The sequence below is a fragment of the Desmodus rotundus genome, chromosome 2 (assembly GCF_022682495.2).
Source record: "Desmodus rotundus isolate HL8 chromosome 2, HLdesRot8A.1, whole genome shotgun sequence".
NCBI classification, from domain to species: domain Eukaryota; kingdom Metazoa; phylum Chordata; class Mammalia; order Chiroptera; family Phyllostomidae; genus Desmodus; species Desmodus rotundus.
This window is the reverse complement of record NC_071388.1, coordinates 185,444,887-185,566,782: the sequence shown is the minus strand read 5'-3', so window position 1 is coordinate 185,566,782 and position 121,896 is coordinate 185,444,887. Positions and strand designations below refer to the sequence as shown.

The 121,896-nt window shown below is 40.5% G+C and overlaps 1 protein-coding gene and 1 non-coding gene across 9 annotated transcripts; one reads left to right on the top strand and one right to left on the bottom strand.

The window, feature by feature from the left end:
• Positions 1-20,953: 20,953 nt before the first annotated feature.
• Positions 20,954-22,230, bottom strand: LOC128780315 (uncharacterized). Its single transcript, XR_011650902.1, has 2 exons — positions 22,006-22,230; positions 20,954-21,845 (listed from the first exon to the last, which is right to left on the bottom strand). It is a non-coding gene; the product is annotated as an uncharacterized protein (transcript).
• On the top strand, positions 21,775-83,819 carry INO80D (INO80 complex subunit D). Of its 8 annotated transcripts, none has more exons than XM_053918990.1 (12): positions 22,600-22,768; positions 34,747-34,784; positions 38,299-38,391; positions 38,505-38,751; positions 42,392-43,137; positions 51,659-51,767; positions 62,955-63,179; positions 65,303-65,412; positions 67,112-67,245; positions 74,629-74,846; positions 75,256-75,413; positions 76,832-83,819. In XM_053918990.1, the coding sequence occupies exons 4-12, from the start codon at positions 38,534-38,536 to the stop codon at positions 77,995-77,997; spliced, it is 3,084 nt and encodes a 1,027-aa protein (XP_053774965.1). In that variant the 5' UTR covers positions 22,600-22,768; positions 34,747-34,784; positions 38,299-38,391; positions 38,505-38,533; the 3' UTR covers positions 77,998-83,819. The 8 variants fall into 8 exon arrangements, with proteins under 8 accessions (XP_045054441.1, XP_053774963.1, XP_053774966.1 ...); XM_053918989.1 differs by having other exon boundaries at positions 34,747-38,214; XM_045198506.2 differs by lacking the exons at positions 22,600-22,768; positions 34,747-34,784 and adding an exon at positions 21,775-21,908.
• Positions 83,820-121,896: the final 38,077 nt, after the last annotated feature.

Sequence of the window (121,896 nt, the reverse complement as noted above, 5' to 3'; positions counted from 1 at the left end):
GCTAACCGTGTAATACAAGGTATGTAAACATCAATTACAGTAATGTCATAATGCTCTAATACAGCTGTGTATACAACACAGTGTTGGCCAGGCTGGACCTGACATTATTTTTGAATTTACTAATAGTGTTAGCCATTATCTAGGAAAACATACATTCATATACTACATTATCCCACACAAAAAAATTTTTTCTTAGGTGTAGTTACTTTTTAATTTAGTATTTGTGCATTTTTTTAGACCCAGCAATTCTACTTCCCGGGAATTTATCCTCAAGATATACCAGCATGAATTTGCAAAGACAAATGGGTAAGAATGCACATTTGCATCTTTTGTCAGATAAGTAAAAAATTTAAATGTCTATTAATAGGGGACTGCTTAACGTATTTTTAGCATAATCATGAAATTAAATATGCTTATTTCATTTGCAGATGTTTTAAAAAATGTTCCAGGTCTCTACATGGTGAGATGGAAAGAACTCTAAGATGTACTAAGAACATTAAATATACAATAATATTTATCTATCTACATATATGTTTATGTATATATAGAATAGCTCAGCAGATTAAAAAAACCTTAATTGTAGGTACTTCTGGGTACTGCATAAAGAACAAGATTTTATACCTGTATCATTTGAAAGTTTTTACAAGAATATATTGCTTTCCTAATTTTTAAAAAGACATTGTTTAAGTGAAGAACATATCGCAAAAGAAAACATTTAAGTTGATAAAATCTTAAAAATAGCAAGACACGAAACTATGTGAATACTAGGCATGGTAGGCACCTCTAAGCCTGCGGGCTGGGATTCCACCCTTGGGCATCCCCTCTTCTTGATTGGGGGCTGGCCTTCGGAATTCATTTAGGGATGTCCCTGCTGAGAAAAGGTTTTAAAAAGACTGTGGCTTCGGTCCCAGGCTCTCTGATTTGCTCCCCCTCAGACTACCTCCTGTTGGCTCGTGGAGAAAGGCCCCTGTTGTAAGGAAGAGACCTACTACCAGCAACGTGTGAGTGAACTGAATCCTTTGGCCCCAATTGAACTGAGATGACCGAAGCCAATAGCGTAACTGCAACCCCTACGTTTCTGAATTCCTTACACACAGAAACTAAGATGATAAATGTTGATTTTAGCCACTAAGTTTTGGGTCATTTTGTTCTGCAATAGTAGGTAACTAATATGTTGTAATTATGGCCTAACAAAAGCACGTGACAGGGTTACCCACATCCAATGACTAATCCATGCCCAAGTATAAAGGCCATCTAGACCCAATGGGGGACAATTCTGAGGCTGTCACCGGGTCTGCATTGCAGCTGTGCTTTTCCTTCTGCCCACTCCTGCTTTCTTCCCCTCCTTTTAGGTAGTGACCCCTGGGGAACTCCTTAATAAATATTCTGAACTTTAAACTCTACTGAGTCTGTTACCTGGGGACTCTAATTTGTGACAGCCAACTGCAGTGTCTATGGATCCGAGGCAGCTGCTCCAATTATCAGTGTCTCAGCCTCCAAGAAGTTGGTGAGGGAGAGGAAGTATACAACAAGCACTTAATGTTTTATTGACATGACTTGGAAATTGCATTATTTCCAGTCACATCCCATAAGCAAGACTTCCCAGCCACATTCCGCTGTGAGAGAGGAGGGTAGGAAATACAGCCTCTAACAAGCCAGCCATTTACCTAACTAAGCCACACAGATTCTAAGAGAAGGCATTTTACTTGTTTATTGCTGTGTAACAAACCACCCCAAAACTTAGTGGTATAAGACAACCACCATTTTATTATGTTCATGAGATACGGGTTCAAAATACAGAAGGATCACAGCGGAGATATTTGGGGACAACTAATAGGACTGGGGCAGTCAACAAATAGCTCTGGCGGGAGGACTCAGTCCCCTGATAGCATCCTCGCTCACATGTTTGGCTCCTGGGCTGGAATGTTGGGAAGACATTCCGTGAGATGGGATGAGATGGGATTATCTCATGAGCCTCTACTTGTGGCCTATTCAGCATGACAGTCTCAGGATAGTCATACTTACAGGGTGGGTCAGGGCTCCAAGAATAACAGCATTCCTAGAGACCAAGGAGGAAGCTAAAAGGCTTTTTATGACTTAACGTCAGAAGTTATAATAGCATCATTCCCTCTGTACTTTATTGGTCAAGCCAGTCTCAGAGCCCACCCATAATTCAAGGGGAGGAAACATACATTCCAACTTTTGATGGGAGGTGGGTCAAAGAATTAACCCCCCAAAGGTAGATATGGGGGGACAATTAGTTCCTGCTGTAAGCCCTGTGATATGTACCACAGTAATGAAGAAGGAGATAGAGAAAAAGAGACCATAACTAAAATGAAGTTTCTATAATATACCAATTAATCTATAAGTATTTTCTGATTACTTACCACATAACCCAACTCTGTTGCTTTTGTATCCAGTATAGAGTTGGTAAGTCCCCTTTCATATAGGAGATAGAGATCAGGCCTTTAAACTTCTAAATACAGCTCAAGAACCTTGGCACATAAAACTGAAATGGCATCAAGGCTATTTATAGGAGGAAATGAGTCTTTATTAGGTTACTTATAGATTATCCAGCTTGGGTTGCTGTAGATAGATAGGTAAGTGCCAGGTCTAGATGAAGTAGTCTCCCTTGTGTAGCACAGTATACTTAGTATCACAGTTTGAGTACAGTAGTGGAGCCCAGTGTCTTCTCTTCCACTGCCACTTCACAGTGTTTACCACATTCCTCAGCAGGACAAGTAACTCCCTGCCAGACAGATAATGTATTACACATTATTAATATGTTATTTTCTGAATTAAAAAAAGAGTGTTAAGTCACAAGATCAAACCAGGACAGGAACCAAACCTATTGAGATCTTTAAACTCTTCCAAGACTTTGGGATTTTCCTCATGTTCCTCAGGGTAGGGTGACGTAGGCCCATTGTTCTAGGACAGAAGCATCTGTTTTGCTGCTGGGAAATCCTGGGATAACACTGCAAGTCTAAAAGGAGCTGTAAAGCATGACTAAATTTCATTAACTTCAATTTCCCCTGCCAAAAATAAAGGCCAACTTTTTTTGCCTGTTTTTTTTTTTTCTTTTAAGGCTGGAAGCAACGTGGTTTTTATCTGAGTTGTAGCGTGGAATGTATAAAGTTAAATAGTGGAATACATACCTCCCTGTAGTTCCCAAAACCCAAACTACAATTCCCATAGAGCAGAAAGTGGACATTTACTGTTTGCTTAGTAGCAGGAACCAAACGGCCACACCCCTTCATGGAATGGGACTTGTTTTGTGCTTGCAAACCTGGAGGGAATGAGGTGTATCCCTGGGCAGCAGCATTCCCTTGGGAAAATAGGATTACTACGCAGGAACTCCTCTGTGTGTCCACAGTCTGGCCTATGACCTCTCCTTGTTTATTCTGCACTTTACTAGCCACCTGTGTGTGTCCATCTCTCTTCAAACCTTTTGCTCCCTAAGAGATGGGATGTGTTCCTTGCTCCTTCCACGTTGTATCTCTGCTGGTTTGCCTGTAATGTTCTTGCCATTATTTCCCTTTCACATCATTCCCACTTGCACATAAGGCGCATTTTCAACAGGTTCAAATTTGTCCTTGTCATCTCATGCATGCTGCATCTTTTCTTCACTGTGACTCGGTATGTAAAATACATTGCCCTCTGGTAAAACTGGAATGATTCTCATCCAAATATAGAATATGAGGACAAATAACTTGAAAGGGAGTGATTTTAGAAGTGTGGTACCCTGTAAAAATCCATTGATTGCCAGAAAAGAGATACCTAATCATTTCTTTTTTAAAAGATTTTTTTTATTGATTTTTAGACAGAAGGGAATGGAGAGAGAAAGAGAGGGGGAGAAACATCAATGTGTGGCTGCCTCTTGAGAGTCCCCTACTGGGGACCTGGCCCACAACCCACGCATGCGCCCTGACTGGTAATCGAACCAGGGACCCTTTGATTCACAAGCCAGCATTGAATCCACTGAGCCACACCAGCCAGGGTACATAATCATTTCTAATAATATATTTGAATCCTGAGAGTCTACATCTTATTCCACTGTGATCTTTTTTATTGGAATTGGTTCTATTCATGTTTTATGGTTTAATTCATTCCTGTGCAAAAAAAAAAAAAAAAGCAATTTTCCAGAAGGAAAATGAAAAACACCCTATGGGGGGCAGAAAACTTTCTGGTAAGTGAGCCACCAAACAGACTGCTAAGAGCTTTTACGCTTTTAATATAGCAAACTGTTATTATTCTTAATGCTTTATAATTGAAGCTACCAGGCAAGGGCTGTGCCTACTCTGTTTTACTCCCTGGGCAGTACCCAACATGCTCTTAAATTTGAACATTCTTATGTTAACTCAAATTAGGCCTGATCCTTAGGGCCGAGTACAGCAAGTCAACTAACTGCTTGCCCCTGGGAGTAACAGTTAATTTTTCCCAGGCACCAAGATACTGATTAGGGCACTGGGCAAGGAATTTTCCTAAATTGGCCCTGCTGCCCAGGAAGAGGTCATTCCATTTCCCTTGTGAGCATCTCCCTCCCAGAGAGCACCAAGGTTGCCTCACCCTCTGACTCAGGGTGATTGCACACAAGGAAAGGTTGAGAAATTATTGTCTCTGTTCAAGTTTCTAGAGTAGGACCCGTATGCATTTAGTAACCAAAAAAAAAAAAAAAAAAAAAGCCAGGCCTCAATTTCCTATAGGGCCCATATTTTTTTCCCTGGTCCCTTTTCTCCCCTGAACCCACCCACCAAACTAATAAATCAAAAGTGTTGGCTACTCCTCTCTCCTCATAGTCCATGTTCCAAAGCCTATCCCCTTCCTTACCAAAATCCCCCAAATGTTATTTTCCACCAGAACTAAAAAAATTTGTTCTTTGTTGTTCAATATATAGTCATATACACCAAATTTAAATTTAGCCTCTCTCTAGCCGATTTTTTTTCTTGGGCGTTGCAGGGAGACACACTGAGGTGGCAAAGACTGCCTGTCAGATGAACAGAGGACATAGAGCTCTCCATAAAATAGTTGCCTACTATTCCATTGTGTGCCTCCGCCAAAATGTATCCCAATCCCCCTTAAAAATACTAATTAAAATGTACTGAGCATATACTACAGATTAGGCACTGTTCTAAATATTATCACAAGCCAATGAAGGAGAGACCCCGCTTCACAGATGGATAAACTGAAAGCACAGTGAGATAATTTGTCCATAATCACACAGCTGTGGAGACGGGTTTGAATCCAGGCAATTCTTAACCAGTATGTTATACTGCTTCCCATTGATGGGATATTTAGGGCTTTCTCTAGCGTTTGTTTGTTTTTTCTTCACTTTTTATAGATAGTAATAAATAACCTTGCACATAAACATTTGCATACTTGTTAAAGTATATCTATAAAGACAAATTCCTTGAGATGAGATTATGGAATCATAAGTGGCACATATTTGTTGGAATAGAAAAAGTTTCTCCTCCAAATTTATCATTTGTTTTGTGGAGGTAGCATTTTATCAGAGGCAACAAACTGTCCTCTTCATATATTTAGAATTTCACTGGCAAAACTACTAGAAAGTCATCTTGGTCCTTTACTAGATGAAGTATTATAATTATCCAAGTGTGCCTTCCCTTGTGGCATTTCTGTTACTTGATTAGGAGGAGTAGAGACAGGTAAACTGGAAGCAAAAGGCCCTGAACCAGGGGCCTGGGTCATGGTAGTTCAGTGATCGATTTCAATGACTGGGGCTTTGGGGTTTTTTTTTTTGAAATCTTCAAAATGTGGATATTAAGTCCTATCCACTTAACCTATCACCAGTGGCTTTACAGGCACAAATATGAATGTATACACATTGCTCGTATGTATCATTAAGAACACTCATAATGGAGGGGAAACCCATCCAGGGACCAGGGCGAGAACTACAGGCCTAATAGAAAACTGAGATTTGGTATCTTCTGAGTCACGAAGTGTGTATATGCCTTACCGCATCGGAAGCTCTAGCAGAGACAGTTAATTCCTCAACACAGAGACCATCTGTATAAGCCCTAGGGCACTTTAGCAGGTAGGCTCACTAGAATAAATGTTTTATTAATAAATAAACAGTTTTCAAGGCCACTCCTTAATTTTACAAAGCTAAGACTAATGTCCCCTCTAAAAAAAGGAAAATAATTTTTAGCACTTTGTCTTAAACCCTAAATAATAAGTACCTGTATTTCTTTAGAACTATGTTCACCATACTTTTTGAAGGTCTTCAGATTTGATCTCAGGCCAGTTAATAACCAAATCATCCAGAGCAGGGAGTGGAAGGTTATCGAGTTTGTCAGATGTTGAGTAACTGCTGCCATAAATTTGGAAAACACAGAAATGTAGGAAAGTAACCCATTTATTGATGAGAACCCCTTTCCTAATGCTATACAGGGGTTGGCAAAAGTAGATTTACAGTTATTTGTATGGAAAAACATGCAGCTTACGATTATTACAACAGCTTTATTAACTCTGTGTTCTCTGTGTTCCGTGTACTCACAACTGTAAACCTACTGTTGCCCAACCCTGTACAATTTACTGGTTCTTCAGGACACTATCTCCTTTTTCTTTAAAGTTATTGATAAACAACCTTATTTATGAAAACCACTTATAAGCAACTAACGATTCAGTGGGAATCAGTCACATGTAGTCATATGTATGCTGACGAAACTTTCAAATTATAATATGAAGTTATTTTTAATATACTTTAGATTATGTGTATTTTATTGGATGATATAAATCACATCTCATACATTTCATCTTCTATTTTATTTCCCAACTTTCAATTATCTTGAAAAATGTTCCCTCTTGTTAAGTGTATCCATATTTCAGACTTGTACAAATAGCTATATAAATTGAATTCATTTTTTCTCTTTCTAACTTATCTAGATTTACATACTTTTTAAAAAGATTTTATTTATTTATTTTTATAGAGAGGGGAAGGGGAAGGGAAAGAGAAAGAGAGGGAGAGAAACATCAGTGTGTGGTTGCCTCTTGAGTACACCCAACTGGGACCTGGCCTGCAACCCAGGCATGTGCCCTGACTGGCAATTGAACCGGTGACCATTTGGTTCACAGGCTGGCACTCAATCCACGGAGCCACACCAGCCAGGGCTAGATTTACATACTTTTTAAACTGGGTTGGGAAATACCTAAAAAATTCAGCATGAAAATAATTTAGACCGTGGTGTCCTAGAATAGAAAAAGTTACACATTTCTATGAATGAAACATGTAAGTACTCAAATGTAGAAATACAGCAAATGTAAAAAACACTTTTTGTGATTAGTTAGGAATAAAATGTGTTTTTAGGAGTCTGTCACTAGGTAGCCTAAATTTATTTACCTAAGAGTTTCCTTCCAGAATTTTTATAAGAACTGGAAAAATAATACTGTTTTAGTCTGTTTGGGTTGCTTTAACAAAATGCCACAGACTGGTGATTTATAAACAGCAGAAATTTATTTTTCACACTTCTGGAGGCTGGAAGTTCAAGACCGTGGGGCTAGCATAGTGCTGTTCTGGTGAAGGGCCTCTTCTGTAGAATCTCTTTAAAGAAAAAACAGTAATCCACCCTGGCTCCTGTGGCTCAGTGGATTGAGCGCCATCCTGCGAACCTAAGAGTCACCTGGGTTCCCGATTCCCAGTCAGGGCACATACCTGGGTTAGGGGCTGAGTCCCTAGTAGGGGGCGTGCGAGAGGCAACTGATCTATGTTTCTCTCACACATCAATGTTTTTTTCTCTCTCTCTCTCCCTTCCCCTTCTCTAAAAATAAATAAAACATTTCTGAAAATTAAAAAGAACCCCACTAATCCCATTCATGACAGCTCCTTCCTCATGATTTAAGCACTTCCTAAAAGGCTCCACCTCGTAACTCACACCCTCACATTGGGATTAGCATTTCAACATGAATTTTGACAGGACACAAACATTAAAAATATTTGTGTTCAACCCACAGCTCATGGGCTGCATGTGACCCAACACAAGATGGTAAATTTACTTAAAACCTTTTTTTTGCTCATCAGTTTTCGTTAGTGTTTGTCTATTTAATGTGTTGCCCAAGACAGCTCTTCTTCCGGTGTGGCCCAGGGATGCCAGAAGGTTGGACACCCCTGATAAAAATCATAGCACATACCTACATGGATAGCAGTCCTCCTCAATTATGGTAATTGCCAATGGCAAAACAGATGCTGGCAATAGTTCAGCCTTGTTCTGTACAATTGTGCTGGGCCCTGGCCAAGTGGCTTGGTTGGAGCATTGGTCTGTATACCAAAAGGTTACCAGTTTGATCCCTAGTCAGGGCACATACCTAGGTTGCAGGTTTGATTCTGGGTTCGGGCACATCCAGGAGGCAACAATTCGATGTTTTTCTCTCCCCTCCTTCCTCTCTCTTTAAAATCAATAAATATATACTTGGGTGAGGATTAAAAAAAATAAAATAAATAACTGTGCTGGGAGCTACATGCTCCCCGAGTTGTGCCATCAAATTGAGAGGATTTATGATTTTGACAGCAATGGTGAACTTAGCCTGCAATGTCTTGGGCTCTACTTACTGCGTGTGGGTTTAACAAGACTTTGATTTACTAAGTCTGTGCGACATTTAGGCTGTTTCTGACATTTCTGCTCCCTGTGTGTATCAATCCATTGATGTCGTAGTTTTTCAGCTATATCCCAAAGTTGGGAAAAATAATCAAGTTACAAACACAATTTGGAGTAATTGTTATATCCAGCACTATTTACCGAGGGTCAACACTATGTGGTATTGTACATACTGATTTGTGTGTTAAGGGAGAAAGCTCTGGAATCAGTTCCCCAGATTTAAATGCTGGCTCTACCACTTACCAGCTATGTCATGTCTGTTTCTGTTACCTGTTGAAATGGGGATGATGAGGACAATAACACCTGCCTCATAGAGTTGACTAAATAATTTAATATGTGTGAAGCATTGGGTAAGTATAGGAAGTGCTAGTAAGTATAAATTGTTGATATTTACTATGCACCCAATCTATGACCAATCTATAGGTCAGTACTAGAACAGAAAGCATTAAATAGCTTTGTACATATAACACTTTACATCAAAATGTTATTTCTAGTTAAAAGTAATAAGAATGGGGAAATTATGGTTTTAGGAACAACCTCCCAGACAGAAAATAAGTATATAAGTATTACATATTTGACTTACCCCCTGAAGTTAAGCTACTAAAACCAACATCCCCATATTTTGAGTCATGACTTACATCTTACTGGTCATCACCAATATTTATTGCAGTGTCTTGCATGGTCAGGTAGATATTCAATAAACATTTGCTCAATAAATAAATGAATAAAAAGTAAGTGCACAATTATAGCCAAGAAAGAAGGTTTAACTTTTTTCATTTAGCTCTGGCAGGGTACCTCCCAACCAGCAGCGTGCACACAGGCTGTATAAACTGAGCTGTTTGGACAGCAGAGTAACGCATCATGAGAAAGTATAACCATTGCTTTTACCACTGGGCATGATCCTGTGAAATCTGTGCTGTTGGTGACGAAGGAGAAGGACAGAAAGACCTTTCACTGCGGCTGGAGGGCAGATCACAATCAGTGTTCCACCAGTGGAGGGTCAATGACACATTTACCAAGGATTTAGACAATTTTTTTTAAAAAGTGACTTACTGGCTAAGAAGAAAAAGTAAAAAGGGACCCATTATTAAAGGAATATTCTCCTTTGGTCTGATTTATGTGGATTGATTGTCTTATTAGTCCAAACATACTCATGTGGTAGGTAGAATAATGGCCCCCAAATATGTCCATGTCCCAATCCCCGGAACCTGTGAATATGTTACTTTACATGGCAAAAGGATTTTGTAGATACAATTAAGTTAATGATCTTGAGATAGGGAAATTATTCTGGATTATCTGTGTGCACAGTGTAATCAGAAGAATCCTAATAAGAGCATGGGCAGGACAAGAGTCAGGAAAGATTAGGTGACGCTATGCTTCTTTCTTTAAAGACAGTGGGAAGGGACCATGAGTCCAAAAGGCAGGTGGCTTCCAAAAGCTGGAAAAGACCAGGAAACAGATTATCCCCTGCGGTCTCCAGTAGGAAAGCAGCCCTGCTAATAGCTCAATTTTAGCCCAGCAAAACCCTTTTCAGACTTATCTGCAGAACTGTAAGGTAACAAATCTGTGGTACTTTGTTAGGACAGCAAGTGGAAACTCATACATTCATTAATCTGTACCTAACCTATAGACACTAATTTGTAGCCAATACAAACTGAAATTTATTTTTAGTTCTCTTGGATTAAAACTGGAAGTATCCTTGGGAAACAGATTTATTTTGGGGTTGGGGCAGGGAAAAGTGCAAATGAATCTAGAGTGCCTTATGATGTCAGAAAGTAAAGAAGTACTCAGACAGGATGGGGCATGTGGAAAGGGCACAGAAGCTAACCTAAAAGAGCCCCCAGCAGCCAAAACTGGAACAATTTGAACAAAATACTGATACTACTAAATTATAATTCCCCAAATAAATACAAGGGGACCCCAAAATCCTGGGATTATCTTTTGGAAGACAGGCCCCTTGTAGTACAGGCTTCCCCAACTAGGTGAGTGTTCTAGGAACACATCTGTATCGGTGTACCAGCTGGTGGTGGTGTGAGAGGCTGCATTCAGCCTCAGTGACTTTTTTTTTAAGACTTTCAAGGCATTTGTACATTTCATGATGGGTGATTTATGAGCACACCTTCCCTACCCTCCTATTTAGCCAATCTCACCCAGAACAACTTTTTTTTGTTTCCCAAGATGAAAAACGTTCTTAAAGGGGAATGTTTTGCCAATGTGGAAGAGGTGAAACAAAAAAGGACAGAAGCACTAAAAGGCATCAAAATTGATAATAAATAAATGGAGAATGGACAATCCCACTGATGAATGTTAAAAATTAGTATAGGAAAGTTTGAGGAGAGATAGAACATTTGCACCCTGGCTGTTGTGGCTGAGTGGATTGAGCACTGGCCTGTGAATGGAAAGGTCACTGATTTGATTCCCTGTTAGGGCACATGCCTGGGTTGTGGGCCAGGTCCCCATTTGGGGGTATACGAAAGGCAATCCATCATGTATCTCTTGCACACTGATGTTCCTCTCCCCTTGTTCCTCTCTTCCCCTCTCTCTAAAAGTAAATAAAATCTTTTTCAAAAGTGTGTTAAAAAAAAGGAATATTTGCATAGTTCAAAGTATCTCTCCCAATATATTTTAAAATTATATATGGAAAAACATAACTTTATAGTGGGTAAACCCAAAAGACACCAGCATATCACGAAATCAAAGCTAATATTGCAAGTGTGGTAGGCAGAATTCTATGATGACTGCTCCCTCGCCCTTTCCTCCTCACCTTTGGTGTATATGAGTACGCCTTACACAGCAATCCAGTGAGTATGATGGACTTCAACCTTCTCATTACATTAGGGGACACAGCTGACTTTAAGAGAGATCATTGATTTGGGCCTGACTTAATCATATGAGCCTTTTAAAATCTGGTTAAGTTAGAGATTAAAAATGTGAGAGGGATTAAACAGGAGGGAAATTCTCCTGCTGCCCTTGTAGATGGAGGGGCCACGGCAGGTCCTTGAGTGGCCTCCAAGAACTGAGAGCGGTCCCCAGCTGCCAGCCAGCAAGAAAAGTATGCTCCCTATCACCAAGAAACTGAATTCTGCCAACAACCTGAATGAGCTGAGCTGGGGGGAGGAGGACCTATGAGGTACAGCCTGGCCGACACCTTGATTTCAGCTTTGTGACTGAGCAGAGCGCCCAGCTGGTTTGCCTGGACTCCTCACCTTCAGAAACTGTGAGCCAGTAAGCAGGTATTTCTGGTGCCAGGGTTATCGTGGTTTGTCACAGCAGCAGCCCCAAACTACTCAACTCGTCCCAACACACACGACATCTCGTCCTACCTGACAGGGTGCTCTGAAAAGGACATATCACATCTGATATTTTCCTGCCAAAAATACAGTGCCTAATCTAATCATGAAAACACATCGCTAAGTCCAAACTGCGAGGCATTCTATAAAATAACTGGTCAGTACTCTCCAAAAGGGTCAAGGTCATGAAAGACAGAGTCTGAAGCAGAAAAAGGGCATTAGAAGTAAACTGGTGAAATCTGAGTCTACAGTTTAATTAATAATAACAAAAATTACAACAAAACACATCTGAAGTTACTTCTCTAAATATGGGCCAGTCTAGAAGTTGATTAGAGCATCGCCCCCATAGGCCAGGGTTGCAGGTTCTGTCCCTGGTCAGGGCACATACTGGAAGCAACCAATGAATGGGTGCAGCAACAAATCCATGTTCCTCCCTCTCCCTCTCTCCCTTCCTTCCGCTCTCTCTCTAAACATCAACAAATAAACATTTTTAAAAAATAAATAATCTATGTAATCTTTTTTTTATACTTGTTCCTTATTTGACCTTTATTTTTTTAAGTGAGTTATTTTATTTATTTATTTATTTATTTATTTATATTGTTCAGTAATAATCTATGTAATCTTAAGCAATTCACGTGTTAAAACTTGTTTTCCCAATTGTTAGGTAACATGAAAAATGTAATGTGCCTTAAGATTCTTAGCTGAAATAGTAACAGTTATGCTGCTTACTGTTTATCTTTTAATAATTTCAATTTTCTTTTCCTTCAAGATGGCTTAATTTTGGGAGAGTTGGAGTATTTTGGAAGTCTCAGTAGGCTTCAAACTGGTAATGATTTTGATGCAATAGTACAAATTAATGAAAACAAATATTATTGATGGATACAATACACAAATGAAAATTTGGACAACTTAGTACATTGTGGAGGCTTTTTGTGGTTCTTGCTTTGATGTTTGCTTTTTACTTTTATTTCAAATCAAGGAGTTAGCATGTAAAACTGTAAATACACAAAATCTTTCTCAACAGCTTGAAAGAATAAACATTTCACAAGCTTTCTGAAGTCAAGACAGAAGCAAACAAGAACTCAGTAACACACTGTTCGAACAGTTTGATTCACACAAGACAGAAACTCCCTCCCAATAGGGAAAACGAAAAGGACAAGTGGCTGCATGGAGTATGTACATGAGCTATGACTCATTTTTTTCTCAGCTTCATTTCAGAGGGATAGACACACACTGCAGGGGTTGAGTAATAATTTATCACAATATCAGTGATTATTGTATAAAGCACTCGACTTTGCTGCTCACACATTCAGGTAATATAATTCTTCTCTCCTTCCTCCATAGAGAAGCACAGTGCTTGCGCTCTAGTGCAAGGCTGGCTAACGGCCTCCTCTGAGGTTAATGTTAACATCGCTATGGACAGAGCAACAGGAAGCATCTGTGTATCTTACCACAAACTCAGATGATCTGGACTTTCCCCATTCGAAGTATAAATACTGTTGGTATTAAATAACTTGATTGCTCTTGCTTTATTCATTTAAAACATTTAAATACATGAAACATCATGGTAGTAACCTCTGAGAAAACTGAAATAATCGATGGCTATATATAAACACTTAATTAGTCCTTCCCAGTTGGTCAATATTGATCCCCCCCCCCTATAATTTAAAAGCAGCTTGTACTATGAAAGCTATTCTTGCAAATCTTTTGTTCTTATGTTCTAGAACTATCTACAGTAACAGCAAAACTCAAGGAATAATGTTAGTCAATTAACAGCTGCCAAATTACCTTGAAGACCAAGTGGTATAATTGATCATTTTCTACAAAATTGGGGGAATAATTAAATGGTAGAACATCCTTTTTGAATAATTAAATAGCAGAAGATCCGTTTTTGCTTAACCATAAATAATGGCTCTTTATTGCCTGTTATACCTGTTTGAACTTTTTGGCTTGGCTTTCAAAGTACTCTTAATTGGGCCCTACCCTACTTCCTTATTTTCTACCTTTTCTCAGCACACAACTCCTGCTATACAGTAGGGAAGACACGCTCACTCCTCTGCTTTACCTTTTTATACCCTCTGCCCCAGGTCAATAAAAATTCTCCCCATTTAGTTTCAACAAACACTGATATAGTATCTTCTATGTGCCAGGACTGTGCTAGATTTTTTCATGCATTTTCCTGAATCTACGTGAGTACTGTCATTGGTTTTTAGAAGTGAAAGACTCAGTTCTGAGAACAACCCACGGTGAGTCAGTTACCGAGTCCAGACCTGGAACTCCAGCCCAACGCAATCTTCCCTCCTCACTCTGCCCCTGTCACTCTTTACTATGTTCCCTTGCTTGTTATCCAAGGGGTTCTTGGATGGTATTTATCTTTGCAACTAGATGGTACGCTCCCTGTGCACAGCTGTGTATTATTTTCTTTTACTTCCCCACCCCGCAGAGCCTAACTCAGTACTGTGTCCAGGGAGCACTCAAGAAATACTTTAACGGAGAGGTGGCCAAGCACTTTGGGCTGTCTCATTTTTCGACTGTTAACAAAGTTAACTTTTGCAACATGATTTTGTGTTTTGAATTCAGTTCTATGTGGTTAGAACCTGCTGTGTGAAAACGTACTTCCTTTTAGTCTTAAATACCTCACTTGAGATTCAAGTTATCTTTGACTTACAGGTTAATTTAATTAATGTTCAGCTAATCTACTTCCTTCATTGACTTTAATCACAACCCTGTTCATTTTATTTTTCCAAGAAGAGAATTCCTAGCATTTCCTAGGTTTTCGGTCATTCTTCTGACCACACAATGGCTTCTTCAAGTCTTTTAGGAATGGCAAGCTAAATTGGATGGACAAGTGGTGCTGGCCAGTAGCATTAGTTGGTTAGAGTGTTGTCCTGATACGCCAAGCTTGCAGGTTCAATCTCTGGTCGGGGCACAAGAATCGGCCAATGAATGCATAAATAAGTGGAACGGCAAATCGATGTTTCTCTCTCTCTCCCTCTCTATCTCTTAAGTCAATCAATCAATAAAAATTAAAATGCATGGACAAGCTGGCTTTTGATGAGATAATCTGTCCAGTGTCACATGTTCTTATCAGCCAGGAGACCTGCCACAGACATGTTTAGCTTGGCCAGCAGTTGGAAAATGAAGAATATTTTTAAGCCTAGTGGTCTCAAGTTCCTCTCAGCCCTCACCATTTTAATAGTTTTCAACCAGGCCAGTTCAGACCTTTATCTTATGCCTAGACTGGAAAGCCAATGAGGACAGGGACTGTCAGTCTTGTTCACTCCTTGACCACTGTAAGACGCTACCAATTTCAGCCTTATACGGCATAGCTCTCCCAACTTTTTGTCCCAACCCAAAATAAAAAATATACACATACACATATCGAACTAGAGAGAACTCTTCCTGAAATAATACTTCGATCACAATGACTTTGGATATTTTCTGTTTTACATCATTCTATTCTTTTTAGTAGGTCATACGCTGCTAAAATGATTTCTTAAGTTCCCTGTTTCAAACACACTGTGCCACAGAGTTCAGGTGAGATCTTTTGCCACTTTATCACCTAGTACCCTGAATGAGAAGACTCCTGTAAATTATTTTTTGTTAGAGCCAAGTGCTAGGGAAATGCCTAACAGTCTGGCGCATAACCGTGTGACTAAATGCTTGTGGTTTTGTGTTGGCTGAGCCTGTTCTTACTGTGAAAACATATAGTTCCATTGTATTTTTAAAAGTTAAACTTTCATGTACCCAAGAGCACTAATAACTTTAATCAACAAGAGAAATCTCACATAAATCATGCAAGAAAATAGTAGATATATAAGTAGGATTCTAATTAATTTGATATTTATTCTTCAATACTTTAGACATTGATTCTAGAGCAAGGTCCCTTTTCAGTTTTCTAATTAAAGTCCTATTTTGATTCCAGGCACTTTCTGTGAATTCAATGAAGAGGAAAGGAATAGAAATAGACGTTATAGAGTGGCTGTTATATGTCAGATATTATATTACATAGGGTCCTATAAATCATCTTATTCAAGCAATTGTGTTAAGAATGAAGGCACTGAGGTGTGAGAGGCTAGGGAACTTGCCCCAGGTTGTACAGCTAGTTAATAAATGCAAGCCCTGGGCTTCACACATGGTTTCCTGACCTAAACCCAACGCTTTGCCTACTGCCTGACATTGTCTGTGCATTTTAAAACAATACATTAGTACCTGCTCTATGTTTTGTATGACGCCGCAGTGCTACAATATTAGCTAGAAACATTACACGTCAAACATCTACTACTCCCTTTGTGGGATGACTCTTTGGGGACATTTCGTGATCCTTGTAATGCCTCACTGTCAGAGAAGCCTTTCTTCTTCAATGCCTCATAGTGAAACTTAAATGCACTTCTTTCTTTAGAATGGCTAATGAAAGAGGCCTGAACTGGTCACAATATTTTCCTGTTATGTATTCTGTATATAGTCTTCCTGTTCCTCTACTTTATAGTTTTTTAAGCTTGTGATTGAGTCTGAAGGACCCCAAAAGCTCAGTTAAATTTAAAGTTCTTTGCTGCAGATTTTCAACTATCTGGGTATTCAAAAATGTCTGCGGGAAAAATCAGTGGACTGTTTCTGTTTTAATGAAGACATCTGGTATGCTATCATCATAGTCCTCTTTCGCTTTTTTGTGTGTTGAATTCAACTTGTGACTATTGCTAAGTCCACTGTCTTGGTGCTGTTTCAAAACAAAACAAAACAATACTCCCTGACCTTGAGCTGTACTGCCTGGAAGGTGCTTATTGGCAAGCACCCAAATAAAGCAGCTGAGCTTAACACAGCACGTATGTGCTAAAGACCCGGCCTTGTGCTGTACATGCGCTACGCTGTTCAATCTTCGCAACAACACGGTGAGGTGGGTATTATTATTATCCCTGTTTTTTCAAATGAGGAAGCTAAGAAGTTAAGCAGCTTGCCCAGGGGTCACCAAGAAAAATGTACCAAGCAAAGTGGTGGAGCCTAGTTTTTTAAGCCAGATGGCCTTGACTGGAGATTGAGCTCTTAACCGCACGGCACCCCTTGCATAAGAGGAACACTGCTAAGAAACCACCCCGCATTCCCACAAAACCGACAAAATACAAGGTCTTAAAGAATAAGGTCACTGTAGAATCAGGTTGGCACCAGAAGGCTTCTGGGACAAGTCTTTGAGCAGGGCATCAAGCAGGGTGGGATTTAACTGGCAGAGCAGAGAATGGGGGCATCAAGACAAAGGTGTCCCTGGCTTGCTGAGTTGGGGAAAAACAGCATCAGGCTAATGGACAAGGTTGGGTAATTTGTGATATAGTCTTACCTACTTTGGTCCCCTCATTTCTTTCTGGTTTTCCTTAGGAATAACATAAAATGCAAATACCTACTCTAACATAATACAGCACCCAGATATGTATAAAATAGAAACACCAATATATACAATTAAGGCAAGTAAGACAATTATTAGTTACTGAGATCTTTTTTTCCTTCCTGGTGTACTACAACTATAGCCTTGCCATTTTTATATCTGATAATCTTCCTTATTTGAATTTAAATAAAAATGTTTGAGCCCTGGCTGGTGTGGCTCAGTGAATGAGCATTATTAGCCTGTGCACCAAAAGGACACTGGTTCGATTCCTGGTCGGAGCACACACCTGGGATGCAGGCCAGGTTCCAATTTGGGGGTGCTCAAGGGGCAGCTGATCGATGTTTCTCTCACCCATTGATGTTTCTCTCCCTCTAAAACCTTCAAGCATTTGAACTGTGTTAATAGTTACTCATTTTAATTGAATGACAGGATTTTCCCACCTTTTCCCAACCTTACTGTTGGATTCTGCAAGTCAGTAACAAATACACGGCAAAGACGTTACAGTATAGGAAGCCCAAACTTGCAAATGGGCTGGGTGCCAGACATCACTGTAAATCAGTTGGTTGGAACCTGGAATTTATTTTCCCATGGAAATAGTGGTTAAGCTCCCAGAGGGCCCACGAAGGCTTGCTTAACCAGGAATGTGACAGAAATGAACAGTGTCACCTTTGTGTTGAACTCTGCTTATTATTCTGAAGACTCTATGGATTTCTCTTCTTACAATGTTTTAGCTAATCACCCCTTCTGGGACACAGGTTTTTTCATTATGAATTATTGAAAAAGCTATCACTTAGAATTCTACCCAAATCCAATCTTTAATATTGTGTTAGGATATTTCTTTTCATTAATCATTACTTAGAACATGACTTCAGTTGGAAAGTTGTTTTCCTTAGCCTAAGGATACGAGTCAGTAGAATGGCCTGAGAATGCTTATAGCCTAGGCTGAGACATCACATTCTCTGCCTGCCCTGTGATGAGCTCGGCAGTGAAATGGTACCAGGGACATGTGTTGCCCCTGCTGCTACCAGAAGCCATCTGGTTCCCAGAGGGTATCTTTTTGTCCTGTGCGTGATTTTAAAAAAAAACCTTCTTGGTTTTTGATTTGGCATCAGGTAGTAAGTAGTTCCTAGGTCTCAGTGCTCCGGAGCAGGCGTTAGAACTTGGGAGATTACCTGATCATGTGTTTTGACTATAACTGAATGTATATTACACAAATAATCTGAAACTATGAAGTGGGCATTTGCGAAATATAACGCTTGTCTCAGAAACATTTCCTTGCAGGGCACAGTAACCACAATAAACCCAAAATCTTTGTTTTAGGTAGAAACATTACCAACAAATGTTTCCAAAACAGAAATGCTTAAAGTGAAAAAAATTTGTGTCTATGGCCATCAAAATAGTGTGGTCTTAAAAACTTGAGCCTCTGTACACACTTCACTTCTACTTTTTCACCTCCTTGGGAGCTTTTACACTAGCTAGGGACTCTTGGTATGACTTCAGAGTCTGCATTTACAAATGGCAGGAAAAACATTTGCACAACGAGGGAAGGTTTATATTCACAACCCTAGTCCTGTCCTCCCCTCGAAAAACCCCTCACTAAGTTTGTATAACTGTGTCTGCTGTCAGTGTCTATTTAAACACTTGGTGATTCTGTCAGCAAATACTTCCCAATAAAGGCAATGCATTTCAACTGAAAAATATTTTAATTTTTTTGCATTCCTTAAAACACGGGATAGACTTAGGTACTAGACTTCACAAAGGTGAAGTAAGCCACTGGCTGCCATCAATAAATGAAGAAGGCTCCCACTGCTGGGTACTCAGTCTGTTTTTGGCAAAGAACATATGGCAGGAACTCAGCATTTCCAGATATACAGCACAGAGCTATGGTTGGCACCGTGGAAAGTCTAGAGCAGGAGGAGGATTTGGGATCTTACTGGAAAGCTTTGGGGCCAAGTAGGTCTCACTCTTGGAAAGTGAAGACAGTTATCCCAACTGTATTTAAAAGGACCAAGAAAGAGGAGGAGGAGAGAAAGTAAAGAAAAACAATGCTTTTTAGAGCTCTTCAGGGAATTAAATGAGAGCACATGCACAAAAGTATCCAGCAAGGTTTACAAAGATGCATTAGGTGCTCAATAATGTTAGCCAAGTTGGAGTACTTGGAATTTTATTGGGCAAACGTAGGGTTATTTAAGCTTAATTATGTCAGTAGTTATGTTAGCACCTGCAGCTTCTAGGAATTAAAGAGACATAGTAACTGAAATAAGTTCAATTATCAACTGAAATAAAATATTGACCAATCAAATTCACCAATATTGCAAATAAAGTGGGATTTCTTTCTTGGTTGGCCTATAATTTCCCAAGTCAAGCTTTATAAAGAGAAAGACATTGAAACGCTAAATTATCCACCATGTCCCCATCTCCAGATACACATCATGGGAACAATTTTATTGGTCACCAGAGGGACTGCATAAAAGGGTGCAGTTGGCTTAAAGCAAACACATCTTAGTTTCTTAAAAAACTCAAAGCATATCTATAAAGTCACATCATACACAAGGAACAAGTCGTTGAAAAACACGGTTTTCAAGCCCACTAGAGTTCTCCATTAAGAGGAGTGATTTCCTTGTTATATGACCAATGTGTTTGATCTACACCTGTTTTTTAAAAATGTAAATACAACATAACTTCCCAACTCAAGTTTCTGAGATGATGAAAATTGATTAATTACTTTATATGCTTCTACCAGAGAAAGAATAACAATCGCAAAAGAAAACCTTGACGCTTCGAGTACTGTATTCAAATTTCGGTGATAAAGACAGGGGTCAGTGTGAAACATGTAAAACGATACATGCATTATCTGAACTTACTTTAATCTAAATTTGTAAGCTCAAAAAATAAACATTTTGAAGTAGTCAGTTGTTTTTAAATGCTTTGGAATAATTTTTAAATGAAAGATATTCAAGGCAATAATACTACAAATTAATTCCCACTAGATTAGCCACCATGTGTCAGGAAAATAAACTAAGTGTAAGATTCAGCATCCTCTGTAGAACAAACAAAAAGATCCTCTGGTTATTTTCTAATATTCTTCTGTTTCTCACAAAAACAGAAAAATCTCTCTGCAATTCACTCTCCTCCGGTAAGAAGAGTTCCCGGAGAACCGTTTTGGCCGGCAGCACCTTTCTCTCTCACCTCTGTGCTCCCTCAGCATCGGGTTACTTGGATTCTATTTATCTATCAAGGTTTGCTAAATAAAAAGGATCGATGACATCCATTGCAATATAGTAAAAGTAATTTACACAGGCTGGCAGCACCCTGGAAGTTCTGAACAGACAACATTTCAACTCTACCAAACAGACACCTCTCCACTCTGTGACACAACAGGAAGTAGACAGCAACCTGTGTAATGGACCAAAGATTTAAACCTTAAAAAAATCTAAATAAATTTAAAAAGTAAAATGCCTGGATATAATGAATTGCTAATAAGCCATTTTACCTAAAATCTAAAGCTGTCCTTAAAATACACTTCCAGCTTTACAGTAACCTTTCTTCATGGGCAGACCGTAACAGAATTAGGATTATTTCCAGAAACGTGGTCAGTTGTACTTAAGTTGTATTTAACCCCTCAGTGACCTCTGCCTTTATTTGCACTGTGAAAAATAAACAGCTATATCATGCCTTTCTGGGCAGTCAATAGGTTTTATTTACATTGCTTTGAGAAAAGGAGACAAAAGACATCCTTTACAATTGTCTTTCAGCAATCTCAGTTGTGAGGGGAATATATAACACAAAATTTTACATGTAAGGAAAATATACATACAAAAACATATGAATAAGTAAATCGATAAATAGACAAATAAAGACAAAGTGGCTATGAAGTCTCTTGAAGTACAAATTTATAAACTGACCACCAGCCACAGAACTTAGATCTGTAACAGAGAAAAATCGTTATGAGCCTGAAAAAAAATTAAAATACCAACGTCACTAACATGGAAAAAACCAGAAAATAGAAAACAATAATCACCGGAAAACCTGGGTCTTGTAAAGATTTCTTTCCATCAGAAGATGCAGAAACATATTCCCCCCTGGTGCACATGAAAACGTTTCTCAAGCACCCCCAGTTTCTTCCCTGCTTGGCCCCCCAGGCGCGCTGTAGACGGCCGGCGTGGACTTTTTTCCAGAGATGAGAAGTAGAAATTTGTACTTTATCGGGAGCGGGTGCACTTTTCCCCCCGGCCCCCCTTCCCTCTGCCTCCAAGATGGTAGGAAAGTTGTCGTTTCGGAGGGCAGAGGAGCGGCTCTCTGGTGTTATGTCCTCGCAGTGCCTGTAGTGGTGCTGTAGGAGGCTGCTGCCTCTTCTTGTGCAGCCCCGGCAGCCCTGCCTTCTTGGCTGGAGAGTATATTCAGGGATTTCCCCTTAATAATCACCGACCCTGGGAGCACTTTTTACTTTCCAAAATAAAAATATGATCCTCACCCCTCTTGCTTGACAGGGAAAGGCTCTCGCCGGAGCCTAGTGGGGAGCAGTAGCAGCGGCAGCCGAGCTTCCTAGTCCATTGCCAGCGTCTCTCAGATCTGTCAGCCCAGCCGAGGGAAAAGGGGGGAAGGAGGAGGAAAAAAAAAAAAAGCAGCTGAAAGGTAAGCAGAGGCGGCCCCAGGCCCGGCCCACATCCCCGGGCTCCCGTAGGGCGGCGGGCTGGGCCGCGCAGGCAGGGCGGGCGGCGAGCGCGCTTACGTGAGACCGGGGATTCGCCGGCCTGCGCCAGGCCCCGGACACAGGATGGAGGGGTGAGAGGGGTCGGCGCCGGGGTGGCGGGGGCTGGGGACTTGGGGGCCTCTCGGGCGCCCGCAGGCAGCGACGGCGGGCGGGCGGACCGGGGTCCGGCCGGGGCCAGAGCAGGGCGAGCCGCGCGGCCTACGCGGGCCGGGGTGGGGGTGTGGGGCGGGGTGGGGGTGCCGGCTAGGCCTCGGGCGGCGGGCCCCGCGGCGGCCGCACCCTACCCCCTCACCGGGGCCTCCCCGCGCCCCCGCGGGACCCCGAGGCCTCGGGGCGGGACGGCGGCGCCGCGGGGCCGAGTCTTAAACGCTGGCCGGGAGGTTCCCCCGCGGGGCGGCAGGCCCGGGTTTCCGGGACAGGGGGCGCCGGGGCCTAGGAGTGGGGAGCGAGTGCCCACCCCGGAGGGTCCACCCTCCCCTTCCCCCGGTCTCCCTCTGACGCCCCTCCCCCATTCCGGTAATAGTTAAATTTATTTATCCCCCTCCTCCGCGCTCTGGGCGGCCTGGCCGGGGCGGGGCAGGCGGCCAGGCGGGCGTGGGGTGGGGTGGTGGGGCGGTGAGGAGTCAGGTGCAGCCGCGGCCCGGAAAGTTTCCTTTTAGGCCCGAATGGGGGGGCTGCCCTCCTTTCGGGGAGCCCTGGTCCTAGCGCTCGCGACCCCCGAGGGCGTGGGGGAGAGCACTCGGCTATTTTGAAACTCTTTGCCAGTTCCTGTCCGTTGAAGGTACTCCGCCCCTGCACCCCTCGCCCGCGCCCCACCCCACTCCCCGGCGAGCCCTTCCCGGGCTGCGAACTCAGCCCACTCCCCAGGCGCCCCCGGGCTGGGGAGAGGGCCTTCCCTTCCCGTGTGGAAAAGTTTTCAGGGATTTTTCTTAGCGTATTAGTTAGTGACTGGGCTTTTTGCGGTGGGAAGGGAGGAGGTGAATTCAGGTGGTATTTCTTTCGGTCGGTGCTGGCTTTCCTCGTCGCCTGTTTAGCCCTTACCCCGGACCCAGGGGGTGTTCTTTTCAGATCCAGGCACCCCCCCACCCCCGCCCTTTCATCCCTACTCCTTCGGGGCTCAGCCCCGTTTCCTGGACAGCCCCTTGCCGGAGGAACGGGGAGCGGGGAGGACTGTCAGTGAGCGAGGGCCGGGTTTCTGGAGCGGCCCCCACACGCCGGAGTTTCCCGTCCTGTTGGGTCACTGTCCGGCGAAAGCAGCACGTGAACAGAGCCCAAGGGGGAGAGACCCCGGTTGTCAGCACTCGTGGAAGCATTAAAAATTAGGAGGCAGAGAAGGTGGGCAGGGCAGCTTCTGAAACACGGCTTAAAGGTCCGTGGTGGGTTTATTCTGATAATAACTATTTGCATTTATGTCCTATCTTATATTCGACCCCAGCAGTAAAAAGTGAGGATTTTAAGGAAATGCGTTATTTGCTGCAACTCAGAAGGGTGTGTGAAGAGCCCTCAGGGAACTGAACATAGCTGACATCGTGTATGGTTTTCTTTTCTGTGTTTAAATGGGTTCAATTTTAGCAATATTTGGGTGCCATGACCTTTAAAAGTTTTTTTTTTTTTTTATGTCGAAAACCTAAAATTTCCAAATGTAGATGCCCTGGTTTTCAGCGATGGGATGTTTCCTGTGGCTACACTTAACCTCCTGGTTGTTCTTTAGTATGGAAGTTGGAATGTTAATGTACCCTGCCCCCCACCACCAGCCTCCGGTAGGGGCAAGTTTGGAGAGGTTATTTTTCGTTCTTTTCCCTCCCTTCCCGTTATAGGGGACCTAGGACAGGATGTCGTGTGTGTACGTGTGTGTGTCCTGCGTGGGGGCAGGCCGGAGTTGGCTGGCAGAGCACTGTTACCCAGTGCAAAGCGGGCACTTGCAGAGCATGGGTAGCCCATGCCTCGGTCAGTGCCGACTTCTGTCAGGCAGGGGAGTGAGACTCCTTCCGAGATTCTTACTGTGTGTCTTTTCCTGTGGTCTGCCTAAAATAAAACTTTTTTTCCCCCCAGTGATAGATATCCAGCCATTTAGCATTGTTCTTAAGAAAAGCATGATATTTGAGATCATGTGGGTTTCAGACAAAAGTGCAAATTACACTTAATGGTTGTTTAACTTTATTGATTAATTGAAATTGCTTATTGACTTGGACGTTTTTATATACTTGTGTATCCAAAGATGTTACTTCTATTGTGGTTTGTCATTTTTAGAACATATTGGTTGGAAGAAATCATTTGATGAGTCTCTTTTCTTAGGATATTTTAAGGTTAAAAAATATCTTTGCCTCATAATTTGGTATTTTAAAGGTAGAGCTTTAAGTTCACATTCCTAAGCTTTCAAGAACTGTATATGTACAAATCCCAAAAATTTTGTATTATTTTCCTAATCCTAACTGACTCAAGGGCTACTTATTCCTGAAGGGATGGTAGGGTTTGTTATTTATTTATTTGAAACTAATAAAAGACTACAGGGCAAATACGGAATTAATTTTAAATTGCTAAGGTAAGGTATTTTTTGACTCTTAAATATTTAACTTCAAAAATAGATATTTATTTTGATTTATAAGGCTGAAATTATCAGTTTTTCCTCTGAAAGATCACAGAAGGAAATTTGTATACCCCACCCCAACTATTTTTTTCTCAGCAAATCGTGTCACTGCTATTTTTAGAAAAAGGAAATTTTGGTTTAGATGGATTTAAAAATTTCTAAGTGAGAGCACCTGAAATTAAACAAGTCACTTCAAAAAAAAAAAAAAAAAGATGCTGACCCGTTCATTCTTACCTGGGATGTTCCCCCAGGGTTAGCAGCGATCACTATGCAGGTTTGCAGCAGTAGTTTCGGATAATGAGAGGTCATTTATTTCTGAGTGTAGTTAGCAGTGTTCTGTGGATGCATAGCCCAGTGTCTCCTCACACACACTTGGGAACTTGCAAGCCATGGGTGGATAGGTGAGTGAGTTGGAGCCAGCAAGTTTTCTTCAAAGCAGATACTCCACTGCACGTGCTGTGGAGTCACTGCAAAGCCCATTGAATTTATGCTAATGTAACTGTCCCAGGGCCCTGACTTCAGTAATGCTGATTTTAGACAATACTTGTGGCTATTTTGAGACACTTGTAGATACTCTCCACTCAAGCTTAAAGGTAAAACCTGGAGCCTCTGTTTCTCTCTTCCCTCCTTGCACTTAAGATGGCAGGCTGTTTGGTGTACATTCTTTTTAAGACAGCTTTTCAGTTAAATTTTATTTGTTAGCCTGATGACCTATAGTCAAACACATTTGGCCTGGCCTTTGGGTTCTAGTCCCAGCTCTTCTACTGGATGGGTTACTTCATCTTTGGTTTATTTGCCTGTAAAATGGAAACAGCACTTTTTGATGTAAGGATTAGGTGAAATAGCCCCTGTGCTTGGCTCTTAGTTGGTGCTCCTTAAGTATTAATTCCCCTAGCCCACCTTACCTTTCTATTAACACCATCTAAATGCCATTTCTTATAATTGTTTACTTTTTTCCTGACTAAAAGTAAAACATTCTCATATCCATTCCACTCAGACCTATTTATCCCAGGAGATAACCACTGTTAATGTTTTGTTGTTTTCTTTCTCTGTTTTGTGTGATTGCGTGTGCGTATAGCATAAGCTTAATCTTAGGAGTTTCCATTTAACAATGTTGTGTAGTTTTTTTGTTGTTTAAAGCTTGGGCTCTGGAAGCAATGTGGCCTTGAATCCTACCTTTGGGATTTGGGCAGATTACTTCATCTTACTCTCAGTTTCTTCATCTGTGAAAGAGGGTGATAAGCATACCTTCTTCATAGGGTTGCCGTGATGAGTGAATGAGGAATTGCACGGAAACCCTTTTGTATGGTACCTGGTGCATGACCTTTAGATATTATTTTTCTCTGAATATTTTCAATATTCTCTGTGTGAATTTTTCAGTGTGAATGAGTTCTTGGTTCAGTATATACTAATAATACTAGTGAGTAGTGAGTACAGATAGAATGTTATAACGACCTTTGTGGGGCAAATAAAGATTTTTGTACCAGTAAAAAAGTGACAGTGTATTCATAGAAACTTGCAGCAGCTTGATGTCAGTCTGGTCTCTGTTGTTGAATTCTATGAGTTGGCCAGTGTAAAGGAGTGCTGAGTGTATAGTGGTCAAAGAAGGTAGGTTTACTTTACCTCTGGCTCCTTCTTTAAAACTTCAGAATGCTTACCCCAGATAGGTGAAGGTAGGAGTTGCTGAAGCCAGAGCTGTTTCATTCATTTAAGTAACTGTGGGTCCTGTAACACAAAGACACATTCACTGCCCTTGAGGAGTTTTTAGTCTAGTGGAGAAGGGGAGAACTGCTTACATTTACAATCTTGAATGATAAGGGATCGATTTGCCTGGAGCCTCGAAAGCTATTTATTTTGGCTGCCCTGGGGCAAGCCATAAAGTGAGGCCTTTCCAGGGGGGTGTTTCCGCCCTAAGCAAATGGGAAGAGTTTTAAAAAGGCGTTTTCTGAAGGTGGGACCTGAAACACAAGAGTATTCTGTGTTGCAAATTGTAGGAGTTGTTGGAATAGGAATAAATAGTGGGGGAGGGAGAGGTCAGTGGCCAGGTCCTAAGGAGTTTACGTGTTAGACTAAAGAGTTTGCATTCCTTTTACATTTCCAAGCAGACCTTGAAGGCCGTTGGCCAAATAAATTATTTGCATTTTCAAGGACTTGAGTTGTACCAAGAGTGGAATAGAGGAGGGCAAGACTGGAATTAGAAGAGAGAGAGCTGTGGAGAAGAGATCGAAGGTTTGGATTAAGGTGGTGGCAGCGGCAAAGGAGATGGAGAGAAGTGGGGAGGCTGGTTCCGCAGGTGAAGTAGCTGCCTGAGTTGACCGGATGTAGATTTGGGAATCGTCCTTGGATAGAGACAGCTGAAGTTGTAGAAGTAGAAGTAGAAGGCTTAGTCAGTGGTTCTTAGCCTTTTTTTTTTGAGAATCTGATGAATTTTATGGACCCTTTTCCAGGAAAATGCACTCACATTCACAATTTTGTACATTTGTTTTGGATCCTGGGTAATAACCCAGTATTGGGGTGGATGTAGAGTAGAAATTAAAATGAGCCCATGGAAATGTCTTGTTCGACCCACACTTTGTATGTGTTTGTATGTGACTCTATTACTGCCATCTCATAGATGAGGGTACAGATGTATAAAGTAAATTTCTCAAGGTCATACATCTTGTTTTTTTCCCCTCTAGATTTTATTTATTTATTTATTTTTAGAGAGAGAGTAAGAGAGGGAGAGAAAAATTGATGTGTGGTTGCCTCTTGCACGTTCTCAACCAGGGACCCAGCTGGCAACCCAGGCATGTGCCCTGACTGGGAATTGAACTGGCGACCCTTTGGTTCACAGGCAGCACTCAGTCCACTGAGCCACACCAGCCAGGGGTACATCTTGTATTTTAACAGTTTAAATGAACTGCTGACATGGGAAAAAATTAGGATATTTTGTGAGCTGATTTGGATTTTTATCTTCTTTTGAAAAATCGGAAATGTTGAGTCTGCTTTTTTTTTTTTATTTTTTTAATCATACCAGTTTACTGGAACTGGTTTGAGTCAGTCCCTTTTAGAGGAGCAGAGTTTGCCAAAGTCTGCCCCTGGCCCATCTTGGTGGCCCATGTTAAGTATTTCGTCTAGCATCCCTGTAAATTAAGACAAAGACAATCTAGGGAACATAGCACTTGAGTGTGGGGGCAAGAGAAATGAAGCCAGTGATTGAGCAGCTGGAAAGAGACTTTCAAGAAAGAGAAAGTGGTCAAATGCTACAGAGGTCAAGTAAGATAAGGATGAAACCATGTATGTAGAGTTTCAGCAACAGAGTCTATTGGCTTCAGATTCTTAGAACAAGAGAACTTTGAGGACTGTAGCTATCACTTTTTTCTTCTTGTCCTGCAATGTGGGCTTTCCGTAACAATTGAGAGCCACTGTGGCGTGGACAGGATCACAGAAAGCATTTATTGTAAAGGATGATTAACTGGAGCTAATAAATGCTGTCACCAAGTCAGTCTCTGCTCATTCTGCTAGCATTTTCCAACACAAGAACATCGGTATATAGATGCTGTATAGGATGTAGGCAGTATTTTTAGTAGTAGATTTTTAATACGAATTATAGGGAAGAATTCTGAGTGGATTCTGTTAGCATAGCCCCAAGAAGGTGGGAGGGCCTGACTTGATGGAGAATTAAACTATACCATTCAGAAAACCGCTAGCAGCTGGAAGTACATTTTAGCTCTGCAGATTCTAGATTAAAATGATAATAATCCTTATAAACTACTACAGTTTCTAATAGTAGTTAATATTAAGTGATTACTATGTGCTGAGTACCATGCTACGCATGGTTCATGAAAGACCTAATTTAATTCTAAACGACTCAACTTAGAACATACTATTATAATTCTCTCTTTACCTATGAGAAAATTGAAACCTAAATAACTTGCCCAAGGTCATAGACCTATCAACTAGGGGAACCAGATTTGAGCACCTGCTCTGATGCTCACTAGTGCCAGTGCGTTCTCAACTTCTGCATAAACTCTCCTTTACCTGTCTGATAAATCAGGTAAGGAACTCAAGTACCGTAAAGGCTATTTACATTTAAATTCATAACACCTATTTATTTTTCCTATAATACATGGCATATAATAGACATTCAGTAAGCATTTATTTGATTTATTTTTAAATATTTTAGTTTGAACTTTATACTGAAGATTGTAGTTTTGGGTGATAGGCAGTTTTTCTCACTGATCTTTCTATTCAAATCGCATCAATTGATTTTCATTATTTCTAATGTTATTGCTTTTCACATTGATATGTGGGATGTTAATATTTTTAAAAAGTTCATATACTCATCTGTTTAGTATTTCATTTTTTGCTGTATGCAGTTGAATTAAAACAAAAAAACTTTAAATGGGGAGCTTTTTTGTTAAGACTTTAAAGTATGTGACTATGAGATAAGTAAGTATACTCATCATCTGTATTAATTATATTAGAAAACTAACATTCTGAGAATTTAGGTTCATGCTGGATTAAAAATTGTAAGGTATATTGTAGTTCTAGGCTCCTAAAAGGGGGTAGAATATAAAATTACAGATGGCAATTAGGGAAAAATATGGTGGCAGTGAAATGAACATGATTCTGTAACATGAGACTCAAAAGAGCAGTAAGAACGTACAGAGATTCCACTCGGAGGTGATAGACCAGCAGTCCCTAAGAGAATAATGTTCATGTTTTTGTCAAATGGTTTGTGGTTGCTGTTGGAAGACAGAAAGCCGTAGGTCGCTTTTGTTAAACCTTATCATCCTGACTTTTCTCCCTGCTAATGCCTCATTCCTCTGTATTTGCAAGATGAAAGAAACAATATAGAGGAATTATTTTATTTTCCAATTCAATTCAGCATATAATAATTTAAAAGATTTTACACCTAACCATGTTTTCTACTCTTGAATTCTAGTACACGGATATGTTTACTGTGCAGATAGTCTTTCTGTGAGACCATTCTCAGGAACAGTTCTTTTTGCTGTCTGGTAATAACTAAGTAAGGGTGTAGGACCTGCTGCTAAAGTGCTGCCTTACCTGCATTCTCCTCTTTAAGGGAGCGTAGATCCATTTATATTCTAAGCAAGGTATTTCCATAGCTTTGAAGATAGTATCTGCTGTAGTTGTTAATGAATTGGGTCTAGTTAGGAATTTTTTCCTTCCTCTTTTAAGTGGTTTTCATCATATGTTAAAAGATAGAGTTTAGGTATAGCTTTTTCATTATGGATTAGACATGCAATAGTATTTAAATACTAGGTCTGTAAGACATTTGATTAAGAGCATGTGGACTTTACGTTTATATATTCTGTTTCCTCTCTTCTCTATATCTTACAATGAGAAGGAGTGAAGACCATGTGAAGACCATTCACCTTCGGCAGAGTAGGGGTAAAGAACTTGTGTTGTGGGAGGCCAGATATGAAGAGTGAAAAAAATGTAGGGTCTTTTCCCTGAAATCTGCCTTTGTGCTTTTGTCATGATTTCTTCTTTAATTAAAAGAGAAAAACCTATTAAAATAGAGGACTAAAGGACTAGTTGTTAAAAGTTTACAGGCAAAGTGATTTTTTAGAAGATTTTATTTATTTATTTTTAGAGGGGGGGAAGGGAGAAAGAGGAGAGAAACATCAGTGTGTGGTTGCCTCTCATGCGCCCCCTACGGGAGACCTGGCCTGCAACCCGTGCATGTGCCCCACCTGGGAATTGAACAGGTGACTCTTTCATTCGCAGGCCTGTGCTCAATCCACTGAGCTACACCAGCCAGGGTGACAAAGTGATTTTTTAAAAAGAGATTTTATTTATTCTTAGAGAGGGGAAGGGAGAGAGAAATACACTCTGAGCAGGGACTGAGTCCCAACCGAGGCATGTGTCCGGACCAGGAATCGAACCTGGCAACCTTTCACTTTGTGGGATGATGCCCAACCAACTGAGCTACACTGGTCAGGGCTATAGACAAAATGATTTTGATAGAACATGTTACTCACTTAGAAGGAGTTATATTTCAAAGCAGAGGGCCGTTTTCCCCAAACATTCTTGCCTTTTATGGTGTATATAAAGTGAGTCTGAATTCATCAGGGAGTTGAAAATATAAGTATAAAGATTAAGTTGAGCTTTTAAAAGACAGATTTGAAAACGGTGAAATCATTCAATTGGTCAAAAGGAAGAGGCAAAGAATGATATAAAGTTGGCTTCTAGCAGGACTTAAAAACATTAAAAAAAATGGGAAAAATTAATCATAGATGTAAAAAAAATTAAGATGGAAGAAAAGTTGTTTATAAGATGTTGAAATTAAATGTCTGTTTGTAATGGCATAGAAGTCATTAAAAAGAGCTTTCCCACTTGTGGCAAATGCTAAAAGAGGGCAATTGGATACATTAATGAATTCTTAGAGTTAGAAGTTGACTAGGCAGATTTTAATGCATTCTTGCATTTTTTATCATTATTTGTAAAATAGACATTGGATAGCAAACTATATGACATCTATTTAATGAAGTGTTTGATGTTATTTAATGAGATGCTAGAATATTCAAAACTTTTAAAGCTATATTCTGATTTTTCTCTTGGTGTATGACTATGGCTATAAGAAATTATTGTATAGACTATCTAAAGTACCAATTTAGTGATTGTTAGAAGTTATTTAATGATCAGTGGGTGAATCTAGTAACCTTTGTTTTGGGCAGACACCCTGGAATTAAGAGTTGCTGTCACAGAAGCTATTTGTGTAGGCAGTGTGCACTCATTGAGCACCTATTAATTGCTAGGCCCTGGTATATATACAAAGATGAACAGAAAACTGTCACCCCTCTGGGACCTTATCTTCTAAGAGGGAAGACAAAAAAGAATGGGCAGTTAAATAGAATGCAGTGAGTGCCCAAACAGGGAAATGCATGAAGTTCCTCACCAGAACATGTAACTAACAGCCTTTGGGAAACCGCACGGGGTGACAGCTAAACTGTGCTCTGGAGAGTTACTCTAGGGCTGGCCAGAGGAGGGGAGACATCCATCGCTCTGGATAGAGGCGGCAGCCTGATCTTAGTTTTAGTGGCACCAAAGGAACCTGGTGTGCTCAGAGCTGTGGGTGAGGTCCTCCAATTAATCACTTCGTTTCTTTTGAGTGAATCTCCTCTCATAGATTATAATCTTCTAAAAGCAAAAATTATGCCTCTTACTATTATATCCTCCATAGCTTCAGGGAAGATGGATTTTTCGTAAGTGTTTAATAAGTCAATACTTGCCATTAAGACTAGAATCATGCCAATATCAGAGAGAATGAATTGAATCAAGTTTAGTAATTTATTTAATAGCATGTTGACTCTTTCAAATAAAAAATAGAAAATTATTACAAAAGTAATTTATAAAAATTATATAATAAATTTGTTTCATGATTTTATTTTAGTGTATGGATTGGACAAAAGTAGGTTCACAGTTGTGAAAGTTTATTCTTGTATTATTTATTAATTATTTTCCATACAAACAACTGTTGACCTACTTATGCCTACCCCTATAATTTTTCTATACAGAATTTTGAAAGATATTTCTGGTTAATGATAGCAGAATAGTGATATCCCTGTTCTCTCTCCTCTAAACGAACTAAAAATAATAAGAATGAGAAACTGAAAAGAAACTCAATCTTGTTAACTAATAAAGCTTTGTAACCAGAATATATGAATTAGTATTATTAAGTATAGTGAAAATTGTACCAGGGCAAGAGGGGATGCCTGGACAGGATGATTTTTTAAATCTAAAACTCTGGCAAAGTGAGAGGGGCAGCTTTCTCCCAAGTAGTTGGGTGACCCACTGTGGGGACAAAACCAATAACTTCATACTGGGGTGGCTAAGTGGTATCTACATTGGACTCCCACAGTGGCAGGAGAGGTGGGGTTGAATCAAAAACTATACAGTCATACTATTTTTACAGCAAGTTTAGAGGAGAAACAGGCAGTAAACAGCCTTACAGATGCTGATCTTAGTGAACTGAAGAGAAACAAAGCCTGTATTATCGTTACCTAAAATCTATGTCATATGGGCCCCTGTGAGTTGGAGAGACTAGTCCAGCATTGAGTCAAACCTCAAGGGAAGGGTGTGTGAATAAGACAACAGAAAGAGATAAAACCGAACTGATGGGACCTGGGTACAAAATAAAAGAGAAAAATGTGGTCATAATAGAAATGAAGGTCACTTTCAAAGCAGAAGATACACACTATAGCTGGGAATATTGGAGGTAAGCTTGAGAAATTTAAACAATCCAAAATGGAAAAGGTAAAAATTAAGATGAGAGTGAGATATGGAATACAATAAATGTGGCTTACCAATAATGATACACCTGAAGAAGACAACAGAATAAATGAAGCAGAAAAAATTTTTCAAAACGTTGAGTTTCCCACAGTAACAGAAGACTTGAAATTATAAATAGTTTCTAGTTAAATCTAAAGACTTATTGTTAGATCAAAATGGGGGGAAAAAATCAAGCCCCCCTATAAAATATAGAGGCTGGCCTCAGACTTTTTCATTCTAGAAGACATGGAAAAAATATACAGAGTCAGTAGACCAAAAACATACGACCCAAGATTTTAATGTCCAAGCAAGCAATAGTTTAAATATATTATCAATTGACATGTATTTCCAAACAGAAAAACCAAAGCTTGGATTCCATAAGTCAGTCTTGGGTGTGGGGTGGAGAGGAAGGGGGGATACAGATGAATTAAAAGGTAAATTAAAAGGATTAGTGAATAGGCCATGGCTGGTGTGGCTCAGTGGATTGCACACTGGCCTTCGAACCAAAGAGTTGCCGGTTCGATTCCCAGTCGGCACATGCCTGGTTCGGGGCCAGGTCCCCAGTTGAGGGTGTACAAGAGGCAACCACACATTGATGTTTCTCTCCCTCTCTTCCTGCCTTCCCCTCTCTCTAAAAATAAATAAACAAAATCTTTTTTAAAAAATTTAGTGATTAGCATTGAATAAATATAAATGTAGAACCAGCATTAAAATGTTATAAACTATGGCAATGTAGAAATGATATAAGGAAAAAATACTGCATTTGGGATGGGTAGTTTTAAAAAATGGAAATTTTTCTCATTGTTCATAACACGAGGTCAGTTGTAACAATGCAAAGTATACCAATTTTCTTAGTGTGCAGTAAAGAGATGTTACCTAAAGGGCACAGATCGAATCTTCCAAGAAAACAGCCTGTATAATGAAATTTGTGATAAACACATAGAATTGAAAGCAAAAAGCCATGCCAAAAATGGATAATAAAGTTAAGATGAAATATTTGCCTTGTAAATAAATATCAAAGTATAAATTGGTTAAACCCATTTATTAAAAGAAAATGACACTCAGAGCAAAAAAGTCAGCCAGTTAACAGATGGCATCTGAAAGGGGACCAACGGATAATATTTTAGGCTTTGCATTCATACAATCTCTGTCACAGCTATTCAGCTCTAGCATTACAGCATGAAAGCAGCCATAGACAACGTGTAAATGAATTAACCAGAGAAGTGTTCCAGTAAAGGTTTATTTACGGAAACAGTGGGCCAAATTTGTCCTGTAAGCGAGAGTTTTCTGACCCATGGTTTAAAACAGTGCCTCAGAAAACTTGAGAGTAAAAGGATGGGCAAAGACTTAGCTGGCAAATTCAAACAAACAAAATGGGAGTCTAAATATTTGTGTCAAAACAAGGTTGAATTCAAGACAAAAATCATCACTTGAGTTGCATTTCCTAATGATAAAGGATGACAGTCTAGTGGTTATGAATCTCATATATCAAATAATACAGCTTTAAAATTTATAAAACAAAAAATATAAGGAGAAACATAAATCCGATTATAGTAGGGGATTTTGACTCATCTCTTTCAGCTCTTATTTGCCTTATTTTTTCCCCTTTATTTTTATTGTGGACACTAATACAGATGTCTGCATTCCCTGCACCCTGCTTTCCCTTCCCTCAGGCCACCACCACACTGTTGTCTGCCTATGAGTTATGCATATATGTTCTTTGACTAATCCCTTCACCTTTCATCCAGTCCACTCCCTACCCCCTGTCCAACTGTCCCATATGTCCATGCCTCTGTTTCTGTTTTGTTCATCAGTTATTTTACTCATTAGATTCCATGTATAAGTGAGATCATATGATATCTGTCTTTCTCCAACTGGCTTATTTCACTTAGGATAATAATCTCCAGGTCCATCCATGCTGTTGTAAAAGGTAAGCGTTCCTTCTTTTTTAACGGCTGCATAGTATTCCATTGTGTAAATGTACCAACGCTTTTTTATCCACTCATCTGTGGATGGACATTTGGGCTGTTTCTAGATCATGGCTATTATAAACATCTCTCATAGCAATGTCTTTCAGCTCTTGATAGAGCAAGCACACAAAATAAGTATAACACAGTGGATGTTAATTCCCGATATATGGTGTAACAAACAACATACGCTGGAAACAATGACTACACTTTTTTTAAGAATACCTAGTAGGCCCTTGATAATAATCCCTGAGATTTAAAGAAAATCTCAGTCAAATCCAGAAAGCAGAAATATATGCAGATTATGCTCCTTATTCTTACCTGGAACTAAAACAAAGGAAAGCATAAAATGCTACCATCTGAAAAAAATTAAATAACTCTTGGGTCAAAGGAAAAATTAAAATATCAAATCCAAATAAATTAGAAAGTACTGATAATCAAGATTCTGGGTACTCTGCCTATGGAATATGGCTAAAGCATTACTCAGGAAAATTTGTAAATTACTAAGTAAGAAAAAATGAAAATGGAAGAAGTCAGCCCAAGAAGTTACAAAAAAATGATAAAATAAATGGAAAGAAAGCAAAAGAATTATCAAAGATAAAAGCAGAAATTAATTAATTAGAAAACATACATGGAGATACTAATAAATCCAAGAGACTTTGGTTTGTTTGTTTTTTCTGGAAGATGTTGGTAAAAAAAAAAAAAAAAAAGAAACAAAAACCCCCATGCAGAACCTGCCATGAACAGAGGGAGAAAGCACAAGTTATCACGTATGTGTATGAATGAATACACAGAATACGAGAACAAGTCACATATATTTAGGAAATCAAATGTAAGAGGTCACATTGCTAAATTGTATGCAGATAAAGTTGAAAACTGGATTCACTACAAAAAAGCACTGCTGAGCCCTGGCAACTTCTAGGACCATTGTAACTTCAGTGCTTTGTAACTTGTTCAAGGACATAGAGAAAGAGAAAGATTTTCTTAAATTATTTTTTGAACTGTATTGATACCCCATTCTGGCAAAACACACCAACAGGAAATGAGCCCATTCTCAAAATACAAAAATCTTAAAAATTAGCAAGTATAACTCAGCAACACATGAGAAGAGTAACACATAGTGACCGAGTTGCTTTCATCCCAGAACTATCAGAAGAGTTCAGGATCAGGAAATACACCATATTTAAAAAACGAGAAAAATGATCATCTCCTCAAGGTAAAAAATAATTTGATAAAATTAATCATTAATTATGAGTTTTCTAAAGAACAACTCAATAAAATAGGAATGACTTCTTAACAGGAAATACATTATGATAAAAGTCAGCAGTTTTCCTACCATTGACTCAAAGCAGTCTCATTTAAAGCTAGGAATAAGAATGCTTGCTATTAACATTGTTCCAGTAGTTTTGGCCAATTCAAATGAGGGGAAAAATGTGTAAGACTGAAAAGAAAGAGAAAACCAGTTGACAGATACGATTGTATACCCTGGAATATGTCCAAGTAAAAAGTAAACATGCCCTTCACATCCTTCCACGCCTGCCCTCAGATGTCTTGATTTATAAAATATTATATATGTGGATATGTGGGCTGCTTTTTTTCCTAGTGGCAATCAAATTGATTCTGAAAATTACTTTTTTCTCTTATATCCAGTGTGGTTTTTTCCCTGGAGTTACAGATTTACTTAAACTAATCCATGAAGGATTTATGTGTGCCAGGTGGGGGAGGAGGCCAAAGAGTGTAGAAGTGAAACCACGTAGGTTTTGAAATAGATCCAGACCTTCGGGGCAGCCAGATCTGAAATTTTAGTCCCAACTTTTTCCTGCACCCTAATAAAGTGAATGGGGAAAGCTGTTATTTTTGTTTTACGTTGGTATATGATTAGGTATACTCAGTAATAAATGTGATTTTTATTTTTTTAATTCATTTTCTAATCGTTTATGCTATTACAGTTGTCCCAATTTTCCCCCCTTTGCCCCCTGCCCCCAAATGTGATTTTTATTAATCAAGATACTATTTCAGAGGTGCTTTTTCCAATTACAGTAAGTGAAATCCTTCTCAAGGGATACAGATGATCTATTTAGTATCACTGGCAGGTAGAGTATAGTAATAACAAGAATGAACATGAATTATAATTTTCACTTGCTCAGTGTTTAACGAGGCACAGTACTTAGTGTGTTCATGCTCTGTACCATTTGATCCTTGGAGCAGCCTGACCATAACACAGCTACTGTCATTATCCCTCTTTTACAGATGAGAAAACGGGGGTAAATGACTTGTTCAAGGCAACCAGGTCCAGATTTTGGGCTTGAGCAAACATACCTCCTGACTCCAGCACTGATGTATCTTGTTGTTCACTGGTATTAAGGGATTTCATATTGAGTTTAGTAAAGGAGACAATACTCCTTGAGTTTTTCTGTAGCTGGTTTCTAAGCTGTTCCATTGGACATGTGGGTGACTTTTGGAGTGTGGACTGTGTTAAGCCACATCAGCCCACTATAGTCCTGAGTGGACAAATGAGTTGATTCAATGTCATTGTAGAATATGTGGTGTTATAATACATAAATGCTACTGCTGGAACTTTTGTGTTTAAAGAGGTAATGAGTATTGGGTTGTTTTTCCATTTTCTTACTAAACCTGCAGACTCATAAACCATGATTATTACTGTATTTCAAAGCAGGGGTGTCCAACCTGCAGCCCACGGGCTACATGTGGCCCAGGATGGCTAGGAATGCAGCCCAACATGAAATTGTAAATTTACTTAAAACCTTTTTTTGCTCATTAATTTTCTTTAGTGTATGTGTTTTTAATATGTGGCCCAAGACAACTCTTCTTCCAGTGTGGCCCAGAGATGCCCAAAGGTCGGACACCCCTGGGGGGTATAATTGGGAGTGCCCCACGTTGCAGAGCCCTAACTGAATGGTGGAATTATGGTAGGGTGACGAGTCTTTGGGCTCAAGAAGTTTATAGTTTGGATGGGATAAGAGAGGAGGAAGATTAAAGGGAAAATTACTTTTTTTAAAACAGCAATTTGCCCTTTTTTGTGTTTCATAGAAACATTTGTTACAAATTGCCAAATATTTGCCAACTTATCAAAAAATGTAGACTTTCTGAAGGAAGTTTGAGGTCTGTTGACATTCATTGTAAAGAGATTTGGGTTGTGAAAATAGGTATAGCCTGTCAGCACCAGTAATGAAATGAAAAGACCTGCCACCTTATATTTGTTTGGTGGAAGACCCCTAATTTTTTGAAGTATTTTCAAAACTTAACCAGAGGAGAAGTTATTTAGTTCAATTTGGAGGGGTAAGGTAACTTAATAATTGTATGCCTCTTATTATTTGAATTCAGTATTGAGATGTTGGATTACAATGAAGAATCCATGCCATTAGAAGGGTGGTAGGTATCCCAGTATTTTACTTCCAAGGTGAGCAAGCTTTGCTTATTTCATTTTGTTAACTAGGCCTTTTGATATTTTTGTAGACAATCTGCGTCATCTTGATTCTGCAGCATTCCAAAGTGTGGTATCCTTGGGGTTCTCTTAACATTGCTATGGTGCAGAAGATTTAAAATCAGGTATGGCTGTGGGGCTAGAAGTCCCTCAGTGAAATTCTCAACTTAACTCTGCCTTTTTCTCTCTGATTTATCATTTGGGTTTCTTTTTTTTTTTTTTTGTGGTGGTCTTCTAGCTGATGTTCACAAGGAATAGAGTCACGTGATGTATGAAGGGAAACATATACACTTCTCTGAGGTTGACAATAAGCCCTTGTGCTCGTATAGCCCCAAACTGTGCAAGCAGCGGCGACTTAACGGCTACGCTTTCTGTATCAGACACGTTCTGGAGGACAAGACTGCCCCCTTCAAGCAATGTGAATATGTGGCCAAGTATAACAGCCAACGCTGCACCAACCCCATCCCCAAATCAGAGGATCGTAGGTAAGAGCTAATAATGGGATTCTATCTTTGATTCAGTTAGTAGGCTTGGAATTTTTCTTTTGACATGGTAAATTTAAATGATGCTCTCTGGGGGTAATCCAAGAAAACTTTGAAAATGCTTCTAAAGATGAGAGATGGCAGTTTTTTGAAAAATGGAGTAGGAAATTTGGGGAATTATTTGAAAAGTGTGTTTGAGTGTTTTATTTTTTTATTGATTTAATAGACAGTTTAGGATTATTTAAAGAAATTTTTTTCCCTCAAAGTTGTCGCTTGACATCTTGGCACTGATGTATTTAGTTTGCAGCCTTATAAAGTGTTTCTGACTTGTCTACTTAGTTTTGTCATCTGCCTAAGTGAGAAAAATTGTAGGAACTACTTAGGTGTTGTAATTAATGATAATGATTTTGAAATTTTTAAATCTGTATTTGAAAGGTAGCAATGTCCTTATTGAAAAAAAATTATTCAGAAGAATGCTTCTTGAATCACTCAGATTTATTTTCTCTGAGACTTCTAAGCAGTATTCGGCATTGTTTTATGATTTTACCTTTTTTGGTTAAAAAGAGTTCTATGCAGAGTAGGTTTACTATGAGTTAGGAACTGTTATTTTCATTGTAATGGTAGGTTTTATCACTACAATTATGAATTTATGCTTTGCTGAATTTTTTAAAAAGTAAAATGAGGTTTTTTTAAAGAAGTCGTATGCTGGTTGTTCATCTCATATTCGTAGGAAAATTCACACTGCATTTCACATATAATCCCTTTTTCACATCTCTTTCGTTAGTTCTGCAGAAACCACGTCCATCACTGCAGGCTATTACAGAGGGAAGCATGCTTATTGAATACGACAGTTTCACGTACTTGTTAGCTTTAGGTAGAAAATTGAACTTTTTACCTTTCAGAATATATATATACACACATATTGTTTATGATAGGAACAAGGATGAACTTTTTACTTCCATCTTAGACTGTATCATCCTTGTTCCTATACATACGCAAATGTCACCTTCATGAAGTGGTTGAAAAGGAATCATATTTTACATGTCACACTGAGCAATTTTTACACTTTTAGGGCGAAATAAATAATTCGTGTTGATAGAGATCCCACGAAAATTAGTATAATATAATGTGATTTGGGAATACTCTGTTAGAATTTCTAAAGAGCATTTAAGGCTTCAAATTACAATACAAGAAAGTCAGAAACAGCTGCTTAGTGAGCTAAGGAATAAAACTTTAATCTCAGGTGAGAAAGGGACCACTGTATTAGGGTAAACATACCTGTCCTGTTGGTTTTAGCAGACTGAAAATGCTGATTTCTTACTCCTGCCCTTTTTAAATTTAAAGAATGGAAGAACTGGATTAATTTTTTACTTCAAGCTCCATTATAAACACATCTCAATAATTTGGTCTTTAATTTAGTTTATTGCAGTTGGAATTGTCAACCTTGGATTTTTTTTCAGTTCAGCTGAAACAAGTATTAACTTACATCTAACAGCAAGAAGTAAAGTGAGAGTCACTCTGAATTTGTCTAAAATATTAATTCTATGAAGCGTATATTTTCACTTATGTATTCTAAGTAATTTCCTTTTTAGGACAAGATAAGGGAAAGGATTTTTGTGTTGCTATGTCAAGAAAAGCTTTGCTTGATAAGTGCTAGTATACATATTTTTTTCAAAATTAGCCCAAGAACATATGAATGCAAATGGTATTAAAATATACATATATATTTGATATTAATATTTTTGTTTCTAGGATTGTTTGAAATATTAAAGTAGACTTTAGCAGCAAGTAGTAGTCTTACATTACTTCAAGAAATCCAGGTCGAATTTATGTAATATGTCTTAACCTGTGTATAAATATTGGTAATTGTAAGTATACTACCTGACTTACTGTAGAAAAGATTAATATTCTTTTTCTGAAGTTTTTATTTTTATTTTAAAGATTTTATTTATTTTTAGAGAGAGGGGAAAGGAGGGAGAAACAGAGGGAGGGAAACATCAATGTGTGGTAGTTGCCTCTCATGTGGCCCCCAACTGGGAACCTGGCCTGCAACCCAGGCGTGTGCCCTGAGTGGTGATCGAACCAGCGACCCTTTGGTTCACAGCCTGCACTCAATCCCCTGCCAGGGCTAAGATTAATATTATTTCAAAAATTACTTTCATTATTGTTGATGCAGTTACTCCTTGGACACTGAGGGATTTGAGATGGTTTATGTATTGTTTCAGAAAAAAAATTCCAAGGACTTTTAATTGACAAAATTATCGAGTTGTTGGTCAGCTAAATGAAGCTTCGTGATGGCTGGTGCCTAATTTCTGTGGTGTATATTATAAATGCTAACTTATGGGATTCCAGCTTTTCGAAGTGGAATAGTGCTATATTCAGTAGAAGTACTGGTATAATTAAAAAGTAAAGTCCATTTTCTAAGCTAAGGCTCATTACTGTAACCTTGGTTTCTCAGAATAAGTGATTATATTAAGTTGGTTATTTTATATAAAATAACTTTATGGGTATTTTTAGTAGTGCGTATATATTTACAAGGAAATTTCTTGTTATCTCTGTTTATTTTTTAAAATAGTTTAATTAAGATAATTCACATCCCATACAATTCACTCGTTTAAAATATACAATTCAGTATTTTTTATTGACAGGGTTGTGCAACTGTCTCCGCAGTCTCAGTTTACAACATTTTCGTTCCCCCAAAAGAACCCATTTGCAGTTACTCCCCATGTGTAGTAACTCTGTTAGGCTAGAAATTCATATTTGCATGCTTACTCTAAATGCTGTTCATAACTGAGTAAGCGGTTCCAATTCTAGTAGCGGAGAATATTCTAGCAGAGGCAGCTGGGTTTTTCGGAGTTCAGCTCTGCTGTGCCAGTGCAGCCGGAGCGAGTGGAGAGTGAGGCCGCGGCGGCTGGACGTGCCCTCAGCCTCTGCTGTGCTGCCTAGTGAAGCACACAGCAGCCTCATTGACCAGTTCCTGCTGCCTGCGTGTGAATGGGCAGGAAAGTCTCAGTTCTAAATAAAAAAAAAAAAATACCCCACCTCATTTTTCTCCACTAAAAAACTAATCCTTTCGTGAATTTGAAAGTGTGGAAAACAGCCACAAAAACTATTTACTATCTGTTGCTAAGCTTCTTAGTATCATTATTGCTGAAGCCCTTTTTCTCGTGGGCCACAGCCTTATGAATCTGTTCTCTGTGTGTGTAGAACATACAGTGGGCACTTGACATTCTTAAGGGTGATGTCATAAGATCTTTATGAATCCCTAAGTACTTGAATGGCATTAGAACATAAATATTTTTTCTCCATATGAGAATTTTAAGTGTTTTTTGCTGGATAACTTTGGTAGGAATCCAGAGCAGCAAAGCAGTCTGAGAGGCAATCACTGGCCACTCACTATTTGAACGCCTTCTGTCTGACCACCTCTGCACACGTATGGTTCACATACTTGCTTCAGCAAAATTGCACAGACTTTGAGGATTGCTTTGTGGCGTGGAAGTTGCATATATGGAATTCATGAATGTGAAGAATTACTCTAGTCATGCATTTTCTACATATTAGGTTCACATTTTATAAAATGTAGTTTTATATTCTATTTTCCTTAGTATGTATCATGAACATTTTCCCATGTATGTTTTCAAAGGTACTGCAACAGCCACTTGCAGGTACTTGGCTTTATCCCGAAAAAAGAGAGGAAGAAAAAGAATGATCCTATAGATGAGGTAAAGGTCAGGCACCAGATGGATACCATGGCCTTTAGCCTGACGGTGCCCACATTGGCCTTGAAGGTGCCCAATGGACTGGATGGAATGTCCCTCTCTCCACCAGGGGCAAGAGTCCCTCTCCACTACCTGGAAACTGAGTTGGAAGATCCATTTGCTTTCAACGAGGAAGATGATGACCTAAAGAAAGGGGCAACTGTGAGAAAGAAGTTGCAGAGCAAGCTGGCCCAGAATCGGCAGCGCCAGAGAGAGACAGAGATTTTAAAAGTTCGACAAGAGCACTTTAGTCCCCCTCCTGCACCTTCACAGCAGCAGCCTCCACAGCAGCACTCCCACCTGTCACCTTTATCCACTTCTGTAAAACCTCCAGCGCCACCGCAGGGTTTAGTCTGCAAGTCACCTCAACCTCAGAACACCAGCCTACCACTGCAGGGAGTGGCCCCCACCACACACACTATAGCACAAGTGAGGCAGTTGTCTCACAAGAGGCCTCTGCCCCTCCTGCCATCAAGTAGGGCTCCTGTCGCGGACCCACCCAGGACTGACCGGGTCCTTATGAAAGCCACAGCCTTCTCTCCACACTTCTCTTGTATAAGCCGACTGCAGAGACTGGTGAAACTGTGCACCCAAAAACATCAGTTGGACACTGATCTGTTTCCTCACTTAGGTGAGTTATCTGTTTTACCATATCATATATGTGTAGTAAAACAAAATGTGCCCTTTTGCACAGGCTTTCTTTTCTTTTTTAAAAAAATATATTTATTAATTTGAGAGAGAGGAAGGGAGGGAGTAGGGTAGAGAGAGAGACAGAGGGAGAGGGAGAGAGACACATCGCTGTGAGAAACATTGATTGGTTGCTTCCCATACATGCCCCCACCAGGGATCAAACCTGCAACCTTTCGGAAGGGATGTCATCCTGTACAATGGAGGGTTGAGGGTTTGATTCCTGGTCAGGGCACACACCTAGGTTGCAGGTTCACTCCCCAGTTGGGGCACATATGGTAGGTGGCCAGTCAGTGTTTCGCAAATTGGTGTTTCTCTCTCTCCCCCCTGCCCCTAAAACCAATAAACATATTTAAAAAAAAAATAAAGCAAATAAATGAGGGACATCAATATGTCTGGTGATTGAGTGTACAGATAGATGTTTGCCTGTTAGGTATGAGCATAGGTGCAGTGGGAACGGATATGCACTAGCAAGCTGTTAACGTTGGCTATTACAGGAGGACAGAACTGGACAGGGCATGTTTTTAAGGAGATGGGAATGGTACCTCTTATGTAGCTTTATATTTTTTCACCTATCACTAAACCATGTATGACTTGTTAATTAATAAACACCCCAAACCTTATTAATGCTTATTTGTTAATACCTTGGTATATTTTTTCAGATATATAAAATTGGGTTCCTGCTATATATAGTTTTATAACCTGTTTTAAAATATTTGGTAATGTATTATGAATTAGTACAAACATAATTTGTTACAGCTGAATACCTTTTCTAATTTAAGTCATTTCCAGTTTATATCATTATCAAGTGTTTTAGCTGTATAGCCTTCAAGTAACTACTTGAAGTAAAATAACTACTGTCATATCTTTAATTTTTCCTTCAAACAGAGTCCTAGAAGCAGAATTGCTGATTCCAAGCTTTCACATTTTTTTAAAAAGGTTTTTAATATGTGTTGCCAAATTTTCTTTCAGAGTTGTTTCATCAGTTTAACCTTTGGAAGTGTATGAGAATGACAGCTTCTCTACATCTTTACAGCATGGATATTAGATATTATTATTATCATTACTGGTATTATTTTACCTTTGCAAATTTGATAGAAATTTTGCTTTAATTTGCATACTCTAGATCAGCATTTCTTGAATTTTTTGTCCTTAGAATCCTTTTACACTCTTAAAAATTACTGAGTACGCCATAGAGCTTTGTGGATATGAGATACCTCTATTGATATTTACTGAATTGGAAGTTAAAACCAAGAAATGTTTAAAATGATAATTCATTTAAAAATAAAAACAAACTCAGCACATGCTACCATGTTCTTTTTACGAAAAATAATTGTTTTCCAAAACAATGAGATGAAGAGCAGCATTGTTTTTACATTGTTTTGCAAATCTTAATACCTGATTTACTGGAAGATAGATTCTCCTGTTTGCTTTTCTGTTCAGTAGGTTGTATCATGTGGTTCTGGTTACTAGATGAAGATATGGCCTTAGACATTCGTAGTTGGCAAAGGGAGGAACACTAATCGCTTTTTTCCCCCCTAAATAATTGTGGATATTCTTATTTGATTCTACACCAAAACTTGACAGGTGGTAGTTTCTTTTATTTTTTAATTTATTTTTTTTATTGAATCTATTAGGGGGATATTGGTTAACAAAATTATGCAGGTTTCAGGTACATAATTTACAACACATCATCTGTATACTGTATTGTGTGTTCACCACCCCAAGTCAAGTCTCCTTCCTTCACCATTTATCCCCCTTTCCTCTCTTCTACTTCTCCTCCTCCCCCATTGCCTCTGGCAATCATCACACCATTGTCTGTCCACGAATCTCTATTTCTTTCTTTGCTTAATCCCTTCACCCTTCTCACCCAGCCTCCAACCCCCTCCTGTCTGACATATCTCTGTGTCTATGACTCTGTCTCCACTTCGTTATTTTAGTTTGTTCATTAGATTCCACGTAATACAGTCGAATCATGTGGTACTTGTCTTTCTCTGACTGGCTTATTGCACTTATCAAAATACTCTCCGGGTCCATCCATGCTGTCACAAAAGGTGAGATTTTCTTCTTTTTTAATGGCTAAGTAGTATTCCATTGTGTAAATGCACCACAGCTTTTTTTATTCGCTCATTTACTGATGGACAGTTGGGCTGCTTCTAAATCTTGGCTGTTGTAAATAATGCTGCTGTGAACATAGAGGTGCGTATATTCTTTTGAATTAGTGTTTCGGGTTTCTTTGGGTATATTCCCAAAAGGCCAATTGCTGGGTCATAAGACACTTCTGTTTTTAATTTTTTGAGGCAACTCTATACTGCTTTCCATAGTGGCTGCACCAGTCTGCTTTCCCACCAACAGTGCACTAAGTTCCCTTTTTTCCACATCCTTGCTAACATTCGTTTGTTGATTTATTGATGATGGCCATTCTGACAGGTGTGTGGTGACACCTCATTGTGGTTTTAATTTGCATTTCTCTGATGATTAATGACATTGAGCATCTTTTCATATGTCTATTTGCCATCTGTATATCCTCTTTGGAGAAGTGTCTACTCATGTCTTTTGCCCATTTTTTACTTGGATTGTTTGGTTTTTTCATGTTCAGTTTTATGAGTTCCTTATACATTTTGGAAATTAACTCCTTATTACTTGTATCATTGAATATGTTCTTCCATTCAGTGGGTTGTCTTTTCATTTTGTTCATGGTTTCCTTTCCTGTTCAGGTTTTTAGTTTGTAGTCCTATTTGTGTATTTTTTTTTCTTTTGTTTCCCTTGCTCGAGGCAATATATAAAAAAAATATGGTTATGAGACATGTTCGAGATTTTACTGCCTATATTTTCTTCAGTATTTTTATGGTTTCGAGTCTAAAATTTGTCTTTAATCCGTTTTGAGTTTATTCTTGTATATGGTTTAAGAAGGTGATCTAGTTTCAATTTTCTCATATATGTGTCTAATATTCACAACACCATTTATTGAATAGACTATCTTTACCCCATTGTATGTTTTTGACTCCTTTGTCAAATATTAATTGACTATAAAGGCGTGGGTTTATTTCTGGGTACTCTATTCTGTTCCATGATTTATATGTCTTTTTATGCTAGTGCCATGCTGTTTTGATCACTGTGCCTTTGTAGCATAGTTTGATATCAGACAGCCTGATTCCTCCAACTTTGTTCTTCGTTCTCAAGATTGCTGTGTCTATTCGGGGTCTTTTGTGGATCCATATAAATTATTGGAATATTTGTTCCAATTTGTTACTGTTGGTATCTTGATAGGAATTGTTTTGAATCTACAGATTGCTTTGAGTGGTATGGACATTTTAATGATGTTAATTTTTCCTGTCCATGAATGTAGTATATGCTTCTGACAAGTGGTAGTTTCTTTAAAGAATGGTTATAATGTGGAATCTGCGAACATACTAAGGAATTTTTTACATATGTTACATTGAGATCCATTGACTTATCCTGTACTTTGAATAGATCTTTTACCCATTTAAGATTTTGTAACACCATGTTGTTGATCATTTGGAAAATACTGATTTACCTGTTTACATAGATGTTCCAAATGCTGATATATTTCATTATATAAAAGTTTAAAATTACATTTATTGTCACCGATCTCATCAGAAAAGTCTACTAGGAAATTGTCATAATTTCAGTGAAGAATTCAAATGTTCAAAATCGAGCTTTCAGGTAAAAATTTGAATGTTATATTGACAATAAATGCTCTCCATTGTTTTTCTTGAAGTGGTGGTTTCACTGTCTTTGTTTTAGAAAAAATGACTGCCAGATATTTAAGTCTTAACTATAGTTTGTCAGTCTACATAAAAATGGTGTTAAATGATTAAAAAAAAAAAAGCAAGTTTAGATCACAGTTAAAACAGTCATGCAAATACTTTGCCTCAAGACAATCATCATGCTTTCTTGTATACAACAGAGGTGCTTTATATGTACTTCACGTTTAGTCACAGAGTATTGTGGAAACATATACTCAAGAGTCAAGACTTACTCAGTGATCTTTTAATAAACAAGTGCTTTATCAAGGACATTCTTAAAACTCTTTATTTAGCTGCAATTTCTGTGTGAAACTTACCGTGACCACTAGTACAGTAGGTGCCCCTGCCTTGGTCCATGCTACAGCGCCAGCAGCTCACCTGACATTGTTGCGTTTTTCATCTGTGCAAAGGGTCAGCAATGGCAAAGGGACCCCTGGGCATCTGTGGGATGTGCTTTGAGTGAGAACTGCTATTTGGGATTAATAATGTAGTTTTGAAATATTTGTTCAAATTTCCTTTGGACATTTGTAGTTTATATTTATTTCACCTTTTCAGTTTTTCATTTTAAATGATGTGTTTCTCTTTTTTATTGGTTAGGAAGAACTTTTTATACATATTTCATGTTTGTTACAATACTTTTCCCTCTTATTTATTGTTTGCATTTAAATATCTATTACAATAATTTTGGAATTTTAGAAGTTATAATTTTTACTATATTCTCTTTTTTAAGGATTTCTTCTTTTTAAATCAGTTTTTCCCCCCATCTTTGAATTCTCTTCATCCCAATAGTATTTCACCTATATATTCTTTCAGTCCTTTTATTATTTACATTTTAGTCATCTATTTGGAACTCATTAGGTATTAGTCTTGAGGCAGAGATCTACCTTCCCCCCCCCCCAAATATTTGCCTCTTATTATATCACTTACCTATATTATCTACTAAATTTTTATTTTTACTTCTGGTTGCTAATAATTTTTTAGTGTTCATTGTCCATTTTGAACAGAAAAGGCCATGTCTTTTTTTTTTTTTTAACTCAAACATATTAGGGGCCCAAGTTTTCAAAACAAAAGATTATTTTGGAGAAACCACAAATTGTAATGCACTGTTATGTCCAAGGCATTGTCTGCATTCATGTCCACAAAAAAAACTTAAAGAGAAATGGAGTGTCACAATTTGCTTTTGCACTCCTCTCTGGGCTGGTTATCTCAGTTAGTTACATTGAAACTAGTGATAAGAAGCCAAGATCAAAGGTTTGCTTTATTGGACAATTAACTTTACAGTAGGAGAAACACTTCCATTTTAGTTCTTAATGATTTAGATCATGACTTTTTCAGAGAAAGTATAGGTATCATAGTAGAAATTATAACTTCTGTGGATAACTCATGTTCTAGTTTTTTAAAGGTGCTTAAGTGCCATTTGTGTTTGAAAGACCTCACTTTTCAACATCCTGAAGCTGATGCTCTTGTGATCACTTTTTTTACCTGTTTTAAACAAGTTACTAATTATTGTAGTTGAGATACAGTAACTTTTTTTTCTTTATCATTTTTTTATTGTTTGAGTACAATAGTCTCCATTTTCCCACCACTACTTTCCCGTGCCCCACCCACTCCCACTTCCCACCCTCCATCCTTCCTTATTTTGGCTTTGTCCAGGGGTCCTTTATACAGGTTCCTGTATGGCCGTTTTTCTTCTTCCCCCACCCTCGTTATTGTCAGTTTGTTACCGTCAGTTTGTTCTTTATTTCAATGTCTCCGGTAACTTACTTTTTAAGGTGACCTGACATTTTGGATAGTCATCTTGGTACTAGATGTGAGGTTTCTTTATGCCAGTGGCAATCTGTTCTTTAATTTTAAGCATTTTAAATTTGAATTTCAGTGAACTTTTTCTTAATTTCCCTATTTGGCACATATAAAGTCATTTAAGTTATGGAAGAAATCTGTAGAAGTCCTTTTTAATATAACTTTGTCTAATGAATTTTGAGTGTCTCAGGAAGGAAGATTAGAATACTATTTACCAAGCTGTCTGATTCAGGTTTCAGAGTGGTATGAGTGCACTAAAGTAATGCAGTCCCACACGCTGCCGTATTTTAGGCTCTGCGGTGTCAGTGTTTATCAAGACCTCGTCCAGATATGACACTTTTGAACAAGTGAAGCCTTTCTGTTGGAAGCTAACAATTATTCAATCATTAAAAATAATAGCACTCAACAAAATAAGTAAGCATTGTTCATACCGTATTTCACTACTTTTTCCTATGAACTTGCTTTTCAAAATGGAACACAACATGGAACAGCTATTGCTTAAAAGAATTAAAAGAAACCCCAAGACACATTAGAAATAGAATGTTACCATTCCGTCCCTCCCTCTGCCTGTAGTGGGCAAGAGCCGGGGAATGGCCCTGCCTAATGGCTGCAGTCCCTTCCTCCAGAGGGGCTGGGAAAGCGGGTTGGGGTGGCTTTGCCTTTGACAGCTTATTCCAGGGCCCTTCGTTGACGTACAGAGTGACTCCAACACCTTTAGACTTCTTGCCTGCACTTCTTTTCTCACCATCTGGAATATGTTTTATGTTTTTCTGACATTTTAGTGTATGATGGTTTGATACCTAAGAAAGTCTGCCTTTTTTTTTTTTTTTTTTGGCTTGTGAACTTTCTTTGCTTGTGTTGTTTCTCTTCAATTTGTGAGGTGTCTGATAAAAGAAGTTCTTCCTTCCACACACCATTTACAACAGCATGGATGGACCTAGAGGGTATTTTGCTAAATGAAATAAGGCAGAAAGAGAAAGACAAATACCATACGATTTCCCTTATATGTGAAATCTAAAGAATAAAAGAACAAACAAAATTGAAACAGACTCGTAGACACAGAGAATAGACTGGTGGTAGCCAGAGGGGAGAGTGGTTGGGGGACTGGGTGAGGAATTAAGAAATACAAATTGATAGTTACAGAAGAGTCACGGGGATGTAAAGAACAGCATAGGAAATATAGTTGGTAATATTTGTAGTAGCTATGTATGGTGCCAGGTGGGTATTGGAAATATTGAGACAAACACTTTGTAAAGTATACAAGGGGGTACTCCCCCCACAAAAATCAGAATTATCTTCTGGAGGGTGAGACCCTTGTATTGGGTTGGCTAGAAAGTCCTTCTAGTTTCTGTAAAATAAAGACATTTTTCTTTTCTTTTTTTTTTTTTAATTGTTATTCAATTACAGTTGTATGCCTTTTCTCCCCATCCCTTCACCCCACCCCAGCTGAACCCACCTCCCTCCCCCACCTTCACCCTCCCCCTTGGTTTTGTCCATGTGTCCTTTATAATAGTTCCTGTAAATAAAGACATTTTTCATTTTCACCAATAACTTTATTGATTTGGATGTTTTGAATATGCCAGCTATCTTTTACGTTGGTATACTGTTTGAATATTTTCAATTAATGTCTCAATTTCATTGCTATCAACTTCAACTGCTCTACCCAACGTTGGAGCATCGTCCAGTGAGAAATCTCCAGCATGAAACTTTGCAAACCACTTTCGACACGTTTGATCAGTCACAGCACTTTCTCCATATACTGCACAAATCTTTTTTTTTGTTTCAGTTGAGTTTTTACCTTTTTTGAAATAATAAAGCATACTATGGCAAAAATATTGCGTATTTTCTTCCATCTTCAATATTAAAATGGCTACACAAAAATTCACCAATTTTTATTTTTTTAATACACAATGATATGACAGCTGTCACAATACATTCTAACTAAATTGTTTTGAATGAAGTTAAAGACAGCTAAGCACTACTAGAGCCATCTTAGAAAACCAAGTGAACTTTTGGGCCAGCTCTATAGTACAGGCTCCCCCCACTAGCTGAGTGTTCTAGAAACCCATCTGTGTGAGTGTACGAGCTGATGTTGGTGTGAGAGGCTTTATTCGACTTCAGGGAATTCTCCTTATGAAACCCCTTTCAAAGCATTTGCCCATTTCATAATGGGCGATTTATAAGCACACCTGCCCACACCGCCCTGAGTGTTCAGCAGTTTTTGACCCAAAATGGCATGACCCCCACGTCCCACTCTCCCTATTTACCTGATCTCACCCCGAGCGACATTATTTTTGTTTGTTTCCCCGAATGAAAAAAGTCCTCAAAGGGAAATGTTTTGCCGATGTGGAAGAGGTGAAACAAGAATGGCAGAAGCTCTAAAAGGCATCAAAATCAGTGAGTTCAAAAACTGTTTTCAGCAGTGGAAAAAGTGTCTCAATAGGTGTATTGCATGAAATGGAGAGTACTTTGAAGGTGACGGAAGTTTAAACATGTAAGAATAAATACACAATTTTTTATAAATAAATTTTTGGTCTTTTTGGATCCCCCCTCATATGATTATCTGACCTCTATGCTGTACACCTGAGGCTAATACAAAATAATAATGAATGTAAACTGTAATTGAAAAATAAAATTAAACAAAACAAAAACAGAAGTTCATCCTTGGCCTGTAGGCTTTTTGTTATGTCATTATTTGGACCTGAGTGCATGTCATAATCATTATTAATATCTTTGTCAGACAGCGATGGAACTCATCAAGAGGCATTTGTTCATATTGTGATAGTACTTGCTGCAGGTGCTGGGCCACATATCTCAGGTTGCTTTTTATTTAATGTTAAAAGTAATGGTAAGAAAATTTTTTCCTTACTTGCAATACTCTCTCATCTGTACCAGGGCTGGACTGGTCTGAAGAGAGTGGAGAGGAACTGGAGGACTCCGAGGAGGCCTCGCCGTACCAGGTTGCATGGTCCATCCGAGACACCCTCAGACATGACAGACACACGTGAGTCCCCCTTTTTGTTGTTATTCTTAAGTGAACACTGCAGTAGATTGGTCTTCCCTATCTACACAATTTTTGAAAAATATTTATTGGATCCAGTATTATTGTAAAGAAGATCAAATAGACTCCACTTGGAAAGAAATGTACTATATTGTTTGGGGAAAGTTACTTTTAGGTTTTCTTGGCTAATTTGTTTCTGAACCTTTTCCTATTTATCACTGAAGGAGATAATTGGAATAGAGTTTTGAATTGAAAGGGACCTTATTGATTATCAGCCCATTTCCTCATTTTACAGAAGAGGAAATCGGGGCCCAGATAAGTTAAGGAACTTGCTGTGGTCCCCAAGCGACTTGGAAGTCCCACTCTCTGACTTCTCCTTAATTTTTTTGGCCATATCTGCATAGTCGCCATAAGTAGTGTTCTTTTACTTCACCTGTATCTTCTGTAGGATTGATCTATTCTTAAATATTTTAATGTGCTAAATATTTCTAATGTGCTAACATGTTTTTCAAGATAATCTCAAAGGTTCTTGGTGTCTACTTTATTAGAAAGCTGTGAGAAAGCCAGCTTCCCCTCAACCCCCCAGGATTGACTGCCTTAGAGTCACAGGAATTCACTTGGTGCAGTGTGACTCTGCTGAGACACATCCTTATTTATGGGGCCAAAGGATAACTAACCCACAGACTCAGCCAATTATTTTTTTAAAGAGTATTGTGGTTTGTCAGCTAATTATTTTTTTTAAAGGTTTTATTTATTTATTTTTAGAGAGAGGGGAAGGGAGGGAGAGAGGGAGAGAAACATCAATGTGTGGTTGCCTCTCGTGCTCCCCCTACTGGAGACCTGGCCTGCAACCCAGGCATGTGTGCTGTCTGGGAACCGAACTGAACCACACCAGCAAGGGCTTTAAAGAGTATGTGTTTTGAATAGATGATCCGCAAGATAGAGGAGGCCAGTTATTTGCGCCATGTCAACTTGTAGAATTTTGCAGTATCATTCTGTGCACATACCTATAGACTTAACAATGCTTTGTTAGAACACCCCGAGGTGATTAGGTTTAGGGAACTGATTCACTAGACATTACTGTGTAAACCAGAATTCTGACATACAGTGAGACATACAGCTTATAGTGAGATCGTTTACAGTGAGACATATAATCATTAGCACAGGTGTTCACTAACCAAAACTACGTGGGAAGCAAAATGTAATCAGAAGCTTACTTGGGCGTGGAATTAGAGCAAAGAGAGTTAGTTAGATTTATTAATGGCCAGTGTCATTAACTTACAATAGCCTGATGCATTCCTTTCTGCTCCTGGGATTTATCTCCCACTTAGTTGTCCTTGCCCTCCCTAGCTACTAGATAGTATTGCAGAATGCTGTATTTTCTTTGCTCTTGATGTTACATTTTAAGGTTTATTTTTTTATTCTCATTCGAGAGGAGAGAGAGAGAGAGAAATAGAAAGGGAAATACACACACACACACACACCACCCCCACCCTGGGAATCGAACCAGTGACCTTTTGGTTTACAGGACCATGCTCCAACCAATTGAACCACACCCACACCAGCCGAGGCTTGATGTTCCATTTTATATGTCATTCAAGACTGTTTCATTACCATTAGCATAGTCTTTCCTTCAGATAGAAGTACAATTGAGCAAGTATAAACTTTCTTATTTACAGATCTATCAATCATGCTTCCAGAAGTTGGCAATTCATATCCACTTACTTGACTTGGGATATTTGGGGTGAATTTTACAAATTGCTGTAAATGAGGTAACATAAGTAAATGCTCAGCACAGAACCTGGTACATGGGAACGATGGATAAATGATAGTTATGATTCCTGTTTTAATTCTCAAGGTGACCTAAACATCAGTGTTGGAAATTTCTGCTCTTCATTAGGAGCATTCTGTATCCATTTCTGCCTTTTGTTCTTGAAGAGTTTTCAGAGTATTTCTTTTGTCATTTTAGACTGTGACCATCCTTATTCTTCTTCGTCTTTGTGGCATTTTATTTTCTTGGCCACTTTTGCTAGGCTTAGGGAACTGATTCACTCATTGCTTCCTCTTTGACTTACCATGATACTCTGCTTTCCTGGTTCTTCTTTTCCTTCAGAATATTTTTCTCCTGTTTATAGCAGTTATCCTTACTTCTTGCCTAGCTGTCACTTTATTCTTTTCCCCTTCATTCTTCTCTCTTCATTTATTTATTTATTCACTTAACATATTCTTGCTGAACACTTATGCTCCAGGCGTGGAGCACTCTATCTTCTTTTCCTTGGCTAACACTGAGATTGAATTTGTTTATGCATAAAATCCTAGGTGGACAGTTTTTCTTCCAGTACTTAAGATGTTGCTTGCATGTCTTGCATTGTTTCCAATGAGAAGGCAGCAGTTATTTGTATCATTGTCATTCACATCTTTGATCCAACGAACTTTTTGTTTTGTTTGTTTTTTCCTTCTCTGACTTTTAAGATTTTTGGCTTTATCAACTGTTTAAAACAGTTTGATATAGTTAGTTTTTTGTTTTTTGTTTTTTTGATGTTTCTTGTGCTTGGAATTCAGTGAGCTTTCTATAGCTATAGGTTTATGTCTCATCAAATTAGGAAAACTTTAGGCCAAATTTTCTTCAATTTTTCTTCTTTCCCCTTCTATTTGAGAAACTCTAGTTACATATATTTTAGGCTGCTTGAAATTATCCCATAACTTACACGTGTCCTGTTCATTTTTTGTTAGTCTATTTTTTCCTCTCTATTTCACTTGGGAAAGTTTCTATTACTGTCTTCAGGTTCATTAATCTTTTATTTGTAGCACTTAATCAGCCGTTAATCCCATCCAGTGTATTTTTTTGTATTAGACATGTGTTTTTCATCTCTAGAAGATTGTTTGCCTCTCCTTTATGTGATCTTGATTTACTCTACCTTCTTGAATATATGGGATATACTTTTAATAATTTTTAAAAAGATTTTATTTATTTTTAGAGAGAGGGGAACGGAGAGGGAAGGGGAGAGAGAAACATCAATGTGTAGCTGCCTCCCGTGCACCTCCCACTGGGGGCCTGGGCTGCAACCCAGGCATGTGACCTGACTGGGAGTCAAACCAGCGGCCCTTTGGTTTGCAGGTTGGCACTCAATCCACTGAGCCACACCAGCCAGGGCTACTTTTAATAATTTTTTTGATGTCTGGTTTACTAATTCTATTATCTGTATCATTTCTGCATCCTTATGGGTTCTATTTTCCTGTTCTTTGTATCCCTGATAAGTTTTTTTCCTTTTATTGAATTTAAGTGGTGACACTTCATAACAAAATTATACTGGTTTCAGGTACACAATTCTGCCACACATCATCTGTACATTGTATTATGTGTTCACTACATCCATCACCTAAATTTATCCCGCCTGTACCCTCCACTTCTCCTTACACTCCTCCCTCTGGTAATCACAACATTGTTGTTCCTGTCCATGAGTTTTCTCTCTTTTTTTCTTTATTGCTCAATCCTGCCATCCCCTCCACCTGGCTCCACCCCCACTCCCAGCTGTCAGCCTGCTCTCTATGAGTCTGTCTCTATTTTGCTGTTAGTTCATTTTGTTAATTACATTCTACATATGAGTGAAGTCATATGGTACTTGTCTTTCTCTGACTGGCTTATTTCACTTAGCATAATGTTCTCCAGGTCCATCCAGGCTACTGCAAAGGGTAAAATTTCCTTCTTTTTTCTTCTTTTATCCACTCATCTACTGAGTGGCACTTGGGCTGCTTCTAAGTCTTGGCTATTGTAAATAACACTGTAATGAACATAGGGGTGCATTTATTCTTTTGAATTAGTATTTTGGGTTTAAATTCCCAGCAGTGGAATCACTGGGTAATAAGGCAATCCCATTTTTAATTTTTTTTAAAGATTTCATTTATTTATTTTTAAAGAGAGGGAGAGAGATATGACGTGTGAGAGATATATCTACTGGTTGCCTCTCACACGCCCCCAACTAGGGACCTGGCCTGCAACCCAGGCATGTGTCCTGACCAGGAATTGAACCAGCAGCCTTTTGATTCACAGGCCAGCACTCAATCCACTGAGCCACACCAGCCAGGGCTCATTTTTAATTTCTTGAAGTAACTCCATATACTGCTTTCCACAGTGACTGCACCAATCTGTATTCTGACAGGTGTGAGGTGATACCTCATTGTAATTTTAATTTGTATTTTTCTGACGATTGGTGGTGTTGAGCATTTTTCATATGTCTATTGCCCATCCATATGTCCTGTTTGAAAGGTAGCAATTCAGATCCTTTGCCCATTATTAATTGGATTGTTTGTTTGTGTGTGTGTGTTTTGTAAGTTTCTTGTAAATTTGGGATATTAATCCCTTATCAGATGTATCAGTGAATATGTTCTCCCATTCAGTGGGTTGTATTTTCATTTTGTTGATGGTTTCCCTTGCTTTGCAAAAACTTTTTATTTTAATGTAGTTCCATTTTTTTTTTCTTTTATTTTCCTTACTGAGGCAATATATCAGAAAACATACTGCTGTGAGAAATGTTTGAGATTTTATATCCTGTGTTTTCTTCTAGAATTTTTATGGTTTCAAGTCTAGTATTTAAGTCTTTAATCCATCTTGATTATTCTTGTGTATGGCATAAAAAGATGGTCTAGTTTCTTGAAGTTTTTCCATCATTAATTTTTTTTTCACATAGGTTTTCAATTATTTGCTCTTTTCCTTCTCCTTCCGGCACCCTCATGATGCAAATGTTGGTTTACTTGAAGTTGTTCAGGAACCTCCTTAAACTATCCTCATTTTTTTGGGATTATTTTTTCTTTCAGCTGTTCTGATTTGGTGTTTTTTGCTTCTTTATATTCCAAATCGCTGATTTATTGTTGGCTTCATCTACTCTACTGTTGATTTCCTGCAAATTACTCATTTCAGTTAGTGTGTCCTTCTTTCTGGCTGGTTCTTTTTTATGATTTTCATTTTTTAAATGCTGTTGGAGTTCTCAGTGAGTTCATTGAGCATCTTTTTTTTTTTTTTTTTTTTTTTTTTTTTAAGATTTTTAGAGAGGGGGAAGGGGAGGAGAAAGAAAGGGAGAGAAACATCAATATGTGAGAAACATTGATCGGTTGCCTCTTGCTTGCGCCTAGCCAGGCACCTGGCCCGCAACCCAGGCATGTACCCTAACAGGGAATCAAACTGGTGACCTTTTGGTTTACAGGCCAGTGCTCAGTCCACTGAGCCAGCATTCATTGAGCATCCTTATAACAAGTTTTTTTTATTTTTTTAAGGAGAATACACCACTGGAAATGCAGCCACAGCACTTAATTTATTATTTAGTCATTCATTCATTCTCTTTTTTAGAGAGAGGGGAAGGGAAGGAGAGAGAGGGAGAGAAACATTGATGTGAGAGAGAAACATTGATCAGTTGCCTCCCACACATACCCTGAATAGGGCAATTTTGCCACCTAAGCAAGTAACCTGACTGGGAATCAAACCCACGACCTTTGGTGTATGGGACAACACTCCAGACAATTGAGCGACACTGGCCAGGGCATACCCAGGGTTTTGAACTCTGCGTGTATTAGATTGCTTGTCTCCATTTTGTTAAGTTCTTTCTCGGGAGTTTTGTTCTGTTCTTTCATTTGAGACATCTTTCTTTGTCTCCTCATTTTGGCAGCTTCCCTGTGTTTGTTTCTGTGTGTTAGGTAGAGCTGATACATCTCCTGGGTTTGGTAGAATGGCCTGATGTTGTTGGTGTGCTGTAGGGTCCAGTGGCATAGCCTCCCTGTTCACCCGAGCTGAGCACTCCAGTTGCATCTCCCCTTCTCTCATGTGGACTGTGTACACCCTCCTGTTGTAGTCAAGCCTTGGTTGCTATTGTCACATCAATGGTAGAGATTTATTCCTAGGCTGATTGGCTGCATGGACTGGCTTTAGCTACCAGGTGGATCAGCAGGGCTCTGGTGCCCACTGAGTTCACTCCTTGAGTGTGTTGCTTATGGGGGTGGTTGGGTAATGCTTTCATGTGGTCAGAACCTGTCTACCTTGTGTGCTGGCTCTGGGGCCTCCTGGGAAATGCAGGCCAAGGACAGCTGCCACTTGTGTGCTGTCCAGGGCTACTGTAACAGAGATACAAGGTGATCTGCAGATGGCTGCTACTTGTGCTGGGCCTGCAGGTGCCGGGACAGGCTAAGCTGTGAACCATGGCCAGCTACTTCTAGTGCCAGTGCCATGCTGGACCACATAGTAAGAAGTATGAGGCTAGATGCTGCTTGTTTGAAAGATTTTAGTAAAGTCTAAAGTATGAGCCATTAGTATGGAAAAGCCACTGTAACTTAGGTGGGCCCAAAAGTTGGATGGGGTGAGATCTCAGGGAATCACCATAGAAGGCAGAGGGTGGGGGTGCATGAACAGTGATAGCTAGGTTGATGGAGACTCAGATGTGGCATCCACCTGCTGGTCTGGGAGGAGGGTGATCAGAAAAGGAACAACGGCCTCCGCCAGCAGTTTTGTCTGGTAGAATGCTGCCCCACTCTCATCTCTTGCCCTAATGCCAGACAACTTCCGTATTTTGCCGAGTATAATGCGCACCCATGTTTCTGAGTGCTTTATACATGGGATCATTATACCCATGTTGTGTAACCATTATGTTCATGTATAATGCTCATCCTTAGTTTTCTCTCAAAAATTTGGGCCAAAAGGGCACATATATACGGCAATACAGGGTAAATTCCTGCCTATGTGTCCCTTGTGCCTTTCAAGCTGCTGCCCCAGTGCTGGAGCTCAGAGGGAGTGAATCCAAATACATTTGTGCGTGGACCTTTTAAGAGGAACTGTCTGGGACATCAGCAGCCCTCCGTCTCACTCAGCCACAATCACTGCTGGGTTTTACAGCCAGAGGTTATAGGGACTTCTCTTCCTGGCACTGGAACCCTGGCTGGGCTGGGGAACCTTATGTGGGGTTGGGACCCCTCACTCCTGAAAGGGGGACCTCTACAGCCAACATATCCTTCCCGATTCTTATCTGCCACATGTGGGTGGAACCAGTTTGCAGTGTCTTCGTCCCTTTTGCCAGTCTTAATGTGGCTTTTTATACCTTTAGTTGTAGTACTTCCATTCAGCTAGACTTCAGGTGGTTCTGAATGATAATTGTTTGGTAGTTTAGTTGTAATTTTGATATAGTCAGTTTACTCAGATTTTTACTCTCTAGTGAGACCCAAAGCTTGTGTGTCTCTAGAAAAGTGTCCATTTCCTCATTATTTAATTTAATTGGCATATTTTTTGGTAATAGTACCTTATAAAAAATTTTAAGATAGATTGTAATGTTCTTTCTTCATTTCTAATTTTGGTAACTTGAGTCTTCTCTTTCTTTTTGGTTAATTGAGCTTTAAGGCTTGTTAATTTTGTTGATCATTTCAAAGAACCAACTTCTGGTTTCATTGATTTTTCTCTTATACTTTTCCTGTTTTTTTATTTATTTCTCTTCTAGTCTTTTATTTTATTTCTTCTGCTTGTTTTGTGTTTAGTTTTCTCTTTCTCTCATTTCTTAATATGGAATGTTAATTTGTGGATATGGTATCTTCCTTTTTAAAAATACAGGTGATTACAACTATAAATTTCTAAGCTTCATTGTGAGATAATGGAAAATATGTATTGGCCTCTGTCCCCAGCTCCTCAAACCCTTATCATTTTCTAAGTGATAAGAGCACTGGGAGCATCTTTTGTTCCTATGAGGTGACTCCAGGTAGGCTCCTGGGTGGCTTCTAAATGGGTGCCAGTCACTAGAAAGACCAAGCCCTTATTAGGGGCTACGAATTTTTAGCTGAACCTTATCCCCCCAGAGACAGGAGAGGGGCTGGAAATGGAGTTAACACTAGATCACACCTGCCTGAGGAAGCTTCTATAAAATCTCAGTAGTGTGGCACTCACAGAGCTTTTGGGTAGGTGAATTGATGGGGGTTCTGGGAGACTGGCATGCCCAAACAGGGCGTGGCAGCTCCCTAAGTTTGTATCTGTCATTTTTTTCCTTCCTGTCATGGAAAGTGGCGTACCGCCTCCTGTGCATGGTAACTTTGATTTCGTAGGTCCTGGGCTCATTTTAGAATCTTGGGTTGAGGTACTTCATCTCCTCGGGATAAGGTTCTGTCAAGGCAGCCCATTATCCTCTTTAGTTCCCTGCTTCCTACTTCCGCTTCAGTTCTGATTTTTAAGAAAAATATTTATTTGTTTGCCTGATTTTCTTTTTATACTCGTCTGAGGACATGCCTGTCGATTTTAGAGAGAGGGAGAGAAACGGCAATGTGAGAGATTGGTTGCCTCCTGTACGCTCTCTGACCGGAGATGGAACCTCAGCTTAGGCATGTGCCCTGAATAAGAATCGAACCTGCAACCGTTCAGTTTATGGGAAGGCGCTCCAACCAAATAAGTCATGGGCCATGGCTGTTTGTTTGTTTTTTGACCAAGGAGTTTGGGAAGAGATTTCCTCTACTTTTAAGACCAAAAATGCATCCATAAGTATATCTTAACCTGTATGTAGTTGCTTTGGGTTCTTTAGAGTGTCAAAGTAGCCGCATTGCCATTAGCCTTTTATTGTTTTTTGTTTCAACTGTTATCTGTATGTGAATAACTCGAAAATCTTTTTCTCATGTCTGACCTTTCTTTTGAGTTGGAACGGCCTATCAGATATTTATCATCAACTATTTTGCCATACACTAAATTTAGCGTAATTCTTTTCTTCAATATGCGTGCCTCTTTCTGACTCCCATATTTTTATCAGAGGTGTTACCTTTTTGCCCTTGTTGTTTTAAAAAGGTGAAGTAAAGTGAAATTTATTTGGGGAATTTCGTGTCATGCCTTAAGATTGTGGACAAGCCCAAAGTCTCAGGAAATTGGGTTTGGAATTTACGGCTCTATATTTGGAGTTATTACTAGCATTTTAATAATGGTAATACCTGTACTTACATTGTGATTTTACATATGTCATGTTTTTTCATTTTCTTAACCTCAGGAATAGGCAAGCCACTAGCTGTATCTCTCATTTCATAGAAGGAAGGAAACTAACACACCTTAAGAATACAGTAGGTTCCAGGCCTGTCGCTGCTGGTAACTGGCCTTTCTCTTCCCAGCTTGCTACCCCTCCTTAGCAAAACCAGGTCTGTAATGTTAACGTCATGGCATCTTCGAAGTGGGAAGCTTCTAGGAGATTTTCTAGTTTAGGATCGCACCAGGGATGGTCTGTGGGCCTGTGCTGGTCTCCGAACTGCCTGTTACTGGTCCACGACAAGATAACTATAAAAATTATGAATAAGCTTTGAAAACTTTTGTGATGGTATAGTATCCAGGTGCATCTTTTCATAGTTAACTTGAGAACCACTGGTCTAGGCCATTCCTCTATTCAGTAATAGAGTCTTTTCAAATAAAGATTTTGGCAAGTGATTACCCACCCTAACTTTACTTCCCTTAAGACTTACTGTTTCTCCTGTTTCTTTTTTCTATCAGTAGCACTTACATTCTCCTAGTTGTGCAGATTCAAAGTCACTGAGTTTGCCTTACCTTCTACACACACACACCCCGCCTCCTTAGCCAAACTGAGCTACATAGTGCTTGCTGCCCCCACCCCGTCCGTCTCAGTGTCTTAGCTTACGCTGATTCATCGCTGTGAGCTACCCTTTGTGTCTTTTCTTCACATTCTACCCTTTCTTCACAACTTCGGTTCTGTCTTCCATCCAGCAGCCTTTCTAGTGAACTTCAGTAGCACTTGATCTGTGTCTCTCTTATGTTATTTATTGGTGTCTACTTTGTGTTTAAGATATTTATAACACTAATGGCTGTGCTAGAGCTCCCAAATAAAGACCTGCTGTGGGATTTGGGGGAACAATTCAGAATACAGGTTCCTGGGCCCCATCCCATGGGGACTCTTGTTTATATATGAGGTAAGTCTTGGGAATCTGACATTTTAAAGAGCTCCCAGACTTTTTGAATTTGAGTCGGATGTTTGAATCATTGGTCTGACTGCCCCACTGTTTTAGTTACTGGGTCTGTCTTGAATTGTTTAACGTTTGGGATGCATTTGTGTTGCCTAAGGTACATTGCAAACTCCTTGAAATGTTTTGTTTCTCCTCTATAATATTTAGCATAATAGACAGACAGTAACTGTTGAATGTTGCATATATGAAAAGATTGAAGTAAAACCTTCGATTGGTATATCTGCAGAGAATGTATACCGAGGAGAACATGTTTCTTAGGACATACACGAAACAGAGGTTGACAGACAGCCTGTTAGTCAACTATTCTGAAGGAGAAAGGAGGCATGCCACTTAAGAGAAACCAAGCCATGATTTATAGACGATTAGTAAGATAATGTTTATAGTGTCACATGGGTGCTATTTATTTATGTTACAGTAGAAGAGAAAGAAGGTAAAATAACTCCATCGGTTTTCAAGTCTAGTGTGCATTATTCCCAACGGTAAACAGTAAGATAATACAAAAGGGACCTTTCTAACCTCACTGCCAGTGGGCTCCCTAACTGACCCCGCGCTCTTTCTCGCTGAGCCTGCATGTGCCCTCCGCACCGTATTCTGCGCAGCACCCCTGCAGGGGCCACCAGTCAGCTGACAGCATAGTGACAGGAGAAACCGTGCTATATGAAGTGTTGTTTAGGAGGTATCTCCTGTACTTAAAAAAATACTGAATGATTGTGATCCCTACCATCAAACTTTTGTGTTTAGAAAGAAAAAGGTAAAAGCAAGTACATATAAAATGGCAGCTCTTCGATAATGCACTGTTAGAATTCACTGCTCTATTTCTGGTATGGCCTATCTTTTATGAAATTATGCTGAGTGTTTCCTCATAATTGCCATGGCATTTACTCAGACTTCTTAGTAAGGTGTAAAAAATAACATATTCTTCCCAAGAATTCCTAATTATTTAAAATTTAGAAGACACTGATGCATTGTGGAATTATGACATGCTAAGAAGGTTAAGCTTCTTAAAGCATCGGGTTGCCTCTCCCTCCTTGCCTTTTTGTTGAAATACTGTACTTATTTTCACCACTACTGGAATTCTTTTCCTCTAATTTTGTTGAAGATGTGCTCACATGCCGCAAGTTTTAACCCTCTGCATCCAGCCACCTTCCTCCCCGTGCTTCCCCTTTCTAAAATGAGCCTAACGGGTAATCAGTTTCTCTCTTCTCTCTTTGCACCTTCCAGGTCAGATGATGATGATACGGAGAGTAGGAGCTCCAGGGTGACCCAACTTTGCACTTACTTTCAGCAGAAATACAAGCACCTCTGCCGCCTGGAGCGGGCAGAATCTCATCAAAAGAAATGCCGACACACGTTTAGGAAAGCCTTGCTGCAGGCAGCCAGTAGAGAACCAGAGTGTACTGGACAGTTACTACAAGAACTGCAGAGAGCAGCGTGCAGCCGGACCAGGTCAGAGCCGTACGCAGCCCCTGTTTCTAAGGAACCTGTCTTGTCTGTTTTCTGTACTTTTTGAGAGGGTAGCTGAGGCACAGTGGGTGGTAGACATTTAGGTCTGAAATATTTATGCATTCTATTTTGACTTTGTCGCTCAGATAAACTTGATTAAAATGTATTCAGTAAAGAATTTGAGAATGTTACCCATCTTTAAAAAATACATAATGCCTAGAAATTTTGCGTTATTTAAAAGTAATATTTATAGTTTTTTTTTTACTATAAAAGCAGCATTTTTACTTCCTTAAAGCTTTTTTTAAAATGTATTTTCTGTTAATATCTACATTATCCCATATTGTCAGTTCAAAATGTTTTATAACATTGGATCTCTTTGTGGGGGGAATCCCTCTGTTTATAGTACAGATACTTGGCTTATGAAAATTTTGAAAAATATAGAAAAAAGAAGGGAAAAATCTCCATAAATAGTATCACCATTCATAAATCAGAGAGAATATTATGAACATTTTGATTCTATTCTAGTCTTTTTCTTTGTGTGTGTGTGCGTGTGTGTGAAATCTGCAGCGAGCCATGTGCTTACGTTAAAGCAAAATTGAAATCATGCACTATTTTTTTGTTTTCTGCTCTTTTCCATTTAACACTGAATTACAATCTTTTTTCATTATTCTAAAACATGACTTAATAGTTTTATAATATGAATGTCTTTATACTTTTTCATTTTTATACTTGTCATTAAAGAAAATTGATCTGTACTGTTTTAAGAGTTATGTGTCTAGCTTTTTTCCCTTAAAAAATATATTATTGCCATTCCCCTGTGTTCTTAAAGATTGTTTTAAAAACATGATTTATAATGTTTGCATTGTACTTTATTGAATGAAAATCCATATATTGGAAATGTAGAGTTAGTTATCTCATATTTCAATGAAGAAATTATGGTATGGAAATTATGGTTTGGTATGGAAATTGGGTATGTTACCACTTTAGAAGTTTTTCTAGATGGTGAAAACTTAAATCATAATTAATTAGATTATGTACCTTTTGAAAGTACTAGCTCAATTGAATTAAACATTTCTAAAACATCTTATTTAACTAGGGAAATAATTTTCAAAATTTAGAATGCTTAGTTCTGTATTGAGTTTATTATTCCACACTTCTTACTTATTTTCAGATGAACTTGAATATATAGTATATAACATTTTAGGAATTTGTACATCTAAGTATTAGCAGTGGTTATCTCTAGATAGTGGGATTATTAATGTTAAGAAAATTTGTAGTCTATAAATTTTAATTTTTCTGTAGAGATCATGAGTTACTTGAGGGGGAAAAAGGCTTAAAACAGAAAACTGAAAAATAATCTTTGCATTGTAGCTATTGATTATATTTCTTACATACCTATATATTTTTTGTACTTTCATTTTATTTTGTGAATTTTGGTTTTCATTATATTTGCTGTAAAAAAGTAACCTATTTTTCAGTTGCTTATCTCAAAACATACTATGCCTTTAAGAGTTTTCTGCTTGTTGTCGTGTTTAGAGCTGTTTGAAACTATGCATGTGAATCTGATACGCCTGCATAAGGACCGCTTCTGCCGCATTCCCCCTTACTCACAGAGCTCCCAGTCCTCTGTAGGGGAGGCAGTGTCCTGGAGCATCCTGTAGGTCTTTGCTTATTTATTCAGAGACCTACCTTTCTCAGAGAAACTAGGTCCTCCTATTATCTATGCTCTGTATTTAAGTGTTTTAAATGTGTTATCTTTCCTTATCTCTTATCTCTACATACTGGTGAGGAAGTTGAGACTTAAGCAATGCTAAGTAACTTGCCAGGGTCACATATCTAGTCTCCCATTCCTCTTCACTTTTCTCTTTTTCCTTGTGATATAAAAGGAATCAGATTATCCCTTTAATTTTTTAAAAAGTCATAGTTGGCACTGATTGTAATATAATTATTTTTTTGACAGCAGTTTGGGAAAACTGTGGAACTGGTCATTATAACCCGTATTTAAATTTTATTTAATGAATATAGAGAGGTAACATGTTGGTGTTATGTTGCAGTAATTTAGTGTTGAAAAGTCCCCCTGGATTCTTTAAGCATTTTAAAAAAATTAATATTTTTTCTTTTCTTAGCATAAGCCAGACCAAGCTGAGGGAGGCGGAGCCAGCAGCGTGCAGTGGAACGGCGAAGGGTGAACCGTGCGCTAACAGAGCCCTTCCATTCACCAGACATTGTTTCCAACGTATCCTGTGAACCGAACTGAGTGCGAGTTTGAAAGTCCTGACTCATTCAGGGCCGTGTATTTCATTCTTAAGCCAAGTGAATGACTTTAATTTTTATATGACTTCTAATTTCTATAATGCCCCCTGCATAATCTTTTCTGCTTATGTCATTGCATTCTTTATTCAAGAATCACTTCACAGTAAGCAAAATTGATAGCAACTATTAGGTTCTTCCAGGGCTGTTACTTAATTCAATTTTGTAACAGAATTTCAGTCTTTCCAATGGTCCTAGATAGTTTGTAAGAAGCAACTATAACGCTGTATATTCAATGGAAAAATCAAATCATATTATTCAATAACTTTTTCATCTTCTAAGGAAGTTATGTAGCTTTACAGTGTGCCTTTTGCTGTGGGAATAATTTGCTCTTTGTATTATGTACAGTGCTGATTTGAAATGAATAAAAGATAAACATTACTGACTAGGGAAGAAGACACCTTCAGACAGAAAATATAATACTTGAGGAAAACTTATATTAAGGGCTTCGGGCTCATTATGAAATTTACTACTCTCGCTTTTATTAAACATTTAAAATTGAGTAGCACTTAAAACATTTATATAGTAACAATTACTTACTGTGCTATCTGTTTGACTTTTGCCCTCCTTTCCATTCTTGGAGTTATATTTTCACAACTTTTTCAGTAGAGTTTCTATGCCGTAATGGCTTTATGAAGAGTCAGAACGACAAAAACATGAAAGGAAAAATAGGAAGATACTTCCTTAATAGATACAAAGTGAATTTTGGGGAGGTGTAGTTAATGGCTAAAAGTATGGATGCTTAAAGTGTTGAGGATGTAAAGCTGATGTTCTAATTTTAATAGTACAGTTTTGATTTAAAAGATTTTTGTTAAGTTTGAGTTTGGTGTTGGAAATGCACCATGAAAAATCCAAATTTGGGTCGATTAGTTTTTTCGAATTATATCTTTATATTTTTATTCCTTTTTATGCCAAGTAATTAGTTGTAATCTTTATTCTTTTTATTTTTTTCAACTACAGTTTACATTAAATACTACTTTGTATTAGTTTCAGGTTTTCTTCTTTTTTTTTTAGTCCTCGCCCAAGGATACATTTATTGATTTTAGACAGGGGGTAGGGAGTGGGGAGAGAGAGAAAAACGTCAGTGGGAGAGAGAAATATTAGTAGGTTGCCACCCCTGTGCATGTCTCCAGTGGGGACTAAACTTGCAACCCAGGTATGTGCCTTGTCTGGGAATCCAACCCTCAGCCTTGCAGTGCATGCAATGATGCTTCAACCAGCCGAGCCACACCAGCCAGGGCTGTTTTTATTCTTGATGAGTATCATATGCAGAAGTTTCCCTTAAAAGAAAGTTTCTTTTTTAAAAAAATTATATTGGAACTTGTAAGAGTTAGTGTGTTAAGAAGGAAATAACCCTGCTTCTACAAATAACAGAAGTCAGAATGACTTTAAAGGAGACCTGTGTTTAGGTGCACAGTAGCAAAACGGACTCCAGTAAATAATGACGATAAATCTGTCATCATTTTCCCTTATCAGTAGCTGGGTCGGTTCTTTAGCTTTTATAGATAATAACATTTATACTTACTAAACACAAGTAAGCAAAGAAAAAAACTTTACGTATTTAAAAATCAAATAATTAGAGTTTCAGTGTGTTGTATTCTTAACTTAAAAAAAAAAAACCCCAGATATCCTCTTGAACCGCTCTCAGCAGCTCTTCTCAAGTTGCACGGCCAAGTTTGCAGATGGACAGCAGTGCTCTGTGCCTGTTTTTGACATCACGCACCAGACACCTCTGTGTGAAGAACATGCCAAAAAAATGGTAAGTTCAGATTTCCTGTAGCAGAGGTTCAGACTTTGGATAGCTGTCTATCGTCGGGATTATTTTGTGACTTAGTACAAACTATGTATGTATATAAATCACTAAAACAAGTTTTATGAAACAGTACTTTTAGTACCTAATATTTTCTGGTTTGTTCTATTTTACTAAAAATAAAATGTTGGTCATGACCCATTGAATCAATTTCATGCCCTTGTTTCTATGCTGTAATGGCTTTATGAAGAGTCGTAATGACAAAAACATGAAAGGAAAAATAGGAAGATACTTCCTTAATAGATACAAAGTGAATTTTGGGGAGATGTGGTTAATGGCTAAAAGTATGGATGCTTAAAATGTTGATGATGTAAAGCTGAAGTTCTAATTTTAATAGTACAGTTTTATTTAAAAGATTTTTGTTAAGTTTGAGTTTGGTGTTGGAAATGCACCATGAAAAATCCAAATTTGGGTCGATTAGTTTTTTCGAATTATATCGGATTATATTTCGAATTATATTTTGTTGTTTATAAACAACAAAAACTTTTTTGGTAGTTAAATATGGTTATTTTGTTTATTATCTATCCTATTCTATACCTCTCTTCTTGTTACATTTTCTTAGTCATAGCAGATTTCCCAAACTCCTTTTTGCCTTATTTCTCTAGGTATTTGTTGTATTATATACAGTTCTGGGAATGCCTTGGATATTTGATAGAGTTTTGGCCAAAAGCCAAACTTCTCTGTAATTCTGCTGAACTTAATCATTGCTTTTGCTAATGTTAGTATCATAAGCCCTAATTAATTCAGAATAATTTAGTGGGGAGACAGGTCTGAATTAGTAAATTATCTGATTTATGTAATCACTTAAAATAAATGGCATTTTTATTGTTTTCACCCATCAGGCACTCAATGAGTTCCTCTGCTATTTGCAAAGTGTTGTGCAAGGTGTATGTACTAAAAAGCTAAGTAAGGTGCTTCTTGCCCACTGTAAACCTGTTACAGTTTTCAAGGTGCATCAGGGTAACTGAAGGGCCAGGTAGTGATCTTAATATCTAAGGTTCTGATTCCTGGTGTTGCCACTAGCTAAAAGTTTAACAAGGACTCGTAATACATTCTTTCTGGACCTCAGTTTCCATGTGTTTAGTTCACTGGCTCCTTCTCTACCAAGGACCTTTTCTTTTTAGTTTTCTTTATGGGCTGTATATTTTGAAATTTTGTATACTAAATTACATACACAAATGCTCAATAATTATTTTCCCAGTTTAATTTAAAAACATTTAAAATGTAGACATTTTTGTTAGCTCCCTCAGGCTTTATCATGATTAACAAATGATTCCTAGGTTCTTGAACCACTTTCATGGGTCTTCACCGATGCCCCTTGGTAACATGGGCACTACAGCTTTCAAACCTTGGAGATAACCGATCCCGGCTGTGTGTTTTGATTTTTAAGTTAGGCTTTTTGGCATGCTCCTAATAAGACTTAGGAAAATATTGTCAAATAAGGAGCCTTCTTCAGGATGTGCTTTATTGACTTACTAAGGTGAGCATTTGTTGAATTCACATAATAACAAAAATTATTATGTGAATTCTTTTAAAGAAATTGTAAGTGGCTAATTGTTTTTCCCAGCTGATTAAATATTCCTGCTAAGGCAAATTCCAGTAGGCAAACATAAGGCTGAATTAGTATATTAAAATTAGTTGTAAAATAATATACATTTTATATACTATATATAAAATATTAGAGTTTTAAAAGGTATTTACAAAGTTTTGAAAATGGTGTTTTCTCTGAATGCAGTTACAAAATCTGGCACTAGTTTGAGCTGTTTTTTGGTTATAAATTGCATAGGTATACAACACTTGTACCCTGTCTTTCCCCCCCTGTGAGAGACTTACACTAACTAGGTGGCCAAAACTGTAAATCTCTTGACTCTACTTTCAAATTCTATGTCTTGAGTCCAAACACACTTTATCAACTTTACTGCTACCATCGTAACCTTAGCTACCATCATCTTCATCTGGATTGTTATAATAGTTCTCCTGATTGGTCTCCCTTCTTCTTGCTTTGCCCACCCCGTCCCTGCCCCACATCCGGGTATATTGTTCACATAGCAGCAGCCGCAGAGAGTTGTGTGTGCATTCCACTTTCTTTGAATTTATGTACATTAAAATTCATTCTTTCTGATGTACAGTTCTGAGTTTTGACAGTATACAGTCATATAACCACCTCCATAATCGAGATACAGAACAATTCCATCATCCCTCAAAATTCTTGTTCTACCCCTTCGTAGTCACACCTTTTCTCTGTCTCCACTGATCAATTTCTGTTCCTATAATTTTACATTTTCCAGAAGGTCTTATAAATGGAATTACAAATTATGTAGCCTTTAGAGCAGAATATATGCCTGACCACTTTAGTCCCCTGATCAAAACCTTCCAGTGGCTTTCCATCACATGGAGAATCATATCCAAAATTCCTACCATGCGCTGTGAGCCACCGGCTCTTACAACCTGTCTGGCTTCACGTCCTCAGTTCCAGCACATTGGCTTCTTGCTGTTTCTTGAGCACTCTGAGTATGTTCCCACGCCAGGGGCTTTGCATGTGTTTTTTCCTTTCCTAGAATGCTCTGCCAGATTTATACATGTGTCACTTACTCACTTAATTCAGGTTTCTGATCAGATGTCACTTCATCAAAGAAGTTGTTCACCTCCCCTCTATCCTGTCATGTTTTATTCTCTTACTCTACCTTGTTTTTTTCTAACATTTAAAAAATCTACCTAATATTACATTATTTATTAATTAGTCTGTTTATTGTCTGTATCTCTCTATTAGAACGTCATAAAGTCAGGAGCATTTCTTAGTCATGGCTGTATCCCCAGTGCTTAGAACAAAGATGCTCATTTAGTAGATGCTGGATAAATCAATGGTTTGGCACATAGCTGGGAGGGGTCAAGCTTTAGACGGAACGAGACTTGGTCACTAGGTAGGACAGCACTGGCAGAAGAGACTTACGCTGCAGGAAGTCCAGGCTGGCAGACAGAACATGTATGAGACCATACAAGAGATGGTAAGTCAGTGCATTATTGTCCTGGCATATAAGTAGAACAAGGTAGAGAGAAGTTGGGTGTGAATAGTGTTTGTAATAGTGTAGGTAAATGAATAGTCAGCATTAGGAAAGCCTCCAGGAATAGGAGCTCTGGCTCTCTGGAGATGTTGAGTGAGGGACGAGCAAGAGTGAGGCAAGGCCTCAGTTGTGGGCAGTTGTCTGTGGAGTACCGGGCACGTGACCAGAAATGTTGCTGGGCTGTGAAGCATTAGCTTGGAAGAATAAGACCCAAGCCTGGAATCAGAACCAGGTAATACTAGGTAACTTAGAGGTAGGCTTCCTCCTACCTAAGATCCACACTGGTACCGGAGGGAAAGCATAGACGGATGCCTACCACTCTGGTGGGTACTACTAGTTGCTCAGTCACTATTTGTTGAAGTAAATAAGGGACGTGATGAAAGAAGACCTCAAGTGTTGTGCCAAAAAGAACTACAGAGGCTGGGAAACAGCTTCTTTTTTGTTGTTTTATGAATTCATGCATTTTGACTTAAGTCTATAATTGTGTTTGAATTAAATTATTTGGCTGGGATTAAACTTCTCTTAGATTTCCTGAAATTATGCTTTAATTTTATTCTTATTTTGAATTTATTTGATGCTAGTAGTAGTTACTAGTCTTTAGATACTATTGTCTGCTGTCTTTTTATGTACTTAATTATGTTATTGCTGACTTCATCAAATCAAAGGTGTACAATAAAAACAACTCGTTTTATATATCACCCAGAAAGAAAAAATGCTGTACAGTACATTTCTTATCAGTTACAATTTTTGTCTTATACTTACTGAGATAGCTTCTTTAGACTTAGTTAGATATTGATTTTATCTTCTATATCATTCCTGCTTTCAGCTGAATTACTTGACCTGTGAAATGCAGTATTTTCTACGTACATCAACTGTAACACAGCTTTGTCTCCTCTGTGGTATTTTCCTTTCTCATTAGATTTTTGCTTTGGAAAAAAATGGAATTGTGGTCATTTCTTCAATATTGAATGTTTGCTTCACCAATAACAATTTTATACCCTGCTGCTCTTTGTATTTTTCTGCCTGCACAACAGTTTTTCCTCCACGTGTAAAATGAGCAGTGCACGTACGTTCATTGGAACAGTGGCAGCACGAAGAGCTGTGACCAACCTTGAGTGTGTGTGCAGGCTGCGCCAGCTGTAATGACCGTCACCTGGCTGGCAGCAGTTGTGAGACAGGATTATGTAAAATGCTCCCAATGCAGAAATATTAAACTGTGTGTCTTGAAATTGATGAAATATGGTATTCACATGTTATTTTCTGATTCTTCTTTCTTTGCCTACTCACTTAATTGTAGCAGGCTTTATTTAAAGTATGTTTTATTGATTATATTATTACAGTGGTCCAAATTTTTCCCCTTTGCCCACTCTGCCTGGTACCCACCTTCCCACCAGCAATCCCCACCTTAGCTCATGTCCATGGGCCATGCATGTAAGTTCTTTGGCTTCTTCATTCCCTGTACTATTCTTAACATCCCCCTGTTTATTTTGTACGTACCAATTATGCTTTTTAATCCCTGTACCTTTTCTCCCATTCTCCCCTTCCCCCCTCTAGCTAATAATCCCCCAAATGATTTCCATACCTGTGATTCTGTTCCTGTTTTGGTTGTTTGGGTTTTTGTTTTGTTTTTTTGATTCAGTTGTTGATAGTTGTGAATTTGTTCCCTTGTTAATATTCATAGTTTTGATCTTTTTCTTACATAAGTGCCTTTAACATTTCATGTAATAATGGCTTGGTGATGATGAACTTCTGTAGCTTTACCTTGTCTGGGAAGCACTTTACCTGTCCTTCCATTCTAATTGATAGCTTTGCTGGATAGAGTAATCTATAATCTAGGTTTAGGTCCTTGCCTTTCATGACTTTGAATACTTCTTGCCAGTCCCTTCTTGCCTTCAAGGTTTCTTTTGAGAAATCAGCTGATAGTCTTGTGGTAACTCCTTTGTAGGTAACTCTCTGCTTTTTCCTTGCTGCTTTTAAGATTCTCTCTTTATCTTTAACTTTTGGCATTTCAGTTATGTGTCTTGGTGTGGTCCTTTTTGGGTCCAGCTTGTTTGGGACTCTCTGTGCTTCCTGGACTTGTATGTCTATTTCCTTTGCCAAATTAGGGAAGTTTTCTTCCATTATTTTTTCAAATAAGTTTTCAATGTCTTGCTCTTCCTTTTCTTCTTCTGGCACCCATATAATTTGGATGTTGGCATGTTTGGAGATGTCCCAGAGTCTTCTTATACTGTCCTCATTTTTTTGAATTCTATCTCTGTTTTGTTTAGTTCTTTTTCTGGGGTTTTTTTCTCTTCTTTTATTTGGGCTATGTTTCTTTGTCTTCTCAATCTGGCAGCCTCCCTGTGTTTGTTTCTGTGTATTCAGTAAAACTTGTTTAACTCCCTGTACAAGGCACCTATATATTGTGTGGGGCAGAGCCCTAGGTAATCGCCAGGGCAAGGCAACCACTTCACTGCTTGTGCCTCTCTGTTGGGGGAGGGCTTGGAGAGGGGACTGAGCTGCTGCCTGGCACCCACCCTATTTCCAGTCACTTCACTTACTCCCTGTTAGCTACTGGCACCCTTCCAGCTGTTTCCCTGGTGCTAAATCCCAGAGTGTGTGGGTGTGGGTGTGTTTTAAGACCGAATTTAACTCCTTTACGTGTAGTTTTCTGAAAATCAGCAGTTTCTTCCCACCCAACCCCCACTGATTTTTACAGGCAGAAGTTATGTGAATTTATCTTCCCGATGCTGGGACCCTGGATCTAGGACCCTGGGCTGTGCAGTCTGGCCTGGGGATGGGATTGCTCACTCCCAAGGTATCCCTCCTGATCTCTATCCACCACACGGGAGTGTAGGACTGCTTGTGCCAGACCTGCCGCCGCTGCCTCGCTGCACCACACCACGTCTCCTCGCCTCTCTGCCAAGACCCACATCTTCGCCCCTCCTACCCGTCTGGATGAATGTGGCTTCTTTAAATCCTCGGTTGTCCGGCTCCTATACAGTTTTCTGACAGTTCTGGGTGTTAATTTGTTTTGAGAGTTAGTTGTCATTCCTTTTTGTGGTTGCATGGGGAGACAAAGTGTGTCTATCTACCCTCCATCTTGACCGGAAGTTAATTGCAGCAGTTTTATAAGTTGTATCCTCATTGTCTCCTCTCTTTACCTGGTCTCCCTGACCCACGTCAGGTACTCGAAGGACTTACTGTCATGATTTCCTGGTCTACATAACCATTTCTTTATTTCTGGGCACCAGACACAACTTTCTTTTACCTCCTGGACATCCCAAACCTCAAACTGCGTGTGAGCCAAACCGAATTCCTTCTTCTGAATCTGCATCCTTCTGTGTTCTCTATCCCAGCTAACAGTATCATTATCTAACAGTCCCCGTAGAGACATTTCAGAGCTTTATTTTCCCTCCATCCTCACCACAGCCAAGAAGCTGTCAGATCATGAGAACTCTGTCTTGTCAGGCCCTTGCATTTCCATTCCCACTCATTCTGCCTTTAGCTCTTTGTTCTGTATGGACCGTGGAACTAGCCTGCTGATTGGGACTGTTGCCTCCATTCACTGAGCTGTCCCTTCACATTGCTTACCAGGGTATTAATCCTGATAAAACATTTGTCACGTCATGCTACTCCTCTCACCAAATACTGTTCTCCATGGCCTATGAAGTAAGTTTAGAACCTTTAATGGGGTCAAAGTCATACATGGTCTAGTACCAAACTTCTTTAATAGCTTAGGTTTATATTTCATCCTCGAGTATGCCCCATGTACTAGTCAAACCCATTTATTTGCTATTCCTTTCTGTCTGGTTTATGCCATTTTCTTTAGCCTAGAATGGGCTTCCCCCTGACCCCAATGATGTAACATTTTACTTGTCCTTTAATCCAACAAAACAAAAAATAAGTGTGTTTTCTTTTGTGTACCCATAGAAGGTTCTTATATCGCTACTGCACAACTTTCTCTGTACAATACTTAATTATACTTGTATTTATGTTTTTCCCGTGGGAGAGTAAGTTCTTAGAGTGCAAATTAAATTTAAAAAAATGTTTTATACTACAGCATTCATCACAGTGTCTTTAAATGTGGGATAAACTGTATGTATATACTGAATTGATTTGAATTAAATAAAAATGAGTTCCTACTCACTTATTATTTTTATACATAGTTTTAGGTATACAGTGTGTTTTAGGCACTATATAAAATATTAAAAGCCATAAGTATTTTTTTAGGTAACTGTCAGGTTTTTCCCAATCTCAGTTTAAAAATACCCATTTATTCATTTCAAAGGATAATTTCTTGAGAGGAGATAGCTCCCGCAAAGTTCAGCACCAGCAGCAGAGGAAACCCAGGAAAAAAACCAAGCCTCCTGCACTTACCAAAAAACACAAGAAGAAGCGAAGGCGTGGACCTCGTCGACCCCAAAAACCCATTCCCCCTGCAGTACCCCAAGGGAACCTCAGCATGCCCACCAGCGTCTCACTGCCAGTGGAGGCCTCCCAGATCCGGTCAGTGACGGCGCCCAAGTGCACATCCCCGTTACCTGTTCCAATTGTTCTCGGGGCGCCTAGTTTCATTTACTGTCTAGTGTTGAAACTAGGCTACAGATACGCCATTTGGTGTATCAGCCTGCCAAACTAGGAAGACACACTCTATATACCAAACTGTAATTCATTATACTTATTTGAAGTTAGAAATATTATCTTGAAGTGGATGTGTTAATATCTGGATAAAGGTTGTAGAAATGTGATTGTGTATGGTGAGCTCTGTCTTGTTGCTTACAAATTGCCTTCTCCTGAAGTGGGAGTTAGGGTTAGGAGTTAGGGTTTCCGTTTTCGTGCTGGAGGAACCTGTCTCAGTGACGTTGGTGTGAAGGTAAAAAGGGAGAGCTGGGGCCAACCATGTTGTCTTCCCCAGGAGCCCGTCCACGCCAGAGCTGAGTGCTGACGAGTTGCCGGATGACATTGCCAATGAGATCACTGACATTCCACACGACTTGGAGTTGAACCAGGAGGACTTTTCAGATGTCCTGCCGCGGCTACCTGATGACTTACAGGATTTTGATTTCTTTGAAGGTATGGTCAATATTGTCATTCAAGTAAACTGGATTTTAAAATGAGTTCTTAAAAAGGAAAATAGTTTGGTTTTTTTTTTTTTTTTTAAGATTTTATGTATTTTTAGATGGAGGTGATTGGAGGGAGAAAGAGAGGGAGAGAAATGTGGACGTGTGAGAGACACATTGATCAGTTGCCTCTCAGACACCCCCAACTGGGGACCTGGCCGCAACCCCAGTATGTGTCCTGACTGGGAACCAAACCGCAACATTTCACTGTGTGTGACAATGCCCCACCCACTGAGCCCCGCCCATTAGGGCGCAAAATAGTTTTCTGAGATGTGTTTGAAATAAATCTCCTCATGTGTAATGTCTTTTACTATAGATAAAAAATACGATACTGCATAGGCCAATGTACCCTTTCAGAAGGTAAGGATTGTGCAATTTGATAGCTAGGTTTACAACTTCTTTCTTTTAAAATGAATCAGTTTACTTGAGTTTATTTTTGAGCAAAGCAAAGACATTACAACTTGGGCTTATTGAAGCATTTTTAGAACTTGTCCTGATTTTAATTCCTTACCCTGTACCTCAGTTAAAGTGTACTTTTCCAAAAACAGTTTGCTCAATCCCACCAATTCTCTGGTGCTTTCATGGGAAATCTTTTATACCCTCAGAATGTCCTTTCACTGTTAAAACCAGATATTTTGTGGTGATTAATCATGTTTCAGTAGATTTTTTTAAATATTGGAAGTGAAATCAGTGTGGTCCCATGAGCTTCCATTTTAAAAGACTAGTGAGAAGCGTGAGAGAAATGAAGAATGAGAGGGAAGTATTAGAATGCAGCGCAGGAGCATGCGAGAGACAGCCTGGGAAGCGAGCCGAGTGCCCGGCGCTGTGCTGCGGTGCACGTGTGGGCATCTGTGCCCTGGCCTTCCGCAGCTGCCCCCTGGCTGCAGGGTGAGGGCGGGGGCCTCTGTCTACTCCCCTACGCAGCCTTTGTCTCAGATCTGAGCTGATAGGGTGGGTTTTATTTTCATGGCTTTAATAAAACTTTTAGGTAAAAACATGTATATTCCAGTAGCCACGATGAGTTTTAAATTGGCAGTACTTAGAATCCCCAAGAATGAAACACTTTCAGGTGCACACTTCTATAATGCATCATCTGTATACCACTCAAAGTCACGTTTCCTTCCTAACACTTTATAAGAGAGTTTATTTACAAATAAACTGAAGGTGTGGCACAAGCTCCAGGATAACTTGACATTTCAGACCTGTCCTGCAGGGTAATGTTTCACTTTCTCCTTCCGGTCCAATCCTTGCAGACTTCTCAGCAGGGTCTCTCTCTCATAGAATATTGTTGAGGGCAATTCAGATGTATGTGTTTTGTAGTATGGGACATGTAAAAATTCTGCTGATTCTTGGCGGCTCTCATTTGCTCAGGAAAGAACGGAGACCTCCTCCCAACGACCGAAGAGGCTGAGGAACTTGAACGGGCCTTGCAGGCTGTAACTTCTCTCGAGTGCCTGAGTACCATTGGGGTACTTACCCAGTCAGATGGTGTGCCAGTCCAGGAGTTGTCCGATAGAGGAATGGGGGTGTTCTCCACAGGTACTGGAGCTTCAGGAATTCAGTCCCTGAGCCGAGAAGTAAACACGGACCTAGGGGAGCTGTTGAATGGGCGCATAGTCCATGATAACTTTTCTAGTCTAGAGCTGGATGAGAACCTGCTCCGTTCTGCTACCTTGTCTAACCCACCTACACCCCTGGCAGGGCAGATCCAGGGGCAGTTCTCTGCCCCAGCCAACGTCGGCCTTACTTCTGCCACTCTGATCAGCCAGAGTGCACTTGGGGAGAGAGCCTTCCCAGGACAGTTTCATGGACTTCATGATGGCAGCCATGCCTCCCAGAGGCCACATCCTGCCCAGCTGCTGAGCAAGGCAGATGACCTAATCACCTCACGACAGCAATACAGCAGTGATCATTCACACTCCTCGCCCCATGGAAGCCATTATGATAGTGAGCACGTGCCGTCTCCCTACAGTGACCATATCACCTCTCCCCACACGACATCTTACTCTGGTGATAACATGGCAGCTACCTTTTCAGCAGAGATGCCCATCATGGCACAGCACTTGCTCCCACCCCAACTTGAGGTGCCACTTGGAGGAGTCGTCAACCCCAGAACTCACTGGGGCAATCTCCCTGTCAACCTTGGAGATCCCTCTCCATTTAGCAACCTTCTCGACGCAGATGGACATCTTCTTTCCACTTCCCTATCCACGCCACCCACCACTTCGAACTCAGAGACCACACAGCCTGCCTTCGCCACCGTGACCCCCAGCAGCTCCAGCGTGCTTCCGGGGTTGCCGCAGACCAGCTTCAGTGGCATGGGGCCTTCTGCGGAACTAATGGCCTCCACCTCTCCCAAGCAGCAACTCCCTCAGTTCAGCGCAGCCTTTGGCCACCAGCTGAGTTCTCACAGTGGCATTCCCAAGGACCTGCAGCCCAGCCACAGTTCTATAGCCCCTCCTACAGGCTTCACAGTAACAGGTGCCACAGCTACAAGTACCAATAATGCATCCTCTCCCTTTACCTCCCCTAACTGAGCGTGTCCGTGTGTTTGCAGGCAAGTGGGGAACCTGGTGTTTTCTATCTTTGTTTCCTCCTTATCACCCCTTCCCCTTTTCCTAAAGAAGATTTTAAAAATAACAGATGGGGACTCGAGGGAACCCCTCCTCCAGTTAAACAAGTCGCCCTGCAGTGGACCTCGCTTCAGTGTTCACATGTGCTCCGTGCACTGGTGCTCATTCCCTCCTGGCAGGTTCACTCCCCCGTGGTGTCCTCGGTGGCTCAGCACAGTGACTGCACAGATTGACTCTCAGCAGCAAGTCCTAGAAGTGGAAGATACCTCAGATTACCAGTGCCCTTTACTATTTCCTAGTATTCAGATCAATGCTTTCCATTCTCTTACCAGGTCTTTGCATAGGCGGTTCCAGATAGAATGATCCATTCACCGAGTCCCTGTGTGTAAGACGTAGCCAGTGGTGTGTAGAGGCAGATCAAGGCTCTGACTTAGCACCAACTGCTAAATATGTGAGGCCAGGATTCCATTCCTAATTGTGATCATGTTTAATTAAAAAGAAAAAATTGGTCTTTTGACTGCCTATGTGTATGTGTGCACCCACACGTGTGTTTTTGTGCAGGGCAGGAAACAGCTGTCCCATTGTTTTCTTTTTTTCCCAAATGAGTATATAAGGCTCTTCCCTCTTTCCCACATCTCACAACCCTAATAAGGTTGGTCATTCTCACCCACTGAGTTAACTAAGTTTCCTGAATAGAGAGGGTGGTGGTCTGGTCACGGGAGTAGCACAACCCTTTTCTGCTGAGTTAGCCAGGAACACAAAAGAGGTGAATTCACGGCAGTGCCGTGGGGATGTCGTGAAAAGCTTGCCTGGAATGACTGCGGGGTTGCTGAGATACTGAGGTCTGCTGGTTATATTGCCTTTTTAGACATGCATTTGTTCCTAAGTCCCTCTGTCTAGGAATACATTCACAAGATGTAATTAAAGAAAATATTTCTGTGTGAAAAGCAGGATAGGTCAGATAGATTTGGAAAGATGGCATCTGTGAACTTTTTGATCCGTCTTTTGCTTTTGAATTTTTCATGTTTACAGTAGTGCTTCTTTGGTAAGATTTGTAAAATGTTGCAGACACTTGTAGAATCAATGTACCAGTTGTGAAGTGATATGTACTATCTGAAGGATACACATTTTAAAGTTTTTTCAAAACAGATTATGGAAATGAGACATAAATTTTACCCATCCATTGGTACTTTTAAAATAGTTTAAGTGGTTACGTTTTAAGTTTTGGGAAGTTGTCTTCAAGTACCAAGATTTTAGGCTTAAAAATCATATTGGGTAGTTTAGTAAATTGGTGACTACCAAACAAGTATGTGAGTTTTCTTTTCACCTGCCCTCCCCCCACAGAAGGGTGGAACTAGATTTTAAAGGCTTCTGTCTCCTGCTTTCTCTGAGACAGTTCACTGTCCCCTGAGATAACCATTGGGTATAAATACCTGAGTCTAGTCTAATTTACATATATATTTTAAAAGATGAGGTAGAGAGAACATATCTATTAATGATGTGATATAATGTTTCATTTGTCAGGGAATATTTGATCTTAATTCCTTTTCAGTAAGTAAAGATTTGGATGTATTTTCCTACTTCCTGTATGTATTCTCTTTATGCCATGCTACTTTTAACCAATCCCTTCTTTTGAAAGCTTTTCTTTCTCTGCTTTTTTTAAAGGAATGATGGTGATCAGCAGGCATTGTGCAGATATTACGTGACTGAGATTATGGACAGGAAAGGTCACATGACTGTATGAAACCATTATATGCCCTATTTTGTATTTATTGAAGTTTCTTTTTGTGGGCCAAAAATATGTTTGTAATATATTTAGTTTTTTTTTTAAATCATGATAATTGATTGGAAGATTTATTTTTAATAGCTTTGCCTTTTTTGCAGATTGAGAAATTTCTAAATTATAAATTATGTCACAAAGCAAAGTTATATTTGGTATCACCATAAATTTCTATTCCGAATGGTGAGAACAGATCAACTGAACATTTCTCACCTTTGACCTATGTTAGTAAGCTTTTTTATTTTAATGTACTGTAACAAAATGATTGAGTAGTTACTTCTGCTCAAAAGTGTCGGTTCGCTAAACTCTTTTCACACCCCATTATAATAGCTCTCCATTGCCAGCAATATGACTGAGTCCCCGTCGTGTACTCATTAGAGACTGTAGCAGAGCAGCGCACTGACTCTCTCACAGCCTTTCTTTGACAGCAAAGGGAAAGTCACGGTCGTCATTTTCAGCTTCTCTGGCTATTTGTCCCTTGCGGGAGCTGCTTAAAATTCTTCAGTTGTCAAAACTGAGTTTGCAGTAAGTTGCACATTTTATTGTTTGCAATTTTCTGTTTTATGTGCATTTAAAAGCCCTTTTCTGCTTTCTGGTAAGGAGGCAAGAAGTGATCAGGAATGTTGCCAGTTATAGCTTCACACCAAAAACTTTCAGTAAATTCATTTTTGTTTAGATGCCCCTGATAATAGCCGAAGAAAGGGCATCCCATAGACAGTACCAGTATAGGCTTGAGGAATTAGTTAAAAAAAAATTTTTCCCCTCTCATTTCATTTACTTCCAAACAAATATCCGAGCTTGCGATTTGTTTTGCGCTTGCTGTTTCTTGAGTCCCTTTTCAGAAGAGAGAACCCCAGTGAACCCAGAGATACACATGTTTTTCTTGTAGCTAAGGGAGCAATTCTGGTCTATTAGTAATAGGTTTGCTATTAATATGTAGAGAAAGGAATGAAGTGTCTTTTACCCCAGAAATATGAAAATTAGTGTCTTGTAAAAAAGCACTTATGCTATAATAAGGCAATACTGGAATCAAAAACATTTTATATAAGGTCCTAATTAAGTGGAAGCTAGCTTTTATTCTAGTGTTAAACTCATGAGAAGTAGTGGCAAAGAGGGTTCACTCTTTCTGCAGTTCTTTGGGACCATTCATAAAGGCCAGTTAGATTGTTAATGTGATTTAATTTACAGAGTTGCTGCAGTTAATGGATACATTCTGTGTTCTGAAAATCTGAATTCCATTCTAATGTATGATACTCATTGGCTGTGATCTATAGCATCTGAAGAAAAGATGTGTTTTCTCTTCATTATTCTCTTTACCTAATTGTTAATATTATTTTAATGAAAGTACTTAAGACGTTTTTTCCTCTGTTAAAAATGGCTTAGCAATTTGCACATCTGGTTAGGTTATGTAGCTAGTAAACAATTCACAATAGTTAATAGCAATTACACTTTACTCACCAAGTAACAGACTATGCAATGAAAAATTTTCTAATTACCGTCACATAGCTTACACGGGGGAGGACTGTTTTCTCCAGAAAGCTACCACGTGAGGCATGACTGCTCTACCGACCCTTCCTGAGCAGTTCGTGTTGGCAGGCAGCGTGGTGTGTCTGGTGACCCTCCAGGAAGAGGCGAGCTAATGAGAAGCAAATAGTAGGTATGGAGATAAAGTTGGAAATATTTTTTTCTTAAAACTGTAGTTAATGTCTTGTGGCTTCAGGCTAAAGGAAGCTAATACTTTATCTTTGCCAAATAATTATTTATAAGAATTACTCCTTAAATAAACCCAGTCCCTCAGCCGCAAGTTAGGAATCATCATTTTCTGTGACTGACACTAAAGCTTTTCTTTACCGTTCTCAACACATGATCACGGCCGAGAGGAGCAAAGACAGTTCTTTGATTTGGAAAGAAACGGTGTCTGTGATACACCCTATCAATACAATGTTCTTCTTGTGTGAAAGAATTCCTAGTTCTGCCGACCTGCACCGTTCAGTTTTTATCCATGGGCACTAGAATTTGCTCGCGTGTAGAGAAGTACCGTGCTGGCAGTTCCCCTTGTGGGTTTAGGGGCGGGGGGTTGGGGGGGGGTTCCCGGCTGCGTTCGGTAGGCTTCCTCAGCAGTGTTTGTGTGAGGCAGCTGCCTTTTCTCCAAGTTAATGCAAAAGGTTGTTTGTTGTGGATTGGTATTGTAAAAAGATGAGGCTATTAATAACACTAAAGTAATTATTCAATAGGTTTAAAATTCATTAAAAATTTTTTAAGTGTTTAGTTTCCATTTTCTTCATCCTTTTTCTTTTTAGCCTTCTTTTAACATTTAATTAAATTCTGTTTTTAATCTGGTATGTATACAATAATCTAGTATTAATGTCTTCTAAATGGTCGACAGACCTCTCTATTTTATTGAGGCAATTTAAAGTATTCTTAGAAAAAGAATGGTAGCCCTACTGAACAGTCTTCATTTGTGTCTCTTTCATCACCAATATTTACATCACTCCAAGAATTTTTTTCTGACAAATACATTTCTAGGGGTAGGGGTGAGGGATGGGAATATATATATGATGGAACATAGGTATTTTTTCCCTCTCTCAATACATTGAAAATAAGTGAATTCTTCACTGGCATTCTATAGAAAGGTAAAGCAGTTTAATGACTTCTTAGTATCTTGAATTTGATAAGATTTCCAGTATTTTCTGGAGAGATCCAAAATCTGTGTTTAGTAGATGAAAGTAAGATTTTAAGTGCTATCTTTCAAAAGATTTGTAATAAAATACTAGTAAAAAACATACTCATTGCCCCCTGACCAGTGAGTTAGGAAAGAAAACAAAACATAAATGAATAGTTATGTCTCATTAATGCAAAAATTGTGGGTGAAGTTTAGAGATCCTTATTTCCAAATAACAGAAATTCTCTTTTTACTCCAGCTCTTACTGTTCGTTAGCTTTCCTCTCTCTGCACTGTGACACAGAGCTAATAGCAGGAAATACGGCCTCCGAGAGAGTGCGGATTTGGTATGGCTTTCTTTTCTTTACCTTAGGTCCTGGATCTCGGGAATGTTTGGTTCCTTTCAATGGCAGCGTTTTTGGTGATGTAAAGTTTAGTCTGCAAAACAATCTAATAAGAAAACCTGTCTTAACTCTTTCTCAGTAAGCTCTGCGGGGCAGGCCTGCTTTCCTTCCCTGTTTCCCTCTGCCTGCTGCACGCCAGCCCGGCCCTGAAGTGTGCCCACACAAGGTCCACGGTCTGTACCGGTCCTGGCCCGAGAGTAACAGAATCCTCCTCCTCCACTCGTTTTTTGTTTTATTTGTTTTTTTTAAGCTGGGGACCACTGAAGTAAGCTCTGTATGCACCCAAAGTTCCCCTTGGAAAAATTTTCAACCTGCAGTGCAGAAGGCTCCAGTGCAGCTAAAGGCCACACCGTTGCTTTTGCTTAGGGAATGGACTGATTTGCCCTGAAGTGACTCCACCTGCCTCACTAAGGTCCAGAGGGCTCCAGCGGATTAGTAGGGACATTGTCTTCATCTGCTTGGAAGGGCTGAATCAGTTCCTCTCAACAGTGATAGTTCTTTTCACTGTACAGTGTTGAGTATGTCTCAGGGATTCCTTGTGGAAATTAGGGCAGATTTTAAAATAAGAAAATAGTTTTCAAGAAACTAAAGGTGATTCATCATTGAAGAGAGCGCAAGAAAGAGAAAACATTTGGTTTCATAGCCCACAGTGTCTTGCATAGGACTTTCTTCCTTTTTGCTTCAGCCTCTCATCTCAGCTTCAGCATTCAGAATCCTTTCCCATCATGCACAGCTTTAAAACTTTTATTTAAAAATCTCCTTCCCCAATGAGCTTTCAGAAAACTTATTGTAGATTTTAAGAGAAAAGGTATATTAATTTATGCTATTAACATCACCTCATAAATTATAAGTTTTATACTAAAGCTGTATTGAGTGTAATGAGTTATGTTGCCTCTGTGTTTAATAGCTAAAAAATTATATATGAGCTTTTTTTTTTTTTTTTTTGACAAAACAAACTAGTGAAGCACCTTTTTACACTGGATCTCTGCCGTGTCAAGGTGTATAGCTGTCCTTTGCTACCTTGCAGATATAAAATAAAAGGATATCCCGGGGCCTCCAAATGTAGAACACCTTTAGACCGTGTATTACTGCTCCTAGAACTGTTGAGAATCACGTTTCTTTAGTCAGTGACCTGTGGTTTACACTTAAGATGGCTAGACGCTTAGTTACAGGGTAAATAGAAATACATAGCTCAAGTACAATTCCCAACTACTGTAGCCGGAATTTGTAAACGAAGTTTTTAAGACCTCTTTTATTTCCTATGGATTTATTCATTAATTTACAGTTTATTCTGTAAGTTGGGAAGTAAAATAGAGAAATAATAAATCTAGATGTTCTCAGTGTCTTATTCAGGAATCTTTTTATCCCTCCTCACTATGGAATTCCCACTGTGACTTAAAAAACAGAATTACTTGTGTGCATGTATATGTTTGTGTTTTTACACACATGCAAAAATATACATTGGGTGCACGTGTGTGAGAGATGAATGTGTGCTTCAGTAAAAATAGAGAAAAGTAACAGAATGTATTGGAGAAATATGACTGACTTCGTTGAGGGTATTGGAGTTACTTTCTCAGTGTCTCTGTTGTTTAGACACACCAAATTCTTCATGTTTTCTTATGTGAAAAGGCTAGCTCTGATATCATGTGCGTTTTATTCTAGCATTTTGATTAACTTATGTATTACTCTATGTTTTTAAAATGACATGAGAAACAGCATGCTCTAAGACCAGCCTCTCACTTTTGAGCATAAAAATAGGACAGAACTGTGTTTATCTTTTGGGGAGATGGGACCAGAAATCAGTTAAACTTTTTTTTTTTTTACATCGATAGATTCCTTCATATTCTGAGTTAGAAAATATTGTTGATTATCTTTCCTTGATGAAGTTAAGAAAATCATAGGCCTTTTGTAAAGAATGCCAATTTTTGAAGGGGCTGCTTTGTTTCAGGAGTTGGTGGGATCATTTCACCGTGCATATCTCAAAACAGGATTTCAGTTATTTCCAAAAACGGACAAAAGTTACTCAGTTGTGCTATTATTTATGAAGTTAGCATGCCCTCCTCCCCCGTGGCTATAGGAAAAAATACGCTGCCCTTGACTTCATTCATACGGAGTTAAACATTCCCGTATTGTCAGGTTTGCCATTTTGCTATACATTCATTACTGAAGTATCTGGTGGTCTAAAATAATTAAAACTAGAGTTGTTACTAAATGCTCCAGTCACATTTATTTTTAATATGAGAAATCATGTCCTTTGAACTATGTCAGAACAACTTCTGACAGTGCACCTGAGTTTGTAGTTACCTTTGAAGCCTCATCCATCGTATATATAGTCAAGACCTAGGAAAGCTTTATATGGTTTTTTTTACAGTTGTATTTTTTGCAGCATCTCCCAATTCCAGTCACTCTTGTTTTATGGATTTTTTTAAATCTGCATATCTCTTGTACATATGCATGCAAATGAAAGAAGGGAGTTTGTATTGGTGCCATTTCTCCCTTCAGTTACTGATTACTGGGATTCGCGGTATAAATTCCCCCTAATTGAAGGGTGAAATTAGACCCTTTGTGTATATCTGTATAGAGATGTGTATATGGGATGTGGTGGCACTTTGCTGAATGTGAACTTGCCTTGTCAATGGAAAGATTGAGAAGTATTATGTTTATTTATACATTTGTATAAATCTATATATACACGTATGTATATGTGTGTGTATAGATAAAGCTATATACATATATTTCCCTAAAAATGTGTGTGTATAATAGAGAAACAGCCTTTGTTAAGCAAGATTATACATCTGTGGAAAATTCTGGATGATTCTGTAAGCAGGAGGAGGTGACAGTCAAGAATCCATCTTCATGGCATAAAGACAGAGGAAATCCTTTGGATTATAGTCTTGTTCACGGTGATTATAACTGAATTTCTGTTAGAACTATTTCTACTTGCCGGTTCTACTATTCTTCATCTTCACCTTCAAGGTCAATCTTTCAACATTTAAAACATCATTGTGTTTTTTTCTCCTTTATTGTGTCCATTCGAGCCAGAGCATCTGTCTTAAGTGTATTTTGTTAATTTCTCAGTTGTTTCTTTTAAAGATCTTTATTTCTGAAATATCCCAGAAAATACATGTTTTGATAATATTTTCTATAGTAATTTTGAGAATCAGACATTCATCTTTATCTCAGAAACAACCAACCAAAAATCAACATTCAAACAAAACTCATTTGAGGATTTTACCTAGATAATTTTGAGCCATTTTACTTAAATTGAAAAAATTGGATTTTATGATTGATATTATTATTAGGTTTATTTCTCCTTTATTGTCATTTAAAAATTTATCTTACTTTGATTTAATCACAAATTTACCATTTTATTTTAATGGAAAGCATACAAAGTGACATGTAAGCCTCTCGAATTTTGTAACTCATTTTACTCATGATGAAACTGCTTTAGTGAATTCTTGAGGAATGAATTCCACTGTATTTCCTTTTGACTTTCCTCACGTTTGTGACATTGTTTGAACTTTGCTGCAGCTCTCTAGAAAACTTGCATCCCTATCTATTGTGCCTTTAAAGCTCTTATGCACACACAGACAAAAAAGTGTATTTATACATGTTGGAGCATGTGTACATATACTTTCCTATATACTCACACAGTATGTCTTTAGTATATATTGTGGGGGTGGATACATAGATATTCCAAGGCAATGAAATGCTCTCTAGATATATATGTATATAAATGGTGTTGATATACTGTACATACACATGTATATGTATGAGTTTTAAATGGCAATCTTTTACATTTAGCAAAATGCTGCCCCTACTGGAATATTATTACTGCAATGGCAGTTGTATGTAATGATTTAAAATACATTATCAAAAATTATTTAAAGAACATTTAAAAGTCTCATCTAAAGACATCCATACATTATTTATTTATCTTCCTTTTCCTCTTATTGTTATTTTTTTTTTCATTGAAATGGAGGCTGTCATTTTTAAAATGCCATCTTCCCCATGGGAGGGGAGAGCCGGACACTCCCGTGAGGAGCCTTGTGCATTTTCCCTCTCTCTGAAATAGAGATGTCCTACAAACCAGCCTGTTTATTTCAGTTATAAAGCAGTCCTAATATTTCCATTAGTGTCTGTCATCCACCATCTCCTAGATCAACTGAACTCTGCCAGTTTGCCTCTCCTTTCATTAATAAATAATGATCATCCAGATCATTTTGCCTGGGGGGAAGTTAACTACTCTCTTGCTGCAGGGAATATATCACCTAATTGTCATTCTGCCTTGTTCAAAATTCAACTTTAAGAGAAGGCAGCACACTCATGAAGCTGCCTTAAACATGTTTTGCATTTATTTAATTAAAGGTCTTCCCAGACGTTTTTTTTTAAAAAGAACTCCACGTGTGCATGCACTTGACATAGATTAAATTCTTATCTCCCACAGCTTCAAGTATTTTTCATTATATATCAATCTGACACACGGAATGAAAGAGTAGTAAGAACTGTTAAACATTTTATTTTGTGATGAGTTGGCAGCAGATTGCATTGTAAGATGTTACAGAGAAGAGTATGTAGATGGACAATCCCAAACGTAAGACATTACAAAAAACAGTGGCGTCAGAGTTCCCCTAAAGACTAAAACAGGTTGGTGTGAGTGATTTCATAGTAGCTTAGCTGGAACTTGATATCAGAAGCAGCCTTTAACAAAAAGCCTCTTGGCGATTGTATGGTACTAACTAGAGTACTGAAGTGTAAGTTGAAACCAAGTTGCAGTGGGAAATCAAAGGTGAGGTAGCTTATTTGAAAGCAGTAAAGGACAGGTTGCACAGTTTTGAAATCTCTTAAAGTAACTGCACGGTAGCAAGGACTAGCAGTTCTCGAAGCCCATCTTTTTCAGTGTTCTCATTTACCTTGACACACAAGTATGTTTAACAGTCCATACATTACAAATATTTACAAACACAAAAGTTGCTTAAAGGGAACTTACAAACTGAGAATCTTCTCTGTATTTGTGATAACAGTGGCCGGAAGCTGAGTTATGTGCACAAGAGCAAGGAGCTGCTCGGTTGTGCACAGCCTGCCGGGGTGAGATGAGATAGGCGGGTCTCGGTCCTGCTGCCCAGTCCTGAAGGAAAGGTGTATCTGCGGCATTGGGTGTAGTGTTGCTGGGGGAACCCACATCTTGGGAGCTGATGGGCTTTTGGTTTGTAATTTCCCTTTAAACAAGAAGAGATGGCTCACATTTTCCATATATATCTCAATGAATGTACTGTATTACTGTTTTAAAAATTTGATGAAATAATAATGGATTGGTCTCCTTTTGTTATCTGGTCCTTGTTTAATTTGTTTAAGGGTTTTTGTATACAAAAGTTTACATTTTTATGTATATTTTTCTTGTGTAAAAACTGATGTAATATGTGTATAAAACACTGTATGTATTATCTGTATATAGTGTGACGAAATGATTTTTCTTTCTTTCTTTTGGATGTATTAATAAATCTTGCTGTGAAGTATCCTTGTGTTTGGTATAATTTCCTTTGCCTAGATATTTATGGAAGCTTCTAATCAAGGGTAGGTTTTTAGAGTAATTTTTCTTTATATCTTGTATTTTATCAAGAACTCTAGGGAAATATATGCATATTTATGGTTCTTTATGGTTAGACTGACAATGATTAATACTTAAAATACCTGTGGATCAATTAAATGCCATCCAAGGTGACTTTGATGTGGTAGCCAACCTTGAAATCAAACCAGAAGTTGCATTTGAAATTGTTATGTGCTATAATGGAGATTTCACAAGCTAATTTCCATTCATTTAATCAGAAACCCCTTCTCTCCATGGCTTCACAAGTATAAGAACAGTTTTGTGCTGTATAACCAAAATTAAAAAAACAAAAATAAAACCCTTGAACACTGTACCTTGCAGGGTGTCCAACCTTTCAGCGTCTCGGCCACACTGGAAGAAGAGTTATCTTGGGCCACACACTAAATACACAAGCACTAATGGAAACTGATGAGCAAAAAAAGGTTTTAAGTAAATTTGCAATTTTGCATTGGACCACATGCAGACTGCAGGTTGGACACCCCTGCTTAAGGCATTGCCAAGTGCCTGCCTTGATTCTCCTTGGAATTGAATTCTACTTTTTTTAAATATGTAGATTGAACTTTTCATTTCCTGTGCTGTCTTTTGTTGCTGAGGGTTTTGTGTTACACACAGGCTAGGACACAATTCACAAAGAAAAATTAGTAGTCTAATCACACAATCCATTTGTAGAGGTTCACTATATATATATATAGTGGACTTGTTTTCCTTGGTCGTTAATCAAGTGATGTTTAAGATACATTCTAAAATTGTACTTTGCTTCTGTAAAAGAATTAACATTTTGAGACATACCCAGAGAGGTGAGTTAGGAGTAGGCTATGCTATAGGCTAGTTAGGGAAGTAAAACTAGTGGCAGTAAAAACGTAAAGGAAGTTCAAAAAGACTTGGAAACAGACTGAGTGTGGTGGGAGGGGAGGGGGGGCGGGTTGGTGGGGAAGGGGGTACGAATCAAGGAGGCTCCACCCTGGATTTCTGGAAGAATGCCAATGCCAGAGACAGAAGTGAGCAGTACCACTCAATCCTCAAAGATTTGGAGAGCCAGAGTATTTTAAATACACAAAAGTTTGAGCTGGCGATAGGGGTGTCCAGGTGAGATGGCCCACTGGCCGCCGTTGTGAGGGTTCAGAAGAGAGGGCCAGGCTGGACATAAGGATATGGAAGTTAGGGGCATAGAGTTCGTGGGCTGGTGAAGCCCCTGTAAGTGATCAAGGAAGAAAGACAAGGACAGATTTGGAGAACTGCTGTATGTAACCTGTTTGATTTACAGACCTAGAAAAAGCCTACATAATTTCCCCAGAGTCCCCACCTAGTAAACAGGACTGATGGTATTGAGGAAAGTTAACTCCCCTTGACCCTGGCCCTGACCTAGGGAGGACCTGTGGCTGTGCTCTCATCCCCTACACTCCATTCTAATGACTTGTTCGCTTCACTTGGACAACATGTTCCGGTGTCTATATGGTTAGACCCTGAAACCTCAGCTCTTAGCCCAGCGTGCTTGCCCATAATCACACTGTAAATATTACTGAATGGAGTTAGTACTCTGAAGAAGTTTCTAAATAGAAGGAATGCAGCCCTGGCTGGTGTGGCTCAGTGGATTGAGTGCTGGCCTGCACACCAAAGGGTCACCAGTTTGACTCCCAGTCAGGGCACATGCCTAGGTTGCAGGCCAGGTCCCCGGGAGGGAGCGTGCAAGAGGCAACCACACATTGATGTTTCCCTCTCTTCCTCCCTTCCCCTCTCTCTGAAAATAAATAAAATCTTTTTTTTTTTTAAAGAAGGAATGCAGATTTGAAGAGACAGAGGATCTGGTGAGAGGCAGTGTAGCAAACTGGCTAAGGCTGTGGACTTTGCAGCAAGATTTCCTTGGTCCTAATCACGACTCCATTACTCACGAACTCTGAGCAGGGTAGGGTCAGTCAGTCAAGCTCTCCCTGCGTCATTTCGCTCCCCTCATCCATAAAATGCCCTGGGAGGGTTACATGACACAGCCCACGTAAGGCACTTAGAATGGTCCCTAGCACATACTAACCACTTGATCGATCATAGTTATATGCTCATTTTACGAGCAGAGGGAAAGATGGAAGGTACAAACAACATAGGCCAGTTCCTAAAATAAACTTCTAGGGGAAAGTGGAGGAAAAATGAACAAAGGTTAGCGGTGGAGAAGGATGGAGATAGGCAAGGAGCTTGGGCAAGAAGTTTCTGATGATAAAGAGGGTCTGATTAGGTTAGGGAGTGCTGATTTTTGTAATATTTTACAAGAGGACGAACGTATGTAACCAATCAACAGGGTTTCTTTTACCCAATCAAGTTCCAAAATATTCTAGGTTGTGTTCAGTTCCTGAAATCCTATTAACTGAGATGTTTGCCTTTTGCTTTATAACATTTTAAAATTCTCCTACATTTCATCTTTGATAGTAAAAAATACACTTAATGGAACAAAATATATTCTTGTATCCTGGAGAATATACTTTGGGTTAAAAAGTATTTAAGACAATAAATTGTAAGTATAAAGTATTAGGGGAGGGTCCTTTGTTGAAAGATGCGCATGTCAGCTGCTAAACTGAAAAATGGAAGTCCAATGAAGAGAGCCAGACCGTCACCCTGGCAGCATAATGAAGTGAGGGACTGCTCTCCACCCCCACGGCATGTGCGATTGCCCATCTGTTTTTGATTTTAGCCAGTTTAGCTGGTGTGTAGTAGCTTCTTGGGTTTTTTATTTGCATTTAATGACAAATGCATTTGGACATCTTTAAATGTGCTTACTTGTGGTTATTCATATATCTTCATTGAAAAAGTTTCTTTTAAGTTTTTTCCCCTATTTTTAAAAATTCAGATTGTCTCATTTGCAAGAGTTCTCTATATATTCTGACTGTGATACCTCTATTAAATAAATGTTTTGAAAATATTGTCAAAAATAAAGATAAAAGAGCCAGACCATTTATTACCTCCACAATCCATAGAGGCCAAATATGGGGCCCCACAGTACTACCTCTGTACCATGGATAATCTTTTTTTTAAAGATTTGTATTCATTTATTTTTAAAGAGAGGGGAAGAGAGGGAGAGAAGCATCAATGTACAGGAGAAACATCAATCTGTTACTCCTTGTACTCCATGTGACCTGACCAGAAATCGAGCCAGTGACCTTTTGGTTTGCCCAACGATGCCCAACCCACTGAGCCACGCCACTCAGGGCCCATGGATAATTCTTTAGGAATAAAATCTTTCCTCTACTTTTTTTTCCCTTTGAATTGCTGTCATTTCATTTTACTGCCAAACATTATACTTGATCTTTCCACTATTACTCTTTAACCCATTGCAGCTTAGCTTTCACCTTATTTTCCTGAAGTTATTCTTCCCAGGGCCAGCAGTGAACTTGGCTGTCATTCTCTTTAACCTTTGAATCAGTCAGCAGGGAGGACATACCATCGTTCTGTTTCTCTACTTATTTCTCAGATAATGTCTTTTCTCAGTTCTTTGTTCCAACTCCTCCTCTCCCTAAATTTGAACATGTCTCAAACACATTCTTCAGCCTCCTCTGTTGTTCTTCCTCTGTACATGGGCTCCAGAGAGAGGGTCGTTGTGCTGCCTGCCGCAGCTTAAACACGCACCTCCCTGGAGATCAACATCATACCTGTGTCTGCAGTTCTGGTTGCTCCCAGACTCTGCTCCCCCACCTGCTGCTGCTTCCTGGGTACCTCCACCTCCGTCCTCCACCATGACTGTACATTTAACTCATCTAAGCCCACACGTCTAACAGTTCTACTCAGAAGTTCGGCGCTTGTTTATTTGCTCCCTCATTCACTCCGAGAAGACAAAGGCTCCCAGCCACACTGGAATCTTCGCTCATCTCGTCTTCTCCCGGTCTCCCAGCCTTCCATGACTGGGATACTAACTAAACTAGCATAGAGGTTTCCTAACTAGTGTCCCAGCTTCTAACCTCCCCTCCCTCAGATCAACCCTTTACCTTCTCTCCTGCCCAACGAATCTCCCCACGGCACTCCAACACTGGCCAAGAGCAATTTATGATTTTGGATCTGAATTGCCTTCATTCAATCTCCTTCCATTCCTCCACTGGAAGGTCCCAACATAGTTTGGTTTTCAAGACCCCTTATAATGTCTCTTATAACCAGTTTGGACTGACTGTCATTGTGTGATCATGATCTTCCTTCACAGCCCCTCTCTTCCAGCCAAACTTACCTGCGCACACACATTTCTCTGCATCTCCCCGTGGTCCTGTCCGGACCTGAGACAGCGCATGCTGTGAAGACTACCTTCTTTCAAGCCTACTATGAAGCCAGCCTACCTTCAAGAAAACTTCCCTCTCGGGAGAAACCCTTAGCCACTTTTCCTCCGCAGCTCTCATTGCCTGCGGCACTAATTTGATGCAGCATGTTCTTCCCTGGATCTTAATTATCTGCATCCTGTGCCTCCTCAAGAAGACCAAGCCACATTAGGGTAAGCACCTGCCTCTTCAAAATCCTTGTTTAAGATGATGACCCAATACATGTAGCAGAACCTCCATAAATTATTGCCCCTTGTGATGCTAGGAGAAGCCAAACATTGCATCTGATTTCTTGGGGTAGCGGGGAGACAAGCAACCTTCAAATATATTTTAATATTCAAAACCGGTGATCTTCCTATAACACTCATTTGTCACAACATATGCTAGATTTTCAGCATTTTATTTCTCCATGTCCTGTCTCCCTCCAGATATGTGCAGAATATTAATCACCAAGAGTGTGTACCCAGTGCAGTGCCTGCTTTTGTTGTACTTATTTTGTTATGTACCGATGGAACAGCAGTGCCAAAATTGCATTCAAATTTTGGCATTAATAGTGTATCATGTTCTTCCGTTCATGGCTACATTTCTCTCTGAAATAATAAAATTAGGGATCTAATTTATTTGTGTTATCATCATTTGTTTCTCTTATCATCCTCCTGTTTAATTAACAGGCTACTTGACAAGATAAATTCATTCCTGAAAAGTTGGCAGTAAATCTGATTCATATTAATTAGTTATATTTTCTTGTTGACATAAATTGCTAAATTGGATATGCTCTCCTTTGGGAAGTATTTTGAATCTAAGACTAAATAAAAACCTTGCTAGAAAATACAGTGCAACATTAAAGTCACATATTCCTAAATTTCAGATAAAATAATGCTTAAGTTATTAAGAATGGAAGCTATTCTTTGATGCCAAAGAACTAATCTAATAAGAAAAAAATACGGCTTTTAAAAGCATAATTTCAGTCTCAGATCAGTGGAATTCTAAAAGTCTCAGTTTTGCTTTGGAACAATTTCTTACTGGTGCAATTTCTTTTCTTTTTTTTTTTTTTTTTTGTAAACCAAAACATGTGTAGCAATTTAGAAATGAGTAATTCACTAGGAGCACTTACCAAACTGTGAAGAAATGCTTAGGAGAGCAAACTGTTTCTCTAAACTAAAAGAGAAGTTTACCCTTGAGAAAATAACCTCGCCCTTCTGGACCTAAATTTCCTTATCTGTAAACTGAGAGAATTAGGCTGGATTAGTGGTTTCTAACCTTCGTGTGCGTGTTCTCAAGGTCCCTTCAACTGGTGGGTGGGATTATAAAATGGAGTGGGGTAGACTGTCGGGCTCCAGATTTCCTCTTCCCTTTCCGTAGGCTTTTGTTTGATCAGGGAGTTCTGGAGCTACAAATTAAACATGTTTCAAAAATATTCATGTTATGTAACCTCCAAGATTTCTTCCAAATATAAAATCGTAACTTTTATTTTTGTTTTGAAAATAGTGTCTTTACTATGAAGCATAGACTGCTAAGCAAGAAACTGTTTGGGATCTCCTCACCCTATTTTTTAAATCATACTTTTTGCTCCTTGTTCCACCAAATTCTAGCTTTGTGGGGTCTGGAGGATTAGGAAGATCCAAATCCTACCAAAATCTGTGGAGCACAGTAATCAAGGAGCATCATGCTATGACAGAAACTGTTTTAAATTTTTTTAAAAAAATTTCAATTACAGTTGACTACAATATTATATGTTTCAGGTGTACAACCCAGTGATTAGAGATTATATAACTTGCTAAGTGATCGTCCTGATAAATCTAATACCATCTGACACCATATGTAGATATTACAATATTACTGACTGTATTCCCTGTGCTGTACTATACGTCCCCGTGACTGTTCTGTAACTATCAATTTGTACTTTTAAATCTCTTCACCTTTTTAACCCATCCTCCAACCCCCTCCCATCTGGCAACTGTCAAAATGTTCTCTGTATCCGTCAGTCTTTTCTGTTCTGCTTGGTCATTGTTCTTGATTTTTAGATTTAGTTGTTGATAGATACATATTTAGTACCATTTTATTATTTATTTTTAATCGTTTTTTTTCTTTCTTTTTAAAGAAGACCCTTTAAGATTTTATGTAAAACTGGTTTGGTGGCAGTTTTTTTCTTACATGGGAAGCTCTTTATATGTCCTATTCTAAATGATAGCTTTGCTGGGTAATATTGGTTGTAGGTCCTTGCTTTTCATCACTTTGAATATTTCCTGCCACTCCCTTCTGGCCTGCAAAATTTCTGTTGAGAAATCAGCTGACAGTCTTATGGGAACTCCCTTGTTAGAGAAAAACTAACTGCTTTTCTCTTGCTGCTTTTAAGATTCTCTCTTTGTCTTTAACCTTTGGTGTTTTAATTATGATGTGTTTTGGTGTGGGCCTCTTGGGTTCATCTTGTTTGGGAATCTTTGTGTTTCCTGCATTTGTATGTCTAGTTCCTTCACCATGTTAGGAAAGTTTTCCATCATTTTTTTCACATAGGTTTTCAATTTTTGCTCTCTCTCTTCTCCATCTATGATGCAAATGTTGGTACGCTTGAAGTTGTCCTAGTGGCTCCTAATACTATCCTCACTTTTCTGTATTTTTTTTTCTTTTTAATGTTCTGATTGGGTGTTTTCTGCTTCCTTAACTTCCAAATCTATGATTTGGTCCTTGGCTTTATCTACTCCACTGTTGATTCCCTGTAATGCATTCTTCATGTCAATTAATGTATTCTTCATTTCTGACTGGTTCTTTTTTATGTTTTCTAGTTCTGTTTTTATGCTTCCTAGCTCTTTGTTGAAGTTCTCACTAAGTTCCCTTACTCTTCCCCTCAGTTCATTGAGCATCCTTATAACCAGTGTCTTGAACTCTACATGTAGTAGATTGCTCGTCTCCATTTTGTTTTGTTCTTTTTCTGACATATTGTTCTGATCTTTCATGTTTCTTTGTCTCCTTATTTTGCCAGCCTCCCTGTGTTTGTTTCTATGTATTAGGTAGACCTATGTCTCCTGGGTTTGGTAGAATGGCCTATGTAGAAGCTGTTCTCTAGGGGCCAGTGGCACAGCCTCCCCAATCACCCAAGCTGTGCTCTCCAGGTGCACCCCCTAACTATGTGGGCTGTGTATACCCACCTGTTGTAGCTGAGGCTTGATTGCTGTTGACACATAAAAAGGAGGGATTTACCCTCGGCCAATTGGCTGCACAGACTGGCTTTGACCACTGTGGAGGATCAGCTGTGCAGGAGCCCACCCTATATGGAGCAGAACTTACTTCAGTGGGGTTCTGGTGCCCACTGAGTTCACCCCTTGAGTGTACTGCTTGTGGAGGTGGTTGTGTAATGCGCTGATGTGGTCTGAAGTTGTCCATCTTGTGAGCTGGTTCTGGGGACTCCTGTGAAGTAAAGGCCAAGGTCAGCCGCTGCCTGTGTTCTGCCTGGGGCCACCTGGCATGAGCTACAAAGCGATTTGCAGATGGCTGCTATTTGTGCTGGGCCTGGAGGTGCTCAGGCAAGGCCAAGCTGCAAACCAAGGCCAGCTGCTGCTAGTACCACACCTGGGGCCCCTTGATGAGAGGTATGGGGCAGGCCAAGGCCAGATGCTTCTTGTTTGAGAGATTTTAGGAAAGTGTGAAGCATGAGCCAAGACAGGCCTCTTGTATGAGAAAGAGCTTGAGTGGGCCCACAAGTTGGGCGGGACAGGATCTCAGGGAATTAACAGGGTGGAGCTAATGGTGTTAGCAGCGATGATGTACACTCAGATATTGGGCCTACCCCTATTGGCTCTGCTGGGGAAGGGCTCAGAAAAGGAACAATAGCCTCTGCTAGCACATCTGTGTGGGAGAAAGCTGCCCCTCCAGCTCTCACCCTGATACCAGACACTTCAGTTCTTCCCTGTATGTCCCTGGTGCCCTTTGAGGTTCTGCCCCAATCCTGGGGCTCAGAGGGAGTGAGTCCAAGTAAGCCCATGCATAGGCGCTATGAGAGGAATGCCTGGACTCCAGAAGCCCTCCATCTCCCTCAGCTTCAATCCCTGCTGGTTTTTACAGCCAGAAGTCATGGGGACTTCTCTTCCTGGCACTGGAATCCTGGACTGGGGGGCGCCTGGTGCGGGGCTGGGACCCCTCACTCCTCTGTGGGGGACCTCTTCAGCCTAGATATGCCTCTTGATTTTCAACCACCACACATGGGTGTGGGACCAGCCTCTTCCACATCTTTACCCCTCCTAACAGTGTGGATGTGTCTTCTTCTTTGTATCCTGAGTTGTAAGACTTCTGTTGAGTTAGAATTCAGGCAGTTCTGAATGTTGGTTGTTATGTAGTTTAGTTGTTATTTAGACTTGGTTATGGGAGGATTCATGTACTGCATTTACCTACACCGCCATCTTCTAGCAAATATTCAAATGTGTATTCACAAAACATAATAGTTTTTTTCAGGGTATTTGGTTATTTTGTTTGTTGGCTTTTGAACATTTTTTGTTCTGAAACACTGAAATTCTTCTGCTTTTGGTCTTGCTGATCTAAAGTAGTATTTCCAGATCCATGCTCTGGGGATGCTCTGGGCTCGCCTATTGGACACTGGTTGTGTCCAATAGGCTTTTCATTAGCCACTTGTCCATGGGAGATCCCGCCTCAATGAACCGATACTGCCTGTGTGACTTCCTTCCCTTGCTAAATCAGTGTTTCAGCTTCCTCATCAGAGAGCCTGTATGGCTATTTTTTACTGACTTCTGCATGCCATTCCTCCCTCTCTTTTGTAATCTTTCCCAATAGACTCTTTAAGTCCACCAAGGTGTAGGGGAATGGCTCCACCCTGGCACTCTGGCAAGTGGGGTTTGTCTCCACATAGGCCCTGTGATTGTCTCAGCTTGTGAGGAGGTGCTATAGGGCCATTGCCTACTCACTACTGTACCTCAGCACCTAGACCAGTGCCTGGCATACAGTAGGTACTCATTCACTGAATGAATTGAGTGAATGAATGAATGAATGAAGAACTAATGATTTGTCATTAGACTTTATCTGCTATGAGGATTGGTTATAATTTATTTATGTAAATCATTACTTAACTGTATTGTACAAGCACAACATGTCCTTATAAAAGAATTAGAAAATGCAGTTAAGCCAAAAGACTAAAATTAAGACTAAAAGACTAAAATACTTTCATCCATAAATAACCTCTGTGTCATTTTAATATGTATTCAAGACTTTTTTCATTGTATATTTATATTTATATTTTTTTAAAAGTGGGACCCTACTATACAGTTTTTTTCTAGCCTGCCTTTTATTCATTTAACACATGGTGAAAATCTTTTAATGTCAATAAATCTACATCCACATCATTTTTTAGAAGACATGTTTTTGAAATAATTTTTAAAAGATTTATTTATTTTTAGAGAGAGGGGGAGGGAGTGAGAAAGAGGGGGAGGAACATATTGATGTGTGAGAGAAACATCAATGTGTGGTTGCCTCACTTACACCCCACAACTGGGGGCCTGGCCTGCAACCCAGGCAGATGCCCTGACTGGGAATTGAACCAGCAACCTTTTGGTTTGCAGGCTGGCACTCAGTCCACTGAGTCACACCAACCAGGGCTCTACATCATTTTTTTTTAATGGCTACATAATGATTCATTGCATGAAGGTACTACAATTTATTGAAGTAATCTTCTTTCTGAACAGTTGTAACAGCATATATACTGGTCTCAAATTGATGTAAAAGGGTTGGCAGATTGAAACAGGAAGAGTCTGGGACAGACACGCCAGAACAGCCCTTTCCAGTTATTTAAAGATGACGGGTTTCATGTCCTTCTGAAAACTAGGACTTGTATTAGTAGATGAACATTAAATGGAGGTAAATTTCAACTTCATAGAAATAATCTCAACTTTGTAATATTTCTTACAAGTGGAAAAGGACGTCTTCTTGAAGTAGTGAACTTGTTCTGGAAGATTTCAAGGGAAGGTTGGTTGTGCTCATTCCTGAAAGAATTTCTTCCTTGAAGACAGTTTGAAGTCCCGGTCCTATAGCTCTGTGACTTCCACACTGAGTTCTGTGCAAGAGTCTGGAGTGATTCCATCCTGCTGGTTTTACCCGGCTCCTGCTGTGGCTCCAAGCCTCCTCCTCTGTCTCCAATATTTATCCTGTGTGTCGTCTGGTGTGGAACCAAGAGTGAGGAAGTGAGAAAGAAAATCGAGGTTAAGTGTTTAGAAGAGGTTTTCTTTGGGGTGAGGTGGGGGGAACTCTTTTATCTCCCACTTGCCTCACTTTCATTTTTTTCTCTCCTTATTTTATTTTTTTCTTTAACTTCTTTCTTTTCATCTTTGACTTCACTTTTTATTCTAAATTCAAACCACAGGATTGGTGGGTTTGGCTGTGACCTAAGGGTGTGGGGCACGGACCCAAGCAGCACCGGCTGGGGGACGGAGGTGAGGGGTGAGGGACAGCGAGCCGTGGAGAAGCTCTGAGTCCTCTTCGTTGCCCTGCCCTTCACCCACCGGGCCTGGTGTGATCCCCTCGCTTCCCCGTGCGCCTGCCGGATTCCCTGTTAGAAGGCTCCGGATCGCAAAGGTCCTTCTTCCCCTCTCGGAATCATGCCCCTCCCTGTTTCGGATAAGTAGACCTCCAAATACAGACGTTTCTTGTCCCCATTTCCTGTGCCCATGACCTCCCAGCAGACCTCTCATTAGGAAAGCACAGTAGGATGAGGAGCGGTACTGCCCGTAGTGTTGGCTGCTCGCCGCGAGTCTGGCCAGGCGTGGGAGCGCCACTCGGGAGGCCTGTGCTGTCCGGCGCAGCAGCCGCGGGTCACACGGGCCTCCGAGCCCCGAACCGTGGCTGTTGGAATTGAGGTGTGTGTAAGCGGAAAGTACACACCAGATTTCCAATACCTAGTATGAAAAAAGGAATGTAAAACACCTCATAAATAAATCCCTATATCAGTTACATATTGAAATGATGATATTTTGAATGACTGGGTTAAATACAAATGTATTCTTAACATTCCTTTTATCAGTTTATTTTGACTTTTTAAAAACGTAGCTACCAGCGTCGCTTCTCGGCCTTTTGGAGAAGATCAGGTGTAGCATCTGTTCCCATCAGTTAAATGTAGCTACCAGCAAACTCGAAAGTACACATACATACTCGTATCTCAACATTTCATTTCAACAGCGCAGTTCTAGAACCTTGCTCCTTACAGTGAGGTCGCCGTACCGGCAGCAGCACGATTTCCTGAGAGCCTGCCCCAGACCTAAAGATCAGAATCTGCCTTTTAATCAGATCTGGTGAGAGTTCAAGTTTGAGAAGCCTCTTAGAGGGTTTCCTGTGGCTTTGGCGGATCGTGTGGTGCGGGGGCTGCATTTACTCAGCAAGGCCCACACGGCAGCATGGTGGACAGTGCGCAGAAGGCTTTCACGCTGTAGCTGCCGCTGCAGTGTTATTTTTTCTCTCCCAGCACGGGCTGTTGGGGTCGGCTGGATTGCCCCAGCGAGGCTGTTGTCTCCTGGACTTAACGTGGTAGGCTGGGAGGGGGCGGGGCAGGGGAGTGGGTGGTGAGAGAAGCAGCTCTGTCCCAGCAGAAGAGGGAAGAGTCTGAGAAAAAGACAAAGTCCTTGTTTGGCCACAGGTTAATGGTTAGCTTACCATGGAGAAAGAATCAGTTGAGACCATGGACTTTAGTTTCTGGCTCTTTTTCTACACACTTCTGTGGCCTTGGTTTAATTATCCTCCCATCTAGGAGAGCTGCAAACCCCGGGAAAGGATGGGCCCTTTGATACCCCAAGTCTTGTGAACTAGGGGACTGAGCCAAGAAGAGCAAGTCTGAGCCTGGTTTTTGCCCCTTCTCTGGATGAGTCAGCTCTGTCATTTAGCTTCATGGAACCTCAGTAAGCTCTGCCACCTATAAATTATGGATTAGTGTTTTGAAAATAGTCATGAATAAATGATGCAAGTAGAATTTTTAAGAGCGTTATTGAATGTTTTAGTCATTCAGCAAAGCACTGTACACTGGATGGCTTATAAACACCACATTTCTCACAGCCCTGGAGGCCAGAAGTCAGAGATCAGGGTACTAGCATGGTGGAGTTCTGAGTTCTGGTGAAGGCCCTGTTGCAGACGAGCTCCTTCTCCTTGTATCCTCGCAGGGCAGAGGGCAGAGAGGGGAAGCAAGTTCTCTCTTTTCTCCATTAGGTCACTAATCCCATTCATGAGGATGCCACCCTTATAGCCTCATGTAATCGTATTACCTCCGAAAGGCCATGTTGAGCCCTGACTGGTGTGGCTCAGTGGGTTGGGCATCATCCCACAAAGAGAAAGGTTGCTGGTTCAATTCCCAGTGAGGGCACATGCCTGGGTTGCAGGCCAGGTCCCCATTTGGGGGCGTGTGAGAGGCAACCGATTGGTGTTTCTCTCACAGATTGATGTTTCTTTTCCTCTCTTCCTCCCTCCCTTCCTCTCTCTCTAAAAAATAAATAAATAACATCTTTAAAAAAAAAAAGAGATCACATTGAGGGGTAGGATTTCAACATGTGAACTTTGGGGGAATACAAATATTCAGTTCGTTACACTGAGACATAATTTACATGGCCTAAGATTCACCATCTGAAGTGTGTAGTTTGAGTTTTCATTGTAACTAAGTAGGAAAGTAATGACACTTTCCTCAGTCCTCTTGTATTAAATTTAGTCATATCGAATTGTGGATGTTTAACTGGTTTTAACCTACAATGTGGTTCAACTTTACCTTGAAAATGCTTTTTGTCAAAACCCTTTCAGAACAGGAAAATACTTTCCCGGAAAATTTTCAGTTAGTGTGATGTCATGGCACAGTTTACATCTCTCTTCGAAGTAACAGCGGTAGAAGATACGTTACACAGATCTAGATCGGCTAATTCCATTTTTTCCCAAATAACAGTTTTCATATGATACTTTGTCTCACATTTGGAAAATAGATATTTTTCATGCAATAAACAAATCTAATCAACTTTTCTGATAAAGATCTTTTCCTTCCATTATTTGGAAGAAAGAATGAACAGACCTGAGGGAGAAGGAAACATGGATAGTTTGCTCTAAAAAGAAATATGATTTTCCTGAAGAAAATAAATATACATGTAATAAAAAAGCAGAGAGGTAATGGAGGAGTGAGTAACAAGCACCAAGTAAAGAGCTGACCCAGACTCGTTCACGCCCAGGGAGCTCGAAGCTGAAAATGAAATGTGAATATTAGCCCTGCATCTCCTACTCATTTCTTTATAATACAATTTAGAAACACATGTTTGAAGGAGACAAACTCCCATTTCATTTATACTTATCCCTGTGTGTTCTCTTCTTGGTTACAAAGAAACGCCTTGTTCTGCCCTTCGGTTGTTTCCTGACAGGACTTCTTTTGGGGTCTCTCTCTCTCTCTCTCTCACACACACAAGCCATTGGGCAGAAAGAAAAGAGAAAACGCAAAGTTAGTCATATCGAGCCTCTCGTGAGTGCAGGTGGATCAAGTCTGCACACGCCCGGCTCCCTCAGGGCTTGTGAGGCCAGCGGTGCTGGGAGGAGCCAGTGCGCGGCCCCTGGACATCCTGTCCCTCTCTGTCCAGAGGTCGGTGTTTATCCTTCCCCTGCCCCTGCCCCATCCATCGCAAAAGCCTTTCTTACCCCTTAGAATCGGGTTGGACAAAATATCTGTTACGTTTTTTCTGCAAAATAAAAGACACATTTTTCATTTTCATCAATAACTTTACTAATTTGGATATTTTCAGTAGGTTGGCTATCTCCCGCTATTGGCTTCTAGTGGGTAGAGGCCAGGGGTGCTGCTACACATCTTCCAATGCCTAAGACAGCCCCACAGCACAGAATTATTTGGCCAAAATATCAACAGTACCAAGAAACTTCACAAACTACTTTTGACATGTTCGATCAGTCACAGCACCTTCTCTATACATGGCACAAATCTTTTTTGTGTGTGTTTCAGTTGCATCTTTACCTTTCTTGAAATAGTAAACCATAATATGCTGAAAATGTTGCATATTTTCTTCCATCTTCAATATTAAAATGGCTACACAAAAATTCACCAATTTTGATAAGATTTAAAATTTTTTTCTTTATTTTTAGAATGGGGAAGGGAAGGAGAAAGGGAGGGAGAGAAACATCAGTGTGTGGTTGCTTCTCACTTGCCCCATGCTGGGGACCTCGCCCACAACCTAGGCATGTGCCTTGATTGGGAATCGAACTGGTGACCCTTTGGTTCACAGGTTGATGCTCAATCCACTGACCCACACCAGCCAGGGCTGATAAGTTTTTTTTAAAATGCATGCTGGTATGACAGCTGTCACAACACAGTCTAACGAAGTTGTTTCGAACGAAGTTAAAGGCAACCAAGTACTACAACGGCCATCATAAGGAAAAAACTAAATGAACTTTTTGGCCAACCCAATACTTAGTAAGTTTGGGTGGGTTCACCGCACAGGTGCCTGCACCTGACGCAGGTGCTCAAGCAGATGTGCCACAAAGGTATTCAGGAAGTGAACTGAATGACCTTTTGGACTTGAGCATGCAGTGTGTTGGGTGGGGGCGGGGAGGCTTTAAAAGTAGATGTCAAGTAGCAAAACGGTCTTCCTGAAATGGGAGGAAAGAGCTCCCCTGGACACGGTGAGCCTGGCCCCGGGTGGGGAAGCTCGGGAGCAGTGGGTCACCAACCAGCCTTGCTTTAGTTTGTCCTCTGGGTCCAAAGCTCCATTCCTTCTCACCCCTCCTTTTCTCCCCTCCAGAGAACTGCTTCAAATGAAGCATTGCTGCTTTTTACCTTCCCACAGAGCAGGCTTTGAAGCAACCATTTATTGAAGAGGTGGAAACCTGAAGAGGGAAGTTGGGTTGTCACCTGGGGCACCCTTGAAGATTTTAGGCCTCGCCTTTCACAAATACTGAAGATGAAGTTATTTTCCCGTTTATTTCCCATGAATCCATCCAAGGAAGCCCCTTACTACCTGATGTTTATCAGTCTGAGTAAAGAGATAAGCTTTGTGGCTTTTGTGAATCTTCCCCTGAGAACCCCTCAGAGCTTCCCTTCCACTGTAATCACTGAGGGTGCCCAGTGAAGAATTGTGGGGAAGGCTTGACAAAGACAAGCTTCCATTCATACCCAATAAGGCATATCCGGCTGTGTCTTTAGCCTTAATGGCTTCATGCCCAGCATCTAAGTAGGTGGCTTTCCCCCTATTCTTGAAAAGAATACACATTTTCAATAAAAAAATTCTCTTATGGTGTAATCCAAGAATAGCTGCACCATTCAGTAGAAGGCTTTAGCAAAAAGGAAAGCAATTGAAAGATTACATTAGATCTAAATATCTATTTTATATTCTCTCAACACGTTTCTGTCCTCCACACTTCCCCCCACCTTGCATCATACACCTAACAGATCACACATGAGTGTGCGTGTGTGTGTTCACATGTGCCCACGCACAGAGACAGTGAAAGTGGGCATGGGTCTGTGGTTTCACCTTTGCAGGGCCCTGGGTTCTCTCTGGAGGACAGGGGAGGCTGCTGGAAATGCTCCTTACTCTGACCTATGCAAACGTCACCTGCGGGACCGCACAGGGCCGAGCTACACTTCTAAGTTCTTTAATATGCCTGGAGGTTGTTGTTTAAATTATTAATGGAAAGAAATTATGATTTGAAGGATAGGCTGGGTATGGCAAGTCCAGAATTCAGTTTCTTTTTTGTTTTTTAGGTTTATTTTAGTCAGGTTGGTGTTTTTCTTTAACTGGTAGTAAATTTTCATTTTAGTATTTTTAGCCGCTATTGAGTACTGACCTGCTAGAATTTAGTGTCCGCAGTTGTGACGATTCCAAGGATTCCTTTTCTGGTCCTTGGTCTCTTTCAATAACAAAGATGTAGTATTTTCACCCTTGCCACTTCCTCTGGCCGCCATTCACATGTGAGTACATGCATGTATTTCTTAATCATCTAAAATATTCTTCTGCTAGATTTTCTGATCCCAAGCTTGCCAAGTCTTTTCCCTGTTTGTGCCTTCACAGCTCCTTGCCTCTTTCCTCCACAACTTCCAGCTCCATAATTGGGGTGATTTTCCTTTCGTCACCCAGCCCTTCAACAAGCCTAACTTTGGGGTCAAACAGCCCAAGAGTTGAACCCCAACCTCCACACTTATTACTAGCTATGGCCTCTGCAAGTTACCTCCCTCTTGGAGCCTCAGTTTCTCCTTGACGCACACCGAGGTGGCCTGTGGGTCTGTCTGAAGTAGGTCCACAGGCACGGAGGTGTTTTATTTGCCCGGCAGAATGTGTTAGGGACGTCTAACATTGAGAAACAAACATAAAATGTATGTGTGTATAGGTTATAGGGGTGGAAAAATGTTCTCTTCTCTCCTTCTAGGTTTTTTTGGTGGGGGGCAGGTCTCATAATTAAATTGATATAGGCTAGATTAACAGAAAAAAAACAAATTTAATTACACATGAACAGGAGCCCCAAAGATGTGGTACTCAAGGGCAGTCGGGCAAGTGAGACTTACATGCCACCCTGAGCTAAGGAGGGTCACGGGGGGCTGGGCCTGCAAAGTCGGGAGAGTAAGTCACCGGCCAGTGAGAGCAGATGTTCGCTAACTAGAGGTTTGCCCGGCCATGCAGGTCAGTTTTCAGATCAACAGCTATCCTTGGTAATAGATCTCTTTCTGCCAGCCCTTCTAAATTCTTTTAGGCAACTAAGGGAGAGAGAAAAGTTTTTCTTGAGTCTTCTGAGTCTTGATTGCCTTCAGCTCAAAATAATTCAACGCCAAAGCAGCACATTTTGGTGCGGCCTATTCAGCTCCCCACTAATATGTGTACATAGTAGCCTCGCTGAAAAATACCCAAATCTGGCTGCTCCAACTTTCCTGTGAGGCAACAACTGGGCCCAGCTGAGCAGTGGCTGTCCTCTTTAGGTGACATGCTCTTTCTCACCACCCCTGCCCCATGTCACTATTTTAACTTCCAAGTATTGCCTTGTCTGAACTTCTCTGATGGCTCCTGGAGCCCAGCTGTTTCTGACTCCCTCTGCGCTGCATGTCTGAGTTACTGAGGAAAGGCCTAGGGGACAGACGCCATGCTGTGGAGGAGCACTTTCTCTCCAACTTGGCATGGGACGGCCCTTCCTCAGTTCTTTACCAGAGGAGGCATCCCTTCCTCCAAGGCCCAGCATAAAGGGTGCGAATCACTGTCCTGGGGACTTGTCCTGCTCTCCCTCAGGACTCGGACGAAGCCCCTTCTTTGCTTGGCGCCTGTGCCTCTGTTGCGCACAGACCTCAGGCATCTACACGTGCACCCTCCCTGCCCTACTTCCGGTTCTCCAAGGCAGGGGGCTCATCTAACTCATCACAGATCCCACCCCCCTTTCTTGTTCGCTAGACCGCTGTCCCTGAGCACGCTGTCTGGCACCAAACAAAGGGCTGGGTAGATGTTTGTTGAATTGAATTCAATTCCTTAGGGGAATTCAATTTTCTATTTTTATACTGGCTGAGAAACTAATGCATGAAGAAAAGTACTTGTTGAAGGTCGCAGAGCTCCAGGAGAGAAGGAGCTGGTTAAATCTGACTTTCTAAATCATTGCTTTCACAATGCCTGGCACATCCTAAGAGTCCAATAAACAGTGCATAAAGAAAAGAGTGAATGAGGTATTCACAGCAAAGGCTGGGATCCAAGTCTTTTTGTCTTCCTCTCTCTAAACAAGGGTGATATACACGAAAGCAAATTGAATTCTGCATTGGATGTGAATTGGCATTCTCAAGAACGTCCTCGCTGTTCTCTCCACAATTAATTAAGTTATTGCATTCTGTGCCCAAAGGAAGGTTGTTCCTCCCATCCCTGGTCACAGGAACTTCTCGTAGAATTCAGATATTGCGTTTTTCTACATTTGGCCCATCCCACGTGGAGTGGTGAAAGGCAGTGAGAAAACCTCTAATAATTGTATCAGTAGGTTACTATGTCTTTCTTAGGCAGTTTGATACAGAACATCAGCTCTCTTTGTTTTACTTCTTAGACCTTTGTTCAGAGAAATCTTCACATCCATCATCTCTACTTCCTTGCTATCTAATAATCAATGCAGCTTTTGTTCAAACACTGTTCATAGAGAAGAGATTTACACCCTGGCAAGTGGCAGGTACCAAAAGATCATTTTCACCTGAATTGCTGCATTTCTACCTTATGGTTGGATGGAGATACATCTGAAAGAGAAACATTAAAGTTGAAATTGTTAGGAAAAAAAGACTTCTCATTATAAAATTCCCTTAACATACTCTTACTTTTTTTTTCTTGTTGTTATATTGGTTTGGCCAAAAAGTTCATTTGGTTTTTCCCATAAGATGGCTCTAGTAGCACTTAGCGTCTTTAACTTCATTTGAAAGGATTTTGTTAGATTGTATTGTGACAGCTGTCATATCAGTATACATTTAAAAAACTTATCAAAATTAGTGAATGTTTGTGTAGTTATTTTAATATTGAAGATGGAAAAATACACAACGTTTTTGGCATAGTATTCTTTATTATTTCAAGAAAGGTAAAAATGCAAATGAAATGTAAAAAAAACCCCAATTTGTACAGTGTATGGAGAAGCTTCTGTGACTGATCGAATGTGTCAAAAGCAGTTTGTGAAGTTTTGTGCTGGAGATTTCTTGCTGGACGATGCTCCATGGTCAAGTAGACCAGCTGAAGTTGATAGAAATCAAATTGAGACATTAATTGAGAATAATCAATGTTATGTCACATGGGAGAGAGCCGACATACTCAAAATATCCAAATCAGTAAAGTTATTGGTGGAAATGAAAAATGTGTCTTTATTTTACAGAAAAAAACATACAGACTTTTTGGTCAACCCAATATATCATAGGTGATAGTTTCTGAAGTCCTGGATAAGGGGGAGCTTCTTATTTAGTGTATACAGTAAGACAGGTCGGCCCTGCCCAAGGAAGTATGTTTGATGTCTTTAGGATCTAGAGATTTGGATTTGGTTCCAGAAGGATTTTTGCTTCCTCTTATGGCTTGAATTGGGCCCCCTATCAAATTGAAATGTTGAAGCCCTAACCCTGAGTATCTTGAAATTTGGCCTTATTTGAAATCAGAGTCAGTGCAGATGGAATTACTTAAGATACGGCCCTTAACTCAATGTGAGTGGAGTAAGGTGGGCCCTGGAGTAGGTGGGTTCCTACCCAATATGACTATTTCCTTGTAAAAAGGGGAATTTGGAGACAGACATGCACATTGTGAGAATGTCACGTGAACACGAAGACAGAGGTTGAGTGATGTGTCTATTCGCCAAATGAATGCCAAAGATTTCCGGTAGACAACCAGAAGCTGGGCAAGAGGCTTGGAACAGATTTTTTCTAATGGCCAATAAAAGAAACCCCGACAACACCTTGACCTTGGACTTCTGTTCTCCAGAACTGGGAAACAATACACTTCTGTTGTTCAAGCAACCGAGTTTGTGGCACTTCATTTTGGTAGCCCTAGCAAAATGATTTCCTTTTAATCTACTTCTCTCCCCAGAAGACTAGCTTGCAAAGTTGAGAGGCTCACCTGAGGGCCTGGCAGGAAGATTCACAGGGGGAAGAGGATTCTAGCTTCTATGTTCCTGGTGTTGCTTTGGCTTCCTTTACATCAGCGGGGGACGGTGGTTAAGGGTGTGGGAACTTGAGCTGAACTTGAGTCTTGGAACCACCTAGTTACTTATCCTCCCTATATATATAAATAAGGGATACAAATAGCACCACTTCAAAAGGGTTGATGTGTGGTTTAAGTGAGATAATCCTAAAGCATTTAGAGTGTGCTTAGCACATAGGAAGTGCATAATAAATCAACATCACCTGCTATTATAACTCGACTACTTGTGTTTGTCAACGGAATCTCTCCCCACGTTTCTCCCCAGCCAGCCTCTTTGATCCTGGGCCCTTCCTCTCCTCCCTCGGTGTGTGTGTTCATGTCACCTATCTGCTCAGCTGAGCTGGGGAAACAGGTGACATAGTTTATCTAGGATGATGGCTCTTTATTTTCAGAAGTAAAACTGTTTTCACAACATGATTGTCTAGAAGAAAACCAATGAAGTCTATTAAAAAGCTGTTAAAATTAGTAAGTCCAGCAAAATTGCAGGATAGGACGGTGGCTCTTAAAATCCGGCTGCGGGATCAGCAGCCTCTGCATCAGCGTCTCTGGGGACTTGTTAGAAATGCCGACACTTCGGCTTCACCCCAGACTCATTGGAGGAGAAGCGCTGGGGATGGGGCCAGCGATCGCTCCTCCATGTGCTCGCTCAAGGGTGAGAGCCACGGATACAGGATGACTTTCCTATTTTTCCAAACAGCTGCTTCTCCAGATGTGCCTTCCTTTTCCCCTTCTTGTACACCGTTTCTCCAGGCCTGGAGGATAATATCTGCTCCCGAAAAGGAGGTGGTGACACTGGTACGCCCAGTCCCCAGCCCAGGTCTCTGAATTAATGCTGCCCCACCAAGTCTAAAAGGAGAATGTCAGTCTCTGGCAGGGATCAAAGCAGGAGATTCCTCTGCTTTCTTTCCAAACGAGGATGGAACTGTCTCCCTGCTCCGTTCAGGGCCCACGTCTGGATCTCGCCATGTGCTCAGTGCCTGTGGCAGGCAGACCCTGAGGAGGAACAGAATCTGCTACCCTAAAATATGTCTCTTTGGGGTAAGGATTATTTTAGGCTTATTATTTTAAGAAACGGCAGACATAGGAAAAGCTCTGAAAACTGAGTGGAAGTTACTCTCTTGTAAGAAAAATTGACATTTATAAGGAAAAACTGCATTTACAGGGCAGGGTATCTAACCCTTTCTACCAGGAAGAGGAGGGTGACCAAATGTCTAGAAACTCTTACCAACGGAGAAGGCACGGACTTAAATCTATGTAACAAGCACTACTCTTGGTTACTGTGCTTTTCCCGCTAACCTCCCATAACTGGCCCCCCATACGCCAACATCTTTTGTCTTTAGCTGGAGGTGATGTTTAAGGGGATGGCTTGGGCTCTCTGGGGAGTTACTCAGTTTTCTTGGGTCTCAACGATGTATATAGGAGGTCTACAAGTTATTAAACTTCTGTTGGTTTTTCTCTTGTTAATCTGCCTTTTATTATGGGGAAGGGGTGGGTGTCAACCAAGAATATAGAACGGTAGAGGTGAAATTATTTTTCCTCCCCTACAAACCTCATGAATGTTTATGGACACGGGGCAGGAATGGCAACCCACCGATCACCAGCAGATTGCGTAGTGGGAATCCTCCTACTGAGGCAGGTGAGGACTGGCCACAGGACTTCCATGATCTGCGTTCAGTTTGTGCAGAACCGAACGGCAGGCAGCTGCCCAAGACAGGGGAGACTGGAGCCCGCTGTACTCACCGTGCTGCTCACTGCCCATGCTTGATCCTCAGTGCCTCCTCTTCCTGGGCGTGAGGCTGCCTGGACCCTGGAATGCCTCTTGGCTTGTGATGCTGCACCTGCTGATTTCTTTCACATCCCGTCCTGCTCTATGGTGAACCTGCTTGACATCTTTTATAATCTGCACCTTAGTTCCATCCTGGCGTGGGTGTCTGCCTATCACCTCAGGGAGTGCCGTGGGGTGAAGAGAGGCTTGGGATGTCAGCGTGGGCTGTGAGGCTTGTCTCTGCCCCCCTCTACCTTCACTTCCCGGGTCTCACTGAAAGGCCCTAGGTCTCCCACACTCTGTGCCCTCCTCCCTCAGTCCCAGGTTAGGACATTCTTCTCCCTTCATCTGCCCTCACCTGCGGTCACCCTGTTTGGAGTCGGGCACATCCCACACCCTTCCTCCTATGCACACACACACACACGAATGTGCACACACATAGGGCTGAGCGGAGTCTCACAGCAGTTTTTGCACGTATCTGCGCTAACACATTTGAACGCAGGTGGTCAGCAGCTTCTGAAAGTTTTTCTTCCACCTCTGGGAGATTGCTATTTTATAACTCTCCCAGGAGTATTTGTGTGTTGATAGGAGGCTCTTGACTATCAAAACCTTTGACTCTCAAAGTAATACATAGCTTAGGGTGGGATACAGTTACCCGAGCCAGGCTGTGTGGAAGGTACTCTGGGGGCAGGCCTCACCCTCCCCTTCCCCTGCCCTTGGCTGACTGCCAGCCCAGAGCCCTGCCTTTTTGTCCAGTCTCTCCAAGAACTCATTACTCTGTGTCTTCGGGGGCCCTTGCATGGCCTGGGTGTTGTAATTATTTGTTTTTTTAATAACAGGTGCATTGAGATATAATTCAATACCATGAAGTTCATCCTTTATAACATACAGTTCAATTTTTTTAGTACATTCATAGACTCGTCCAGCCACCACCATTCTCTAGTTTTAGAACATTTTCATCACCCCCAAAAGAAACTTTGGTCCCATCAGCCATCACTCCCCATTTTGCCTTCCCCTCAGCCCCTGGCAGCCATCAATTTCCTTTCTGTTTCTATAGAGTTGCCTAGTCTAGACATGTTCTCTAAATGGAATCACACAAGTATGTGGCCATTTTGTCTGGCCTTTTTCACGTCATGTGCTGTTCTCGAGGTTCATCTGCGGTGTGGCAGGCATCAGTTCTTCATTCCTTTTCACTGATGAATGATGTTCCATTGTGTGGATGTGCCGCATTCCGTTCGTCCACTCATCCACTGAGGGGCTCGGGTGTATGTCTGGTTTTGTTCACCCACGGTAAGACCCAGCCATGAGAACGCAACACCGCTCCGCCAGGCTTCATCCGCTTTTCTTGGGCACGCGTGTACCAGTCTCGATTTTTCAAGGACCTCTGCACACTCACGACCGAGTTTACTGTTTCACATGTTTTGTTACTCACCTGACACTCACTTTGTGTATTAATCACACCTTTTATTTTCAGGATTCTGATATTTTTTCATCGGGGGCCTTGCTGAAGGGACTGTCCCTTCCACGGTTTGTCAATTCCTCCAAATAGTAAATGGCTCATTGTCTAGTGTGTTCTTCAAATGCAAACCAACTTGTCTAAAGCCCCAAACCACAGCCCCTCCTCTATTGGGCTCTCACACCCCGGACGACTCTCCACTTGCCCTGATCACCCTGCGGACAGCTCCCAGGCAACTAGGGACACCCCTATGCCCAGAGTCTGCTGGAGCTATTCAAGCTAGCCAATTGCAAACCTGCTTAGCCTGCTTACCCTGCCTCGCCCATTCCTTACCACGCAAACGGAAATAATGACTCTTGCCCGTGCCCCCTTCTGCTGCCTAAGTGACCCTGGCGCTTCCCCTTGTGGCCCGGCGTGGCACGGCATGCCCCTTCCCCCAGAGAACTATGAGTAATGGACTGTCTTTTCGATGGCAGCCATCTTCTGAGCTGTTGGTCTTACCATATCTGCCCAGGAACAAAACCTAACAAAACATCTCATCCTAACACGTCGCCAGGTCTTTTATTTCTGGCATGATGTCACATTTGTATGTAACATCCATTATTCCAACAATGCCATGCTGATACCTTGAACTTGCCTCACAGTGTCTTACATTCTCTTCAGTACTAGGAAACTAACCCCTCTTACTTTATTTTTAGCATTGGACATCACTCGTCAAATTGTTTTTCTCACTAGCTTTGTGTATAGATTTTATTTTTTACCATCTCCAGCTTCCACTGGGTAATAAGACTTTAAAAAAAGCATATTGTGCAAAGCATCTTCTGTAACATTACATCTGCACCTGCTAAGGAGAGGTGGCAATACTGTGTATTTTGATCTTATTTGGGAAGGCTTGACTGGTGTTCTTGCAAATGCACCTGTCTATACATGGTCCCGACTTCTGCTCAAGGCCGGGAACGCATTCTACCGGGCTGAGTATTTATAGATAACAGAGCTTCATTATGGTACAAGAAGAGGACAGCGAATCTTTTTATCTCACAGGGTCTGGCACGCAGTTTGTGGTGTGGGCACCATTAACATTTGGAGTCAGATAATATTTTATTGGAGAGTGTGTAACTGGGGGGAAGTTGTGCTGCGCATTGTAGGGTTTTTAGTAACATTCCTGGTTTCTCCCCACTCAATGCCACTGACATAACACTCCCTAGTCCCCAGTTACAACAAACAAAAAGATCTCTAAACAATGTAAGATGTCCCTGGAGGTGGGATGGGGTGCAGGGGTGAGGGTAGGGGTGGAGGAGGACAAAATTGCTCCAGGCACCCACCTCTGCAGGGTTATGAAGAACCTTAAAATCCTGCCACCTTCTGATGGTGGGAAGCCCTCTCTGCCATTCCCTGGGGGAGGATGAGGAGCGATACCCCAACGTTCCCGGGAGCTGGGTCTCCCACTCCGCAGGGAGCTGGCTTCACTTTGTTAACATTTCTTCAGGTAAGTTCACTAGCTGCTGCTGCTTTCAACCAAATCGTGCTTTCTAGCAAAATTCCCGCGTCTGTCTCGCCCCGATAATGGCAAAGTAGAAGGAGGGACTGGACCTAGCATGAGCTGAGAGGTCCAGGGGTTGGCCTGGGACAGCCCCGCGCTGGGTGATGATCCTGGAGTAGGGGTTCCCACATCACCTAAATGCAGATCTCTGCACCCAGCTCTGACCAGGCTGGGGGTGGGGCGCAAGCAATGGAGAGGCCTGCGCAGGACACACTCACACACGTTAAAAAACAGTTCAGCCTAGAAGGACACTATTTTAACTTCACAGCCATTATATATGTACTATGAATTGGATAACTTAGGAAATTTAAAAAACTCCCAGCTTGGTATTGTTTGAATTACAGAAGGGGTGGAGCTCTGGACACTTCTGGAGTGGGTAGTTACAGCATCTAGAAAGGTCCAGGATCAGAGGGTGAGAACTGGGCTTCTACATTTCAAATAACTCCCCAGGTAATTTTTATTCATTTCAACATTTTGGAACCATCACTTTGACATAAATATTTGTAAGAATGTTCTTTAAAAATGTTTATCGAAACTTTTCCATTACAAACCTATTGTATTCTTATTCCAGAAAATTTGGAAAACTGTGAAAAAGGAGAAAGCAGGCAAAACGATGCCCAGGATTGCACTATTGAAGATCTTCTCATTCCAGTCCATTTCTTTTTCTTTTTGAACTCACTATTATTTTTAAAAATCAAAGACATACATGTACCTAGTTGAAAAATTAATGAGCGTCAAAACTCTCACAAAGGAAAACACTACTTTTCTGCTCCATTCTCTACTGCCCGTTCTGCTTCCCAAAGGCCCCATTTAGAATTTTATGATTGCTTCCTTCTGTATCAACTCCACATTTCTAAATAGTATGCTCGTGTTATTATGTATTCGTTCTCCGATTTGGACATGATCTCTGGGAATCCTGCTAGTTGAGCATTTCGCTCCCTTGCTCAGCCCCTGCTCCAGCCTGCCTTTCTCTTCCCCATCGTCCCAACACGCTGATGTCACAGCTGGGCCTTAAATTAGTCACGTCTCTTTACTGCTTGGTTAACTTCTATGTTTTGTTTTTCCTGGAGCTAATCATTATGTTAATTTTTTATTTTTGTAGTTTTCTATGTATCTGCTACTATACAAAAATATATTTTTTCTAAATACAGCTGACCTTCCCAACAAAGTTTTCAAAAAACCTTTACAATAGTTTTCCCAAATGCTCAAACAAATCACACAACCCACCTGTCCTGTGTCACCTGGAGCCCCTCACGCCGTGGTCTGCTCAGTTGGTGGGTAGTCTCTCACTGAGTACAGACGCGCATTCCTGGGGTCTCCATTTCCGGTTCAGTCACGTTCTCGTTTCCCTTTCCTCATTTCCTGGAACTTGTAAGGGATGTGAGCCTTCCTGGATTGCGCCTCGTTCCGCCCATCTTCATTGTTCATCTCATTTTATTTTCGTTCAGTTTTCTGGAAGATTTTGTTAGCTTTATCATGTAAGTCTTGTATTGAATTTTTTCATTTCACTGATTGTGTTGGTACTTTGCGAAAGCTCTTTCCTAGTCTCTGCTTATTCTTCTCCATCCTGCTTCCCAAATAGCCTCCAGTTCTTTCTATGTGGACGTGAGAAACCTCTCTGAGGATACTAAGTAACACCTCATTGAAGTTTGATTCTGTTATTGCATCGATTGCGTTGTTCCTGTTTTCTCCCCCCTCATTGTTCTGTTCACTTATTCATCAAATATTTATTGAGTGCCTTTTATATGCCAGGTATTGTTCTAGGTCTTGGGATATAAGTTTTTTAAAAAATATATTTTATTGATTATGCTATTACAGTTGTCCCAATATTTCTCCCTTTGCTCTTCTCCATCCAGCAGCCCCCAGTCCCTTGGGCCATCCCCCCACCATTGTTCATGGCCATGGGTCATGTGCATGAGTTCTTTGGCTACTTACATCCCCACGGCTATTCTGTAACTGTACCTATTTGTACTTCTTAATCCCGTCACCTCTTCACCCACTCTCCCACATGCCTTCCCATCCGGCAACCATCAAAACACTCTCCGTATCCACGATTCTGTCTCTGTTCTGCTTGTTTGCATAGTTTGTTTTTAGATTCAATTGTTGATAGATTTGTATTTATTACCATTTTATTGTTCATAGTTTTGATCTTCTTTTTCTTAAGTAAGTCCCTTTAACATTTCATATAATAATGATTTGGTGATGATGAACTCCTTTAGTTTCTTCTTGTCTGGGAAGCTCTTTATCTGCCCTTCGATTCTAAATGACAGCTTTGCTGGGTAGAGCAGTCTTGGCTGTAGGGGGATATATGGTTAATAAGATAAAGCCCCCTGACCTCATGAAGGTTATGTTCTAGGGAGGCAGAAGAATAAAGAACTAAATTGCATCGTGGCTATGAATAAGACAAAGCAGAATGAGAGTGCTGTTTTAGATAGACTAGCCATAAAAACCTTCTCTGTCTAAGGTTTCTTCACTCTCCTGTCTGCTACCTACAGGGATGACTCAAAGGCTGGGCTCAGCTGGGCGTTTGGAGCAGAAAGCCTACAGAGACACTTCACATGGCTCAGGCTCCCTCACAACATGGTGGCCCAGATTCAAGAAGGAACATCCTGAGCGTGAGCCTTCCAAGGGACCAAGAGCTTCAAGACTTGCGTTGGTCACAGGAAAGTCATTAAGACCAACCCCAATTAAAAGGGAGGGGAATTAGAGTACACTTCTTGATAGAATAGTGGTAAGAAGAGTAAGAACCATACAATTTCACTCATATATGGGATATAAACTGGAAGCGACAAACAAAAATTCATAGGCACAGACAATGGTATAATAGTTACCAGAGAGGGGGGGTGAGGGAAGGTGTAAATGGGCAAAGGGGGTCAGATATATGGCAACAGAAGGAGATGACTTTGGGTCGTGAGCACACGATGTGATGTACAGATGATGTGTTATATAATTGTACACTTGAAACCTATATAATTTTATTAACCTATGTCACCCCAATAAGTTTAATAAAATTAAAAAAAGAAGAAGAGCACAGGATGGGAGGCAGTACTGTGGCCATCTTTGGAAAGTACAACCTACTGCAGGTTATGACATCACCCATTCGGTGAAGCCAGTTGCTATTTCACCAACCAGTTGCTATTTCGCATTTTTTAAAATATTGCGTATCTGTGGCTGTTTCCTTTTCTATTTTTTCCTTATACATTAATACCCTTCATTATTCCTTCACAGCCTAGTTGGGTGTAGGGACTGGGAGGGAGCAAGTGCGTGTTGTCAGCTGGTGGTTTTGAGGGGGTGTCGCAGGTGCAGGGCCTTGGATAGGCGGGAGCTCAGACTGTTCAATGTTGACTGCACATGGGGAGACCGTGGCAGAGCTGAGAGATGGCTGAAGTGATGCATTTTTCTCTCTCCTTTTTTTTGGTTCTTGGTTTACATCTGAGGAAAATAAGGCACAGAGCTTGTGTGACTTTCCAAAATATTGCTCAGTGAGACTTGTGTTTCGCAAATTCTCTGGGTTATGTTGAAAATAACAACAATTAGAAAAAAGACCCAAGAACAAAACTCTAACTAAAAAAACCCCAAACTCCTATTTAGGAGTGTAAGGAACTTAGGAGATCCTGAGTTAAGCAGAGCGAACTTGACTGCTGCAGGGCTCTGAGGCCGTCCTGTGCTTCAGGAGGATAGGAATCCCCACAGAGGGAGGAGTGAAAGGTGGGCTAGGGAACGGTGCGGGTGGGTGCGGGGGCGGTGATGCCAACCTTTCAAGCTCTGTGCCTGGTGCTGTCTGTGGTCCCTGGGACTGGTGTTTCATGAACTAGCCTCTGGGGAATAATCACGCAGACCCAAACTATTTAAATACATTCACAGAGGCTCTCAGAGTGTCCCGGGCCCCCTTGCCCACCTTGCAATTGCATCACCAAAAGGAGCCACGAGTTTCTCCGTTTGACCACCGACAGAGACGTGCATGGCACGAGTGGATGGTTGGTGTACACGTACGACCAAAGGGGTTTGCTCACTTGATGATCGCTGTTTCCCTGTGCATCTGTTTGCTAACCAGCCTCATCTAAGCAAGCAATTTAAGAGCCTTTCGTTCATTCATACTTGCCAGGCTCACAGAAAGAGTCTTTAAACTTGATGATGATGATGATGATGATGATGATTAAATTATTTTAGGATCCTAACTTTCACTGCTCATTTTTAGTGGCCGTGAGACAACCGTTTTGCTCATGGTTATTGTGGTTTGTAGGACATCTATTTTCAGTCTCAGCAGAGCGTTCAGGGTCATTTCACCGTTGGCCACCAGATGGCAGAGCGCCGCCGTGTTAGGATCCTTGATTTTCTCTGCGGAAGGTTCCTGCGGCTGATGGGAGAAGAGGAGCTGCAGACCTGCGTGCCTTCGAGAACAGCTGTATTTTCCGACCACTTTGCACCGTAAATTCTATCTTGTCTCGGTGGTGCTTGCATTTATTTCTGACCGTGTCGATACTTAGGACAAGATAATTGAGCCATAAACAGGACCTTTATAAAAAGTGCTTCATTTTTATTACTTGCTGGCACTTGAATCGAGGACAATTTTCTGATAGCACAGAAAGTACATTTCTTAAAATGGGAAAAAGTACATTAATAGATCTGTCAAATTTTAAAACGCCTTTAATTCAGGTTGCTCATTCTGGACATTGTAAAGAAGGCCTGAAGGAACGGAAACACATCATCTCCCTTTTTAATTTGGGTCTTAAGAACAGGAATTGTTACAGATATTATGGGTGCAGAGCAGTTTCTGCTTTTTCTCAAAGGGAGTGAGAATTAAGATTCAGGACAGAAGGTCCCCTGAGGGAAGGCAGAGATCCCAGGACCAAAAACGGGAGACCTCTGAGTGGTTCGGCTGGAGTACCTAGGGTTATGGAGCCCACGAAGAGGGAGGGAGTCCAGAACCCTGCGAAATGAGGAAAAATGAAATACCAGCGTTTTTACAACTGGTTTGCCAGCCTTTCACCTCAAACGGATTCTTGGGGGTGAGAAATGAAGAGAGGAGGGTAACTGACAGCAAAGCTTCGAGTCCCCTCTTCCCTTACTCCGTCCTTTTCCCCCGCAGCCAGACTGGGTGCCCGCAGCCCGCTGTCCTCGCCTGCCTGCTACAGCGCCACGGAGCGGAGGGGAGGGGACTGGCGTTTGTCGTCGCACGCCGCTTCTCTTCGCATCGGAAACACAGCCCAGGCAGAGGAATCAACACATAAGAAGCTTGGGTTCCAAGAAGCATGTCACTTAGAATGTAGGGCAGCCAGGGCTGTGCATGGTGTGATGGGTCTGTGTCATCGTGGCGTCTGCTCCTTGTAGTGGCCGGGTTGGCCCTTTCCCGCTGGGGTGGCGCTCACTGCTGCCTTCTGCACCACCCAGCCAGCCCTGGGCCGCCACCTTCTCTTCAGCTTCTCCATCCCATGGAGAGGGTGCCAGAGCGTACAGTGTTTACTGCCCTTGCGTCTGGAAGCTTCGATTCCCTCCAGGGAAGGCGTGTCCCGTAACTCATGGGCTGCACGTCTGTTCTTGCGGGAACACTGTGGCCCCACGGCCGTCAGGGGACTGGTGCTGGTGGGAGGGTTTTGGTTAGTTGAGCTCTGGGTGAGAAGCTGGGAGGATGAATGAGACACCCTTTTCCAAGGTCTCCTCCTTCTCAATAACTCTAAGGGTCTGCTGTGTTTTGAGACCCTGGGACTGTCCGAGGTCAAGGGAGTGAAGAACATTGCAATTATTTATTGTCACAATTGCCATCTGTCTGATATCAGGGCCCCTCATCCATCTCTGTGAACATCAGATCACCGCTGTTTATGAAGAAAAGTGCTTTCATGAAAGATTCATAGAAAGATGCCATTTATGTGGACCACCTCCTTGCCACCTAAAATCATCAAGAAGACCGAGGGAAAGCAAGTTGTCCCAAAGCACATGGGGATGAGGAGGGTTGAACTTGAGCCTGGTTCCTGTGGCAGGCGGGGGTTTGGTGTGTCTTTGTGTCAATAGACACACCAGCTTTGCTTTCTGACATCTTCTCTCCTCCTGCCAGATACATTGGCTGTACTTCTCCCAACATCAGAGAATTTCTTAAAGGCTGGCTGAAAAGAATCATAATAAAAATCTATAAGCTCCAGCTTTTATGTATTTCACTTTTATTGAATTCCTTTTAGTATAAAAGTAGCCTATTTTGTAGCGTTCAATTCAATGTCCATCTACAGCCAGAACACACGGAGCGAGAGCTGAGAGGCAGAGGCATTAAGGGGAGAGGACGCGAGCGGAGGAGGGGCAGACGCTATTACAGTCTGAGCCAGGGCCGCTGGGCATCTCTGGTCCAGTTTTGTTTCCTTTTTGTGTTTGTGTTTTTCTATAGGTGAGGGTGAGTTTCTATAGGTGAGGGCGAGTTTCTGATATGGCTGAGGCGTGTTCTCTAAATTCCATCTTTAAAAAAATCTGTTTATTAATCAATTAGATGACAAAAATGGCACAGAATGAACATCACATCATCAAAAGCTTTATTTGCTTTTTTTTTTTTTGGACAAGACCCTCATTTCCTCATTGTCTTACTCAGAACTACAGGTGTGGAATCAAAGGTGTGCGTATCAGCTGATAACTTACTGAAAGCTTAACTCCGAGTCCTAGTTCAACGGGAAAGATTTTACAGTGAATGGTCGCTTCGCCTCCCAGCCCTAGACTTGCTGGAGTCTCTCTGTTGTCCTCTTTTCAAGCACTTTGCTGACATAGCCACAGTTTCCACAAGTCCGGAGGAGCTTTCCCAGGTCCCTTAGTGTTGGTGACAAGTGTGACAGCGCCTGCCCACAGGTGTCTCGAAGATACTCTGCTGAGATACCTGTGGGCTGAGGGTGGAGTTACACGTATGACTAGGACATGTGCCTCCTCCTGACAGAGCACGTGGGGGCTGCCTGGGACTGGGCGAGTATCGCCCTACCTTGCCTTGGGGACCAGAATTCAGCAGGGCGCCAGATCCTTCCCAAACAGCCCAATACTCTACCCCGATCACATTCTCTCTTTGTTCCCCCTTTCCCTTTCGGCCTGGCTCCTGCCCTGTGGGCACTCCCAGGCTGGTTTTCTGAGTTGGGGGACCTGGTGCCCACTGGATGTGAGTTGGTGGCTAGCATAGCGCCTGACCCGGGGGCATGCAGGGTAGACGTGTCCAGGCAGGGATTGCTGGCCCAAACAGCCTGTCCTCAGCAGGCTGACTTGAATGGCTCTGTGCTACAGATGGAGAAATAGTGGCAGGTTTTCCCTGAGGTCATACATACGGTCGGCTCGTGGCCGCCACTGTGGGAGTCACGCCTTGTGAGACTCAGGGTGGAGCAGTGAGGTGCAACTTCCCTAGTGACAAAACTCCATACCTTTAGCTGCTCACGGACAAGGGTCTGCCTTTTTTATGCCACCATGGTCCCTTCTGGGCAGCGAGGGCAGGCTGGTTATGACCACTGGAAGGTGCCGAAGGCTCTCGCTGCCCTGGGGTAGGGGGCCACAGAAATAGGAGGCATGGAAGCCCTCAGCTCGTGGCTTTGCAGGGTCGGTGCGGATCCCACTCCCAGAACACATGTCACACTGTCTCTCTGGGGTCTCCCTAAATTTGATATTTTGGCACAACCTGTTTCCAATGCTGAAAAAATACATTTCTTCTACATTAGTTCATTATCACTTAGGAAATTGCCTGTTCTCAATTAGCCTGACAACTCACAAGCTCCTAGTCCTAGATTTTCTGTTTAAATCTCCATCTAGTTTTTTTTTTTAATTTGTCAGGGTGTCTGTACAATAGCTCTTTTGTCTTTGCCTTTCCCTGCACCTTGTCACTTTTCAGGATGTGGTGTTATCTTTCTCACACAAATTGGAGTTTGCTCCAAAACTTGGCCATACTGGATACTTCACTTTGCCTAAAGCAGCCCCCAGTTCTGGAGAACAGGCCCCACCTGGGGTTGCAGAGGAGAGGGACAAACCCCAAGCAGTCCTGCTTTCTCTCTTACTCTTTCAAAAAGTTTTGATTTGAGTACTATAGACCTAAAATCATGCCCCACCCCAATATGTCAAAACGTTGCTTACAACACTATTTAACTATTTCATCTTCAGTAGGATGAAATTATATATGACATATGATGCTGAGACAATCTTCACAGAATAACAAAGTGGGAAAGGGCCGTGCATACGTTTTCTGGTGCGCCTCAGAAGAGGAGGTGGAGCCCTGGCTGGGTGGCTCAGGTGGTTGGGGCGTCATCCCATGCACCAAAAGGTTGTGGGTTCCATTCCTGGTCAGAGCACATACCTAGGTTGTGGGTTTGATCCCCGGAGGCAGCCGATTGATGTTTGTCTCTCGCATTGGTGTTTCTCTCTCTCTCTCTCTCTCAAATCAATAAAAATATCTTTGGGTGAAGATTAGAAAAAATATAAAAAAAGAGGAAATGGAATTCCACATAGAGAAGTAAAGTAATCTGAGCGACCATTGAGCGGTGGTGGGGGACTAAAGGGTGGCCCTAGTTCCTCACCCCTCTCTGCACCCCACCAAGGAGTGGAACTTCATGGTGCTCTCCAAGCTGCCTCTGGGCTCAGACACATCATCTGGCTTTGGCCAATGTGACGGTAACAAATGTGACACAACCAGGTGATCGAAAAAGCTTTCTTTCTCGCTCTTCTGCTGGTGCCGTGAGACATGGCCAGCCCAGCCTGCCGGCAGAGTACAGAGGCAGGGCCATGGGGTCACCTG

Excerpts from the sequence above, each read along its gene's own strand:
- INO80D (XM_045198506.2), top strand. The coding sequence starts at position 38,534 with ATGTATGAAGGGAAACATATACACTTCTCTGAGGTTGACAATAAGCCC. Across the intron at positions 65,413-67,111 it reads CACCAGACATTGTTTCCAAC|ATATCCTCTTGAACCGCTCT; the intron begins GTATCCTGTGAA and ends AAAAAACCCCAG. Across the intron at positions 74,847-75,255 it reads GTGGAGGCCTCCCAGATCCG|GAGCCCGTCCACGCCAGAGC; the intron begins GTCAGTGACGGC and ends TGTCTTCCCCAG.